Here is a 112,574-nt window from a genome sequence, read left to right on the forward strand (position 1 = left end):
GAGCCCAGCAGTTACATTGGGATGCTCCAGATTGAAAAAAGCGTTTATCTCGGGCTGAACACTTCTGCACAGTGGGGCTAAGAGCTGACTCACTGTGCTCTTCTGAGCCCAGCAGTTACATTGGAGAGCTTCATATTGAAAAACGTGTTTATCTTGAGCTGAAAAACACATTTTGACAACTTCTGCACAGTGGGGCTAAGTACTGACTCAGTGTGCTCTTCTGAGCCCAGCAGTTACATTGGGAATCTCCAGATTGATAAACGCGTTTATCTTGGGCTGAAAAACACGTTTTGACAACTTCTGCACAGTGGGGCTAAGAGCTGCCTCACTGTGCTCCTCTGAGCCCAGCAGTTACATTGGAGAGCTTCATATTGAAAAACGCGTTTATCTTGAGCTGAAAAACACATTTTGACAACTTCTGCACAGTGGGGCTAGAGGCTGATTCAGTGTGCTCTTCTGAGCCCAGCAGTTACATTGGGATGCTCCAGATTGAAAAACGCGTTTATCTCGGGCTGAAAAACACGTTTTGACAACTTCTGCACAGTGGGGCTAAAAGCTGACTTAGTGTGCTCTTCTGAGCTCAGCAGTTACATTGGGATGCTCCACATTGAAAACCGTGTTTATCTCCAGCTGAAAAACACGTTTTGACAACTTCTGCACAGTGGGACTAAGAGCTGACTCAGTGTGCTCTTCTGAGCCCAGCAGTTACATTGGGACGCTCCAGGTTGAAAAACGCGTTTATCTTGAGCTGAAAAACACATTTTGACAACTTCTGCACAATGGGTCAAGAGCTGACTCAGTGTGCTCTTCTGAGCCCAGCAGTTACATTGGGACGCTCCAGGATGAATAAGGCGTTTATCTCGGGCTGAAAAACACATTTTGACAACTTCTGCACAGTGGGGCTAAGTACTGACTCAGTGTGCTCTTCTGAGCCCAGCAGTTACATTGGGAAGCTCCAGATTGAAAAACGCGTTTATCTTGGGCTGAAAAACACGTTTTGACAACTTCTGCACAATGGGGCTAAGAGCTGACTCAGTGTGCTCTTCTGAGCCCAGCAGTTACATTGGGATGCTCCAGATTGAAAAACGCGTTTATCTCGGGCTGAATAACACGTTTTGACAACTTCTGCACAGTGGGGATAAGAGCTGACTCACTGTGCTCTTCTGAGCCCAGCAGTTACATTGGAGAGCTTCATATTGAAAAACGTGTTTATCTTGAGCTGAAAAACACATTTTGACAACTTCTGCACAGTGGGGCTAAGTACTGACTCAGTGTGCTCTTCTGAGCCCAGCAGTTACATTGGGACGTTCCAGGTTGAAAAAGGCGTTTATCTCAGGCTGAAAAACACATTTTGACAACTTCTGCACAGTGGGGCTAAGTACTGACTCAGTGTGCTCTTCTGAGCCCAGCAGTTACATTAGGAAGCTCCAGATTGAAAAACGCGTTTATCTTGGGCTGAAAAACACGTTTTGACAACTTCTGCACAATGGGGCTAAGAGCTGACTCAGTGTGCTCTTCTGAGCCCAGCAGTTACATTGGGACGCTCCAGGTTGAAAAAGGCGTTTATCTCGGGCTGAAAAACACATTTTGACAACTTCTGCACAGTGGAGCTAAGTACTGACTCAGTGTGCTCTTCTGAGCCCAGCAGTTACATTGGGACGCTCCAGGTTGAAAAAGGCGTTTATCTCGGGCTGAAAAACACATTTTGACAACTTCTGCACAGTGTGGCTAAGTACTGACTCAGTGTGCTCTTCTGAGCCCAGCAGTTACATTGGGAAGCTTCATATTGAAAAACGTGTTTATCTTGGGCTGAAAAACACATTTTGACAACTTCTGCACAGTGGGGCTAGAGGCTGATTCAGTGTGCTCTTCTGAGCCCAGCAGTTACATTGGGATGCTCCAGATTGAAAAACGCGTTTATCTCGGGCTGAATAACACGTTTTGACAACTTCTGCACAGTGGGGCTTAGAGCTGACTCAGTGTGCTCTTGTAGCCCCTTCAGTTACATTGGGGTGCCAATGTTTGCAAAAACGCGTTTATCTCGGCTGAAAAACACATTTTGACAAGAGTGCTCTTCTGACCTCAGCAGTTACATATGGGTGCTCAAGGCTGAAAAAACGTGTTTATCTCGGCTGAAAAACATTTTGACAACATCTGCACAGTGGGGCTAAGTGCTGACTCAGTGTGCTCTTCTGAGCCAAGCAGATATACTGGGATTTCAAAGTTTGTAAAAACACGTTTATTTCGGCCGAAAAACACGTTTTGAAAAATTTGCTGTTCCTGCCCCAGCAGTTACATTGGAGTGCCCAAAGTTGCAAAAACGTGTCAATCTCGGCTGAAAAACACATTTTGACATCTTCTGCACTTTAGGGCTTAGAGCTGACTCAGTGTGCTCTTCTGAGCCAAGCAGTAACATTGGGTGCTCAAGGTTGCAAAAACGCATTTATCTCGGCTGAAAAAGACGTTTTGACAACTTCTGCACTGTGGGGCTAAGAGCTGACTCAGTTTGCTCTTTTGAGCCCAGCAGATATATTGGTATTCCAAAGTTTGCAAAAACGCGTTTATCTCGGCTGAAAAACACGTTTTGAAAAATGTGCTGTTCCTGCACCAGCAGTTACATTGGAGTATTTTTGAAATATAAAAAATGTCAATATACTGTAGTGTCCATAATATTTGCTATTTTAGTTTTTCAAAGAAGTGTTTTGGTTAAAAGAAAACTCACAGTGATTGCTGGATGTGAACACCCACCTTCACTTTTATATTGCAAATCAGTCACTTAAGCCATCTTGCCACCAAGACAAGTCCTATGATGTCTCCTGAAACAGCAATACAGATATTACAGTAATATGGTCGGCAGGTCAACCACGTAAGACTTTGATGCTTAAAATGTTTAGGGAGAAATGGAATATTGGTGTGTATTTTTTCTTTAAAATACCAATACCAGCAACATGCAGTTTACGTAAGATGTTTATGTTCCTAAATTAATATCGTTTATGCTCCTCTGCGTTTTATGCTTAGCTTCTAAAATTTCCCTTTAGTGGTAAAATTCCATATAATTATAAATACTAAGCAGGTTAAAATGTGCACAGTAAAGAGATTAAATGATTAAATCTTTTCACTAACGACCAATACACCACAATATCTTCCGTGTCGCATTAACATTGGAATGTTTTTTTTACAAGTGTCAAAAGAAGCGATACACAACCTGTCTCCTCTCTAACTCTTCAGTTTACAGAGAAATTCCTCCAGAGCCTCACAACATTGTCCAATAATTCTCTTCTTGTGTCTAATTTTTAGTTAAGCAGGATTTGAGCTACAGACCATAACAAACCAAAAAACAGAATCCACCTGCGATTCGGGTGTTAACAAAACGTGTTTACAAAGAAAGTGAAATACAGTAATACTACCAGCTATATAGATACATAGATTGAGATATTTAGATCCTTAAATTAATATCATCATTAATTTCTTTAGATACGTGATTCCATATTATATTTTCGATTATCGATCATTCCTGTCCTGGAATCAGACTGGCTGACACCCTTCTGAAGCGGTGCCATAATCTCTGGTATACGCACTCCCCAGAAATTTGACTTTTTACTGTGTGATGAATTTTAAAGACTACTTCTTAGCTTAGATAAGAACACGTAAATAAAAAAGCTTGGATTCTCATGTATCTGATACACGTATCTTTTAATGCAATCTTTGTTGTGCTCTTGAGGATCCTTGTGATCTCTTGAGCTCTGGTTGAATGGTAAGTGTCACAGTTTAAATTATTTTCGTTGTTAGATATTATGAAACGCTCTGTTAAAAGCAAGGGAGTTTTTATGTCTGTTATAGTAAAAGAAAATGCCTGACGAACTAGGGATTGGACAGTTTCCAAGTGCTTGCACAAATGTGCTAAAGAAATGAACAAAAAAAGTAATTTATTCCTTTATCATATTGGCTAGCTAATGTTCTGTCCTTGTTAGTTAGATCAACGAAATGCTGTGGTGTTACTTTTTGTCAATGAAAAAAATAAAGTATTTTCATTTTCCTGGCAGTTTTACAAGGTGATTCCGGATACTATTAACATAATCTCATTTATATATGGTAATTTCCTGTATGATGTCAAATGCGTCATACCGCGTTTTGATGCGATACGCCCACCGCGTTGTACCGTGGCGTGCCCCACACATTTTGAATGGCTGCATCTGTACATTACGAACTCCAAGCATTTCATTTTGAGTTGAAGACCCTCACACCTGAAGAAGGATTCACAGCCAAAACGTTGCAAGCTGACGTGGCTACCCACCAAAGTAAATGCATTGCAGTAAATGTTTATACCATTATATCAATTTTTTTTATTTCTTTTTTAAAAATTAAAAAAATCGTTTACCCAGCCTAAGAGGGGGGGTCTGCTCTCATTGACAGCTGACACTCCTCTATACACTCAAGTGAAAAAATTAATAACACCAATGTACAGATGCAGATATTCAAAATGGGTGAGGTATTTCGCGGCATACCCCGGTGGGCATGTCGCAGTATCACGCGGTGTCACACAGTGTCACGTGGTTAATCGCGCGTCATTTGACGCTCTGCCAGAAACTATCCGGCGTCACCTTGTAAAACCGCCAGGGGGAGCTTAACCTCTCATGTACAGCATTTGAGCCTTTAATTTTGAACTGTGTATTACAGCATGTTAATCATCAGTCATTAAAATGTTGGTATATTTTATGAAAGCAAGATTGCTCAGTTGGACAAAAGTACACAACCTACGTTTATCAGAAATATTTATGCATCAAAGCCTTTACCGAAGATATTACTAATAGTATTAATAATGGATGACTTTGGACAAGCTGTATACTCAAAGTATAATTTCTTTAGCACATTTGTACAAGCACTTGGAATCTGTCCAAGCCATACTTTGTCAGGCATTTTGTTTCACTTCAACGGGCATAAAAACTTCCTTGCTTTTAACAGGGCGTTTCATAATTTCTAACTACGAAAATGATTTAAAATGCGACACTTATCATTCAACTAGAGCTCAAAATATCACAAGGATCCTCAAGAGCACAGCAAAGAGTGCATTAAAAGACACTTGTATTTATCAACGCTTTCTTTTCCGTATACCAGATTTTATGGAACCACTTCAGAAGGGTGTCAGCCAGTCAGATTCCAGGAATTGGTACTTTAAAGGAAAAATACACACCGGTATTCCATTTCTCCCTAACGATTTTAAGCATCGAAGTATTTAACTAGCATGTGAAATAGCGTGTGAAAAAGTGGAAGTTTTAAGCTTTTCTGCTAATATAATATGGAATCGCGTATCTAAAGAATTTAATAACGATATGATTATATTCGTGTACTGGGACAGGGCTGTGTAGGGCTGTTTCGCCTCCTTGTTCATGCGAGTTGTCCTGTAGCCTACTGGTTTATGTGCCTGACTAACAACTCACAGGTTGTGTGTTCAAATCCAGCTGGTGCTGGACTTTTCTTTTAACAAACATTTCTTCGAAAAAATAGAATAGCGATATTATGGACAATCAATTGACTTTTATATTTCAAAATATCGCAACCTGATCGATTCTAAGTCATTTTTGATAACAATGAATAGTCACCTTCTTCCCTTCTGACAACGGTCCCTGCTTCTGCTTCCTGCTTATATTGTGTGTGTGTGTGCAACAGAGTAAATTTTTATAGGAGAAATGGAGGCTGGACAGTATGCGTTACAATATAAACATTTATATTGATTTAAATCGTGTTCTGATTTAAATCGCAAACGCGTGTTTAATTATATGTGTTTTTTAATCATAATCAGGCTAATGCAACATAAATTGATACAGTATCTTTGTCTTCTAAGTATCTTAATAAACTTCCAGCATAGCTTTCTACCCGTTAAGATTTATATTTCTTGGGATTTTGGGATCAAACGTGGAAGGATTAGATTGTAATCGTTTTTATTTGTCAAATACGTGATTGTATTTCTGAATGTTATGTGACACCTACAGTAGTTCACTGCTTTAAATACATCGAATTAAGAAATGTGTAGCACCTTAGATCTTTTTTCTGAACCAGGGAAAATCTGATCATGTTTCTCTATAACAATAATAAAAAACTTTATTTTACATATCGCCTTTAAAAGTGGCATCTCAAAGCAATACAGTAGATCGAAAAACAGTTAAAAGGGACCAAAGTAAATACCAGACAATCGCAAACGCATTTTCAATAAAATTATTTTATTCAATCAGCAGAGACTGAGAGGGACATCCAGCAGAGAGAGACACACACACCAACAATAGTTGTTTTGTCCCTTGATTTACTGATCTGCATTAATTTAATCTTGTCAATCAGGTCTTTTTTCTCTATTTGAATTGTCGTTTACACCTCGCACGACTTTAAAAGCTAGCAAGACAGGTTTCGATTCACATTAGCTGGCGAGCCTTGTTAACAAAAAAACTAATAATAATGTAACATGCCACTGTTTGTTCATGAACAAAGTTATACTGAGATTTCCTTAGATACGCGATTAAAAAATAAATAAATAAAAATTTGAATCCCTGGCGGAACACATTCCATAAGAATCAGCGCTTTTACAGTATATATCGCCTTTAAAGGTGGCTTCTCAAAACGCTTCACAGGATAAAGACAACAAGAACAGCAACAACAACAATATTGTATTTCATTGCACTTTGAAAACCAAGTAATAACTTAACTATACGTGCAAACGTTTCATATGTTGCTGTTGTGAATGCCTGTGGTGTGTATCTTATTTGCCTTGAGTCCTGGCTGTCTCTCTCCCCCCCCATCTCTCCCTCAATTCAATTCAATTCAAGGTGTTTTATTTGCATGACAAATGGGTACAATTAGTGTTGGGAATGTATATTTTGATAGTTACACCCGGCACGGCACCGAGGGAGCGTCTGCATTTATAACTTAGTTTTTAAAATTAGTCAAGCAATATGAAGCATCTCCTTTTACTTTTAAGTCCCTTAAATACATTGAGCACAGCTTTCTCACCACTTAAGATTGCTTTTTGATACCATCCTTACACAAAGCCGAAACTTTCCGATGACTCACAGTACAAGTGGAAAGATTACAGATTTTAATCGTCTTTAATTTTGTTACGTTATACGTTTTAGGAACGTTTCATCTAAACAAACACCACAAAACTATTCTCGATTGTATTTCTGAATGTTATGTTACACCTGCAGTAGTTCACTGTTTTAAATACATCGAATTAAGAAAGTTATGTGTAGCACTTTAGATCTTTTGTTCTGAACCAGGGAAAATCTGATCATGTTTCTCTGTAACAATGATAAAAAACTTTATTTTACATATCACCTTTAAAAGTGGTAGTACCTTTTTTAGTACTATATTTTTGTATTATATTCCCTATTACTCAAACTCTAAGAGTATGTATCGGCTTGTCAGTCAGGTCTTTTTTCTCTATTTGAATTGTCGTTTACACCTCGCACGACTTTAAAAGCTAGCAAGACAGGTTTCGATTCACATTAGCTGGCGAGCCTTGTTAACAAAAAAACTAATAATAATGTAACATGCCACTGTTTGTTCATGAACAAAGTTATACTGAGATTTCCTTAGATACGCGATTAAAAAATAAATAAATAAAAATTTGAATCCCCGGCGGAACACATTCCATAAGAATCAGCGCTTTTACAGTATATATCGCCTTTAAAGGTGGCTTCTCAAAACGCTTTACAGGATAAAGACAACAAGAACAGCAACAACAACAATATTGTATTTCATTGCACTTTGAAAACCAAGTAATAACTTAACTATACGTGCAAACGTTTCATATGTTGCTGTTGTGAATGCCTGTGCTGTGTATCTTATTTGCCTTGAGTCCTGGCTGTCTCTCTCCCCCCCCATCTCTCCCTCAATTCAATTCAATTCAAGGTGTTTTATTTGCATGACAAATGGGTACAATTAGTGTTGGGAATGTATATTTTGATAGTTACACCCGGCGCGGCACCGAGGGAGCGTCTGCATTTATAACTTAGTTTTTAAAATTAGTCAAGCAATATGAAGCATCTCCTTTTACTTTTAAGTCCCTTAAATACATTGAGCACAGCTTTCTCACCACTTAAAATTGCTTTTTGATACCATCCTTACACAAAGCCGAAACTTTCCGATGACTCACAGTACAAGTGGAAAGATTACAGATTTTAATCGTCTTTAATTTTTTTACGTTATAGGTTTTAGGAACGTTTCATCTAAACAAACACCACAAAACTATCCTGGTTTGCTGATTATGCCTGCTGCGGTCCACTCCTACCCTCGCACCTAAAGAATACTATTTTAAATTTCTTGGCGCAGTTCATTAACCCTTGTATGTGCTGTCCACGCCCAAAATGCAATTTAAAAAAAGTCAAAAACCGCTCAAAATGCAATTTAGAGCTTAATAAGATACACTCCACAGGCATTCACAACAGCAACATATGAAACGTTTATTTTTTAATCGCGTATCTAAGGAAATCTCAGTATAACTTTGTTCATGAACAAACAGTGGCATGTTACATTATTATTAGTTTTTTTGTTAACAGGGCTCGCCAGCTAATGTGAATCGAAACCTGTCTTGCTAGCTTTTAAAGTCGTGCAGGTGTAAGCGACAATTCAAATAGAGAAAAAAGACCTAACTGACAAGCCGATACATACTCTTAGAGTTTGATTAATAGGGAATATAATACAAAAATATAGTACTAAAAAAGGTACTACCACTTTTAAAGGTGATATGTAAAATAAAGTTTTTTATTATTGTTATAGAGAAACATGATCAGATTTTCCCTGGTTCAGAAAAAAGATCTAAAGTGCTACACATAACTTTCTTAATTCGATGTATTTAAAGCAGTGAACTACTGTAGGTGTCACATAACATTCAGAAATACAATCACGTATTTGACAAATAAAAACGATTACAATCTAATCCTTCCACGTTTGATCCCAAAATCCCAAGAAATATAAATCTTAACGGGTAGAAAGCTATGCTGAAAATTTATTAAGATACTTAGAAGACAAAGATACTGTATCAATTTATGTTGCATTAGCCTGATTATGATTAAAAAACACATATAATTAAACACGCGTTTGCGATTTAAATCAGAACATGATTTAAATCCATATAAATGTTTATATTGTAACGCATACTGTCCAGCCTCCATTTCTCTATAAAAATTTACTCTGTTGCACACACACACACACACAATAGAAGCAGGAAGCAGAAGCAGGGACCGTTGTCAGAAGGGAAGAAGGTGACTATTCATTGTTATCAAAAATGACTTAGAATCGATCATGTTGGGATATTTTGAAATATAAAAGTCAATTGATTGTCCATAATATCGCTATTCTATTTTTTCTAAGAAATGTTTGTTAAAAGAAAAGTCCAGCACCAGCTGGATTTGAACACACAACCTGCAAGTTGTTAGCCAGGCACGTAGACCAGTAGGCTACAGGACAACTCGCATGAACAGGGAGGCGAAACAGCCCTACACAGCCCTGTCGCAGTACACGAATATAATCATACCGTTATTAAATTCTTTAGATATGCGATTCCATATTCTATTCCCTATTAATCAAATTCTAAAAGTATGCTTGTTGACTCCGGTATCACGTTAGTTAAAGACTTTGAAGCTTAAAATGTTTAGGGAGAAATGGAATACTGGTGTGTATTTTTTTCTTTAAAGTACTAAGAACAGCTATATACTGTATGTTTATGTTCCAAAATTAATATCGTTTATGGCCTTCACACGCGTTACAGTATGCTCCTATTCTTTTTATGCTCAGCTACTAAGATTTCCCTTCAGTGGTAAAATTCAATATCTACAACGGGCACAGCAAAGACGTTTACTGTAAGTCTTTCTACGACAGACCAACGGACTACAAGTGCCCCTGTTGGTCAATCAATCACGTACTGCGGTGCCACGTGTCATCTTGCGTCACGCTGCGCGACGCCACCTGCGGTACGTGTCTCTAATGCGCACTTTAAATGGCTGCATCTGTAAATGTCGTATTCACAATTTGTTGATAATAGAAATGTTAAGTTCTCTAAAGCTTTGTGATAGTTTACCCAGGCAGCAAAAGATCAGCTACATTGGGAAGATGCAACACCAAAGATATAATTAATAACCTTTTAAATCTGAAGGGAGATCTAAAGGGATCCCCCCCCCACACACGATAGAAGCAGGAAGCAGAAGCAGGGACCGTTGTCAGAAGGAAAGAAGGTGACTATTCATTGTTATTAAAAATGATTTAAATTCCAACATGTTGCGATATTTAGAAATATAAAAAGTCAATTGATTGTCCATAATATTGCTATTTTATTTTTTTAAAGAAATGTTTGTTAAAAGAAAAGTTGTAGTGCCAACTGGATTTGAACACCCAACCTGTGGTTCAGAAGTGGAGAACATAGACCATAGAAACACCTGCAAGGTCACATGAGGAGTGGTGAAACAGCCCTACACATACAGTATCAACAGACATTGTACAGCGTGTACTATTGTGTTGCAGTATATGAATATAATTATATCGTTATTAATTTCTTTAGATACGCGATTCCATATTATATTTGCAGAAAAGTTTAAAACTACCACTTTTATACACGTTAATTCACATTAGTTAAAGACTTCGATGCTTAAAATGTTTAGGGAGAAATGGAATACTGGTGTGTATTTTTTCTTTAAAGTACCGAGACCAGCCATATACTGTAATAATGTATGTTTATGTTCCAAAATTAATATCGTTTATGGCCTTCACACGCGTTATGCTCCTATTCTTTTTATGCTCAGCTACTAAGATTTCCCTTCAGTGGCAAAATATCATATAAATATTCAATACTAAAACAGGCACAGTAAAGACATTTAAATCTTTCTACAACCGACCAATGCACCACGAGTGCCCCTGTCGGTCAACTAATCACGTACCGCGGTATGACGCACGATGATGTAGCCAATTACCCACGATACGCGTCTGTGCCGTGCACTTTGAATGGCTGCATCTGTATTTTATGAAAGCAAGATTCCTCAGTTGGGCAAAAGTACACAATTTACCTTTATCATAAATACTTTAAGTATGCAGAAATATTTTAAGCATCAAGGTCTTTACCGGATATTACTAATAGTATTAATAATGAATGACCTTGGACAAGCTCTAAACTCAAAGTATTACCCTGGTCCACATTCTTTGTAACCGTCTTTGTAAACGAAAAGACTATTTTTGCATTGACAAAAAGTAACACCACAGCTTTTCGTTGATCCGATCACGTATTTGTTTCCAATCATACAAAGTAAGTTTTGAGAATCTCCGATTCACCATGCTTTTCACATGCTCATAAATGATATTAATTTAGGAACATAAACATATTATGTAAACTGTATATTGCTGGTATTGGTAGTTTAAAGAAAAAAATGCACACCAGTATGCCATTTCTCCCTAAACATTTTAAGCATCAAAGTCTTACATATGGTTATTTCGGAAACGTTTTTACATGCTCCTTCTGACCATATTACTGTATGTTTATATACTTTGTGAAAAGTGATCGTTTTAACCTTTTCTGTGAATAAGCTCATTATCGGAGTAAACAAAGCATACTTTTAGAATTTGATTAATAGGGAATATCATATGGAATTGCGTATATAAAGAAAATAATAACAATATAATTATATCATGCACTGTAACACAAACAGTAGTATATGTGTGTGGCTGTTCCAGGGGTTGTCATGTGAATGTATCAGTGGTGTGATGGTTTAAGTGACTGACTTATACGTGAGAGGTTGGGTGTTCAAGTCCAGCTTTTGCCATGAGTTGTCTTCTAACAAACATTTATTTGAAAAACTAAAATAGCAATAGCAAAATGATGGACACTCTACTGACTTTTTTATATTTCTAAATATCACAACATGTTCATACTGTATGTATACAGCAGTACCACAGCGTGTAGGGCGCAAATCCACATGAACCCGAAAGCCCTACATCAATATTGTGCATTCACCAGGCGCTGCGCAGTTTTCACATGCATCTCTCTCTGTCCCTCCCCCCCGGGAGTGCTGCCTGTGCCAAATTTCACTCCACTGTCTGACTCTCTGTGTCTACATTGTTTGTAAACAAACCAGTTTCACAGGTATTTTCAAAGTAGAACAGGGCAAGTCTTCCAATGACAGACACACCACCTCCCCCCCCACGGACACGCTTTCTTAGAAAAACAGATTCACAATGCGAAGCTGTGTCAGTCTTCAGTGTAAAAAAAATCAGTTTGAACACCATGGGTGCTGTTTTTAAGACGCTGCTGAGTAAAGTATAGGAAGTTTCCTGCTGTCAGTAGTATGGTGTATATAGTTGACCCTTACCTGAATGAAAACAGAACATAAAGAAAGGGTTTCAGAAATCAAACAAAGCGTTATTCCTGTGCTTACAGTCTGGGTAATTGGAGGCTGCGCTGTTATGCTTCCTATGGTGATATATGGGTTTTTCCCACGAAGCCGTATTGAGCAGCATTTCTCATGTTGTGAACGTGTGTACACAGTGATCCCTTCGGGTTTCATTTAGTGCATAATTACGCATTGATGAAAAACCAGAGGTTTAAGAAAAGAGAATTAGCTCATTGATAGTTTTATGTGCAAGCTGTGAAAATTTTCACAAGTTGTGGTCTTTAAAATGCAAAATATGAACAAAAGAATATGTGTTAAAAAAAATGGCTTACAAATGACATAGTGAAGGCTGTGAAAACAGTCACAATGTACTTTGTACACACAGCAAGTGTTTTCATAACTTCAGGAGGTTTCATGAAAAAGCTACAGGTGTGCCAAAATCATTTTCGAACTTCAAGCTAACTTTACCCCAGTGTGGGCACTGCATTGTTATCTCAATAACCTGCTAATTCATTTTACACCACGGGAAGACAGGAGAATGTGATTGTACTGTATCTGTATGGAATGTGTGTTGCGTTTTCAAAATTAAAGTGTTTAAAATGTATAATTAAAAATAAGAAAAACTTGCAGCTTACTCAAAGATTCTAAGATGATCACGAGGAAGTGTATTGCATGTCTAATGGTCTAACAAAAACTACAGTATGCTTAAGAGTTGGTAAACCGGTTTTTATTTTTCGGCACAGCCAGCCAGCCAAACCACATAGACACCAGCAAGCCTGCTAGAGCGCCACAATTCACACTCAACCACGTATCACAGATCACAGATCAGTCCCAGTGTATGAGATATTGCTGTTTGATCTTTGATCTGAGCTTTAATAGAGAGCTTATCTCTATTAATATAACTATCGAGTGGTATTGAATGCAACTTTTTTGTATAAAAGAAACTTTTCTAAAATGTATTTAAAAAACAAAAACGATTACACTCTAATCTTTCCACATTTGATCCCATGAGGAAGTAGTATACACTTCTGCTTTGTTTAACGAAATTAATGGTATGAAAAATAAATCTAGTGAGAAAGCTATGCTTAAAGTGAATTAAGGGACTTAGAATGCAAAGATAACGGTTTACATTGCATTGTCAGATTGTGAATCAATAAAGGCATTTAATTAAAAACGCATCTGTAATCTTTCCACATGTAATGTCATTAGAAAGTACAGTAAATTCCTGCTTTGTCTAACGATGGTATCAAAAAAGAAACCTGTGCTTAATGATAATTAAGGGACTTAGAAGTCAAAGAAAATGATTTACGTTGTTTAATTTTAAACACTAAGTTATGAACGCAGACACAATTGGTGCTATACAGTCATTGTGCAATACTGAGCTCCGCGCTTCCTCCTTCCCGGTGCTACCTCCCCCTCTGACGCAGCGCAGTGGGCGGCACGCTGTTTTCAGAGCCTCTGATTGGGGAAAAAAGACCTGCTGATCTGTTCTACATCCTAGGAAGACAACAGAATATGATTTTTTCTATTCGAAACGTGTGTTGTTTTTATGAAATTCGTGTATTTTAAACATTTAATTAAGAAGTAAAAACCTAGACTTTAGAAATCCCTACATTACAAGCTCCAAGTGTTTCATTTATGAATGTATAAAAGCATTTTATTAAAAATGCGTTTGCGTTTGTTTGGGTGCTGTACCAGCTGTATAATAATGCCACAATATGTCTTTTATGTGTCACAAAAAACTGACTTGCTTTAACAAAATATATTTACTAATCCTTTCGTCTGGCAATCTACCTGAATGCCCAACTATCTGAGAAGCCCTCCGTGAAACCAAAAGAACCACAATTGAACGAGTTTTGACAATAAGAGAGAAGAGAGAAATAATATGTGAGTCCCCATTATCCCCATTTTAAATTAAAACATAAACGCGTGTTTAATTAAATGCCTTTATTGATTCACAATCTGACAATGCAACGTAAATCGTTATCTTTGTCTTCTAAGTATCTTAATCAACTTTCAGCATAGCTTTCTTTCCATTTAGATTTATTTTTCATACCATTGCTAAACAAAGGGGCTTATTGTACTTCCTCTTGGGATCAGATTAGATTGTAATCGTTTTTATTTTTAAAATACATTTTAGAAAAGTGCAATCTATAATAAAAAGCTGTATTTATGTAATACCACTTGATAGTTATATTAATAAATATAAGAATTCAAGTTGATACTGTTTAGACTTTTAATTATTTTAAACTGTATTACAGCATCGTACACATTAAATAAGTCGGTATATTTTATAAAAACAAGATTGCTCAGTTGGACAGTATAAAGCAAGTATGATTTTAATGTTTGTAATCGCTGTTCTTGCAAGTACAAACCCAACATAAACTGGAATGCTACAGAACCCTTAACAGATAATACACACTTTTAGTTTAGCAGGATTTGCGCGATAAGCACATTGTTTAATGGGGATGACATTACCAACGTCTGTTATCGCTGTACAACACTACTTCAGCCTGCGTAGTCTGTAAAGGAACAAGTAATAGGTTTATTCCATGCTGAAAAGAGAAGAGAGAAAACGCAATGTTTTGACTGTGAAGTCTTCTTCAGGTGTGAGGGTCTTCAGCTCAAAATGAAACGCTAAAATGTAATGTAGGCTCTGAACGGGTTAAACTTTGATTTGGACTTGCTTAACGTCACTGCCTTTCATCTGAAATCCTGCTTGAATCCTGCTAAACTAAAAATTAGACACAAGAAGAGTATTATTGGACAATGCTGTGAGGCTCTGGTGAAATTTCTCTGTGAACTGAAGAGTTAAAGTGTAAAGTGTCTCCTCCTTTTAAACTTGTTAATGCAACACGGAAGATATTACTGTATTAATAATGTAGCGTTTTCGGCTCACGTGGATTTGCGCTCTACACCCTGCGGTATCGCTGTGTACATACAGTACGAACATGTAGTATTATGTAGAAAAATAAAAAAAAATGTCAATATAATGCCAATAATATTTGCTATTTTAGTTTTTCAAATTAATGTTTATTTGTTAAAAGAAAGCTCATAGCAATTGCTAGATTTGAATACCCAACCTCACACTTATAAGTTGAGCACTTAAACTGTCAAACCACTGATCCAGTCGTATAACATGCACTGAAACAGCCGTACACATACAATGGAAAGTTTTATACCACTGTTTGTGCTTCAGAACCTGAATATAATTATATCGTTATTAATTTCTTTAGATATGCAATTCCATATTATATTCCCTATTAATCAAATTCTGAAAGCTTTTTAAAATTAATCAAGCAAAATGAAGCATCTCTTTTTACTTTTAAGTCCCTTAATTATCATTAAGCAGAGCTTTCTCACCACTTAGACTACTTTTTGATACCATCCTTAGACAAAGCAGAAACTTGTTGTACTTTCTAATGACATTACAAGTGGAAAGATTACAGATTTTAATCGTCTTTAATTTTGTTACGTTATACATTTTAGAAACGTTTCATCTATACAAACACCACAAAACTATTCTCGATTGTATTTCTGAATGTTATGTCACACATAGTTCACTGTTTTAAATACATCTAATTAAGAAAGTTAGGTGTTAGCATAAACTATTAGTAATCAATAATATTAAATTTAGCACTGTAATAAGTTGTTGCACTTTCCCCCGCATCTTGTAAAAATATATTTTTCATTGTTCAAATATACATTAAATCTGACTAAATGATTAAATTATATAATAAGTTAAATACAAAACTAAAGAAAAAATAGAGTAAAATATAATTCAAAATATTTTGCTAACAATGTTAACTGTTTATAAATAATAAAATATATTAACTAAGGAGTAGGATGGCACAGTTGTTAGTATGCTTTTTGTTTTGTTTCTTTTTCATAAATACAACAGTAGTACCTGATGTCTCAGTGGCTTTCAAAATTAAATTATGCATGCAAACCTGTGAACTAGAAAGATAACTAAAATATCCATCATTTCTAATGGTGGCAAAGTGGTTAGCATTGCTTACTTGCAGTAGTTGGGTCCTACGTTCAATTCTTGCTGTCCTGTGTGTGTGGGGTTTGCATGTGCTCTCTGGGTTACATGGTTTTTCTCCATATGTGTGATATGACTCCCTCTCGCACTCCAAAACATACTCGTAAGTTAATTGGTTTATGGGAAAACTGGCCCTGGTGTGTGTGTTTGTGTCTGTCTGTCCTGTGATGGACTGGCTCTATGTCCAGGGTGTATTCTGCCTTGTGTCTGTTGCTTACTGGGATAGGCCTCTGTACTGGATAAAGAGATTAGAAAATGGATGGAAGTAAAGGCACTGTGTGGATGGAACTATACACAGTGTTAGAAACCCACTATGAAATGGCAGCATCTCACTGAGAATAAAATATTTTATAGTGCTGGCTTAAGAAAACAGCCTTTCCACCTCTCTTGCACATCAGTATCCATACCTAGTTATTTAAACAAATTGCCTCTAATTATAAACATCTTAATATGCTGGGTCTGTGGATCAGTATCAGCTATGTTTGCCCATTCCTTCAATTCATGTGCATCCAACACACAGTTCAATGCTAGCAACTACACAAAATCTAAAATGCAATCCTCATTTCAGTATCTATGTAAACATACTGTCTGTTAACTTCATCATCTTCATCAAAAGTATGCCTAACCCCATTAGGAAGTGTTCTTGTTATCAGTGTATTCCTCAACTTTCCCAAAATTATCTTTTTCTTACCAACATCTCTAGTCTTTTATCCTGCAATAACTCAGCCAACACTTAAATCCCCAAAAGCTGCTTGTGTTAATTTCTTTAAATCACAAATATCATATGTAAATACTGACCATGTAATACTCTGCATTGTGGAATAATAGTTTATTTTAAAGGGAACTAGAGAAACTAGGAACTAGAGAAATCAAGAAAGGCTTTTTTTTTTCTAGAATTAATAAATGCACATCCTGTTCACTGGGGAAATTAAATCCACACTGAGCAATCTTCAATATGTTCAGAATATGACAGCGAGAATCCTAACAGGGATGCATTACACCTGTCTTCAAGTCCTTGCACTGGCTTTCTATCAGGTTTCGAGTCAACTTCAAAATCCTCATCCTCATTTGGTACCTACTGTAGATCACTGGCTTCACACAGGCTGGGGGTGCAATGGAGGGGAGCCTGGAGATGGCCAACGAGTTGAACCAGTTTTTTAACAGGTTTGATTCAGGGTCATCTGTGGCTCGACACCCATCCCCCCACAGCTACATACTCCCTAACCCTTCACAGCTGCAACTGCCCAACACCTCCTCCATCCCCCCACAATCATGGCCGCCTACAGCTACAACCCCCGACAGCTACTCACCCCCCCCATCCCCCACAGCTGCCACTCTCCAACACCTCCGCCATTAACACCTGCAGCACTGACAGCGCTATGAGCACCATCCCCCAGGCCAGGCTGACCATCACGGCTGACCAGGTGAAGAGGGAGCTGAAGAGGCTCCACCAGGGTAAGGCTACAGGACCAGACGACATCTGTCCCAGAGTTCTGAGGGCTTGTGCTGATCAGCTGAGTGGAGTGCTCCAGAGACTGTTCAACCTGAGCCTGCACTTGGAGAAAGTCCCTGTGCTCTGGAAGACATCATGCCTGGTCCCGGTACCAAAGAAAGGGCGCCCCTCTGTCCTCAATGACTACAGACCAGTTGCACTGACTTCTCACGTCATGAAGACACTGGAGAGGCTGGTCTTATCCCACCTGAGACCCCTGGTTAGCTCATCACTGGACACCCTACAGATGCAGCCATTCAAAGTGCGCGTCACAGACACGTACCGCAGGTGACGTCGCTCAGTATGACGCAAGATGACGCGTGGCACCGCAGTACGTGATTGGTTGACCGACAGGGGCACTCGTGGTCCGTTGGTCTGTCGTAGAAAGACTTACAGTAAAAACGTCTTTGCTGTGCCCGTTGTAGATATTGAATTTTACCACTGAAGGGAAATCTTAGTAGCTGAGCATAAAAAGAATAGGAGCATACTGTAACGCGTGTGAAGGCCATAAACGATATTAATTTTGGAACATAAACATACAGTATATACTGTAGCTGGTCTTGGTACTTTAAAGAAAAAAATACACACCAGTATTCCATTTCTCCCTAAACATTTTAAGCTTTGAAGTCTTTAACTAACATGATACCGGAGTCAACAAGCATACTTTTAGAATTTGATTAAAAGGGAATATAATATGGAATCGCGTATCTAAAGAATTTAATAACGGTATTCGTGTGCTGCGACAGGGCTGTGTAGGGCTTTTTCGCCTGCCTGTTCATGCGAGCTGTCTTCTAGCCGACTGGTCTAGGTGCGTGACTAGCAACTGGGAGGTTGTGTGATCGAATCCAGCTGGTGCCGGACTTTTCTTTTAACAAACATTTCTTCGAAAAAATAGAATAGCGATATTATGGACAATAAATTGACTTTTATATTTCAAAATATCGCAACATGAACGATATTTGCGATATTTTGAACATATCTTCCCTTCTGACAGCGGTTCCTCCTTCTATTGTGTGTGTGTGTGCAACAGAGTAAATTTTTATAGAGAAATGGAGGCTGGACAGTATGCGTTACAATATAAACATTTATATTGATTTAAATCGTGTTCTGATTTAAATCGCAAACGCGTGTTTAATTATGTGTTTTTTAATCATAATCAGGCTAATGCATTTCTACATTTTCTGTATGAACCAGCTTAGAGGTTCATACAGAAAGACAGCTTGTGTTTAAATTGAGTGTAAGGTAATTTATGCTTCTAAAGTCATGGTCAGCATTTATTATTGTACTGTGCTGTAAACTTTTTCTGTGCCTAGTCACATTATTTTATAGCGTTTTTATTGCGTTATTAAATCCGGTGGCGCTGTGTGTTAGAGTAGTTTCCTGACTCCCTTGTCACATGGTCTGTGATTGAATCCCATAGAACTATGACTTTATTTTTTAACAAACATTTCTTTGAAAAAATGAAACGTTTCCCTTGGTCAGAGATTAAATAAAACCTCACTCGCACCAAACAAATTTATATTTCTAAATATCACAAAATACGTTCATTGTCTTCCAATCGAGTCGAGTTGACATTGGAAGCCTGCCACACCCGGACTGTTAAACCAACGCATTAGCACGTCAAAGCCCATCGAGGGTATTGAGCCAGTATTGCCTTTAGTATTCCCCCCTCTCCCCTCAATTCAATTCAATTCAAGGTGTTTTATTTGCATGACAGATGGGTACAAGCAGTGTTGGGTATGTATATTGTAACGCTTACGGCAGACAGGCACTGTGTAAGAGCCGGCGCACCAGAGCAGCGCACCGAGGGAGCGTCTGCATTTCTAACTTAGTTTTTAAAATTAGTCAAGCAATATGAAGCATCTCCTTTTACTTAGTGCCTGAGCATAAAAAGAATAGGAGCATACTGCAACGCGTGTGAAGTCCATAAACGATATTAATTTTGGAACTTAAACATACAGTATATGGCTGGTCTCGGTACTTTAAAGAAAACATACACACCAGTATTCCATTTCTCCTAAACATTTTAAGCATCGAAGTCTTTAACTAACGCGATACCGGAGTCAACAAGCATACTTTTAGAATTTGATTAAAAGGGAATATAATATGGAATCGCGTATCTCAAGAAATTAATAACGATATAATTATATTCATGTTGCAAAAGAACTGCAACGGACATAAAAACTCCCTTGCTTTTAACAGAGCGTTCCATAATTTCTAACTACGAAAATGCCAGGTGAAAGGATTTGTAAACATATTTTGTTAAAGCAAGTCAGAACCCATTCAGAGCCTACATTACATTTTAGCGTTTCATTCTGAGCAGAAGACCCTCACACCTGAAGAAGGGGGAGGTGTTTTTCGCTGGAAATCTCGCCTGCTTCTACTTTACAACCGGAGTGCTGGCTGTGACGAATTAAACCGGTATTACAGGTTACAATCACAGACCATGTGACATGGGAGTCAGGAAACTAACACAGCGCCACCAGATTTGATAACGCTATGAAAACGCTATAAAATAATGTGACTAGGCACAGAACAAGTTTACAGCACAGTACAAAAATGCTGACCATGACTTTAGAAGCATAAATTGCCTTACACTCAATTTAAACACAAGCTGTCTTTAGCCCTCTAAGGTGGTTCATACAGAAATGTAGAGATCCAGGCTCAGAACACACAGCTTCATTAGCGAATACATATGCAGGACAACTAGAGAAGACGTTTTACAGAGGATGGATTTTTAGAAACATCCCATCAGTGACATCACTGAAGTCAACTCCTAGGTACTGTAACTGTCGTGTGGATAGTTTCACAAGAATCAGACAAAGGTTTAAGCATCGCTTGTTCTAGATAAAACTGCAAAAAAAAACAACAACCCATAATGTACTTCTTTGCGGCTCTGTTTGCCCAAATCATATATTCACAACGTGAAATCTAGAAAATAATATTACGTAACCAAAATCCGCAATATGGAAACAGAACCTGTGTAATTGTTGATAGATGATGTACTCGTAACATTTTTTCAAGACGAACTACAACATTTAAAAAATGACTTGTATGTACTTGATATCTCTAATCAATCCACGGGTCCCAGCACGAAACGAAAGTAAAACGCATACCGTTTCGCGCTTCTTATTAGTTGCTCAAAAGTAATTTGACCGTATGAAATGCATAATATAAACCTAGAAACATATACGTGAGTAGTACTTAAGCACTGTAGTATCGGTGTTAAGACATACCTCTCAAATACTGTAAATCAAGTTAAAAATATCTCAAGATTCTGGTCATAATGAAACCATGTTTCGTGTATGTTTTCTTTAAAGTACCGAGACCAGCCATATACTGTATGTTTATGTTCCAAAATTAATATCGTTTATGGCCTTCACACGCGTTGCAGTATGCTCCTATTGTTTTTATGCTCAGCTACTAAGATTTCCCTTCAGTGGTAAAATTAGATATGAATATTCAATACTTAAACGGGCACAGTTAAGACATTAAATATACATATACATACTGTATACAGTACAGTTTGCATACGGTAATATGTTTATGTCCCTAAATCAATCTCTTTTATGAGCATGTGAAAGGCATGGTGAATCACTGTACTTTGCATGATTGGAAAAAAATGCGTGATTGCGAAATGCTGTGGCGTTACTTTTACAAAGACGGTCAATGAAAAAAAGAATGTGGACCAGGGCAATACTTTGAGTTTACAGGTTGTCCAAGGTCATTTATTATTAATACTATTATTAATATCTTCGTTAAAGACTTTGATGGCTACAGCTCAAACATGAGAGGTTGAGCTTTATTAGCTCCACCTTGCGGAAATTCCGGATACTATTATTTTGCTAGCGGTATTTACCGGTAACTCGCGGTATTTACCGGTAGCTTGCGGTAGACTGCGTACAGCGTACCGGAAAATAATGCGGTATCGCCCGCGCATTTTGAATGGCTGCATCTGTACAGTTCGCCTACCAGCCCAGTGTTGGTGTGGAGGATGCAATCATCTACATGCTACAAAGGGCCTACTCACACCTGGACAAGGCTGGCAACACCATAAGGATTATGTTTTTTGACTTCTCCAGTGCCTTCAATATCATCCAGCCCTTACTTCTAAGAAGGAAGCTGGAGGAGATGCAAGTCGATGCCTCCATGATCTCGTGGATCACTGACTACCTGACAGGCAGACCACAGTCTGTGAGACTTCAAAACTGTGTGTCTGAACAGGTAGTAAGTAACACAGGGGCTCCTCAGGGGACGGTTCTTTCTCCATTCCTCTTCACCCTCTCTAGCTCAGACTTTAAATACAACTCAAAGTCATGCCACCTGCAGAAGTTCTCAGATGACTCTGCAATTGTGGGATGTATCAAGGGTGGGCAGGAGGAAGAGTACAGAGGACTGGTCAGCAGCTTTGTGGAGTGGTGTGGGGAGAACCACCTGCAATTGAATGTAGCAAAGACTAAGGAGTTGGTGAAAGACTTCAGGAGGAAGAGGGTCCAACCTACTCCTGTCTACATCCATGGGAGTGGCGTGGAGATGGTGGACTCGTACAAGTACCTGGGAGTGCACATCGACGATAGACTGGAATGGTCTAAGAACATCGAGGCCATTTACAAGAAGGGTCAGAGCCGACTTTACTTCTTGAGGAGGCTCAGGTCCTTCAATGTGTGTAGTAAAATGCTACATATGTTCTTTCAGTCGGTGGTGGCAAGCGCCATTTTCTATGCGGTGATATGCTGGGGCTCTGGGATTAGAGCAGTGGATTCCAACAGGCTGAACAAGCTCATCAGGAGAGCAAGCTCTGTCATTGGGTCTGGCCTGGACCCCCTGGAGGTAGTGGGTGAGAGGAGAATGGTGTCCAAACTAGAGGCCATCATGGACATCGTCTCCCATCCCCTCTATGACATGCTTGTAGAAATGAAGAGCACTTTCAGCAATAGACTGATTCATCCATGGTGCAACAGGGAGCGCTACAGGAGGTCATTCTTGCCTTTTGCCATAAGAGTGTACAACGCATCCACCTTGTGTCTGGGCAGAGGCAACATTGACAGTGACCTGTTTCTGGACTGAACAGTAAACTGCATCTGTTCTTTTTCTTTTCCCGTTTTAAACCGTTTTTGTGCAATATATGCCAGGGATCTGTGCAATACATTTATATATATTTATAGTCATATTGTGCAATATGACTTTTTTGTGTACTGTTCTGTTCTGGTTTTGTTCTGTTCTTTGTGTGTTCTGGACTGCAAGGAACTCTTCTACTGATTGTATTGTATGTATTGTATTATTATTATTGTATCATTAGTTACACTGTGTCTGTGTTGTCTGTGTTAAGCTGCTGTTGCACTGCAATTTCCCTCACGGGATCAATAAAGTATCTATCTATCTATGGCTTATTATCTGTCTACTCCCCACCTTTGTCCGTCTGACTCTGGTCTTCTAGCTGTCCTCAAGAACATCTACATTTTGTGGGTGACAGGACCTTCTCTAGCTGCACCCCAGAGCTCTCGATTTGTATCCCCAGTGATATCAGTCACATACCCTGAGTGCATTTAAATCTAATCTCAAAACCTTTCTTTTCAGAAGACTTAGTGTCTGTATCTGCTTCATTTTCTAATTTTGGTAGCACCTCTAACTGCTTGTCTTTCTTATATGTATTTACTTTGTAATCTGTGGTCCTTTTAACTGTTTTTACATCTACTGTATTGCTTTGAGATGCCACTTTTAAAAGTGATATATAAAATAAAGTTTTTTATTATTGTTATAGAGAAACATGATGAGATTTTACCTGGTTCAGAAAAAAAGATCAAAAGTATACTAGTTTGTCACTCTTCTCATTCCCTCTTTGCTAAATGGCTTTTTATTCTAATCTGATCAATCTAACTTCCTATTTTCTGTGCTTTCTCTATCCTGCTAGATTTGCAATTATTCTGAAAATTTTCTTCTTGAAATAACTGATTTCTAAATACCTTTTTTCACTGTTAACATCTTGCAGCAACTCTGCGACAAAATATACACTTAGCTCAACCTGACAGTTCATCCTGCTACCAACATTGAATAAAAAAAAATCTTAAGATTTCTATATTTATGTCTTTATTTTAGTGGTTTCATTAGTGACAAAGGCTAAACTTTCTTGGAAAAATGTCTTTTATGTGTTGCGGAAAAACTGACTTGCTTTAACAAAATATATTTACAAATCCTTTCACCTGGCAATCTACCTGAATGCCCAACTATCGGAGAAGCCCTCCATGAAACCATGTTTGGTATTAATTCATTTAGGGCTCACAGACAGAATTGCTGTTTTTTATGCATGCCAAAAAATTTTGGTGCCGTCATCTCCACTTTAAAGGTACCCTCGTGCTGGAAGAATTTGACCTCGGAACGTTTGGCCAGTGTACTAATATAGGAACATCCCGGAAGTTTGACTTCACTGTGTAATGAAGAAATTTTAAAGACTACTTCTTAGCGTAGATAAAAAAGCTTGGATTCCCATGGACAGTATCTTATACACATATCTTTTTCTGTTGTCTTTGTTGAACTCTTGAGGATCCTTGTGATATTTTGAGCTCTCATTTTCATTGTTAGAAATTATGAAACGCTCTGTTAAAAGGAAGGGAGTTTTTATATCTGTTATAGTAAAAGAAAATGCCCGATGAACTAGGGATTGAACAGTTTTTCAGTGCTTGTACAATCGATGGAAATGTTCAAATAAATGTGCTAAAGAAATAAACAAAAAAGTAAGTTATTCCTTTATCATATTGGCTTGCTAATGTCCCATCCTTGTTAGTTATATCAACGAAATGCTGTGGTGGGTGTTACTTTTTGTTGATGAAAAAATAAAGTCTTTTCATTTAAAATGACGGTTTTAAATAGTGTGGACCAGCGTAATACTTTGAGTTTTACTGGTGGAGCTCATACAGCTGTGTCTTGATATCTTGGTCAAATATTCGGCTAGTGTGTATTGTCTGTTTAGGATTCTGTAGCATTCCACACAGCTGGGCAGCTTGTTCCCCCCTCCCGCTGAAGACTCAACCCCTTCTACTTTGAAAATACCTGTGAAACCGGTTTAATTAGTCACAGCCAGCACTCCCGCAGAGAGTGATGAAAACCACATGTAAGACTTTGGTGCTTAAAATGTTTAGGGAGAAATGGAGTATTGGTGTGTATTGGTGTGTGACTTGCGGAGTTAAAAGCTGCCTTTATTTTCTTCTCCATCACCACCTGCCCGCAAGGTGCCTCTGCCTCTGGTTTACAAGTCGGGAACATAGACCACAGTACCACCCACAAGGTAACATGAGGAGAGGTGAAACAGCCCTACACATACAGAATCAACAGACATTGTACAGCGTGTACTACTGTGTTGCAGTACATGAATATAATTATATTGTTATTAATTTCTTTAGATAAGCGATTCCATATTATATTCCCTATTAATCAAATTCTAAAAGTATGCTTGTTGACTCCGGTATCGAGCGTATTCGCAGAAAAGCTTAAAACTACCACTTTTTATACACATTATTTCACATGTTAGTTAAAGACTTCGATGCTTAAAATGTTTAGGGAGAAATGGAATACTGGTGTGTATTTTTTCTTTAAAGTACCAAGACCAGCCATATACAGTTTACATGCTGTAATACTGTATGTTTATGTTCCAAAATTAATATCGTTTATGGCCTTCACAAGCATTACAGTATGCTCCTATTCTTTTTATGCACAGCTACTAAGATTTCCCTTCAGTGGTAAAATTCCATATAAATATTCAATACTAAAACGGGCATAGTAAAGACATTAAATATACATACACAGTGGTGTGAAAAAGTGTTTGCACCCTTCCTGATTTCTTATTTTTTTGCATGTTTGTCACACTGAAATGTTTCAGATCATCAAACAAATTGAAATATTAGACAAAGATAACACAAGTAAACACAAACGCATTTCAGTGTGACAAACATGCAAAAAAATAAGAAATCAGGAAGTGGGCAAACACTTTTTCACACCACTGTACATACTGTATACAGTACAGTTTGCATAAAGTAATATGTTTATGTTCCTATATTAATATCGTTTATGACCTTTATGACCTTAGTTATGCTCCTCTTCTATTTATGCTCAGCTACTAAAATTTCCCTTTAGTGGTAAAATTCCATATAAATATTCAATACTAAGCGGATTAAAATGTGCACAGTAAAGAGATTAAATGATTAAATATTTTCACTACCGACCAATGCACCACGAATGCCCCTGTTGGTCATTTTGGCCAGCCAATCACGTATCACGGTACGGCGCGGTGGCGCACGCTTAGTTGCCAGCGGGACGGGTTTGTACTGTGCATTTTGAATGGCTGCTTCTGTATGTGTGACAACAACTATGCAAACCCGTCCCTTTAGTAGCTCTATTGGTAGAGCGGAGGACTGTAGTAGAAACAGCTAGGAGTGTTTAGGTTGCTGGTTTGATTCCAGCTTGAAGGAAGGCCTTTTTTGTGTCCTTTAATCAAAACGTACAAATAGGGAATTGCTTTCACTTAGACGTTGATCGAAAGCTCAATGAACAATGAAGCAGAGACTCCTGTTCCGAATTCTCCACTCCTCTGAGTGTCCTATTTTCACCAAGATCAATCTAAATCAGTACGAGGGATTCTAACATACTTTAATGATTCAAAGACTCTGTAACTGCGTATTTATATCATACATTCAAGCCTGTGATCTAAAAGAAGAAATATAACAAATATAAGAAATATAACCTCTGTGATGTCACTGGTAAACACATCAACACTTTGGGTTGAAGATCCAGGTTTGCTTCTGTTTTTTCATGGCATCATCGTTTCAGCATCTCCAGTGTGTTACTCGGACAGAAATTGCGTTCATATGGTTTTTTCCAAATTCATTACCTACAGCTTTCTTCGAACAAAAGTAGGAAGTTGAAATAGAAAACTAAAGAAAGTGCTATTTTAAGGACTTTCTGAATTGAATGGAATAAGTGACAGAACGTTTTGTTTTACTGTTATTTAGTAGCAGGTGTTTTTTTGTATTTGGATTTCTCTACAGAAGAATGCGACGTAAAGAATGAGGTTCAGTTCCATACTGTTGGGTGTAATACTCTTCCATATCAGAACACTATCGGAGTGTCCCGCCCATTTACACTGAACTGATCCCTGATACCTCACCCTATCACCTTTTGCCTTTCTTTTCCTTTTCACATCCCATGTGAAGAAAGATATTAGATGTGAAGAAGGGGTTAACTGATTCCTTTCTGCACAAGGATTGGACTTCTTGTGACACCAGACATTCCAGGCTTAGAGTTATGGCAGGAAAGGGGGATAACTGATAAGGGTTCCAGATGCCCACCTTCTCAAGGAAGGAAACCTAACCCTGACCATTTGGCCAAAGTCTGTGAACTGTCCGAACACCGTGACCTCCCTCCATTACCATAATAATGAGCTACATCAGAAGCGGCAGAAAAGGGCTATATAAACTGAAAGTTTTGTACCGGCACTTTGAACAATACTTCGGTTTTATTGTTCCTTGCATGAACAATACTTCGGTTTTATTGTTCCTTGCATGCAATAAAACTCATCTGTTTAACTTCATCTTGGGATCCATAACTTATTTTTCTGTTACAGCAATTTTTGGCGTAGTTGGCAGGAGTCTCCAGAAGGCGCAGAGCTTCCCATCGGCAGGAGAGATGGTCAGCGCGCACAATACAAAGAGGTAAGGACTCCTCTTTTATTAAAAGTCCCACCTCTCTTGTCTGACCGATTGGGAAGTCTCTGTTTCCTGCGAGGATCGTCCAAGATGATGGAGTAAACGTGAGTTTCGGGATACCTCTGGCCCCGGAAAGACATGTAATGGGTGGTTGGCTGTAAGCCCAGAATTTGGTCTGGCAGGCAGTGATCCGCGGTATTGTGTGCAGGCATTCGAAACTGGTGTATGCCTTAATTCCGCTCAGAGTTCTGTGGTCAGAACCGGTGTGGGCCTTAATTGCGCCCAGGGTTCTGAAGCTTGAGTGGTGCTTTAATTGCACCTATAATCTAGGACTGGTGTGGGCCTTAATTGTGCCCGGGGTCCTGAGATTAGCTATGCCTTGATCGTGCACGGATTGGTGTGGCGTGGTTTTTTTTGTTTTAAAGGGAACAGGAGAGAAGTAGATGATATATGTATGTTTTTATGTGTTTTCCTTGTTTGTGTACATACACACACGCACAACACTAACATAAACACACCTCATAATAAAAGAGCAAAGCACTAAGTAGCAGGATTTAAAAGACGTTGAGATCCGAGAATAGCTCTGACTGAAGCCCAGTGCGTAAGTCCACCCCGGGGCAAAAGCAGCAATGTTGGCGTTCTGGGGATGGTGAATTACTGATCCAGGAAGGGAGTCCTCGAGGTCTCGTTTCTTACGTGTGAACAGTGCGGTGTAAGTCCTCTCTAAAGACTCTGAGAGGTATTTAGATGATGCCGGTAAGAAAGCGTATGAGTATTGGTATAAGCACAAGGATGTAGCTGCAGCCCTGGTGTGTGGCCGACACCAGTGGTGGCAGATAAACGCGAAAGAGAAATCGGAATGTGATAAAAAAGAAAGTTTAAACAAACGTGAAAAGAAGCTGTGCAGGAGGATCAAAAGCTGAAAAAGGGGTACAGACTGTCAGACGGTGTTTGGTCGGAGCAGTGGTGAAAAAATAAACAGACGGATAGTGGAATAAGTGATGTTATGTTTATGAGAAGTTACGCTGTTAAAAAAAAAAGATACATGTAGAAGTGAAACCAAATACAGCACATTGTAGTACGAAGAGAAAAAATATATTCTTGATGTGTATGTGTGTTTTATGAATTTGTGTGCCGGCATGTACGTGCGTGTGTGTAAAAGAGGGCAGTGCGTAACTGTGAGTTTTGGTATAGTAAATGACGGTGCGAGTGTGTTTAGCCAGCCGGACTGGCTAGACTTAACTAAAGAGACCTGACGAAAGCAAATGATGAAAAGCAACTTAAAGAGACTGGAAAATATAAGAGCGTCTGAAATGTATAAATACAGTACAGGTGGACCTAAATGAGTAAGATAAACAGTTTTTGTATTTATATACAATTTGTTGAAACAAAAGTTGGATTTATTTGAATGGCTTGAAACCAGGTATCGCTGAAACGCTGTAGGTTTAGAATCATGGCTGGTGGATAACACCACTGTGAAATTTGCAGAACTGAATAATCTCCGCTGACAGATAGGGAGAAATATAAACACAAAGGCGCATGCAGTTTACATGGGGTGTATTACACAGAAATTGGATAAATCCTAGAAACAAAATAGACAGACTGACCGGGGGGAATCTCGGGTTTACAATTAGTGTAAACAAGAATATACACATCATTTTAAGAGAAACTGCAGAAAACGCATGCAGGATCAAGTAAGCAGGGACCTGCCCTGTGGTTCAACTGACAGGGAAGAACAATGAAAAATTGATCACCCAGCTAAGAACTTTGTCTTAGGAGGCCACAAGAGTACTGGGGCAGTGAGCTTTACTTGTTGAGTACCAGATTTTAACATTGGTTTTAACATTTACGTGCACTTATCACCTGAATGTGGGTGGTTCTATCCCAGATCTATTGGGCTGGGATGTTATTCAGCATTTACAAGGAATGACTATACAGAACAGGGTATCACGTGGCTTCAACTGACCTCTGTGATCATTCAGTATGTTGTTGATATTCTGAGTGCTTCCCCTGATGAAGAAACCCACAAGTCTGAGCTGCTTCAGGTTTTAGAGTTTCTAATATTAAGCAGTTACGATAAAGCCCTTGTGTTTCTAGGATTGTGTAATTTTAACAGGGTCCGGGTGGAATGTTTTTACGGGATGAGCACAACTTTTAAGAGATCTGCTTAAGGGGGGAGTGCAGTCCAAGGACAAGATTGCCTTGGTTCCAGAAGCAAAAACCATCTGTAATAATTTGAAACAAGCTCTCTTACAGGTGCTGAGGCTGGGGTTTCCTCAGATGAATCAACCATTCCTTTGTATGTAAGTGTGGAAAATGGGTTCTGGGCAGATGTGCTGACAGAGGAGCATGGAGGTAGGCACCATCCGGTGGGATACTATTCAGGACCATTAGATGCTGTAGCCAAAGGGTGGGGGACCGTGAAAATTTAAGAAGATGTAATACTGTTTACTGATGGGTCCTCTCTGGTGCATGAGGAAGAACAGAGAACAGGCTGAGCTGTTATGACAGAATGTGACATGCTCATGACCAGAAAAATGCCCCTCCACTGCCTCAGCGCAGCAAGCCAGTTTAGAGCACTGACTGAAGATTGTAAAAGGAAAGACGTTAAAAGGTTATATATATATACTGTATGTATTTGGTGTATGTATGCCACAATTCTGGATGGCTGTGGAGGAGAAATATGATTCCCTCACCACGGCAGGGACTCCAGTAAAGAATATTGGGTTTGTCTCTGAACTGATTAGAAGCTTTGCAGCTGCCAACTGAAGTAGCTGTCATAAAGTGTAAATAACACAATAAAGAAATAATTCCAGTAACTCAAGGGAACAACCGTGCAGATGCAGATGCCAGACGAGCGGCCCTGGGAGACAATGAGTCTGAGACCCCTGTGAAACCTCTATTGGTGAAAAAGGGTCAGCTACAGGACATTCAGGCTGAGGCCTTTAAAGCAGAGAAATAGACATAGTTAGAAAAGAATGTGGGGCTGCATGATGATGGGGTGTGGTGCTGCCAGCACACCAGATGCCCTGCAGGCAATCACAGCCTAATGCCCTTTGTAGCCCGACAAATTCATGCCGTCAGACACCCAGGTGAGAGTCAAATGGTGTGCCAGTTATCCAGAAACTGGTTAGGGACTGGGTTTAAAGCAGCAGCCACAGATGTTGTATTTCGATGTGATGCTTGGCAAAGGAACTCAACTACAGCTCAGGTGCGGGTGCGATGCCTCAGAAGCCCAGCCCCAAAGGGACCTGTCATGCACTGGCGAATTAACTATTGTAGCTTGCCGAGATGTAAAGGAAACACTGGACTCTTAATGATGGTGAATCTGTTCTCCTGGTGGGCTGAGGCCACTACCTCTGCAAGTTTGGCTAACAGACTGTTGAATTTGCTAACTAATTCTCTATTACAGTATTATACAGATGCAGCCATTCAAAGTGCGCGGCACAGACACATACCGTGGGTAATTGGCTACGTCATCGTGCGTCATACCGCGGTACGTAATTGGTTGACCGACAGGGGCACTCGTGGAGCGTTGGTCAGTCGTAGAAAGATTTAAATGTCTTTACTGTGCCCATTTTAGTATTGAATATTTATATGGAATTTTACCACTGAAGGGAAATCTTAGTAGCTGAACATAAAAAGAATAGGAACATAATGCGTGTGAAGGCCATAAACGATATTAATTTTGGAACATAAACATACAGTATTACAGTATATGGCTGGTCTCGGTACTTTAAAGAAAAAATACACACCAGTATTCCATTTCTCCCGAAACATTTTAAGCATCGAAGTCTTTAACTAACGTGAAATAACGTGTGTATAAAAAGTGGTAGTTTTAAGCTTTTCTGCGAATACACTCGATACTGGAGCAAACAAGCATACTTTTAGAATTTGATTAATAGGGAATATAATATGGAATCGCGTATCTAAAGAAATTAATAATGATATAATTATATTCATGTACTGCAACACAAGAATAGTATACGCTGTACAATGTCTGTTGATACTGTTTGTGTAGGGCTGTTTCAGTGTTCCTTGTGTTACCTTGTGGGTGGTCCTGTGGTCTAGGTGCCTGACTTGTAAGCCACAGGTTGGGTGTTCAAAGCCAGCTGGTGCTGTGACTTTTATTTTAACAAACATTTCTTTGAAAAAATAGAATAGCAATATTATGGACAATTAATTGACAATAAATATAGAAAAGCACATTTGGGAAATTTGGTTTCTGTCAAAGCGATCTGTCAAAGCGCAATGAAACCTATTACTTGATTCTTATGGACGCCCGGTCCCGCCAGGGATTAAAAAAAACATATCGAGTATCTAAAGAAATAACAGTTTAACTATGTTCATGCACAAACAGTAACATGTTACATTATTAGTTTGGGTGTCTTCTCTTGCCAGAAAGCTTTAAATTGCATTTTGAGTGCGGTTTTTTACTTTTTTTAAATTACAACCCATAAATAAAGCTGATACTGTTTAGACTTTTAATTATTTTAAACTGTATTACAGCAGCACAATGCACAATGCAACGTAAATCTCTACCTTTGTCTTCTGCATAATAATGTTCACCTCTCTGTCCTGCAAATTAACAATAGTAATAATAATGAACTTTATTGTATATAGCGCCTTTAAAGGTAGCTCCTCAAAGCACTTTACAGAATAAAACAATAACAACAATACTGTTAGGCTGGGCAAACGATTTTTAATTTTTTTTAAAAAAGAAATAAAAAATGAGATATAATGATGTGTTCCAGCTTAGATATTGCATGACTTTAAAATCTAAATAACCACTTTTTATGCGCAAAAAATGGTTATTTAATGGTTGATGCAGCTGTTTCACTGTTTTAAACGAATAAAAAATTAGATTGCTCATAAATCTAATCACTTATTCTACATAAACACAGTGTAATTCCTCTCTGAAAATGCTCTTTTTCTTGTACGTTTTGGAGACCTTGATCGAAACTGATTTGAGATGTCAGAACGGATTTATTTTCTGTGTATTTCTGTGTGCGCATTTCCTACATTGCTTCGTTAGTCAGGATTTTAACTTTATATTTAGGCTCAGGATTTAAACTATAAATCGTACAGTAATTAATTGCAGTAAATACTGATGTTTTCCTCCCTCTTACCACAAAAATATATATGTATTGTAGCTGGAATGAACTTTTTTTCGTACGTGTCTCTGCCTACTGCGACTTGAACACAGAATGGTTAAAGATGGCGACAAGTCACGCACCCAGAGGTGGGGGGTGCGTCTTTCCACCTCCATAACTAAAATGCCAAATAGGAGTGGCGCAGCGTGGTTTTCATCACTCTCTGTGGGAGTGCTGGCTGTGATGAATTAAACCGGTTTCACAGGTATTTTCAAAGTAGAAGAGGGCGAGTCTTCCAGCAAAAGACACCTCCCCCCCCACCTCCTTTTTTTTGCTTACAGTAGTACTTAAGTACAGTACAGTAAGTACAGTACATACTTACGGTAGTACTTCTCGCGTTAAGAAAGTTTTTAACTTCCTGAAAAACATGTAATAATTTAACAATATATGTAAATCTTTTACGATATGTCACTGTTGTGAATGTCTGTAGAGTGTGTCTTATTTTTAGTTTTGTAGCCAAAGGGTCTTGCAGATCAGATCAGATTCACTTCCCCCCACAGAAAGACAGACAAATGTTTTCATTGCTTATTAGTCGCTATTCACCACGCGGTGAGCAGCTCCAATATCAGGCGTAAGTGATAAATACTGTATATTTAGCTGAAAAGCTGTACAACGCAAGAATTTCGTTACTCTAGGAGGTTTCGTGAAAAAGCTACAGGCGTGCCAATTGCAATAGTTTTTATTTTTAAATACATTTTAGGAAAGTCATGTACCATAAAAGTATGGTAATTAAAAACTATTAATACTTTCGCTTGGGTTTAAATAAAGTCGATGTTTTCTCTTTTGGCTAGACTTGACTATTTAGCTATGAGATATACAATAGATTGTCATTAAACAACCTTATGTTTATTAATCTTCCTTGTTATGCACAGTGGGAATGATAATGTAATGAGAATTAATTTTATCACAGAGTGCTCATAAGCTGATACTCTGGATTCTCTCCAGACACAGCTGTATGAGCTCCACCAGCCAGGACAGGAGGCTCTACTGTACACAGAGAGGGGCGGGAGGGGGGAACAAGCTACCCAGCCATGTGGTTGAAGCTGATACCCTGGATTCTTTCCAGACACAGCTGTATGAGCTCCACCAGCCAGGACAGGAGGCTCTACTGTACACAGAGAGGGGCGGGAGGGGGGAACAAGCTACCCAGCCATGTGGTTGAAGCTGATACCCTGGATTCTCTCCAGACACAGCTGTATGAGCTCCACCAGCCAGGACAGGAGGCTCTACTGTACACAGAGAAGGGCGGGAGGGGAACACCCAGCCGTGTGGAATTCTACAGAACCCTAAACAGACAATACACACTAGCCGAATATTTGACCAAGATAAGAAACAACAAAAAGAAACAGACCCTGACAAAATACAGGCTCAGTGACCACAGCCTGGCCATAGAAACCGGGCCACACAGACAGACCTGGCTGCCCAGAGAGGACAGGCTGTGCTCCCACTGCCAGCAGGGAGAAATAGAGACAGAGGTGCACTTCCTACTGCACTGTGACAGATACTTTGGGATTAGAGAAACATTCTTCCCTAAATTCAGAAATCTAATCCCAGAGTTCCCACTGTTTGTGCATGAACATAGTTATACTGTTATTTCTTTAGATACGCAATTGCATGTTTTTTTAATCCCTTGCGGGCGTCCATAAGAATCAAGTAATAGGTTTCATTGCTCTTTGACAGATCGTCTTTAAACCAATTGTTGATTTAAAGTTTGACAGTAAATGTTTATATTGTAACGCATACTGTACAGCCTCCATTTCTCTATAAAAATCTAAAAAATCATTTGCGCAGCCTAAGAGGGGGGGTCTGCTCTCAGTGACAGCTGACAATCCTCCATACACTCAAGTGAAAAATTAATAACGCCAATGTAAACGTCGTATTTACAGTTTGTTGTAATAGAAATGATAAGTTCTCTAAAGCTTTGTGATAGTTTACCCAGGCAGCAAAAGATCAGCTACACTGGGAAGATGTGACACCGAAGATATATTATTAATAACCTTTTAAATCTGAAGGGAGATCTAAAGGAGCAGGTAGCAGAAGCAGGGACCGTTGTCAGAAGGAAAGAAGGTGACTATTCATTGTTATTAAAAAATGACTTAGATTCGAACATGTTGTGATATTTAGAAATATAAAAAGTCAATTAATTATTCAAAATATTGCTATTTTATTTTTTCAAAGGTATGTTTGTTAAAAGAAAAGTCATGGCACTGGCTAGATTTGAACAACCTGTCTGTCATTTACAAGTGCAGCACCTAGACCACCAGACTACCCACACAGTTGTATGAAGAGTGGTGAAACAGCCCTACACATACAGTATCAAAAGACATTGTACAGCGTGTACTATTGTGTTGTAGTACATGGATATAATTATATCATTATTAATTTCTTTAGATACGCGATTCCATATTATATTCCCTATTAATCAAATTCTAAAAGTATGCTTGTTTGCTCCAGTATCGAGCGTATTCGCAGAAAAGTTTAAAACTACCACTTTTTATACACACGTTATTTCACATGTTAGTTAAAGACTTCGATGCTTAAAATGTTTAGGGAGAAATGGAATACTGGTGTGTATTTTTTCTTTAAAGTACCGAGACCAGCCATATACAGTTTACATGCTGTAATACTGTATGTTTATGTTCCAAAATTAATATCGTTTATGGTCTTCACATGCATTATGCTCCTATTCTTTTTATGCTCAGCTACTAAGATTTCCCTTCAGTGTTAAAATTCCATATAAATATTCAATACTTAAACGGGCACAGTAAAGACATGTGGACATGTGGACCAGGGCAATACTTTGAGTTTACAGCTTGTCCAAGGTCATTCATTATAAATACTATTAGTAATATCTTCAGTAAAGACTTTGATGGCGACAGCTCAAACATGAGAGGTTGAGCTTTATTAGCTCCACCTTGCGGAAATTCTGAAAACTATTATTTTATTTGCAGTACCACGTGATATCATGCGAGAATTTACGGTATTAATACGGTAACTTGCGGTACACCGTGTCAAGTGCACCGCAAAATAATGCAGTATCGCCTGCTTGTTTTGAATGGCTGCATCTGTAGGTTGTTAGCTGAAATGGTGCACAGGGCTTGTGAACAGGTGCTGGATGCTTGGGGACCTCCAGTAGAGGGAAGACATGACCTGATACCTGGCGAGTAGGTGTGGGTGAAGAAGAGATACCCTGCCAGACGTTGCAACCCTGCTGGGGAGGGACCATATCAAGTGCTACTGATTACCAACTCTGCCATCTGAGTGAGAGGATGAGATCGCTGGATCCACGCATCGCACTGTCACCGAGCCACCGCACCGGAGACTGAGTAAACAGAAAGAATGATGTTGTTACTGTTTCTGTGTCTGATGCTTCCTAAGGTGGGCCAACAGTGTGCTTGTTAGGCCTGAGGAGCATTACTGGGGAATATGGTATCAATACATTCCTGGTGTTGTCATGTCTATCAGCAAAAAATGATAATCAGAGTTGGGTCTATATTGCATTTCCAAGATCCTGATGATAGATCTCCACGTGGCTGAGGTCTGCGTTTGGGTCCTGGGGTGGAACTTTATTACAATATTTATTTGAAGGGTTAGTATTGCTTATATGTATACAGTAATTGTAATCACTTGTACAAAGACATTAATCACATCTTGCTGTAACTGTGGAACTCACAATGTCATGGTAATGCATGCCTGTACACCTAGAAAGGAAAGATCTGCCCTGCCATTGTTTGTGTATAAAAATAGGCAGCACTGACGTATGCCGTATTTTATAAGGGGGGAATGAAGAAAGATATAAGATGTGAAGAAAGGGTTAACTGATTCCTTTCTGCACAAGGACTGGACTTCTTGTGACACCAGACATTCCAGGCTTAGAGTTATGGCAGGAAAGAGGGATAACTAAAAAGGATTCCAGATGCCCTCCTTCTCCACAGTGCGATGCGTGGATCCAGCGATCCTTCTCAAGGAAGGAAACCTAACACTGACCATTTGGCCAAAGTCTGAACAGTCTTCAACAGTCAGAACAGTCAGAAAAGGGCAATTACCATAATAATGAGTTACGTCAGAAGCAGCAGAAGAGAGCTATATAAACTGGAAGTTTTGTATCGACACTTTGAACAATACTTCGGTTATATTGTTCCTTGCATGCAATAAAACTCATTTGTTTAACTTCATCTCGGGATCCAGAAGTTCTTTGTCTGTTACTACATTTCCTACAGCTTTCTTTGAACAAATGAAGGAAGTTGTAAAAGAAAACTAAAGAAAGTGCTATTTTAAGGACTTTCTGAATTTAGTGGAATAAGTGACAGAACGTTTTGTTTCACTGTTATTTAGTAGCAGGTGTTTTTTTTTTGTATTTTGATGTCTCTACAGAAGAACGCAACGTAAATAATTGCATTCAGTTCCATACTGTTGGGTGTAACACTTTTCGTATTTAGAACACTACCGAAGTGTCCCACCCATTTCCGCTGAACTGATCCCTGCTACCTCACCCTATCACCTTTTGCCTTTCTTTGCCTTTTCACATCCTGTGTAAAAACAATTCTAGTAGTTGGACACATGGCGGTATTGGAATTAACGCACAGAGTATGTTTTCAGTAGAAATGTAGAAATTTGATGTTGAACTACACTACATCGGGCTTTACAGACGCAGCCATTCAAAACAAGCGGTGTATGCTGCGGTACAACGCTGTGGGTGTGTCGCATCATAACGCATCATTTTGCGTCATACCGAGCTGTACCGTATGCAAATGAGATTATGTTAATAGTATCCAGAAACACCTTGCAAAACTGCCAGGTGGAGCTAATAAAGTTTAACCTCTCATATACAGCATTTGATCTGTCACCAGAAAACACTCCATTTCAAATCCCAATCACTGCTGAGGGACGATCTTTATTCAATTAAGAATTTAAACTGTATACTCTTTAGACTTTTAAATTTAAACTGTGTATTACAGTATTTTAATCATTATACATTAAAAAGTTGGTATATTTTATGAAAGCAAGATTGCTCAGTTGGACAAAAGTACACAACCTACTACCTTTATCATAAATATTTTAATTATGCAGAAATATTTTATGCATCAAAGTCTTTACCGAAGATATTACTAATAGTATTAATAATGAATGACCTTGGACAAGCTGTAAACTCAAAGTATTACCCCGGTCCACATTCTTTGTAACCGTCTTTGTAAACGAAAATACTTTATTTTTTCATTGGCAAAAAGTAACACCACAGCATTTCGTTGACCCAATTACACATTCATTTCCAATCATACAAAGTAACTCTTGAGAATCTCCTATTCACCATGCCTTTCACTGCTCATAAAAGATATTAATTTAGGAACATAAACATATTACTGTATGTAAACTGTACTGTATATGGCTGGTCTTGGTAGTTTAAAGAAAAAATACACACCAGTTTTCCATTTCTCCCTAAACATTTTAAGCATCAAAGTTTTATGAAACTGTCCCCAAATATGCGATTGCTGTATAGATTGAATTTTAATTTAAAAAAAAATTATTTAACACAAAAATTAAGCTGTTTACGTTCCTCCGCCTGAGAATATAGTCACTCGTTGCTACGCAACGCAGAAACACAGCCACAGGTAACTAGCAAAGAGAGGACATTAGCTAGCCAATATGATAAAGGAATAAATGATTTTTTTATTTCTTTTGCATATTTATTCGAACATTTCCATCGATTGTACAAGCACTTGGAAACTGTCCAATCCCTAGTTCGTCTGCATTTTCTTTCTGTGTCTTCTAGGATATAATGCCGGCAATTTGTGTTAAAATTGGGTTTCCAATAACGCCGCAACAAACTCTTGTTTTTATGTCCACTATAACGGACAATCTCCTCTGCTTTTAACCGAGCGTTTCATAATTTCCTAAAATGAAAATGCGACAGCATTCTGGACTACCCCTATACCAGAGATTACGGTAGGCTTCAGAATGGTGATTGGCTGACACCATCTGACACCCCTCTGATTGGAGAAAAAAAACTTGCTGATTTGTTCTACATAGCAGGAAGACTTGAGCATATGCTGCTTCTATTGGAAACGCGTATTTTAAAAGTTTAATTAGGAAGTAAAAACCTTACAGCATACACAGATTTCTAAACTGATCAGGAGGAAGAAAAATCACCCGTGTTTCACACATAAAAAGTGGTTATTAACTATTGAAACCTGTTTTATTTATTTTATTTTTATTTAGATTAAGAGTTCCCATCACCCCCATTTCCATTTAAATCGCAAACCCGTGTTTAATTTAATATTTTTATTGATTCACAATCTGGCAATGCAACGTAAATCGTTATCTTTGTCTTCTGCATAATGATGTTCACCTCTCTGTCCAGTAAATTAATAATAAACTTTATTTTTAAAGGTACCCCCGTAATATTGTGTTTCATTGCACTTTGACAGATTGTCTTTAAATCAATTGTTGTCAGAATATCCCCACCTCCAAACAAGAACAAAATTGCAACGATTTTATTAACTGGCCGTTACAGTAACTTAAAGTATATATTTAAAGTAATAATTTAACAATATATGTCAATGTTTTAAGATATGTTTATGTTGTGAATGTCTGTAGATTGTATCTTATTTGTAGTTTTTGTTTTGTTTCACATTAATTTTATAAGGGAATCTTGATTAAAATACTTTTATTTTTTCAGACAGAATTCACATTCGCTGCAGCCAAATGGCCTTGCAGATCAGATATCAAGGAACAAAACAATTATCGCGCCCGGCTCCTCAATGGAATCACTTTAACATGCTAATGCATTGGTGTAACACTCTGTGTCTGCAGTACATTGTAAACAAACCAGTTTCACAGGTATTTTCAACCCCCAGCCACTGTTGTTTCATCGGTTGTTATCCTGTAAAGCGCTTTGAGGAGTCACCTTTAAAGGCGCTATATAAAATAAAGTTTATTATTAACATTGATCATATTTTTCCTCCCAGAACTTGTAAATTGTTGTTGTTATTGTTGTTGTTATCCTGTAAAGTGCTTTGAGAAGCATACTGTCCAGCTTGTCAGGTGCATTCTCTTGTAAAATAATAAGTAGAGCTTTGGGCTTATTAGTGCTCCACTTACAGCAACCCAATGTAAATACATTTTGTCTCCAAATCCACCACCACTTGTATGAATCATAGCCCTGCCAAATGATGCAAATTCAGCTGCAATGGTTGTGTGCAGGAATTATTCAGTATGGCATCTCCATGTTCAAGTAAACACTGCTCTGTGTGCAAATGCAAATGCATTTAAAAAAATTTTTTTTAAAAAAAAAGCCACCTTTAAAGGCGCTATATAAAATAAAGTTTATTATTATTAATATTGATGATATTCTTCCTCCCAGGACTTGTAAAATTGTTGTTGTTATTGTTGTTATCCTGTAAAGCACTTTAAGAAGCATACTGTTGTAGTGTGCTCTCACGAGGCACCAGTTCTGTAGGGGTTTGGGCATTTACTGGGACAATTATTAACTGTGGCAGTAAATCACAAAATTGATTCTTTTAATGGCCTTAGAATTCAACCATACGATATAACTCAAACAACGCACACACACAGGTACTAATACACGAGGATACATTTATTAATACATAGAATATGCATGTAAACCCAACAGATCTTATCATGAGAGTTATCAGAATACAAAAGATATATATTCATTCAGTTACAAAGAGTTACACATATCAAGAGGACATACGTTCGGTATATCATTCATTTAGACCGTTTCGTGATTGAACTTGGTTACAACTTCTACATTAGATACTCAAAACAAGTACATAACCCTTAGGAATTAAATTGATATCAACTGGTTGGGATAACAAATGAATTCTCGAGCTGTATGCAGTGAAGTTGAATACTCATCCAATCTCTGGGGATTCAGATCTCCTGTGGGCACAAAGAAACAGTTGCAGGCTTGTTGCTGTCCAATCCGCGCTCTCTGGCTCGGTGCCAGGCTGTGCTGTGCGGATTGCGAGAAGTTCCTGCGATGTGCTCTGAACACCAGCTGGTTAGTGTTGGTTTTAACTAGCGAAGTTTGTGCACAGGAGAAAAGATGACTGTGGGTCCCAGCAAGTCAGGAAGAGAACCGGTTCGTTCCTGATGAAGCGCTAGTTCTGAATACTGATTCAGCTGTCCACAGTTCCGACCTGTTCACGAGGCTTGCTGCTGATGCTAACCTCGGGTGGATCCTCTGGTTACTTGTGGCAACCTCCGCTCTCGACTCTTAGAACAAAGGAAAGTTCTGGCACTCGGACACACTAGCCATTCCGTGGTTGTCCGGGCTGAGTTTTAGGATGGTCAGGAGGCGCGCTGCGAGAATGTCCTCCCCTTGGGAGCCTTTCTGCTCCTGGGCCGTCCTGCCCTGGAATTCTTTCGCACCTCTGGAATTCTCCTTAGAATTCTCTTTAGAATAGTCTCTTGAATTTCTCTGTGTTGCCTGTTTTTACCTGGAGGAACTTCAGCTCGTTCATTGGCTGAAAGTTTCATGGACATCAGAGACCCACGTGGGTTACTCGGCCCTACCAGTCCCTGATTGGTTGATCAAGGTGAGATATGAGTCACTTACTCCTGACACTTAGGAATGCAGTCCAGATGTCCATCTGGCACTCCCTAGACAGATAGGCGCCAATGGATGACCATTAATCATGATAGCCAGGCTTAGCTAAGTGCACCCCCATTTGGGAGCTGTCCCTTATCAAAAGAAAACATCTTTAAATCAGCCTGCATGAATAGTTTCTCTGTGGCTGCACCACAAAGATGAAGAGACAGATGGGGCCTCATTTGGGAAAGGGAGCAGAAAACTTAATTCCTGTATTTTAATAAGCCTTGCCGCTACACTGTCCAGCATATTGTATTTCATCGCACTTTGACAGATCGTCTTATAATCACTTGTTGTTAGAATATGCCCCAAGAGGATATTCCCCCCAAGAGGATATAGAGGGGGGAATATATATATATATAATGATTAATATCATTATTAATTTCTTTAGATACATTTAGATATATTCTTTACATATTCTTGATTATAAAACAGATAATTCCAGTCCTGGAATCTGACTAGCTGACACCCTTCTGAAGCGGTACCATAATCTCTGGTATACGGACGCCCCAGAAATTTGACTTTTTACTGTGTGATAAATTTTAAAGACTAATTCTTAGCGTAGATAAGAAAGCGTAAATAAAAAAGCTTGGATTCTAATGTATCTGATACAAGTATCTTTTAATACAGTCTTTGTTGTGCTCTTGAGGATCCTTGTGATGTTTTGAGCTCTGGTTGAATGATAGGTGTCGCAGTTTAAATAATTTTCGTTGTTAGAAATTATGAAACGCTCTGTTAAAAGCAAGGGAGTTTTTATGTCTGTTATACTAAAAGAAAATGCCAGACGAACTAGCGATTGGACAGTTTTTCAATGCTTGTACAATCGATGGAAATGTTCAAATAAATGTGCTAAAGAAATAAACAAAAAAAGTAATTTGTTCCTTTATCCTATTGGCTAGCTAATGTCCCGTCCTTGTTAGTTAGATCAACGAAATGCTGTGGTGTTACTTTTTGTCGATGAAAAAATAAAGTCTTTTCATTTAAAATGATGGTTACAATTAATGTGGAAAAGCGTAATGCTTGTCCAAGGTCATTCATTATTAATACTATTAGTAATATCTTCGGTAAAGGCTTTGATGCATAAAATATTTCTGCATAATTAAAATATTTATGACAAAGGTAGGTTGTGCACTTTTGCCCAACTGAGCAATAATGCTTTCATAAAATATACCAACTTAGACAGATAGGCTATGACTGATGATTAACATGCTGTAATACACAGTTTAAATTTAAAAGCTCAAATGCTGTACATGAGAGGTTAAGCTTTATTGGCTCCTCCTGGCGGTTTTACAACGTGATTCCGGATACTTCCGGAAAATATGACGTTATATGACGCGTGATACTGCGTCATGCCGCGTTAGGATGCGACACGCCCACTGCATGGTACCGTGGTGTACCTCACGCGTTTTGAATGGCTGCATCTGTATAGGAATTTTCCTGCTGTCAGCAGTATCGTGTATATAGTTGACCCTTACCTGAATGAAAACAGGGTAAAGTTAGCTTGAAGTTCAAAAATAATTTTGGTACACCTGTAGCATTTTCAAGAAACCTCCTAGAGGTAAGAGAACACTTCCTTTGTGTATAAAGTACATTGTGAATGTTTTCACAGCCTTCACTTTGTCGTTTTTATGCCATTTTTTTGACCACGCACAAATATTCTTATGTCTTCGCAAGGGGATCAGTGCAAATTTTAATACTAATTAAATGACCGCGGGCACTTTCCATCCCATCTTCTCTTCTCAGAAAAGAATAGGCTAACTTTCGGTGGATGTTTTGGGTTCTGCTTGTTCACATATCTCCCCTTTTTATAAAACAACATGGTTGAAAACTGTTCCAGAGCAACTGTTGTTTCATCAGTGAAAAGTACATTATGAAATGCCTCTCCCTGTTCAATCCATCGGAAAAAAGAAAAGAAGCATAAAGCCTCTGATGGTCATAAACAATATTAATTTAGGAACAGCATCAGAAATATTTTTTTAACTGCACTGCATCGGAGAGAATACCAGAGCGAATTTTTTTTTACTCTCTGGCGGAAACGGGCTTCCATAAGAATAAGTATAGATTCTGGGAAATACATTTTCCCTGCATTAAAGTTTAACTTGTTCAGCGCGCCCTACATTACAAATTCCAAGCATTTCATTTTGAGCTGAAGACCCTCACATCTGAAGAAGGATTCACAGCCAAAATGTTGCAAGCTGACAAGGCTACCCACCAAAGTAAATGTATTGCAGTAAATGTTTATATCATTATATCTAATTTTTATTTCTTTTTTAAAAGTTAAAAAAAATCATTTGCCCAGCCTAAGAGCGGGGGGGGGGGGTCTGCTCTCATTGACAGCTGACACTCCTCCATACACTCAAGTGAAAAATTAATAACGCCAATGTAAACGTCGTATTTACATATTGTTGATAATAAAAATGTTAAGTTCTCTAAAGCTTTCTCAGTCAAGTATGATCATTTACCTAGGGAGCTGTGTAAGCATGTGTAGGCAGCAAAAGATCAGCTAAACTGGGAAGAAAATGCTTTCAGAGAAAATGTTTCAGGTGTGAAGAACACAGATCCCCAATGCAATTTCAACCAAACCTGTCCCCACACACCCTGCCCCCACTGCGATTAGAATATACACAATGCACTGAAGTCTTTAGAGTAGATGATCAGGTGTTTCGCAGACATAGGCATAGTGCGTAATTCAGGCTTTATGAACTCACACCTGGGATTCAATTAATTAGGGTTATTAATTATTAGAGTTCATAAAGCCTGAATTACGTACTATGCCTACGTCTGCGAAACACCTTTGCTAGTTAATGCTACAGTACTTCACTTTCTCGGGAGTGATTTTTTGAGGCAAAAACCAGGCTAACAGGCTTGTTTTGTGATCTTCCTAAGATTGTTAAGTGCAGTCTCAAAATGTTTCCATATGAAAGGATTCATATGAAAGACAGTGATGTCACTGTCCCGAGGTGTGTGTGGCAGATCTGTGATGTGGTTGAGTGTGAATTGTGGTGATCATCTGATTGGGGAACAAAAGACCTGCTGATTTGTTCTACATACCAGGAAGCCAACAGAATATGATTTTTTCTATTCGAAACGTGTATTTTAAACGTTTAATTAAGTAGTAAAAGCCTTACAGGGTACACAGATTTCTAAGCTGATCAGGAAGAAGAAAAATCACCCGTGTTTCGCGCATAAAAAGTGTTTTTTAACTGTCGAAACCTGTTTTAATAGCTTTTAAAGTTGTGCAATGTCTAAGCAGGAACACATCATTATATCTTATATATGAAAAATACATAATATAGCACCCAAACAAACGCATCCAAACAAACGCAAACACGTTTTTAATGTAGCCTGGGAAAGAACACACCGTACTACAATAAACTTAAATGGGGATTCTTTTTATTCTGGATCTGCATGAAATCATAAAAATGGATGGTTGTATTATTTTCTGTAACAGAACTTAGATTGGATGCAGTATAACCTTTAACCCGAAAGATTCACATAGATATACATGGAGATATACACACACCAGGTTGCACAAAGTGCTACTAATATAACAAAGACAAAGAAAAAAATACGGTAGTGGCAATTTCCTTTAATCTCGTCTAATCCAAGACGCACAGAATATCACATCACCCATAGCCACACACCACACTCAACTTTACGATGTCCACTTCCACAATTACTGGCACACTGACGTCACTCATACATGCGTGTCTTAAAGCGACAGCTACCAATTTCAGTGTCAGATTTCAAATATCCACTCCGTAACCACCCGGTTACATGTATAATAGTCCTCTGAATTTATCCGTATAATAGAACTCTAACCATTTATGTATAATGAACATCTAATCATAGACGTATAATTGACGTATAACAAAAGACGTATATTAGAATTTCATTCTAGACGAATTGCGGACCACATCTAGACCTATAAGGTATGCGTTTAATAGACGTATATTATACGTCTTTTGTCCACTGGGGCCTTTCCCCGGAGTAAATCTGTTACATTGAAAGACTGCTTCTCGCAGGTTCAAAAAGGGCCCCCTGTTAATTGGAGAAATCAATGATTTCGAATGAATTCTGTATGCGTTAAAAGACAGCTATACACACAGAAAACATGCAGGATGTTTCCTGAGCTGAAACATAGTGCGTTTTTCCAAGCCATTTGACAAAGCCCGCCCACTGAAAACTGCAGCAGATCGTGTAAAGACGTTCAACTTTGTTTGTTACTACTGCAAGCACAGGAAGCAGAATAAATTCCTCTTTTCAAACTGTAAAAGGTCTGCTTTGCGAACGCTGCAGGACATCGCACAACCTCTTGAACGGGGACAAATGATTTCCTATGGGGCGCAGTAAGTACAGACGTTTAAAAAGCTCCACTCATGCTGACGATGCAGCATGAAGAAGCCCAACCTAACGTTTGACAGACAAAAGCCGGGCGTCGCTACGAGCAATATGAAATCAAACTGACGACACACGTCGTTTCGCGCTGTCTCAAAAGTAATCTCGACAGACGCTGTTCCCTGCATAACGCTGAAACAGCTAAAGAGCGTTTCTGTTGAGAAGAAACAAGTTCGTTTCTTTCTACCATGATGTCACCATGACAAAATCTGTCTTTAAACACCTTGCTCAGTCTCTGACGAGACTGTCAAAAATTGCTTTCGCTGATTGTATTGCAAACCGGCGGAAGCGGGGTATTGGGAAAAGTTTTCAACTAACAATAATCGCGCCTCGGCTAAACCTCACATGCTACGGTACTGCCACTGCGCAAAGCTGACGGTTGCCAGGCAACCGCGGGGATCCTATGGAAATCGTTATCAATCGTCTCATGGCATGTCGTTGCTGTAACGCTTCATATTTGTCGTCTTCTTCTTATAGCTTGAGGTTTTGAAGAATTTCATGACAGACAAGGTCTCTGTAGGGAACAAAGGGCGTTGTGAGAAAACCGTTGCTTATTTTCAGCAGCAGAAATACAACCCTTTAAATACAAGATGACAGAACAATGACGAAGGGCATGCCGGGAGGAACTCATGCACTACAGAGGAAAGGGGGCGGGCACGTACAGTTCACATTCAAGCCACAAGTACTCTTCTCAGATGTTGCACAAACAAATCCTAACGTCCTGAAAGCATTGCAGCATGTTTGTGTCCCACTCCCCGTAGCTGCAGGACACGAACGGACAAACACAATCTGTGGCGTTTAGCGTGACATAGTCTTGCAGGCATCGTGCTGTCTCACTGCAATACTATACCGCTGGAGGAAACAGTAGTAGTAGTATAAAGCGACATTTTTTGTCAAACTTTTGACAAGTACCACGCACCCTTTTTCCAGCCAATGGGACTCCGCTGTGGGTGGATGGCCCGCCCCCTTGCCAGCCAATGGCGTGTTGTTATGTGTGCATGTCACGCCCCCTCAGGAGCCAATGGTGTGTCGTTAAGGGTCAGAACTCCCACCTTCCCCCCCCCGGCCGGTCGGTCCGGAGCCTCAGGATCCAAAAGCCCCAAGGCGGCGCATCCCTCGCTTTAGGTGTGTGAAAGTGTGTATTGGTTTGGGGACCATGTCTGCAGCGGGGTTGAGTGCGCTCTATTATAACCCTAGGGAATCGGGTAGTTACGGCGGCGTGGGGAGTCTGGTGATGGCCGCGAGATCCCGGGGTGTGAGCGGCACCAGCTGCGGTCGGGTGGCCGGGGTGCTTATATGCTGCACAAGCCGTGTCTCAGAAGCATCAGGGTATTTTGTAAGCACACACACACACTGACTGCGTAAAGTCTCACGGAAAGAACTCGCAGGACAAACACCATGTGAAATGTGAACCGCTTTATTTCAACAGTGGGTTTTCAAACACAGAAACAGCGCAGTACACTTTTTACACAAGTTACAGACTCCTGTTTGCAAGTATGTGAAATGTGAACCGCTTTATTTCAACAGTGGGTTTCAAACACAGAAACATCGCAGTACAAATGCGTTACCGGCTCCTGTTTGCATTCAACAATTAAATGTTGGTGCGGAAAATTAGTTTAGTACGCGTAACCACCACCCCAACATTGCTGAGAAACTTTGAGGCATCTGAAAAAGCATTCATAACCCCCTTCCGCTCCCCATGTCTAAAGCCATGCGAACCACACTGGGCGATCCGATCTAACAGAGCAAAAAAATTTGCCTGCGTAATCAGCGGGATGGTGTTACCACAGGTTCTGTGCAAAACACACTGTATTTTGGAATACACAATGTAGAACCCCCCAGGCTTCTGTTTCTGATCTGAAAACATCAGATCCGCAATAATTTCATTCAAGTTCTTGACATACACATCTATCTCTTTAACAAATTTAAGGACATTAGCATTCGACTCTTTGTTTTGCATATCAAGCTTTGTAGAGAGAAGTGTGTAAAGCACTCTTAGTAAGAATTCAGATGTATACATTCGAAATTCTTCATTCTTCGGACGATGGCACACCCGGGTCTGTAAAACAGAGTGAAAGCTATATTCACATTTTACATAGATCTTTTTTTTTGCGTCTGTAAAAATAAGAATAGTGTTTCTTTAGCAACGCATCAAAAGTCACGTCTACTAATTTTTCATCCAGATGTTCAAGTATGGTGTGTACATGCGCGTATGGGGAGTGGTCGTCAATTATGTTTTTCAGCAACTGTTTTATGTCCCGCTCAGTGTCATTTGTAATGCTGTACGAACCCAGACACCTGGTGGTGTACAGAACAGCCGATAAAATTCGGGCTAAACTGAGAGACTTATAAATTTCTAAAGCGGCAACCGTCACATCTTCAAACCCATCTGTGTACCCGACAGACAGGTGTGTGACCCCGCTGACCGGGATGGTCAATCAAACAGGCCGGGCAGTCATCAACCAGAACCCCCTTTAAACAGTGTTTGAAGATGCAATAAACTACTGCTTTCACAATCTGGGCCATAACATCGGGCTCATTAGGGACATCGTTAGCTAAACCTGGTTGGGCATAAGCTTTATTAACATTTGGTCGAACACACAAGCATAGACACGAAACATTCAGTTGTGCTGGTAGTCTGAAGATTGACCCGTCGACCTCCTCTTTATTCTATTAAAGGAAAAAGAAAAGGAAGGCTTAACAAAATAGAAATGCTTTGTACCTAAAATATTGAGCATTTAACGCACTTTTGAGCTAAAGTTTTTCGTTAATATTTACCATTTGTAGCGAGGTATCATCGCTAACACCCGGCAGTTCTTCAATATCTGGTACCCCATCTGAACTCACACGCCCGCCGCTGTCACACGTCACAGAGGGCGGGGTCGGGTTTTTGCTAAAAAGAAGACCAAGTATTAAAATGACATACACTAAGCGCCGATACAACAATTCCACGATCAGAAAAAATATTTTAGCCACCTACCTCTTCACTTTGTAGAGCAGCGGACCCCGGTGTTTCTCCACACAAAGAAGCCATCTTCGCAGCTCCCAACAACGGGCGGTGTCTGACAGCTCCAGGGGCGCGTTGCGAAAAGTATTCACTTATCAGTTTATAAGTTTTAAACTTTAAAAGTATTAACACACAACACAAACACAAATGATGTGTTTGACCAGACAAGAAATTTTGAACACGCGGGGTTGGTCTTAAAGTTTTTAAAATAATGTAATAAGACACAGCTTATTTTTAATAACACATTCGCGACAGCTTTTTTCGAAAGTTTGAAATAAATTTCCACACACCGCAAGCGTAAAGGTCTTTAAGGTATTAACAGGCAACAAATGATGGGTGTTGTTCTTTATACTTTAACGGATTGATCTTAAAGTTTTAAAATCACGTATTAGAGATATTTTGGAGACGTGCGGTGGTGCGGGTGAGGGGGGGGTCAGCGTCACGGTAGTTAAAAGCTCTGGAATGCAGAGTGGGGGGGAGGGGGGCTAAAATTGACCTCAGGGAAAGTTTATAACATTTTTAAATTTTAAGCGGGTACAATTAACAGTGACAATAAACGGATGGATATAGGAGTTATAGTTTTTCATTTGTTTTAAATGCTGTTTTGTATATACATTTTATATTCAGGTAAAGTTTTCTAATTTATAATCACCACATGTATTTCACGCAAAAATGTTGTAACGCTTACGGCCGTCAGGTACTGTGTAAGAGCCGGCGTACCAGAGCAGGTGACGTCACCGCCCTTCCCTATGATAGCAGGACTACAGCTACTGGGCTGGATAGAGATCTCTCTTTAGCTCACGGGGTTGGGTCGCTGCAGAGAGACGCGGAAGTCCCGGGTTCGAGCCTCCAGTCGGGATGGGGCCGACCAGATGCGGCAAGGGCGCCCGCCTGAGCCCCCGTTGCGTTACATTGGTGTCAGAAGTGGGATGGGATAGCCCTTCGCCGGGGACGGCGATTTAAGCGGGGGAGAGTGTAACGCTTACGGCCGTCAGGTACTGTGTAAGAGCCGGCGTACCAGAGCAGGTGACGTCACCGCCCTTCCCTATGATAGCAGGACTACAGCTACTGGGCTGGAAAGAGATCTCTCTTTAGCTCACGGGGCTGGGTCGCTGCAGAGAGACGCGGAAGTCCCGGGTTCGAGCCACCTATACTTTGGGCCGACCAGATGCGGCAAGGGCGCCCGCCGGAGCCCCCGTTGCGTTACATTGGTGTCAGAAGCGGGGTGGGATAGCCCTTCGCCGGGGACGGCGATTTAAGCGGGGGAGAGTGTAACGCTTACGGCCGTCAGGTACTGTGTAAGAGCCGGCGTACCAGAGCAGGTGACGTCACCGCCCTTCCCTATGATAGCAGGACTACAGCTACTGGGCTGGATAGAGATCTCTCTTTAGCTCACGGGGTTGGGTCGCTGCAGAGAGACGCGGAAGTCCCGGGTTCGAGCCTCCAGTCGGGATGGGGCCGACCAGATGCGGCAAGGGCGCCCGCCTGAGCCCCCGTTGCGTTACAATGTTCTTAACATCGCATCGCGAAAAAATAAAACCTCAAAACGTCAAGCTTGGTTTGTGAACACGTCGCTATAAAGAATAGATACATTTTCTTATAGCTATACCGTTAATAAAAACATTTTGCTTAATAATATTCTTAGTGGTCTGTTGGTGAATCAAACACAGACACCGAGGCACATTTTCACCACGTTTTAACCACTATGAAATTTAGACACCGTTATATGTCTTAAAATAATATAGATTTTAACATTATAACGGTGTAAAACGTTTTCTAAAATGTTTCTTAAAATAATTTCTACAGACCAGTACGTGCACGCCCAATGATACCTAAGATTAATGGTTTTATGGGGGGGCCATGTGTGTTTCTTAGAAGAGAATGTTTATCGGTTTGGGGTATAAGTACCAGCGGTGTAACAGGCGAAGTTTTGGATGGATTCCAATTCTTACAGTCTCGCGTTATCGACTAACTCGTCAGAATGGATCACACCGATCAATTACAACAGTCTGAAGATAGTCTATTTACAGACTTAACACTGTTCGATTTGATAGATGAAGACGAGGACTCCACGAATTTCAGCGGTATGTATATCTGGCTTATTGTGAGAAAATTACAACATCACGGTGCATGTCTCATGTTAGCTATAGTTGCAAAACGTTGTATAATATTTGTATACTAGGCAATATTGAATTATTAAAATGGAATTACCAGGGAGTTGTTCCGTAATGTGTTCGTGACTGTGTGTATCCATTCATTTCCATTAGCCCCGAAAACAACAGCTCTAAAAAGACCAGTTACGGCACAACCCAACACTGGTGAGTAATTACGACAATGCTTTGAATAACGCTTTACGACCATGTGAGTCTTAAAGACATAGGGGTACTTTCTCCACACCAATACACGTATGTGTCTATTCCACAGACGTGGGCGAAGGGACAAGTCGCTACACGTTTAAAAAACCTCGTTTCGGTTTACAATACCACCGCAAAACCTTGTGGAGACACATGCAGATGTTCACGTTATACCAGAGGGTGTGGAGCATATTATCAAATCGCCTGGGAGAAGAGGTCGGTATTATATAAAACATTCTTTTAGCATGCCCATTTAAACGTGTCTATAATAAAAATTCCCTCCGTTTTTCTATTTTTTGGTAATTTGCGGCGTTGAGTTCTTTCACTAATGGTATTTTCCCTCTCTGTGCAGAACCCAAACCTTCAAAAAATAAACTGCGATGCCGCGCTAACACGTTAACGGGGTCAACGAGCTCAAAACATCTCAAATCAACAACCAAAGGTTAATATAATTTAAGGATGGTCAAGATGTGTTATGATCCACTTACGGCAACCGTTACTTCTTTTGTTAGAATGTTAATTCGTTGAAAGATCCTAGTTCGCGTAGTTTTTTGTTTGGGGGTGTTAAAAAGCCTTATTTTAAAACTGCTTAGCCTTTAAAGTTAAAAGCGACTGGTCTGTGCCATGGGTCTATATGCCGTTTACCATGCCGCTTGACCCAATAGCGCCACCACAGTCTTAAAGGAAACTGGTGTAACAACATGTCTGGGTAACTTGTTCCATTCACCCGCAGCCCTTTGTGTAAGGATGCACCACATGTGTGGCGTTTTTATCATAGTTATCGTAGTTTTCTGAATTTGACCATTTAGAACGCATTGATTGTTGTGTTGAAAAGTCTTTTATTTTTATCACAGTGTAGTTTTCTGATTTTGAGATATAGAGCATTGGCGTGTTATTAAAAAGTCTTTTATTTATTCACTCAGCAGCTGTATCGACGAGCGGCGAAACAAATGTGGCGGAAATGTCGGACCTTAAGGGGGTGACTGCATCGAAGGCGGCTATTAATACTCTGCCCAAAACCAAACGTGTCAAGCCTTTGGAGCGAAATAATAACGCAATTAGAGACTTGGTGTTTGGTGATGTGCGAGACTCAGTGCGGTATATTACACAGTTAGTATCAACGGTGGGCACTAATGAAGTGGATAAAAAGCGGGATTTAGAGAATCTAAGAGCCGCTTTAGCACATGTACATTCCGTGTTTCCAAAGCCAATAAGGTTTACGCCGCTAGACTCTTAGACGTATTTTCTAAAGAGGATGCCACTCTAAACTCTGGATTTCATTACCTGATAATGCTATTTCATGGTTCATTGGCGAAGACCCACAGGGATAAATGACTAAACATGCGGTCTAAAAAGTGTTTAAAAGACCGACCGCTTGCCAACATCAAGCGTTTGTACATTAATAAAAGAATTAAACTGTCAAAAGCATGTTTGTTGCGTCGCAAAAGATTCAGAGAGAGGCATCAGATTTCCCAAGGGCCGCCAGAACCACGCAATGAGAATGCAGTGGTAGAAAATAACTTAATGCCCGGGGCTGCTGTAGCAGAACAGGATGTCGGTAACTTTGAAAACCGAGAACCAGTTGTGCTGAACGATCTGAATCAGGTTGGTGGCGGTGCAGGGGCGAATAGAGACCCCTTAGTTTTCCTGGAGCGTATACGCAGTTATAACAGGTCTTAAATAATTTTAGAGCAACAGAGCACCATGAAGAATTTTGTTTAGTTAATCTTGACAGAATAGCCTCGTATGTACAGGCTATAGACGCTGTGCATGGTGCAGTCCAGAGAATGTTGGATGAACTTTCTCCAAACATGAATGAAGGATGTACCGATGGGGAAATGTTACAGGGCGCTAAACGAATGCACAAAGAGTTGGGTTTTCCAGAGAATCGGAAAATTAGTTTGTCAGACATTACCGCTTTTGAAAAACATTTAAAGGTGGTCATTAAAATTTTGTACCACGACCAGGGTGATTGGAAATATTTTACAACGGGGCCCACACCACCAAATTCTAAAATACTTTTTGTTCTACTGCATGAAGAGCATTTTTACGGGGTTTTAAATATTAAAGCTTTTGTGGGGGCGGCGTATTTTTGCACTAACTGCCATGCGGCGTATAGCCACAAGAACACACACGCCTGTCTTAAAGCTTGTAAAACCTGTTTAAATCCCCAGTGTTGCTAAATTGATGCAGAAATTCAGAATTGCCTGGCCTGTAAGGTCTTTTGTCGTAGCTCTCAGTGTTTGGCGAGACACTTTCAGAATGCGGCGACGGGTGTTAGTAAGTGTGAGCGCTGGGTCTTTTGTGAGAAATGTGGGGTTTATAACCTCGCAAGTCACAAATGTAAAGAGAAACTGTGCTCGCGTTGTAACAACGTGATCGACACCCCTGCCACACATTTGTGCTACATACCGCCTTTGGACAACCCCAAAATTTCAAACAAGTACATTTTTTTCGACTTTGAATGCATGCAAGAAACGGGGACACACATACCAAATTACGTCCACGCCCTTCATATTGACAATAAACGAAGCTGGGAATTCTATGGTGAAACTTGTCTAAAGGATTTTGTGTGTAAATGTATCGATAGACGTTTCAAAAACCATACGTTCATATCGCACAATGGCAAGGGATATGACAATTACCTAGTAATCAGACAGTTGTTAGATGAAAAGATGGACGTTGAACTAATTATTCAGGGTGGTAAGATAATGTGTATGACCGTAAAAGCTCTGAACATCAGATTTATCGATTCTCCAAGCTTTCTACCTATGAAATTAAGCAAACTGCCGGCAGCCATGGGGTTCCCCGGGGGTAAGGGTCATTTTCCACACTTGATGAACACTTCCGAAAACCAAAATTATGTCGGCCCGATGCCGCCGCCAGAACTTTACGGTGTTAACTACATGCTGCCGAGCGAGAAAGCAGAGTTTTTGGTTTGGTATGAAGAATGCAAGGGAAGTGTCTTTAACTTACAGAGAGAGTTGAAACGCTACTGCCAGTTGGATGTGGCAATTCTAAGAGAAGGCTGTGTCAGGTTTCGGGACAAGGTCATGAATATGACCAGACAAACACGCGTGTGCATCGACCCCTTTCAGTTTGTGACCATCGCTAGTGTCTGCATGGCCATGTTCAGACTTATGTTCTTACAGGAAGAGACGATAGCGTTGCTACCCCATGACAATTACCACCGCCAGCAAAAACGATTTTCTACACCCAGCATTCAGTGGCTTATGTACATCGAACACACAGAGCCCGTTAAAATCCAACACGCGTTAATCACGGCCGGTGAGTTCAAGGTTGGACCATATTTTCTGGATGGTTATGCTGTAATTGACGGAGTGCAGACAGCCTTTGAGTTCAACGGTTGCTTTTTTCACGGTTGTAGCGTTTGTTATTGTGAAAACGATTTTAATCCGCTGACAAACACTACTTTTGGTTGGTTGTACAGAAAGACGATGGTGAAAATTAATTTTCTCAAAATGAGAGGTTTTAACGTGCGTGTTTTGTGGGAGCACGAGTTCAGAGACATGCTTGTTGAAAATGGAGACTTGGGTAAATTTCTAACAGCTGCTCAGTTACCAGAGCCTCTGCAACTGCGCGATTCGCTTTTTGGGGGGAGAACAAATGCTATTTGTTTGCATTACACAGCGCAGCCCGGTGAAAAAATTCATTACTATGATTTCACCAGTCTTTATCCGTTTGTGAACAAAACTAAAAAATACCCACTGGGGCACCCCCGAATAATATATAACAACTTTGGAGATTTAAAACAGTATTTCGGTTTAGCGAAGGTGAAAGTTTACCCACCCAGACGTTTGTACTTTCCAGTTCTTCCAACCAAAATTGACAAAAAACTGTTTTTCACACTGTGTCGTACGTGTGCTGAAACAAAACAGACCACTCCCTGAGAGCACAGTGATGAAGATCGCGCCTTGACTGGTGTCTGGTGCACCCCTGAATTACAGATGGCCTTAGATCTGGGGTATAGAGTGTGTAAAATTTATGAAATTTGGCATTTCGAAAAGGCCTCACACAATCTTTTTTCCGACTACATCAAACTGCATCTGAAGGGAAATAGGAAGCGTCGGGGTTTCCAGAGTGTTGTACAGATGTCACGAAACAACAAAGATATATCAGCGAATATTATGAAAAAGAGGGTGTCCAGCTGGACCCCGGCAACATTAAAAAGAATCCGGCCAAAAGACAGCTTTGAAAACTTGCCTCGAACCGTTTGTGGGGCAAGTATGGGCAAAGAGACAATTTACCACAGACCACCATTGTGAGAAACCCCGATGAATTGTTCAGGTACTTATTTACGCCATATCATGAGGTGTCAGCCTGCGAGTTTATCGATGAAAACACAGCCTGTGTTACGTGGAAACACACTCAACACCACTATACAGGCCATTCAAACTAACATTTTCATCGCTAGCTTTACAACCGCCTGTGCCCACTTGGAGTTATACAACCTGCTAAATGCTTTGCAAGGCCGCTGTCTGTACCACGACACAGATTCCGTTATCTTTGTGAGCCGGGAGGGTGAGTGGAATCCGGGGCTGGGTGACTATTTGGATGAGCTGACCAGTGAAATCGATGCTGGACAACACATCACTGAGTTTGTGTCAACAGGACCCAAGTCGTACGGGTACAAGCTGTCTGGCGGGAAAGCCTGTTTAAAGGTGAAAGGCATTACGTTCAATGTGAACAATTGTGAAAAAGTTAACTTTGAGAGTCTGGACTTGGTTTTTGACTATGGTGTTAACCCTTATGCAGAGTGCCGGGAATTTAAACACATTTCTATTCAACAGCCGATGATCGTGCGTGTTAAAAAGGATTGGCGCATTGAGACCCAGACCTTAAAGAAAACCCAGAAGGTGGTGTACGACAAGCAGGTGCTGCAAGAAAATTTGACACCGTTGCCCTACGGATATTAACACGATGGATGTCAGGTTTAAACACCCTTTTTCATGCATTTTGTCCGGACCCTCGAATTGCGGTAAAAGTTATTTTATAAAACAACTCTTGGAGAATGGTAATACCGTTATGACTCGTAAACCCGAAAACATAGTCTGGTGTTACAGCTGCTGGCAACCTCTATACGCTGAGTTGCTTGTGAAATTTCCATACATTCAGTTTATAGAAGGACTACCGACGTCGTTTTCCGACGACCAGCTACTGCCGCCGGGTAGAGTAAATTTGATTATAGTTGATGATTTGATGGAGTCTGCGTGTGAAAATAATGAGATAGAAAAAGCTTTTACCAAATACGTACACCACCAAAACCTCAGCATCATGTATATCGTCCAAAATGTGTTTTGTCAAGGCCGGAAAAGTAGAACCATAGCGTTAAATACAAAGTACATGGTGCTGTTTAAAAACCCTAGAGATAAACTACAGATTACAACCCTGTCCCGGGGCAGATGTACCCCGGTAAAGCCAAATTTTTTTTGGAAGCGTTCGATGACGCTACTAAAAAACCTTTCCGTTACTGGTTGGTGGATTTAAATGCCGACACCCCAGATGACTATCGCTTGCGAACAGGTCTTTTCCCCCCAGATGTACCCACGGCTTATGTATTTAAATAATCTAAAAGTCGGTGATCTCGCAACCACAGACTCAGTCGAAAAAACACGTTCGGAGCGTCGTCATGTCTTCACGCATTCGGAGAAACCTGACTCTCTTACATTTTCTGGTAAAAGCCGCACCCAATCAGCGGAAAGCTATTCTCTGCGGGGCTACAAATGATCTTGTACAGGCCATAGCTGAAATCGCCTTGAATACCTTGAAAGGGAACATACCATTATCTGCTAAGCAGTTTGGGACCCTGAAGAGAAAGCGTAAGCTTATAAAGACTTTGAGTCGAAAGGGTCTTTCTCTTAAAAGAAAGAGACTCTTGGTGAACCAGTCCGGCGGTTTTATCTGGACCCTGTTGAGTATTGCAGTACAATTGATTACGGGGCTTCTACAACGTCAATAATGGAGCACGCTGAAAAAATGTACCTGGTACCTCAGAAACAGCTCGATCGACTCTGAGAGCAGTCTGGGCTCGAAAGCGATGTGAGAAAAATAACAACCCGCCGGTTGGATGATGAAATGAGAGACATTCTTCAGAACTCACATCTGGCCGAATATGAAAAAGTGAAAATGTACAGTCAGGTGTTACAATGGTATTTGACATTAGTACGCCAGGAGACTTCCGAAAAGGGGACTTTAACTGTTGTACTACCGGAAAATGCACCCGCAGAGCTATCACGCACGTTAGCACAACCGCCGTCATCGAGCGATGCTGACTTTGGGTATATTTTGGACAGCGTGTCTCAGCGGTTCCGGAGAAATGCAGAGATATTGTTAAAGACCATGGCCTGCAATGAACCATTAATAGCCTGGAATGAAAAAGGGGAATTTGTGTACAAGGGGGCACCTGTTGAGAGCTCTCACATGATTGATCTTGTCAGGGCTCTCACACAGCAGCAACCAGTTGCGGTCGGTAAGAAGCCAAAAGGTCGGGATGTGTTCATGGAGGCTATGGCAGAAATCAACGTGCCGGGCACCCTGCTAGCCAACGCTGGTAACCGAGAGCTACTTGAAAAGCTCAAGGCTACCCCGCTGGGGTGTGCAGCGTCGGTCAAAACTTTAAAACAACCGGTAGAGTTGTCGACAGTCGACCCGGTCTCTAAGATAACCGCTGAAAGGAGACGATCATTAATACCTAGACCCACATGGTTGTCTTTGTAACATTTTTTCTCTGGGTATGTGTGTTTGTGATAAATGACTTGAAATGTATATTAAAAAGCGTGAGCAATATAGTTAAAAATGTTTGTAATAAAATGGCTTGGATGTAACATGTATTAAAAAAAGCTTGAGCGCTATAACCGCGAATGTATAATAAAAATATTGTATTGATTTTAATTCATGTTTTGTGTTCTTTTTTAAATAATAACCACACAGACAATGAAATGGTTCGATTTCATTTTTATTTTAGACGGTCGATTAACATTTATGACATGTTTTAAATTGTTGTAAACACCCGCATAATTGAACATTCATATTTTCAAATGGCTTAAAAGGGTACAGGGGTCTCCTTCTCACACGGCGTCTGTTTTTCAGAAACATTTCCACCATGCGGTCATTCTGGATTGCATTCGTAGAATAAAGTTCTAAAATGTTTCTAAAAGATAAGCCTTTACATCTATGGTATAGAAAAAAGACGCAATGTAGACCGCAGGTCACCGCAAAAGAATCTTGCAATTGTCTGTTGTTGTAAAATATGGAATTAGCATTTCTGTTTAAGAAATCGATAATGTTCTTGGGAAAGAAAAAAGGCTTCGGGTGAAAATCCGTAGGAGTCGAAAAATTCTGCTCCCCCGTCATCGGGTAAGTAAATAGCAAGCCAGTGTTCACCGGGGCGGTCGTGTGGGTGAGTATTAACTATTAAACTCAGAGGGCGCCGCGCCAGTCTCTCGCGCGGTAGGGCATCACTGGGGAACATGCCTAGAAAACTGTCTCGGGTGTAGCGGTCTCGGGTTAGAATGGCTTCCCGCTGTTTGGTGTTCATCTTTATATGCAGGTTGTGTGGCCTCCCGTGCTTTTTAGCTGAAGTCGTAAATGACTTGACGTCTCATATCAAGCTCTATCACGTTGTCGAACAGTGCGTACACAACCATGTTAACTGTAGTGGGTAGCGGTTGCGCGAAGCGTATTTCAGCTCTCAGATTACCTGTTTTGATAAGTGAATAATGACCTGTGCACTCGTCGTTGGGGCTGAGATTGAAAGCGAACAATGTGTAACCACGCGCGTACTCCTCGCGGTCCACCAGAAGTGGTTTGTCTTTCAGACGCTTCCCGGATGTTTCCACCAGATTAAAATATTCACGGACGCAATGTCCATTCTGGAAGTCTGGTTGAAGCGGTTTAGTGGGGATTTGTTCACCATCAGCGTAGAGAGCCAGAAAGTTAACATTGTAGTGTTTAAAATTGAAGGGGTTTTGTGTAAAACTGCCGCTGAATGCCGCGTTGTCCACAAACCCCAAAATTATCACTTTGGGTAACTGCCTTGGTCACACACACGGCTCAATGCAGGCAGACTGAAGACTTTGATCTGTACGCGGTCTATGGGGTATTTAGCGTTGGCCGTCAGGAGTGCTTCGGCGTGTCCCAGTCTGACCCTGGGTGACACTCTGACTCTTTTCACAAACAAAGATGCAGAGAGTACGCTCAGTTTGTGTTCTCCGACATTGTTTATTAAGCAGAAAGCATCTCTGTTGCGCGTGAGTTTTATTTTCAGGTCTACGCCATTCAGTAGTAGTTTGTCCTGAAAAAACAGGTCTGCTAGAATGTGACACAGGAGCTCCAGTTTTCGGCTTTGCGTCGTGTGTGATGCTCTTTTTCGGAACCCCTGATTGGGGCCATCCAAAATTGTGGACTCGTGTTGCCCGGCTGTGTCTTTGTAAAAGAGCCCTGTTGAATACTGCGTCTTCAGCGTCTCTTCACTGTAGTTCAGGACAGACTCTATAAAGGCTCTGTAAGGATAGTAGTTGTTGCTGTGGCTGATCAATCGGTCTCCTACGGTGATGTCAACCTGGCTGAAGATGGCAGCGATGGGGTAATTCACCAGACTCACACGGGCTGCTGCATCAATGTCCTGAACGTCTGCTTCCGTTATTTTACAGGTCAAATAGAGCAGCGTGTTGTTTAAATCTAAATAATCTTCTCCGTTGCCTGCGACGTAGAACTCCAGAGGTGCGTTTTCCGTTAGGGCCATGAGGGGTGGAACTTCTATGTAAAAGCTTTTCTCGATGCTTGTTTGGGTAGGCGCTAATTGAAATATGTCCAGCTCTGACTTGGCGCATTCTGCAGACCCGCTGTGAACAAAAGCCATATTTAAAATGTGCCTGGTTTTGTATCTCGTTGATTGCGGTGTTTCACGCCCTTCTTGGTCGACCTGAAGCTTTTATGAGTTGACTGTCTGCACTTAGCCGTTCTTTTATCAGGTTTCGGAGGCCCCCGATGGTGAAATAATGACGTCTGTCTTTTTCTCTTGACACCCCTGCGGATGTATGCTAGACCCAAACCTTCCTGCTGATGTGCAGCCACCTTAGACATGACCGCGCTTGTAACGTTGCTGACCACGTTTTTGGCGATGTTTTTAGCCGCCGATGCCATGTGCGGCTTAACTATTTCAAATCCTCGTTTCAGAAAAGGCACAGCTTTTCTAAATAGCTCTCTGAAAATACCCCCGATACCCGTGCCGTACTGAACCGGTAGCCCTGAAAATCCTGGTAATCCATAACCAGCCTGTTGTTTGTAGTAGTGCGTATACAAAGAAGGATCCCCGTAGCTCTTGATGACCGTCATCCTTTTAGATGTTTGTCGCTTTCACAGGTCTGAAATGCAGCTTGACAATGACCTTTCCAAATGCAAATGACATGTGCTCCTTTTGATCCGTCTTTATTTCAATAGTGATGTTGTTAAAATGATCGATGCTCACCGGCACATAATGGGGTTTGTCATACAATACTGTGACGAATTCACCATCCACGTGTAGTGTTTCATAGCCGTTCAGGGACGCCAAATATGTAATGTAGTGGCTCTCTGAAGGCACCAGTTCTGTAGGGTTTGGGCATTTACTGAGACAATTATTAATTGTAGCAGTAAATCACAAAGTTGATTCTTTTGATGGCTTTAGAATCCAACCATGCGACATAACTCAAACAACGCACACACACAGGTACTAATACACGAGGATACATTTATTAATACATAGAATATGCATGTAAACCTAACAGATCTTATCGAGAGGGTTATCAGAATACAAAAGATATATATTCAATCAGTTACGAAGTGTTACATATATCAAGAGGACATACGTTCAGTATATCATTCATTTAGACCGTTTCGTAAATGAACTGCCAGAGAGTAACCAGCAGCAGGCCTCGTGGACTAATGGTCTCTCTGTGGCTGCTCCACAGAGATGAACAGAGAAATGGGGCCTCATTTGGGAAGCTCAGAAACACTTAATTCTGCCTTATTATTAAGCCTCGCCGCTACACACGCCTCTGAAGGGCACACAACGCAAAAGCGGTGCGTAGACGTCGCCTATTAACTGGTGTTCTATGATATCGGTGTATATATACATGGTGTTAAATCCGCCAGTCATATTGACGGGGTGCGGTGATTTTACACTTCCAACACCCAATTTGAAACCCAACATCCTCTCCAGGCGGTTATGCACTTGTATAACAAACCGTTTATCACTAACAATCCTTACCGACCGGCTAATGGGGTTGTATTTAAGACTTATGGCCGTTAACTTGGATTTTTCCACAGCCCGTTTCATTTCATGCAAGAGCTGCTCGATGTTGCTGTAGTACCCTCTCGGTAAGGTACATGTCCATATAGTTTTGAGCTCATCGCTGACGAACAGAAAAACTTCGTCTTCATCAAAAGTGTTTAGTGTATGCGAATAGTGCAGCTCGACCAGGCCCACTTCCCAGCTCCCGTCCAGGTCAATCGCCTTTGCCAGATGCTCTGTGAAGCACGCTTTGGTGTTCTTTGGAAACATCTTTGAGGATGAATTACTGGCCAGTGTAGTGTTTCATAGCCGTTCAGGGACGCCAAATATGTAATCATAGTGGCTCTCTGAAGGCACCAGTTCTGTAGGGTTTGGGCATTTACTGAGACAATTATTAATTGTAGCAGTAAATCACAAAATTGATTCTTTTGATGGCTTTAGAATCCAACCATGCGACATAACTCAAACAACGCACACACACAGGTACTAATACACGAGGATACATTTATTAATACATAGAATATGCATGTAAACCTAACAGATCTTATCGAGAGGGTTATCAGAATACAAAAGATATATATTCAATCAGTTACGAAGTGTTACACATATCAAGAGGACATACGTTCAGTATATCATTCATTAAGACCGTTTCGTAAAGTGAACTTGGTTACAACTTCTACATTAGATACTCAAAACAAGTACATAACTCTCAGGAATTAAATTGATATCAACTGGTTGGGATAACAATTGAATTCTCGAGCTGTAATGCATTGAAGTTGAATACTCATCCAATTTCTGGGGATTCAGATCTCCTGCAGGCACAAACAATCAGCTGCAGGCTTGTTGCTGTCCAATCCGCGCTCTCTGGCTCCGTGCCAGGCTGTGCTGTGCGGCTTGCGACGGTGCGCTGCTGATGCTCACTGACCGGCTAGTTAGTGTTGGCTTTAACTAGCAAAGTTTGTGCACAGGAGAAAAGATGACTGTGGATCCCAGCAAGTCAGGAAGAGGACCGGTTCGTTCCTGATGAAGAGCTAGTTCTGAATAGTGATTCAGCTGTCCACAGTTCTGACCTGTCCACGAGGCCTGCTGCTGGTTACTCTCTGGCAACCTCCACTCTAGACTCTTAGAACAAAGGAAAGTTCTGGCACTCGGACACACTGGCCGTTCCGTGGTTGTCCGGGCTGAGTCTCAGGATGGTCAGGAGGCGCGCTGCGAGAATGTCCTGCCCTTGGGAGCCTTCTGCTCCTGGGCCGTCCTGCCCTGGAATTCTCCTTTGAATTCCCTTTAGAACAGTCCACAGAATCCTCTCCAGAATCTTACTGAATCTCCCGAATCTGAATCTTGTTGAATCTGAATCTCCAGGCCTGTGTGGCCTGTTTTTACCTGGAGGAACTTCAGCTTGTTGATTGGCTGAAAGTTCCATGGGCATCAGAGTCCCACGTGGGTTACTCAGCCCTACCAGTCCCTGATTGGTTGATCAAGGTGAGATATGAGTCACTTAGTCCTGACACTTAGTAATGCAGTCCAGATGTCCATCCGGCACTCCCTAGACTGATAGGCGCCAGTGGATGACCATTGATCATGATAGCCAGACTTAGCTAAGTGCATCCCCCTTTGGGAGCTGTCCTAGGAAACCTTAAATCATCTTGCATGAATAGTTTCTCTGTGGCTGCACCACAGAGATGAACAGAGAAATGGGGCCTCATTTGGGAAGCTCAGAAACACTTAATTCTGCCTTATTATTAAGCCTCGCCGCTACACCAGCGTCACATAGAAACCATTGGGGTTCATTTTTCACCACCTGTATATGTCTCGGACCTCGGAAGCCTTCACCCAACCTTTGAATTTATCGCTCCAGCCGTGCCATTTTACCAAAAGCTGTTTGTTTTTGCCACGACCCCTGGCTGCTAAAATCTTTTGGATGCAGTAGATGTTCTCAACAGCGGGGTTTATCCTCTGTAGCTCTTCTGCATAGAAGGAGCCCTTAATGTCGTCGCCTGCGTAGTCCTGCAGTTTGTAATAGGGTCTCAGAGCCGAGGTCTGCTCTTTGACAATAAAAATTTCATCTGTGTAGGTCTGTTCATATCCCTTATCAAACACTCCCTTTATTTTGGACACCCGCACACGATCACCCACATTAAATGAAAACTTTGACGGTTTTCTCTTAAAGTGTTCGTCATAGACCTCCACACCTCAAGGGAGTTGTCGGACGTAACAGAAGCCAGGGTTCGTTTAATAGTCGTGTGGTAGCTATAGTTATAAGTGTAAATAAGATCTGATAGGACGTCGATATATCGAAAGGTGTTTTTGTGTGTCAGGTACCTCCACATTTTTGTTTTAATAGTTCTGTTAAACCTCTCGACCACGCTAACCTTCACATCGCTGGCGTAACGAAATGTTCAATATTCTCACGTTTGAGAAAATTTTGGAAGATCCTGTTAAGAAATTCTTTTCCCTCATCCGTTTGCAGCTTTTTAGGAGCACTCCCCTCTTGCAGTATATTTCGGAAGGCGCCTGTCACGGCCCCTCCAGACTTGGATTTCAGCAGCACAGCCCAAGCATATTTAAACAGCATGTCTATACACATTAAGATGTAACAGAAACCGTCGTTGAACTCGCGGTGATCTCTCATGTCCACCAAGTGGGCCTGCCACTGCCAGTCCATTTCGGACACCAACGTCCTGTTTCTCTCAAAACGTACGCACTCCGGCTTGTGCAGCATATAAGCAGCCTGGCCGGACAACCACTCGGCCACCCGGCTGCGGCTGGCGCCGCTCACACCCCGGGATCTCGCGGCCCTCACCAGACTCCCCGCGCCACCGTAACTACCCGATTCCCTAGGGTTATAATAGAGCGCATTCAACCCCGCTGCAGACATGGTCCCCTTCCAAACCAATACACACTTTCACACACATAAAGCGAGGGATGCGCTGCCTTGGGGCTTTTGGACCCTGAGGCTCCGGACAGACCGGCCGGGGGGGAAGGCGGGAGTTCCGACCCTTAACGACACACAATTGGCTCCTGAGGGGGAAGGACATGCACACATAACAACACGCCATTGTTTGGCAAGGGGGCGGGACATCCACCCACAGCGGACTCCCATTGGCTGGAAAAAAGGGGCGTGGTACCTGTCAAAAGTTTGACGAAAGGTGTCGCATTATACTACTAACAGTCCATCTGGCCGTAAACTCATTTGAAGGTCTAGCTACAGTAACTTACAATATTATGATTTATTCATGATGTGTGGAATCAGCACGTCCCGGACACAGCTTCCGATATCGTGAGCATTCTCTGGTGGTGTCCTGCCGAGCTCCAGCGGGCGTGTGTTGGTGGTGTAGCGGTGAGCATAGCTACTTTCCAAGCAGTTGACCAGGGTGCGATTCCCGGCCAACGCAGTGGCGAATGTTTTCAAATGCTGTCATGAGCCTAGGAATGTGACTAGCAAAGTGAAGCCTTTTGAAAGAGCTAAAGCACTGCAAAACGGAATTGGGGGAGAATCTCACAGGGGATTCTGAGCGATGTCTGCATACACGCAGTCCGATACGTGTGCTGAAAGCTTGAGCAACTCTCAATGTCATGCTGCCTTTCCCCGGAGTAAATCTGTTACATTGAAAGACTGCTTCTCGCAGGTTCAAAAAGGGCCCCCTGTTAATTGGAGAAATCAATGATTTCGAATGCATTCTGTATGCGTTAAAAGACAGCTATACACACAGAAAACATGCAGGATGTTTCCTGAGCCGAAACACAGTGCGTTTTTCCAAGCAATTTGACAAAGCCCCCCACTGAAAACTGCAGCAGATCGTGTAAAGACGTTCAACTTTGTAACTACTGCAAGCACAGGAAGCAGAATAAATTCCTCTTTTCAAACTGTCAAAGGTTTGTTTTGCGAATGCTGCAGGACATCGCACAATCTCTTTTGAACGGGGACAAATGATTTCTTATGGGGCGCAGTAAGTACAGACGTTTAAAAAGCTCCACTCATGCCGACGATGCAGCACGAAGAAGCACAACCTACAGTAGCGTTTGACAGCCAAAAGCCGGGCGCCGCTACGAGCAATATCATATCAAACTGACAGAACACGGCATTTCGCGCTGACTCAAAAGTGTTCTCGACAGATCTGTTCTCTGCATAACGCTGAAAGAGCTAAAGAGCGTTTCTGTTGAGAGGAAACAAGCTCGTTTCTTTCTACCATGATGTCACCATGACAAAATCTGTCTTTAAACACCTTGCTCAGTCTCTGACGAGACTGTTAAAAATTGCTTTCGCCGATTGTATTGCAAACCGGCGGAAGCGGGGTATTGGGAAAAGTTTTCAACTAGCAATAATCGCGCCTCGGCTAAACCTCACAGGCTACGATACTGCCACTTCGCAAAGCTGACGGTTGCCAGGCAACCGCAGGGATCCTATGGAAATCGTTATCAATCGTCTCATGGCATGTCGTTGCTGTAACGCATCGTATTTGTCGTCTTCTTCTTATAGCTCGAGGTTTTGAAGAATTTCATGACAGACAAGGTCTTCTTCGGGAAGAAAGGGCGTTGTGAGAAAACCGTTGCTTATTTTCAGCAGCAGAAATACAACCCTTTAAATACAAGATGACAGAACAAAGACGAAGGGCATGCCAGGAGGAACTCATGCACTACAGAGGAAAGGGGGTGGGCACGTACAGTTCTCATTCAAGCCACAAGTACTCTTCTCGGATGTTGCAAAAACAAATCATAATGCCCTGAAAGCATTGCAGCATGTCTGTGTCCCACTTCCCGTAGCTGCAGGACGACTGACACGAACGGACAAACACAATCTGTGGCGTTTAGCGTGACATAGTCTTGCAGGCATCGTGCTGTCTCACTGCAATACTGTACCGCTGCAGGAAACAGTCCATCTGGCCATGAAACTCATTTGAACGTCTAGCTACAGTAACTAACAATATCATGATTTATTCAAGATGTGTGGGATCAGCACGTCCCGGAGACAGCGTCCGATATCATGAGCATGCTCTGGTGGTGTCCTGCAGGGCTCTAGCAGGCGATCGTTGGTGGTATAGTGGTGAGCATAGCTCCCTTCCAAGCAGTTGACCCAAGTTTGATTCCCGGCCAACGCAGTGGCAAATGTTTTCAAATCCTGTTATGAGCCTAGGAATGTGACCAGCAAAGCGAAGCCTTTTGAAAGAGGCTGCAAAACGGAATTGGGGGAGAATCTCAAAGGGTGTTCTGAGCGATGTCTACATACACGCAGTCCGATACGGGTGCTGAAAGCTTGAGCAACTCTCAATGTCATGCTGCCTTTCCCCGGAGTAAATCTGTTACATTGAAAGAATGCTGCTCGCAGGTTCAAAAAGGGCCCCGTGTTAATTGGAGAAATCAATGATTTCGAAAGAATTCTGTATGCGTTAAAAGACAGCTATACACACAGAAAACATGCAGGATGTTTCCCGAGCCGAAATACAGTTTTTTTTTAAGTCATTTGACAAAGCCCGCCCACTGAAAACTGCAGCAGATCGTGTAAAGACGTTCAACTTTGTAACTACTGCAAGTACAGGAAGCAGAATAAATTCCTCTTTTCAAACTGTCAGAGGTTTGCCTTGCGAACGCTGCAGGACATCGCACAATCTCTTTTGAACGGGGACAAATGATTTCTTATGGGGCGCAGTAAGTACAGACGTTTTAAAAGCTCCACTCATGCCGGCGATGCAGCACGAAGAAGCGCAACCTAGCATTTGACAGACAAAATCCGGGCGCCGCTACGAGAATCTTAAAGGGCATTCTGAGCGATGTCTGCTTACACGCAGTCCGATACGGGTGCTGAAAGCTTGAGCAACTCTCAATGTCATGCTGCCTTTCTCCGGAGTAAATCTGTTACATTGAAAGAATGCTGCTCACAGGTTCAAAAAGGGCCCCCTGTTAATTGGAGAAATCAATGATTTCGAATGAATTCTGTATGCGTTAGAAGACAGCTATACACACAGAAAACATGCAGGATGTTTCCCGAGCCGAAACACAGTGCGTTTTTCAAGACTTTGACAAAGCCCGCCCACTGAAAACTGCAGCAGATCGTGTAAAGACGTTCAACTTTGTAACTACTGCAAGCACAGGAAGCAGAATAAATTCCTCTTTTCAAACTGTCAAAGGTTTGCTTTGCGAACGCTGCAGGACATCGCACAATCTCTTTTGAACGGGGACAAATGATTTCTTATGGGGCGCAGTAAGTACAGACGTTTTAAAAGCTCCACTCATGCCGACGATGCAGCACGAAGAAGCGCAACCTAGCGTTTGACAGACAAAAGCCGGGCGCCGCTACAAGCAATATGAAATCAAACTGACAGAACACGGCGTTTCGCGCTGACTCAAAAGTGTTCTCGACAGATCTGTTCCCTGCATAACGCTGAAAGAGCTGTAGAGCGTTTCTGTCGAGAAGAAACAAGCTCGTTTCTTTCTACCATGATGTCACCATGACAAAATATGTCTTTAAACACCTTGCTCAGTCTCTGACGAGACTGTCAAAAATTGCTTTCGCCGATTGTATTGCAAACCGGCGGAAGCGGGGTATTGGGAAGTTTTCAACTAGCAATAATCGCGCCTCGGCTAAACTTCACAGGCTATGATACTGCCACTTCGCAAAGTTGACGGTTGCCAGGCAACCGCGGGGATCCTATGGAAATCGGTATCAATCGTCTCATGGCATGTCGTTGCTGTAACGCTTCATATTTGTCCTCTTCTTCTTATAGCTCGAGGTTTTGAAGAATTTCATGACAGACAAGGTCTCCGTTGGGAACAAAGGGCGTTGTGAGAAAACCGTTGCTTATTTTCAGCAGCAGAAATACAACCCTTTAAATACAAGACGACAGAACAATGACGAAGGGCATGCCGGGAGGAAATCATGCACTACAGAGGAAAGGGGGCGGGCACGTACAGTTCACATTCAAGCCACAAGTACTCTTCTCGGATGTTGCACAAAGAAGTCATAACGCCCTGAAAGCATTGCAGCATGTCTGTGTCCCACTTCCCGTAGCTGCAGGACGACTGACACGAACGGACAAACACAATCTGTGGCGTTTAGCGTGACATAGTCTTGCAGACATCTTGCTGTCTCACTGCAATACTATACCGCTGGAGGAAACAGTCCATCTGGCCATGAAACTCATTTGAACGTCTAGCTACAGTAACTAACAATATCATGATTTATTCACGACGTGTGGAATCAGCACGTCCCGGAGACAGCATCCGATATCGTGAGCATTCTCTGGTGGTGTCCTGCAGGGTTCCAGCAGCTGTGCGTTGGTGGTATAGTGGTGAGCATAGCTGCCTTCCAAGCAGTTGACCCAAGTTCGATTCCAGGCCAATGCAGCGCCAAGTGTCTGTAAATGCTGTTATGAACCTAGGAATGTGACCAGCAAAGCAAAGCCTTTTTTGAAAGAGGCTGCACAACGGAATTGGGGGAGAATCTTACAGGGGATTCTGAGCGATGTCTGCATACACGCAGTCCGATACGGGTGCTGAAAGCTTGAGCAACTCTCAATGTCATGCACTTTTTCCCCGGAGTAAATCTGTTACATTGAAAGAATGCTTCTCGCAGGTTCAAAAAGGGCCCCCTGTTAATTGGAGAAATCAATGATCTCAAAAAAATTCTGTATGCGTTAGAAGACAGCTATACACACAGAAAACATGCAGGATGTTTCCCGAGCCGAAACACAGTGCTTTTTCCAAGACTTTGACAAAGCCCGCCCACTGAAAACTGCAGCAGATCGTGTAAAGACATTCAACTTTGTAACTACTGCAAGCAAAGGAAGCAGAATAAATTCCTCTTTTCAAGCTGTCAAAGGTTTGCTTTGCGAACGCAGCAGGACATCGCACAATCTCTTTTGAACGGGGACAAATGATTTCTTATGGGGCGCAGTAAGTACAGACGTTTTAAAAGCTCCACTCATGCCGACGATGCAGCACGAAGAAGCGCAACCTAGCGTTTGACAGACAAAAGCCGGGTGCCGCTACGAGCAATATGAAAACAAATTGACAGAACACAGCGTTTCGCGCTGACTCAAAAGTGTTCTCGAGAGATCTGTTCCCTGCATAACGCTGAAAGAGCTAAAGAGCGTTTCTGTTGAGAGGAAACAAGCTCGTTTCTTTCTACCATGATGTCACCATGACAAAATCTGTCTTTAAACATCTTGCTCAGTCTCGGACGTGACTGTCAAAAATTGCTTTCGCCGATTGTATTGCAAACCGGTGGAAGCAGTGTATTGGGGAAAAGTTGTCAACTAGCAATAATCGCGCCTCGGCTAAACCTCACAGGCTACGATACTGCCACTGCGCAAAGCTGACGGTTGCCAGGCAACCGCGGGGGTCCTATGGAAATCGTTATCAATCGTCTCATGGCATGTCGTTGCTGTAACGCTTCATATTTGTCGTTTTCTTCTTATAGCTTGAAGTTTTGAAGAATTTCATGACAGACAAGGTCTCCGTCGGGAACAAAGGGCGTTGTGAGAAAACCGTTGCTTATTTTCAGCAGCAGAAATACAACCCTTTAAATACAAGATGACAGAACAATGACGAAGGGCATGCCAGGTGGAACTCATGCACTACAGAGGAAAGGGGGCGGGCACGTACAGTTCACATTCAAGCCACAAGTACTCTTCTCGGATGTTGCACAAACAAATCCTAACGTCCTGAAAGCATTGCGGCATGTTTGTGTCCCACGTCCCGTAGCTGCAGGACGACTGACACGAACGGACAAACACAATCTGTGGCGTTTAGCGTGACATAGTCTTGCAGGCATCGTGCTGTCTCACTGCAATACTATACCGCTGCCGAGGCCACACCCCCAGCCGCACCGGTGCCGCAAGATGGCCGCCAGGAAGATGGACAAAATGGCCGACCGGAGGAAGGGCCCTGGATAACTCCCAGCAAGAAGGGAAAGCGAAAGCGGGAGAAGAGAGGCAGGGCGGATCCACCTTCGGAAGGACAGAAGAAAAGAGTGGTAAGGGAGAACCGTTTCTTCGTCCTAGAGGAAACGGAACTTTCTTCCCCCGAGGCCCAGGAACAATCGGAGGAGGTGGTCCTGGAAATGGAAACCCTCCCCCCCGAGGCCCAAAGACGACAGGAAGTGACAACCCAGGAAACGGAACCCCCCTCCCCCGAATCCCATGGACAACAGGAGGAGGCAGCCCAGGAAGAGGTAACCCCCTCCCCCGAAGCCCAGGGACAACAGGAAGAGGCACCCCAGGAAATGGAGGCCCTCTCCCCCGAGGCCCAGGAGCAACTGGAGGTCCCCGAAACTCCTGGAGAAAGGGAAGAAAAGAGCCTTCCCGAAGCGGTGGCGGAGAGTATCCTCAAGGAAGATGAGGATTACTTTGAAGCCGCCCTGGAGCCGGGACTGATGGTAGGGCTGGACCTGTCCAGCATGTTTACCTTTCAGTCCCCAGTGAGACCTGGAGGGAGCCCAGCATATTCCCCCCAGGACCCGAACGAGAGGAGTTACATCTAGGCTAAACAGTGCCCAGATGTAGACTCCCAAGTTTCCACTGTAAGCACAGAGAGGAGGTTTAACTTTCACTTGTTCAATCATGACTGTGAAACTTAAATTTTTCTAACAACTAACGTGAGAGGGCTGTGAGACCCGTTGAAAAGACGGGGAGTCTTTCATGATCTGGCCTCAAAGGCTTTCTCAGTTTGTTTCTTACAGGAGGTCCACCTGAAGGATGAAAGCGACAAGCTGACATTCACCAGGGAATGGACGAAGGGAGAATCATGCTGGAGCGTAGGAGGGGTCCACTCTTCTGGAGTGGGAACCCTCCTCGGAAACCCAGAGATGACGCTGGTTTCCTCCTTCTCGGTGGTGCAGGGCCGGATCCTGGTCGCAGACATCGACTGGAGGGGGCAGAAGTTGAGAGCAATTAACGTCTATGCTCCGACGGAACCCTCTATCCGGAAGGAAGTGTTTGCTGACCTGGCCAGCTGCTGCACCACCAACAGACAGGTGGTGCTCGGTGTGGACTTCAACGTTGACACAACGGAGAAGGGGAGCGACGCTAGCTCGGCAGAGCTGGAGTCGCTACTCAAGCAGTTCTCCCTGGTAGACGGCTTCAGACAGTGCCGCCCTAACGACGCCGGAACGACATGGAAAAACTCCCGGGGAGTGTGCAGCCGCCTGGACTACATCTTCCTGCACACGACCTACTCCCTGGAGTCGGCGACGGTGTCCCCGGCGTGGTATTCCGACCACGAGCTCTTGACGGTGGTGGCTAACACCAACCTGCCGGCATTCGGTCGTGGGTACTGGAAGCTGAACCGGGAGATACTGGAGGAAGACGACTTAAGGGCACTGTTCCGGAAAGACTACGCGAGCTGGGTCGATCTGAGAGACGGCTACAGCTCCGTGGTGGAATGGTGGGAGTCAGTGAAGGACAGGACCCGAACCCTGGCGCAGACGAACTGCAGACGGAAGTCGGCCAGGGAGAGGAAGGAAGCTGCACGACTCCAGAGACAACTAGAGGAGGAGTACAGTTCGGCTAACGGGGGAGGAGCCTTCAATTCAGCCCGGGCACGGGACCTGAAGGAGAGGCTCCGCAAACTGCACACCGAGAAAGCCAAGGCTTTCCTGGTTAAGGCACAAAGGGAGAATTATGAAAACAATGAAACCTGTTCCTCCTATTTCTTCAATCAGGTCCGAGGAGCCCAGAAAAAGAGGGTGATCCACAGCCTGAGACGGGGAGATGGAGAGGAAGTGCTGGACGAGAGCGACAAGGTAGAAGCGGCCACCGCTTTCTACACGGAGCTCTTTTCAGAAAAGCAGACGGAGGTGGAGGCAGGCGATGCTTTTCTGGAGGGGCTGAAGGCACGAGTACCGGAGGAGGTGAGGGAGGACTTGGAGGGTCCGATCACGGCCGAGGAGCTGAAGGCGGCGCTCTTGTCCATGGAGAATGGCAAGGTGCCGGGGCCGGACGGGCTCCCCAAGGAATTCTACACCTGCTTCTGGGACACCCTGGCGGCTGATCTGGTGGAAGTGGCACAGGAGATCTTCCGCTGGGGGAAACTCGGAGACACCATGAGGGAGGGCGTCATCTCCCTGCTCTTCAAGGGAGGAGACGCCGCCGACCTCAAAAACTGGAGGCCAATCACGATGGTCTGCGTGGACGTAAAGATCCTGTCCAAGCTTCTGACCGGCAGACTGAGAACCGCCCTCCCCCACATCATCCACAGCGACCAGACGTGTGGGGTGGAAGGGCGATCCGTCAGCTGGAACCTCCATCGCCTGGGCCGAGGACCGGAACGTGCCCATGATGGTGGTCAGCCTGGACCAGGAGAAAGCCTTCGACAGAGTGAACCACAGCTATCTGTTCAGGGTGCTGGAACGCTTCGGTTTCGGAGAGAGTTTCAGCCGCTGGATTCAGATTCTGTACTCTGACGTGGGCAGCAGAGTGAAAGTGAATGGAAACCTGGGGGATTTCATTCCCCAGGAATCCGGGGTACGACAGGCCTGCCCCCTTTCACCCCTTCTCTATGTTCTCTTCACAGAGCCCTTAGCAGAGGCGGTGAGACGGGACCCTGTCATCGACGGCCTGGAGATACCGGGAGGCGCGGGGGAAACCCTGAAGATCTCCCAGTACGCCGACGACACGACGCTGTTCCTGAGGTCGGACAGGGCGTTGAGGAGGGCCCTGCAGGTCATGGAGCAATACTCCAGAGCCTCGGGGTCGAAGCTCAACCGCCGAAAGAGCAAACTGAAGTTCTTCGGGCCCTGGAAGCACAGGACGACGGCACCGGAGGGTCTCGAGCTCTGCACGGAGCCCCTCAGAATACTGGGGGTTTCCTTCCAGAGCCAGGACAACGAGACAAACAACTGGACCGAGAGGATCGCCAGGGTGAACGCGAAGCTGGGTCTGTGGAAAACGCGGTCTCTGTCCTACACAGGGAAAGTGATGGTGTTGAAAGCAGACGTCCTGCCGGCTTTGGTTTACCTGGCGGTGGTGTACCCGCTGCCGGCCAGACTCAGACGAGCGCTGCAAGGGATGATCTTTGGCTTCGTCTTGGGCGGCAAGTACAAGTACATCATGAGAAACCGGATGTGTCAGCCGGTCGAGGAAGGGATTTCCCCCTGAAACTTGACTGCATCTTCTACTGCAACCTCTGTCGGGCGCTGCGGGAGCCCATCGGCCACAAGTACCAGTACTTTGTCAGGCTGTGGCTCTCCATCCCGATGAGGCACTTGGTCCAGTGGTCAAACACTGGGCCCAAGGCAGAGAGGCGACCGAAGTTCTACACCCACGCTGTCAAGTGGAGCAGGAGGTACGAGGCCACGAGACAGCCAGAGCTCTGCACCAACCACAGAGCCCTGTACAAAGAGGTGAGGGGGCATCTGGTCGCCGACGAAAGGCTGCAAGTTCCCAGACAAGTCTGGGAAAGGACGCAGCCTAAAGAACTGGACAATCAACTGAAGGACCTCAACTGGATGGCCGTACACAAGAGACTGGCCACCAGAGAGGTCCTCTACAGACACTCGCTTACCAGGAACCCGCATTGCCCCCAGGACACGTGTTTCGTCGAGGAGACTCAGGAGCACGTGTTCTGGAGCTGCCCCTTCGCCAAGGCGGTGTGGGGCAGAATGGAGAACACCATGCAACTCCTGGGGACGGGTGCGGTGCTCAGTTACCAGTACATTCTGCTGGGGCTGGCACCTACCGGATTGGACAAGGGGACGCAGTTCCTAATATGGCTGCTGCTGTCCCTCACTAAAAAAGGCCTGTGGGATGCGAGGAACAATCTCATCCGGCACAACATCGAGTGGGGAGCGAAAGAGCTGGAGGAGAGGATCCTGGCGGACCTCAGGAGGAGGATGAAGCGCGACGTAGCCAAATGGGGTTTCCCCATGGCGAGGGAGCACTGGAAAGGACTATGGACCCTGTACAGGGATTAATGGTTTAACAGCAAGTAGTAGGGTTTGGAGGGACTCTCATAATAGCGCAAATCCGCCCACAATTGCAAAGGATTGATAACGGACAATCACTGCCGTTCTGCCGTTGTTTTTATTACGTGGAGTGTTAATGTGTGAGATGTTTCCTTTTGAGATGTTTTTTTTTCGGAATAAAGTATATTTTATAAGAAAAAAAAACGCTGGAGGAAACAGTCCATCTGGCCATGAAACTCATTTGAACGTCTAGCTACAGTAACTAACAATATCATGATTTATTCAGGATGTGTGGAATCAGCACGTCCCGGAGACAGCGTCCGATATCGTGAGCATGCTCTGGTGGTGTTCTGCAGGGCTCCAGTGGGTGTCTGTTGGTGGTATAGTGGTGCGCATAGCTGCCTTCCGAGCAGTTTACCTGGGTTCGATTCCCGACCAACGCAGTGGCGAACGTTTTCAACTGCTGTCATGAGCCTAGGAATGTGACTAGCAAAGCCTTTTGAAAGAGGCTGCAAAACAGAATTGGGTGATAATCTCACAGGGGATTCTGAGCGATGTCTGCATACACGCAGTCCGATACGGGTGCTGAAAGCTTGAGCAACTCTCAATGTCATGCTGCCTTTCCCCGGAGTAAATCTGTTACATTGAAAGAATGCTTCTCGCAGGTTCTAAAAGGGCCCTCTGTTAATTGGAGAAATCAGTGATTTCGAATAAATTCTGTATGCGTTAAAAGACAGCTATACACACAGAAAACATGCAGGATGTTTCCCGAGCCGAAACACAGTACGTTTTTTAAACCATTTGACAAAGCCCGCCCACTGAAAACTGCAGCAGATTGTTTAAAGACGTTCAACTTTGTAACTACTGCAAGCACAGGAAGCAGAATAAATTCCTCTTTTCAAACTGTCAAAGGTTTGCTTTGCGAACGCTGCAGGACATCGCACAATCTCTTTTGAACGGGGACAAATGATTTCTTGTGGGGCGCAGTAAGTACAGACGTTTAAAAAGCTCCACTCATGCCGACGATGCAGCACGAAGAAGCGCAACCTAGCGTTTGACAGACAAAAGCCGGGCGCCGCTACGAGCAATATGAAATCAAACTGACAGAACACGGCGTTTCGCGCTGACTCAAAAGTGTTCTCGACAGATCTGTTCCCTGCATAACGCTGAAAGAGCTAAAGAGCGTTTCTGTTGAGAAGACACAAGCTCGTTTCTTTCTACCATGATGTCACCATGACAAAATCTGTCTTTAAACACCTTGCTCAGTCTCTGACGAGACTGTCAAAAATTGCTTTCGCCGATTGTATTGCAAACCGGAGGAAGCGGGGTAATGGGAAAAGTTTTCAACTAGCAATAATCGCGCCTCGGCTAAACCTCACGGGCTACAATACAGCCACTGTGCAAAGCTGACGGTTGCCAGGCAACCGCGGGGATCCTATGGAAATCGTTATCAATCGTCTCATGGCATGTCGTTGCTGTAACGCTTCATATTTGTCGTCTTCTTCTTATAGCTCGAGGTTTTGAAGAATTTCATGACAGATAAGGTGTCCGTCGGGAACAAAGGGCGTTGTGAGAAAACCGTTGCTTATTTTCAGCAGCAGAAATACAACCCTTTAAATACAAGATGACAGAACAATGACGAAGGGCATGCCGGGAGGAAATCATGCACTATAGAAGAAAGGGGGCGGGCACGTACAGTTCACATTCAAGCCACAAGTACTCTTCTCGGATGTTGCACAAACAAATCCTAACGTCCTGAAAGCATTGCAGCATGTTTGTGTCCCACTTCCCGTAGCTGCAGGACGACTGACACGAACGGACAAACACAATCTGTGGCGTTTAGCGTGACATAGTCTTGCTGGCATCGTGCTGTCTCACTGCAATACTGTACCGCTGCAGGAAACAGTCCATCTGGCCATGAAACTCATTTGAACGTCTAGCTACAATAGTAACTAACAATATCATGATTTATTCACGATGTGTGGAATCAGCACATCCCGGAGACAGCGTCCGATATCGTGAGCATTCTCTGGTGGTGTCCTCCAGGTCTCTAGCAGAGGTGCTTTGGTGGTACATTGGTGAGAATAGCTGCCTTCCAAGCAGTTGACCCGGGTTCGATTCCCGGCCAACGCAGTGGCGAATCTCTTTAAATGCTGTCATGAGCCTAGGAATGTGACCAGCAAAGCCTTTTGAAAGAGCTAAAGTACTGCACAACAGAATTGGGGGAGAATCTTACAGGGGATTCTGAGCGATGTCTGTATACACGCAGTCCGCATACACGAAGTCCGATACGGGTGCTGAAAGCTTGAGCAACTCTCAATGTCATGCTGCCTTTCCCCGGAGTAAATCTGTTACATTGAAAGACTGCTTCTTGCAGGTTCAAAAAGGGCCTCCTGTTAATTGGAGAAATCAATGATTTCGAATTAATTCTGTATGCGTTAAAAGATAGCTATACACACAGAAAACATGTAGGATGTTTCCCGAGCCGATACACTGTGCGTTTTTCCAAGCCATTTGACAAAGCCCGCCCACTGAAAACTGCAGCAGATCGTGTAAAGACGTTCAACTTTGTAACTACTGCAAGCACAGGAAGCAGAATAAATTCGTCTTTTCAAACTGTCAAAGGTTTGCTTTACGAACGTTGCAGGACATCACACAATCTCTTTTGAACGGGAACAAATGATTTCTTACGGGGCGCAGTAAGAACAGACGTTTAAAAAGCTCCACTTATGCCGACGATGCAGCATGAAGAAGCGCAACCTAACTTTTGACAGACAAAAGCCGGGTGCCGCTACAAGAATCTCACAGGGGATTCTGAGCGATGTCTGCATACACGCAGTCCGATACGGGTGCTGAAAGCTTGAGCAACTCTCAATGTCATGCTGCCTTTCCCCGGAGTAAATCTGTTACATTGAAAGAATGCTTCTCGCAGGTTCAAAAAGGGCCCCCTGTTAATTGGAGAAATCAATGATTTCGAATAAATTCTGTATGCGTTAAAAGACAGCGATACACACAGAAAGCATGCAGGATGTTTCCCGAGCCGAAACACAGTACGTTTTTCCAAGCCATTTGACAAAGCCCGCCCACTGAAAACTGCAGCAGATCATGTAAAGACGTTCAACTTTGTAACTACTGCAAGTACAGGAAGCAGAATATATTCCTCTTTTCAAACTGTCAAAGGTTTGCTTTGCGAACGCTGCAGGACATCGCACAATCTCTTTTGAACGGGGACAAATGATTTCTTATGGGACGCAGTAAGTACAGATGTTTAAAAAGCTCCACTCTTGCCGACGATGCAGTACAAAGAAGCGCAACCTAGCGTTTGACAGCCAAAAGCCGGGCGCCGCTGCGAGCAATATGAAATCAAACTGACAGAACACGGCGTTTCGCGCTGACTCAAAAGTGTTCTCGACAGATCTGTTCCCTGCATAACGCTGAAAGAGCTAAGAGCGTTTCTGTTGAGAAGAAACAAGCTCGTTTCTTTCTATCATGATGTCAGCATGACAAAATCTGTCTTTAAACACCTTGCTCAGTCTCTGACGAGACTGAGCGTTAAAGATGGCATTCAGGTGGGAGGTAAAGTTTAGAGGTTGAGGAGTTTCTTGAGTTTTTCATGACCTGAATATCATTTGTTTGCTTTTTTGACTACAGAAAAATAAGGACTTAAAACTAGTTGTTTAAACTTCGGTTATAATTGAAAAATAAAAAGTTATTTTTGAGGTTGAAGAATTTCGATATGAGTAGTACTGGGAAAAGAAAAGAGAGTGCTGGGTCTTCGAAGGAGAAGACTAAGATACCTCAGTCAAATATATATAGGAACAAGTAATAGGTTTATTCCATGCTGAAAAAAAGAAGAAAGAGAACACAATGTTTCGGCCGTGGAGCCTTCTTCAGGTGTGAGAGAGACAGGGCAGTAGGCAAAGGTAAAGTAGCGGGAGAACAAAGGTTGGGAGGGAGGAGGAGTGAGAGGCGGGAGCAGGGGACAGAAAGAGAGGCCAATCAAGAGGTGTGAAGTCAGAATGGGTGCAGAGAGGTGTGAAATGAAACTTCCAATGAATGGGGAAAATTTAAAAGAACAGTAGTCTGTCGTTAAGGAAGTGGTATCCACCATTTCTCTTCTTATCAGCAGTAATGAGCTCCCCCAGGAGGCAAACCGGCTCATCATGGAACATCCACAGGTATCTCAATTTTACCTCCTCCCCAAAATCCACAAACCGGACACCCCTGGACGCCCCATCGTATCAGCATGTAACTGTCCAACTACTTACATCTCAGCCTTTCTCGACAGCCTCATGAGACCGCTGGTTGAAGATCTTCCCTCATACATCAAAGACACCAACCACGCGCTCCAACTTTTTAATGATTTCCAATTTCAGGGTACCGAATGCTACATTTTTACCATGGACATCACATCTCTGTACACCGTCATTCCCCATAATGACGGCCTTACAGCACTCAAGCACATGCTGGACAAACGCACAGTGCTTGATCCACCCACCCACACCCTGGTACGCCTTGCAGAATTGGTCCTCACACTGAACGCATTCTCTTTCAATAATCTTTTTTACCAACAGGTCAGTGGAGTTGCCATGGGCACCAGAATGGGACCCAGCTATGCCAACATTTTTGTCGGCTGGGTAGAAGAACGCTTCTTCGCTTCCTACACTGGCTATGTCCCTGACCTCTACAAACGATATATTGATGACTGCGTCGGTGCCGCCACATGCTCCAACGATCAGCTTGAGTTCTTCCTGCACCATTTCACCAACTTCCACCCGTCCCTCAAATATACGATTAACATATCTTCCACTACTCTTCCGTTTCTAGACATCCACTTGTCTATCAACTACCCCCGACTGTCCACTTCAGTTTATTACAAACCCACGGATTCACACAGCTACCTCCTGTACAGCTCATTTCACCCCAACCACACTAAAAACTCTCTTCCTTTTTCACAGTTCCTTAGGTTACGACGATTATGCAGCGACGACATCGACTTCGAGAACCAAGCCCTCGAAATGTACTCATTTTTCATCAACAGAGGATACCCCAGCAGTGTGATTGACAGGGCCCTTGCCCGAGCCAAAAACACCCCCCGGACCATCAACCCGATCAGGAACTCCCGCCGTAACAACCGCATTCCTCTGGTGCTTCCTTACCACCCTAACACACTTCCTATCCCCAGGACCATTAACCACAACTTTTCCATCCTACAGGATGATCCCTCCATTGGGGCCCTCTTTTCTGATCGCCCTATCATCTCATATCGCCGACCACCTAATCTGCGTAACCTCCTTGTTCACAGCTCCCTTGACCGCCCTCAACAACCATCCACACCAGGCACTTTCCCTTGCAACAGAGCTCGCTGTATCACCTGCAAATACACAGCCACCACCACACTCATTCAAGGCCCCTCAGGACAATTCCGGATCACCCAGAATGCATCTTGTACCTCCAGCAACCTTATTTACTGTATCTCTTGCAGTAAATGCCCAGCCATCTACATTGGAGAAACAGGAAGGAGACTCGGAGACCGTTTCAGAGAACACGTCAGGGCTGTAAAGATTAAAGATCTCTCCAAGCCCATTGTTTCTCATTTCACCTCTGACGGCCACGACCACTCTAATCTCTCCGTCTGTGTTCTCAAAGACGGTTTTCCAAACTCATACATCAGAAAGACCACCGAAACTAAAATTATTCTGCAGCTAGGATCACACCTTCTCCCTTCCCTTAACGACAGACTACTGTTCTTTTAAATTTTCTCCATTCATTGGAAGTTTCATTTCACACCTCTCTGCACCCATTCTGACTTCACACCTCTTGATTGGCCTCTCGTTCTGTCCCCTGCTCCCGCCTCTCACTCCTCCTCCCTCCCAACCTTTGTTCTCCCGCTACTTTACCTTTGCCTACTGCCCTGTCTCTCTCACACCTGAAGAAGGCTCCACGGCCGAAACGTTGTGTTCTCTTTCTTCTTTTTTTCAGCATGGAATAAACCTATTACTTGTTCCTTTGCAGCCTACGCATGCTGACGCAGCTACCCACCTGAACTACTACCAAATATATATAGTACTACAAGAAAATCGATGGCAACGAAAGAGAAAAGTGAAGCAGCTGCAAGGGACGTGGAAAGAGTGCTGGAGATGCACTCGTACGCGAGTGCTCACAGCCCGAGTGAGACTCATCTGCCGGAGGAAGAGCTGGAGTCCTTGCTCAGCACACCTGTGAAAACCCCAGCAGCCAAGAGAGGAAGGGGCGAGCTGACGCTGAGGAGCTCCAGACCAACATCTTCAACATGATGGCACAGAACACGGGTGAGCTGAAGGAAATGATTCATTTTAATACAGTCGGAATTAAAGGTCTTAAAAAGTCCGTAGACTTTGTGTTCAAAGAGGTTGAAGACTTAAAGAGTGAAGTAAAAGACCTTAAACGAGTGAATACCGAACAGGAAAAACATATTAAAGAACTTGAAGTGAAAGTGAACGATGCAGAAAGATACCGTGGACGATGGAATTTAAAATTACTTGGAGTTAAGGAGGAACGCGATGAGGACATTGTTGCAACAGTGAAGGGTATCTGTAGAAGGACCCTGCCGGACCAGGAGGACGTGATATCAGCCATTGACGTTGTTCACAGGCTCGGGAGAGCGAACATGTCTGGGCAAGTGCGCCCCAGAATGATTATAATACAGTTCACCAAGAGGACGGCGAGGGACACGCTATGGCGAGCGGCGAGGAGGAATGAGTATTTGAATGAGAACAAACTGTGGTTTGCAGAGGACCTGTCCGCCGCAGACAGGAGCACCAGGAACCAGCTGTGGCCCCAGGTTGAAGCTGCAAATAGAGAGGGGAGGAAAGCCTACTTTGTGGGAGTGAGGGCCTTTGTGGACGGGAAGGAGATTCGCTCCCAGTGACTTCTCAGTTAATGATTATGTTTGGTTTTATTTGTTATAGCAGTATATACTAGTGTTTGTTTAGTGTTATCTTGGAACGTTGTAGTTATGTATTAAAGACTGTTATAGTTCTGGTTCTTGAAAAACTCAATAATTTAGACAATCTTAGAGTTAGTTATTTGCTTTTGTGTATGTCTTTTTCTATTTTCTCTATTAATGCCATAGGTATTCGAAATGTTGTGAAAAGAAAAGCAGTTTTTTTGTTTTGTAAAAAAGCGAATGCTGATTTTTATTATATACAGGAAACACATGCATGTCAATCGGATTTGCAGTTTTGGAGGAATCAGTGGGGGGATGATATTTGGCTTTCCAATGGTACTAATCACTCAGCAGGTGTTGCTGTTTTGAAAGGAAACTTTAAAGGGAAAATTCTTCACAGTAGTATGCATCATTCTGGGAGATGGATCATTTTAACAGTTGATATTGGGGGGAAACAGTATATACTTGTTAATGTATATGCCACCAATAATAAAATACAAAATAGACTTCTTTTTCAGGAACTAGAAGATAGTATAAGACAGGTTTTAAATAGATTTTCAGAAGCTAAAATAATTTTGGGTGGAGATTTTAATACAGTGTTTGATGAGAGTATGGATAGATGGCCTCAAAGGGTTAATCATAGAGGTGAGTCTGTTCATTTGGAAAATCTGTGCTTTGGCTTGGGTGTAATTGATATCTGGAGATGTTTGAACCCGGGATTAAGTCAGTTTTCATGGAGTAATCGAGATTTTTCGAAACAGTCTAGAATTGATATGTGGCTCATTTCAAAAGAATTGGAGAATCTCACTACTGATGTCTATATGAGTCCTGCAGTTTTGACGGATCATAAAGGTATCTTTTTGTTGATTAATACATCTGGATCTTTAAAAACCAAAAAATTTAGTTACTGGAAATTTAACAAAACTCTTTTGGAAGATGACCAATTTGTAAAGGATGCTAACTTAATTATTAAAGATTGTTATAGAAAGGCATTACAGAACAATTCTTTCGGCAGTTATTGGGAATTTATGAAGTACAAAATTAGGGAGTTAGCTATTAAAAGGATCAAAACCCTAGTTATGTTAAAAAGAAATAAAGAAGATACTCTTATTAAAGATATAATCGAATTAACTCAGATTACTGATTACAGTCAGGAAGAAAAAGAAAAATTGAGTCTTTTGCAATTGCAATTAGATCAGACTTATGAAGAAAAAGCTAAAGGTGCATTTATACGATCAAGAAGAATGTGGATGGAAGAAGGGGAAAAAATACTAAATATTTTTATAATTTAGAAAAAAGAAGTTTAGAATATAAATTGATTGACAAGTTAAAAATTAATGGCAGTATTACAGATAATCTCAAAGATATAGCTTTATATGTTACGGATTTTTACAAAACTTTATACTCAGCAAGACACAACAGGTCGGATATGGATGTATTTTTGCATTCCATAAGGAGAGACGCTAGATTTATAGAGGAGGAATTCCGTATACAATGTGATCAACAAATTACTAAGAACGAAATAAAGATAAATATTGATAAGTTAAAAGACAATAAATCCCCTGGGAATGACGGTTTATGTAGTGAATTTTATAAATTTTTTCAAGATGTGTTAATTGATTTTTTATTTGGTGTTTTTGAAGAAGCTATACAAAAAAAGGAAATGCCACCTTCTCTGAAACAGGGATTGATTTCATTTATTCCCAAACCTGACAAGGATAAGCTAATATTAGAAAATTGGAGACCTATAACTCTGTTGAATAATGATGGAAAATTATTAGCTTTGATATTTGCGAATAGATTAAAGAAAGGGTTGGCTCAGATTATTGATGAGACGCAATCTGGTTTTATGAAAGGCAGGCATATTTGCAATAAAATCCGTTTAATTCTGGATCTTATAGAAGATGATAGTTATATTTTATTTGTGGACTTTTATAAAGCTTTTGATACAGTAGAGCATACATTTATTTTTAAGTGTTTAGAATTTTTTGGTTTTGGTGAATATTTTCAGAATGTTGTTAAGACTCTTTATAATGGGTGTAATAGCTCAGTCAGATTACATAATGGTACATCTCCAAGATTTGAAATTGGAAGAGGTATTAGGCAGGGATGTCCAATATCTCCTTTTCTCTTTTTATTAGTAACTCAGACTTTGACTCTTCATATTAATAATAGCATTATGGAAGGCATTAGTATCTTGGGAAGGGAAATTAAGATTTATCAACTAGCAGACGATACCACTATTTTTCATAAGAATAGTAAAGAGGTTTCTAAAGCAATTGAGGTTTTAAATGTGTTCTCATCAGTCTCAGGATTGTCTCTGAATATTGACAAGTGTGAACTGTTTTCTCTGAAGGATTCTAATTTAGATGCAATAGTGAATATACCTGTGAAGAAAGTGGTTTGTTATTTGGGTATTATAGTCTGTAAAGACCAAGATGAAAGATGTAAATTGAATTTTACGCTTATTTTATATAAAACTAAAAAAAGATTTCAGTCTTGGTTAATGAGGGACCTATCGTTGGCAGGTCGGGTTCTACTGTCGAAAGCAGAGGGTATATCTCGCTTTGTGTACGCCTAGCTTTCACTGAATGTGCCTTCGCATCTTATTGATGAGTTTGACAAACTATTATACAACTTTATTTGGAAGAATAAACCTCATTATATCAGGAAACACCTTCTGAGTAAACCAAAAAACCAAGGTGGCTTGAATGTTATAGACTTTTATATGTCAAATATAACTTTTAAAATAAATTGGATTAGGAAATTTATTAATAATAAAAATAGTAATTGGAATTTTATTCCAAACATAATTTTTCAGAATGTTGGGAATCTTGACTTTTTGTTAAAATGTAACTTTGATATAAAGAAAATCCCAGTTAAGTTATCTAATTTTCATAAGCAAGTACTATTATACTGGACTTTATTATACAAACACAACTTCTCACCACACACATATTATATTTGGAATAATAAAGACATTAAGTTTAAAAATAAAAGTTTATTTTTACATAGTTGGTTTAATAACAGAATGTATTGATGTACCCAGTGGCTCAACTGTTGAATGAAGATGGTAGATTGCTTACTTATCCTGAATTCCTGGAGAGATTTCAGTTCCCTGTTACTCCCAAGGAATATGCAATAGTTTTTGATGCCATTCCGGAAGGTGTAGTGGGCTTATTAAAAGCAAATCAAAGTGTTAATAGGACTGACCTCCTTTTGGGTCCTACAACTGATTTATTCTTGGATGGCGTGGAAATAAAGGATAAGAAGTGTAACAATACTCCTATTAGAAATCTTTGTAAACCCTATCTTATCCCTTCTTGTTTGTCTTTTTGGAATGCAATGTTTGAAAATATAAACTGGAAGTTAGTTTGGACAATTCCTGATAGATTTTGTATTACAAATAAAGTTAAAGAGATATCGTTTAAAATTATTCATAAGTTTTATCCAGTGAAATTAGTACTCTTTAAATTTAAGCATGAGCAGGATGATCTGTGTGTTTTTTGTCGGGCAGAAAAGGAATCTTTGGTGCATTTATTTGTTAGGTGTAGGTTTGTGAAGCTGTTTTGGACGGATTTACAGAGTTTTGTTTGCAGGCAGTTAAAGGTGTTTTTTAGATTGAAGGATTTTGACATTTTATTGTACTGTTTAGTAGAAAATTTGGAAAAAGAGCATTTATTTATAGTCAATTTATTAATCATTCTTGGTAAATTTCACATCCATAAATCCAAATGGTCTAATAATACTCCCCTTTTTAGTTCTTTTGAGGTGGAGCTGATACACTATTTAAATTCTATTAAAAATGTGAGAAATAATAAAGCACGGAAAACATATGATATATGTAAAAAATACAATTTAATCATATAACTTACTTATTACCTCTGGTGGTTAACTGTTTATTTTTCTGTTTGTGTTTGTTCTCTTGTACCTAATTTGATCCTTTGATTGTATTTGTATTTGTAAATTCTTTACACATTTAATAAAAAATTCTTTAAAAAAAAAGTCTCTGACGAGACTGTCAAAAATTGCTTTCGCCGATTGTATTGCAAACCGGCAGAAGCGGGGTATTGGGAAAAGTTTTCAACTAGCAATAATCGCGCCTCGGCTAAACCTCACAGGCTGCGATACTGCCACTGCACAAAGCTGATGGTTGCCAGGCAACCGTGGGGATCCTATGGAAATCGGTATCAATCGTCTAATGGCATGTCGTTGCTGTAACGCTTCATATTTGTCGTCTTCTTCTTATAGCTTGAGGTTTTGAAGAATTTCATGACAGACAAGGTCTCCGTCGGTAACAAAGGGCGTTGTGAGAAAACCATTGCTTATTTTCAGCAGCAGAAATACAACCCTTTAAATACAAGATGACAGAACAATGACGAAGGGCATGCCGGGAGGAACTTAAGCACTACAGAGGAAAGGGGGCGGGCACGTACAGTTCACATTCAAGCCACAAGTACTCTTCTCGGATGTTGCACAAACAAATCCTAACGTCCTGAAAGCATTTCAGCATGTTTGTGTCCCACTTCCCGTACCTGCAGGACGACTGACACGAACGGACAAACACAATCTGTAGCGTTTAGTGTGACATAGTCTTGCAGGCATCGTGCTGTCTCGCTGGAATACTATACCGCTGGAGGAAACAGTCCAACTGGCCATGAAACTCATTTGAATGTCTAGCTACAGTAACTATCAATATCATGATTTATTCACGATGTGTGGAATCAGCACGTCCCGGAGACAGCTTTCGATATCGTGATCATTCTCTGGTGGTGTCCTTCAGGACTCTGGGGTGTGTGTGTTGGTGGTATAGTGGTGAGCATAGCTGCCTTCCAAGCAGTTGAAGTGGGTTCGATTCCCGCCCAACGCAGTGGTGAATTTTTTCAAATGCTGTCATGAGCCTAGGAATGTGACTAGCAAAGCGAAGCCTTTTGAAAGAGGCTGCAAAACGGAATTGGGGGAGAATCTTACAGGGGATTCTGAGCGATGTCTGCATACACGCAGTCCGATACGGGTGCTGAAAGCTTGAGCAACTCTCAATGTCATGCTGCCTTTCCCCGGAGTAAATCTGTTACATTGAAAGACTGCTTCTCGCAGGCTCAAAAAGGGCCCCCTGTTAATTGGAGAAATCAATGATTTCGAATGAATTCTGTATGCGTTAAAAGACAGCTATACACACAGAAAACATGCAGGATGTTTTCGAGCCGAAACACCGTGCGTTTTTCCAAGCCATTTGACAAAGCCCGCCCACTGAAAACTGCAGCAGATCGTGTAAAGACATTCAACTTTGTACAGTGGTGTGAAAAAGTGTTTGCCCCCTTCCTGATTTCTTATTTTTATGCAGGTTTGATCTGAAATGTTTCAGATCATCAAACAAATTGAAATATTAGACAAAGATAACACAAGTAAACACAAAATGCAGTTTTTAAATGAAGGTTTTTATTATTAAGGGAAAAAAAATCCAAACTTACATGGCCCTGTGTGAAAAAGTGATTGCCTCCCCTGTTAAAACATTAATCAACTGTGGTTTATCACATCTTTGGAAAGCTGAGTTCAATTTTTCTAGCCACACCCAGGCCTGATTACTGCCACACCTGTTCTCAATCAAGAAATCACTTAAATAGGACCTGCCTGACAAAGTGAAGTAGACCAAAAGATCCTCAAAAGCTAGACATCATGCTGCGATCCAAACAAATTCAGGAACAAATGAGAAACAGAGTAATTGAGATTTATCAGTCTGGAAAAGGTTATAAAGCCATTTCTAAAGCTTTGGGACTCCAGCGATCCACAGTGAGAGCCATTATCCACAAATGGCGAAAACATGGAACAGTGGTGAACCTTCCCAGGAGTGGCTGGCCGACCAAAATTACCCCAAGAGCGCAGCGACGACTCATCCAAGAGGTCACAAAAAACCCCACAACAACATCCAAAGAACTGCAGGCTTCACTTGCCTCAGTTAAGGTCAGTGTTCGTGACTCCACCATAAGAAAGAGACTGGGCAAAAACGGCCTGCATGGCAGAGTTCCAAGACGAAAACCACTGCTGGGCAAAAAGAACATAAAGGCTCGTCTCAGTTTTGCCAGAAAACATCTTGATGATCCCCAAGACTTTTGGGAAAATACTCAGTGGACTGACGAGACAAAAGTTGAACTTTTTGTAAGGCGTGTGTCCCATTACATCTGGCGTAAAAGTAACACAGCATTTCAGAGAAGGGACATCATACCAACAGTAAAACATGGTGGTGGTAGTGTGATGGTCTGGGGCTGTTTTGCTGCTTCAGGACCTGGAAGACTTCCTGTGGTAAATGGAACCATGAATTCTGCTGTCTACCAAAAAATCCTGAAGGAGAATGTCCGGCCATCTGTTCGTGACCTCAAGCTGAAGCGCACTTGGGTTCTGCAGCAGGACAATGATCCAAAACACACCAGCAAGTTCACCTCTGAATGGCTTAAGAAAAACAAAATGAAGACTTTGGAGTGGCCTAGTCAAAGTCCTGACCTGAATCCGATTGAGATGTTGTGGCATGACCTTAAAAAAGCGGTTAAGGCTCGAAAACCCTCTAATGTGGGTGAATTACAACACTTCTGCAAAGATGAGTGGGCCAAAATTCCTCCACAGCGCTGTAAAAGACTCATTGGCAGTTATCGCAAACGCTTGATTGCAGTTGTTGCTGCTAAAGGTGGCCCAACCAGTTATTAGGTTTAGGGGGCAATCACTTTTTCACACAGGGCCATGTAGGTTTGGATTTTTTTTCCCTTAATAATAAAAAACCTTCATTTAAAAACTGCATTTTGTGTTTACTTGTGTTATCTTTGTCTAATATCTCAATTTGTTTCATGATCTGAAACATTTCAGTGTGACAAACATGCAAAAAAATAAGAAATCAGGAAGGGGGCAAACACTTTTTCACACCACTGTATATTATCATTATGGAAAGATACACTTCAAATGTTTTTTTTATTTAAATTGCAAGCAGTAACTCATGAACATCTAAACATGCTTACCTTTTTGCCTATAAATATTATCAACCAGTGGTTCAGTCTTTAAAACTGAATACTTTCAAAGCAAAAATGTGGGTTTAACCCCTGTTTACTCTAAAATTATTTGAAACTCAGTTGTATATGTATTAACAGTGTGTTTTTTACTGTAGAATTACTGTTATTTTCCTCTTGTTGTATAGTGTTATGTGTGACAGGAGGAGTAGAATCTCTTGAATTTCTTGAGTGTCTGAGCTCCACAGCTGGCTCGTCTGCTCTGTTCAGCTCTGCTGTGGCTCTGATTGAGGTTTTCTTTTCAAGATTCTTAATGTCTGCTTGAGGTTTGCAGGATGTGCTTTGTCTTTCATTGTATTTTCTTCAGCCACAAAATGCAGACACCGAAGTCAAAGTGAGAACGATGACATGATCACAGCCCTTGTATGATCCTCCTTTCTCAATAAAAAACAAGTGCTACATTTTTATATGAAATTATCCAAATTTATAATGAAAATCCCTCTAACTAGACTTCACAAACTGCCGTTTTTGGGGTACACTGTATGTATTTAATGGACTCTCATATTTACTCAAGATGAGTTTCCTTTTCCATTTATCTGCCAAAGTTCAGTTTGATTGCATTACAGGAGTACAAAACCCATCAGCTGCATACCTATCATGTAGCTTTATAATGCAATTAAACACACTTGCTCCTGAATGATTTACAGGCAGAGTATTTGTCTGATACTGCACTTCCAATAACATTTTAATGAAAAAATAAATGGATTGGGTCATGCTCCTATTTTGCCAAGTCTCAAATAAAGGAAGACTATTAAATAGAAAATAAGGTTATTATCAGCAGTAAATTGTTCACACAACAATGCTTTATAACAGAGGTTCATAACTTCTATACTACAGTTTTACTGCAGCTCCGCCCTTTGGTTCTCAAAATCTGTTCTCACATCCCTTCTCAAACCCCCAGCAAAACCAACAGGCTTATGTGCAGTACAGGAAAGGGAGTCTCCTCAGGGTGCAGCTGTGCTTTGCCCCAGGGGCTTTACTGAGATGAGGGCTCTCTCTCACTGAGCTTGTTATTCAAGCTGCACATCCCTGGAGGTCTCCTCTGGACCCACTGTTGGAGACATCTGCGAAGGACAGGAGGCAAGGACCTGTCCTGAGATCCCTCTCAGCTCTCAGAGCCCTGAGTCAGCACAGCTGCAGGGAGCAGTCCCAGTCAGAGCCCAGGCGAACAAAGAAATGCTCTCCAGACAGAATGGACAAGGATGCCTGTCTCCCCAGGATGCAACAGGAGGATCGGCTGGGACACTGGAAGGAGACTGAGGGCAAAAAAGAAAGAACAGAACCCAGACAGCCCAAGAGGCAGGCAAGGTTGGAAAAGAAAAGAGCCCTGAACCAGAGAAGAATGCTCCGCGGAGAGGAGCTGGAAGGGTGGCCAGAAAGAGGCCAGAGAAAAGAACAAGTGGAAGAAGACTGGGCCGTGGGGAAAGGCCCACCCCCTCGGTGGCACAGACATCATGGGGACCTGGATGTGGAAAGGAACCGCCGGAGATGAAGACCAGCTGGGAAAAGTCTGGTATTCCCAGGAGCAGAGGCCAGGAGACACCGAGCAGTCAGAGTTGGAGCAGAGCTGCAGGGCTGGACGGGGAGAGCTCTGCGGTCCTGGATGGCGGAAGCTGCTGCGGTGATGAGTGAATCCTGGAACTGGAGTGATCTGGACCGGAGCCTGAGCAGACTGCCTCAGCAGCAAGAGATTGGTGGTCAGCGTCTTCGGCTATGTAGTGGCATCATGTGCCAACCTCCCAGGAAGAAAAGGAGGATGCTTGGGTATCTCTGGCTTGGAACAGGGTTCTGTTGCCGAGCACCGAGGGAGAAGGGGTATTTGACTTTGGAGTGGAATCCTGCCGTCAAGAACCACAGAGGGGGTGCAGACAGGTTTTGGGATCCAGAGGGAGACGACCACCTGGACAGGCTTCTGAGGCATCTGCACAAGGAACTGGAGAGCAGGCAAGAACAGACAGGATGGTGGAAAAATAAAACAGAATGGAGGAGAAAAAAGTGCAGACCTAAAACTAAAAGGAGATGAAAAAATCAATGACAAAGCGCCATTGATGCTGGGCTCCAGCTTTAATTGAGTAATTGAGTAAAGATTGGAATAATTGGTCATTTAATACAGATCACCTGAAGGGGATCTGATTTATGAGACAAGCCTTGGAAAACCTTCAGCCCTTGTGAGAATGTGCCGGTTTCACTGGGCAACCGCTAGCCGAGAGAGGTTGTGTACTTTTGTCCAACTGAGCAATCTGGCTTTTATAAAATACACTGACTTTTTAATGTTTAATGTTTAACATGCTATAATACACAGTTTAAAATTATTAAAAGTCTAAACAGTATACAACATAAATTCTTAATTGGAAAAAGATTGTCCCTCAGCAGTAACTGGGATTCGAAACCGACCATTTTCTGGCGACAGCTCAAATGCTGTACATGAAACATTAAGCTTTATTAGCTCCACTTGGTGGTTTTACAAGGGGCTTCAGAATACTATTATCCTATTTAAAAAAACATGCGGTATGTTGTGCTACGTCCACCGCCTTTTAATGCAGCATACCTCACTCATTTTGAATGGCTGGATTTATACCTACATCCCCAGTGGGCAAAAGATGTAGAATGTACTTCTATTAAACACATACCTTAGACGTATAAATGTGGTCCGTACTACGTCTATATCGAAATTCAAATATATGTATATTGTTATACGTCAGTTATACATCTATGATTATATGTCCATTACACATATATGGTTGGAGTTCTATTATATAGATAACTTTAGAGGACTATTATACATATATGGTTAGAGGTCTATTATACATCAAAGATTGGTTTTATAGGTGCAGAAACTAGTAAATCATGCCAATCATTTGGTTTAGCAATGTATTCTGAAAATATACAATCATTTGCACCTGGAAAATATGTAGTTTAAATGATACCAGAAACATTATTCACATACCACTCAGCACAATACACTTGCAAGGTCTAATACTAGAAGTAACTAATAACAGAAGTACTCATGAAACGTTTCAAATATATGGCCAATCATAAAAAAGTTTCATTACGTAGCCTTCAGCTATTACTCAACTTGACATGTTTGTACTGAACAATTTTATATTTTTTTCCATCTAAAAACTGACATAGCAAAAATATTGTAATTAACATATGGCCAATCATCATCATCAAAAAAACCCCAACTTATCTTAAACTTCAGCTACAAATTCTAGTAACATGGCAAAATATATACATATAGTAATGACAAACACATGGTCAATCATCAAAAGCAACTAGTGTTCAATAATTGCTATACCTGCATCAAAACTACAAACTCTAATGACAGAGCAAGGGCTATTTACCATATTAAAGATGCAATTGTGGGTTCACGTATATGGTAAATTGCACAATTTAGTCCAAATAGAATGTGATTTGAGTACCCTTTGTTGATAAATATTAAAAATAATAGTTACATTGCTGATGTGAACTCTAATTGCTAATTACATGAACACGCTAACTGTAATTGATATCGACAATGACAAGCCACACGCTAATTGAATGAGAGTTTAATATCAAACTTAAAACCACATTTCGATCCAAATGTAAGTTTTAAAATGTACAACTTCTGTATTTCTGAGAAAATATTATTGCAATGTGAAGTTAAGAAGATTTTTACTGTCCACCATTTGCAAAGCCCTGTCTAATTGTCCTAATAGCAACTTATTTTCAGTGTCCAGACTTCCTGGCCCCCTGCCTTGCATACACATTCTTCAAATAATGCATTATGTGCTCCTTTATTTCTTTTTCTGTTGCTGTTGGGTGGGACTTCAGCACTGCAGCTAGGAGAAAATTTTAGTTAATTAATACTAAAAGAAATGATGACTAATCTCTTCTTGAACATAATCTAAAAAAAGAACCATTAAGATTTACTAAGATCAAAGGTTAGTCAATGTATAAAATTTGACTTGCATTATAGTAATTGAGTAATGAAGTCTGTCCTAATTAAACAGTACCTAAAGTTTGAAAGTACAATATAGAATAAGAGTACCTTTAATTACTATACAAAGATTTGTGTCTCCCTGGCCCCTCTTTTCTTGAATTCTATCATCAGTTCATTTGTCATGAAAATCAGTCTGAAAACCAAATTATCACTGAGCTTAAATATTTTTCAAGTGAGTTCCCACTCAACGTTTATTTACTCAGATGTTTAGGATCAAATGTAGGACTGTAGTCATATTTTAAAAGACAATTTTGCAGTTTTACACCTTGCAAATTCAGGGGTTAGTACATAAGTATATATAAATTATATTTTGTGGATAGATATTTTGTGTACTTGATCAAAGTAAAAATTTCATGTAAAAATGAAATTAAAAAATCAATAATCAATAATTTCACACTCTCTGGCACTCTTCGGTACTCTCCAAAGTTGGTTTATCTGGAAATAATATGGACGCTATTTTTACTACTAGATCTTCATTAATCAGCTAATCAGACATACACATTACACACGACCATTCAATGTAACAAACACATGTTCACGTATTAACTGCACTTTTATGCAGTACTTGCTCAGTCTTAGAAAACAAAGTTCCAAAGTTGTAGTAACCTTAATCCAAAGTAAATGTACTGGCCACTAAATTTATCACTGACTTGCTCTTTCTTAGGTGTTTGTAAGAGAGTCCTTTGGTAGCTTGTGCCCCTGATGTCGCAATATCTCCAATAAATCATTGAAACACTCTCTTTTACAACCATGCTTAGCTGACCAAGCTACAAGTTCAGTAAATAGATTTGGCCCTGCTGGGTCAGTCTGTGCCTAATCTACAAGGTCAATAGATTCAGGACTGGGGTCAGTTACCTCGGATTCATCAGAGTCAAAAATCTGCTCCTTGTTCAAGATTTCTTCTTCAGAAGAAAGAACATCTTTAGTGTACCCATAGACATTTGAGCTCTGATGTATAATGTCATCATTGACACTAGCACCCATATCACCAGATGATTGTTCCACATCTTCATTCTTAGTGTCATCTTCATGAAAACTTTCATTTTGATCATCACCGCTGGATTCTGCAAGAGCATTTAGCTCTGCACTGCGCTTCCTCTATTGGGATAGATAGTGCTTTGACACAATGGCTGGTTTAGCGTGCCCCCTATTACGTGCTGATGTGCACCTACAGACAATTTTAATGCATGCAGTTAGTAAGGAAACGGTGACTGTTGTATGTAAGGTATTATAAGGACTAGGAAATATAAAGTTGGGGGGGGGGATGTCAAGGAAATTGGCTTCCTTAATAAAAAGATAAAAATAGAAAATCTACAGGCATTCAAACGATCAAAATTTTACTATTTATTTTCAGGCAGGTGGGTCAGGAACCCCTCAGAAAAATCCCTGTATGCAAAGATGTGTAAATAAATTACATACTGTGAAAATAATTTACTTTGTACACTATGCAGATTGTGGTCATATACTCCTAGCTGAGGCATACACGATATATAAAAAGCCTCAAATTAAAAACCTAAACCTAAAGATCCCCACCTCTTTCCGCTACAGTCCTCTGCTCTACCAACTGATCTATCCAAGGAACAAACATGCAGATTTTCTCACACATACAAGACAATGTAGTGTTCAGCTGAAGTGTGTATTCGCAGGTCCCACTTGTAATCTGGCCTGGCTGGCTCTCCTCCCAGTGGTGAATCAAATGCCAGATCCACTGGAGTACGTAGCTCCTGGCCCAGTATGAGCAAGGCCGGGGTGCACCCAGTGGACTCCTGCACAGCGGTCCAGTACGCCCAGACTGCGAGGGGTAAGTGGCGGTCTCAGTCCTGCTGGTGCTGCGAGACCAAGGTGGCCAGTTGAGTGGAGAGCATCCAATTGAAAAGCTCCACCAACCCGTGGCTCTGGGGGTGCAGTGGGGTGGTCCTCGTTTTCTTAATCCCCAGGTGCTGGCACACCCCCGTGAACACGTGGGACTCGAAGTTCCACCCCTGGTCACTGTGGAGCTCCTCCGACACCCCCAGCTTGGCGAACATTCCATCCAACAGGGCCTCGGCCACAGTGATCGTGCTCTGATCCAGGAGGGCGTAAGCCTCGTGCCACTTCGTAAAATAATCCACTGTCACCAGGACGTAGCAGTTGCCCACCTTGGTGCATGGAAATGGGCCCAGTGTGTCCACCCCAACTCGCTCCATGGGCGCCCCCACTTAGTGCTGATGGAGGGGCGCCCGGATGAGCTCGGGAGGGCCCTTCTGGGCCACACAGACTGCACACCTGACCTCACCGCTGGAGGGTACCCGCCACCCCCAGCGCAGCACCCCGTCCCTCACCTCCAAGGCTTCCCACAGAGCACAGCGAGCCTTCACGGTCTTGGGGTGAGGGGCGAGCTCCTCCTGCGTGGGCTGGGTCCCCACTGCCTTCCAGTGGAGCACAAGCAGAGCTCCTCCTGCTGTCGCGACACCGAACACCGCTCAAGGACGTGGCCTGGCCTCCTTATGCTGCTCCCGCTGGGCACAGTACCGCCAGTCCGCTGCCTCGGAGGGGTGCTGCAAGAGAGCCTCTGCATTTCAGTGGTGAGACCCCGCATGGTGCACAACCTTGAAGTCGTACTCCTGCAAAAACTCAACCTAGCCATTTGGCCCTCTTGCTCCTTGAAATTCAGCAGGCAGGTGAGGGACACATGAGGGATGAGTCCCGAACAGGTAGGGCTTGAAATGGCAGACCGCAGACCACAGCCAGCAACTCCCTCCAAGTGACACAATAATTTCTCATGGCCTTGCTGAGTGTCTGGCTAAAATACGTGACAACTCTTTCCCCGTCCGGACCCTCCTGTGCTAGTACTGCTCCCACTCCCGTGTCACTAGCGTCAGTATCGAGCACATAGGGCAGCGTCGGATCCTGGAAGGCCAGGACAGGATCCCCCACTAGCGCCTCCCGAAAACCCCAGAAGGCCTCCTCACACTCCACGTCCCACATGAAATGGCACCCCTTCTCCATGAGGTAGTGCAGCGGAGCGGTGAGGCTGGCGAAGTCCCAAACAAACCTCCAGTAGTAAGACGCCAACCCCAGGAACCTACGGAGCTCTGCCACAGTGCAGGGCATCAGTCAGTCATGCACCGCAGGGACCTTCACCGGGTCTGTGGCCACCCTTTGCAGGCTGACCACATGCCCCAGGAAAGTAACCACCCATCTCACGAGTTCACATTTCCTGGGGTTGAGCTTCAACCCGGCCCGCCGAATGCAGCCCAACACTAATCGAAGGTTCGCCAGAGCCTGCTCGAAACCCCGGGCATGCACGAGTAGGTCATTTAAATACACAACACACTTGATCCAGGGGACTGATGCCAGCACTCGCTCTATCAACCACTCAAACGTCGCCGGGGCAATACACAGTCCAAACAGCATGACCGTGAATTGCCAGAGCCCCTGGCCGATGAAGAAGGCCGTCTTTGGGCTAGTCTCGGGAGCGAGTGGAACCTGCCAGTTGCCACAGCAGAGGTCGAGCAAGCTGAACCAGGTTGACCCTGAAACATAGTCCAGGGCATCATCTTTCCGCAGAAGCGGATAGGACTCCTTCCGGGTTACCTCGTTCAGCTTTTTGTTGTAAACAAAACCTCCACAAGCCGTCCGTCTTCCAGATCCGGACAACTGGAGAGGACCACGGGCACACGGAGGGCTCGATCACTCCCGCTTAACGTGGACCATCCGCTGGGGTGGAATGCGAATAGGCCATGCATCCCCGGTGTCAATTTTGTGCTGTGCGAGAGCAGTGCGGATGCAGTCCTCATCCCTTGCCGCGAATAAAATTTTGTTTTCGGTGAGGAGAGACCGCTGCTGGTCTCGGGTGAGGCCCTCACTGCTACGCCACAGCAACTCCCCTACAGCATGCCTTGTCTCCTCCCTGTGCTTGGCCCCCGCGCTCCCCCCAGCAGCCACCCTGCCAACCGCCCGCCTGGGTGGCCCGGAAGCCACCCACCCTTCCCGCTCCAGTCAGCCTGCATGCCCCGGACACCCTCCACCCCGCCCCCCTGCGAGACAGATCCATTCCTCCTGACCCACCGACTCCCGCCGGCTCAAGTCTAGGCAGCCACTCACCTGCTGCACCCAGTCCAACCCCAGGATGTAGTCCTCACGGATTGGGGCGAGATAAAAGGGGTGTTTCACCCTTGTGGCCCAAAACTGCACAGTCTGCGCACTGTCCCATCACCGTCCTCAGGTGCAGGCTGGTGGTCACCCATCCTGGGGGTCTGGAGCAGGGTGATGGTCGAGCCGGTGTTGACCAGGGCCTGACAGTGCCTGCCCACTGTGGCAGGTGGGGTGTAGCACTCCTCTGGGCTCTCCGGAGCAGGGTAGCATGATTCAAGAGTGGCCTGCCACCCTTTAGGTTGCCCCAATCCCGTTTCCCAATGGCTTCCAGCAGCCCTGGGGCTCCGGTGCCTGGCACTCCTGGGTGAAGTTCTCCTTAGCAGGTGGAAGGTAGCAGGTGACCAGCTGTCGCTGCTCCGCTGGTGTTGCCACACTGGTCATCTCCTCCTCCTCTCCCGATTCCTCTGATGTGGCCTCCACTGCCCGGCAAGGAGCGCCCTTCTCAAACACAGCATCGGCCTGCTCATCCAGCACAAAACCCTGCTCCAAGGAGACCAGCGCAACCAGCATCACATGGTGCTACAACTCTATCAGCGCCAAGGCCCGGAGGAACACCTGGAGTGCTATCTCCTGGTGAGCCACTTCTGAGAGGGTTTGGGTAACCTGGCGGTTAAGTAGGCCAGGTCTGCAGCAACCGGCACCAGGGGCTCTCCCGATAGGTGCCGTTGTTGGGCCAGCTTTGTCCGCAGCAATCCGTACACCTCCTCTCCTCTGCCGAAACACGTCAGGAGGGCCGATGCCAACGCCAAGTAGCTGTAGTGCTGGTCACTGGGGACATCCAGCACTCTGGCAGGCCTTCCCTTCCACCGCCAGGCGAGGGCACCATAATATGAATCTTTTTTGGATCGAGAAGAGGATCATTGTGAGTCACAAAACATACCTGTCTCTTCTTCTTAAAATCGATTAATTTTTCAACTTAAGTGTGAAATTCTGCTCATGATTTTCGCTTTCATCCATTTATTGTACAGTTTTACCATTCCAGAGTCAAGTTCAGGTACTTTGCTTGATGCGCAACAAAGACTAACAGGTGATATTCTTCTAGTAGGACCATGCAAGTAGAACATGATGGCTTACAGTGATGCCCAGTGCCTTATGAGTTTTGCGTAATTCAGCTTTCTTACCGCTTTGGACCTTGATTCAGATATTGCTCTGAAAGCAAGGGCTGTATGCATGGACAATAGTGAATAGAGTGGGAAAGAATTAGTGAAGTATTCTGAATGAGGAAGAAGAAGTTGTAGTACAAATGTTAATATTGTTTTGTGGTTTTCTGTTTATTGTGTTGAATTTGAGGATGGATGTATTTTCTTAAGACTGTTATAACATTTCTGTATCATTGAATGGGTTTTATATTTTGTCATTTTTGACAAAAAAAGGCTCCAGAAAGCATTTGGTTGACGTTATTGCCAATAAAGGAGGTTCCACTAGCTCCTAAATATAAGGGTTCACATACTTTTTCCATCAATGACCTTGATCATTTAAACCATTTGTTCAATAAAGTTATGGCCATGTAAAATGATAGTAATGGGAAGCAACAGCTTTCGTCAAACTCTTTTATAAATATATGTATAAAAGTGCGTATTGGCATCAATTGGCGATCATGACTGCAGTGGGTTTGAGTGCACTATATTATACCCCTAAGGAATCGGGGAGTTACGGCAGTGTGGGGAGTCTGGTGAGGGCTGCAAGTTCCCGGGGTGTGAGCACAAGCCGCGGACATGTGTTAGAATGGCTGTACGATTAGCTTGCTCATAGAATCAGGACGCTGGTGCCTGATATGGACTGGCAGTTGCAGGCTGACTTGGTGGACGTAAGCGTGTACAGAGACTTCAACGACGGTTTCTGTTACATGTTAACATATATAGACATGTTGTCTAAATACGCCTGGGCTGTACCACTGATACAGCTGACCCTGTCAACTCCTAAATGCTTTTTGAAAATCTGCCTGTGTGTCTGATTATGCTTGGTTTTCTTAGATAGTTCAATATCGATCATAACAATCTCCAGTCGAAGGGCGGAAGGTACAGCTTTTCTCACACATACAGCCTGATGCAGTGTAGTTCAACATCAAATTTCTACATTTCTACTGATAATATACTTTGTGCATTAATTGCAATACCGCCATATGTCCAACTACTAGAATTGTTCTTGTTGCAGGATGTGGGCCACTGAGGCAGTAGCAGGCTGGGATTGATTAGGTTATGTTGATTTCCAGGATGGTGTCAATGTTGCCAGGTGGCGACTGCAGTTGTCCCAATGAATTATTAGCTTGGAACAGTCAGTAACAACAGTCACACCCAAGTCGTTCAGGAAGCAATTAGGTATCGATACTTGGAGGTGTGAGGAGTCACTGAGCCAGTTTTAGCCAGACCAAGGAAGGAAGAGGGAGAGCCAGAGAGTGAACAATGAAGTGATAAGGTCCCACAACACCTAGCTTGGCACTCCCACACCCCTCAAACAACACAAGCTTCCTCCTGGAATAATACTGGGCAAACCCGATTCTAACAGGGACAGTGGAAAACCCTCTGAAAGGGATTGGCTAAGGAGTGGGATAAAAACAACTGAGACAGAACAGAGGGGGCTACCGATTCCTTAGGGAACCTGGAGATGACACAGGCAGCACAAGGGAAGCTGCAGAGCACGAGACTACAGAGGTACTGTGCAGAGACTTCAAATACCTGGAGGCAAGGAACTATTGGTTCAGTTACTGACGACCACGGTAGATATTGGCATTGGAACAGAGGTACTGTACAGAGACTTTTAACACCTGAAGACAAGGAACAAAGAAACCGACCCAGCTAGCCGATTCAAACCGAGGGGAATAGAGGATTTCTATTGTGTATTTCTCTGGATGACCTGGATGACCCCAGGAAGGGCCTTTTTCTTGCTGGAAATGCTGTTTTTGTTGCATCTTTGGGTGATAGTGAATGTGAATGTAGTTGGAAAATAAAAGGGCACTTATGCAATATGAATGCTTGTTGCTGGTCTGTGTGTGCATTGGTGATTCTGGGAGATAAACAGAACCTGTGGCTATGTAGAGGGGTCCTAGCACCCCGTTTGTATTGCTAGGTGGCGTAGTCGTACACGAGGCAGGAACATTCCTCACCCAAAGGGTTCACCTTACTGTGACATTCTTACATGGGATGTGAAAAGGAAAAGAAAGGCAAAAGCTGATAGGGTGAGGTTTCAGGGGTCAGTTCAGCGTAATGGGGCGGGCAGAGACTCCGATAGTGTTCTGACATGGAAGAGTATTATACCCAACAGTATGGAACTGAACGTTTTTCTTTTCATCGCATCCTTCTGTACACAAATCCTAATAATAAAAAATAAATATTTGATACTAAATAACAGTAATACAACATACTGACACTTATTAAACTCAATTCAGAAAGTCCTTAAAAATAACATTTTATTAAAACTTTTCTTTCTATAACGACCTACCTTTGCTCAAAGAAAGCTGTAGGTAATGAAGTTGGAAAAAACAGTATCTTTCAAAGAAACACACTGGAGATGCTGAAGCGATGATGCCATGAAAAACCAGAAGCAAACCTGGATCTTCAACCAAAAGTGTTGATGTTTTTACCAGTGACACCACAGAGGTTATATTTGTTATATTTCTTCTTTTAGAGCACAGGCTTGAATATGTTATAAATACGCAGTTACAGAGTCTTTGAATCATTAGAATATGTTAGAATCCCTCGTACTGATTTAGTTTGATCTTGGTGAAAACAGGACACTCCAAGGAGTGGAGAATTCAGAACAGGAGTCTCTGTTTCATCGTTCATTGAGCTTTCGATCAACATCTAAGTGAATGCAATTTGCTATTTTTACATTTTGATTGAAGGACACAAATTGTGCCTTCCTTCGAGCCGGATTCGAACCAGTGACTTAAGGATTCCTACCACAATCCTCCAATCTACCAACTGAGATATTGAAGAAATTCAACATAAAGCTTTTCTCAGACATACATCTGAGTAGTATTGTAGTAATGAAGTATTCCTGTTCATTGAAATCAAGTTCGACATGCTATTCCTAACTGTCCCCTTGCCGCGAAGGGGTTGGACTCTCTTCGGCCACAACGCCAGGCAAGGGCACCACATCACCTCCACCTGAAACGTATGGCGACCGACCAACATCAAATAACCAAGCTACATTACTCACAAAATCCTTCAGGCCACACGGCGCCCAGCACCACATTCTTGGCCACCCTGGTCAGGTGAAATCTGGAACTTTATTTCAATATTGCAATATTTTGAGCCCTGCTGTCACTCTGCAGAGTGCCTCAAAGACTCCACTTGCAGTACAGTGGCAGTACAGGTTTTTTATAAAGATGTTGGATGCAGTGGAAAAATACAGCACTTAGTCCCTTTTCTAATACTTCCCCTTTCCTTAGGACAAGAAAGATTACAACATAGAAACGAAAGAAGAAGCGCCAATACATATTCTGCAAAGTTTAGCAATTGCACTTGGCTAATTTGGTAATTTAGAGAGTTATGTCCTGTCTTGACAAACTGTTTTCTGACAACCTGCACGCAGCACAGCAGTTACATCTAAGAATCAATTTACCCATTAGATTTCCATTTCGGACTGCACCTCCATTTTCTGAGGTGTTTCCTCTCTCAGGGTGTGGTTCTTCAGCAAGGGTACATTTCACCCTGTGTTTGTGCAGTGCCAGTCTGTGTGAGGAGAGCAGGTTGTGCAGCTCCAATAGCACAGTCAGTTAGTGTGTGGTATGTATACAGCAGTGCACAATGGAGTCATGCAGAGATTGTGAGCTCCAGTTTTACCTGGAGCATTGGTGCCTATGTCTTTAGCTTCTAAACGTAACTGTTGACTTTATGTCCATAGTTGATACTTTTTCGCTCCAAAGAGCTGTATTACTGCAGTCATCCCTCTTTCCACAAGAAAGATATTGCTGCTCCTAAACCAAAGTACTGCAGCCTCATCTGATACTGATACTGTCACTGCTTGATACTGATGTTAGCCTACTATACCATGTTCAGCCACCGCTAGAAATATTATTGCTCTTTTGCTGTACCGGAGCAAAAGAACAAAAGAACACAAGCTCAACTTAGAAATGGCACATGTGTCAGATGTTGAGATTGACAAGTATGGGATTTGAACCCATGCATGAAGAACACAACAGATAAGCAGATCATCGAGGGGAATTTTCCTGTTCCGCATGCGATTTCAAAATTTTCCTTGGGAGATGTCAAACCACCAAGCCTACGCTGTGCTTCAGTGGCCAGTGTAGAGGACACCCTGCTGTACATGGAAAACACATTGAGCTCCTTGGACATGAAAAGTTCCAGATAAAAGCCATTTCTCATCCTTTCTCTTGGTGCCGTTGCTGCAATTGCATGTAAAGGTGGCAACTTGCTCAGCGAGCACGCTCAGCACACACTGAATGCAGATGTCTCAGAACGATAAGTCCAAGCGGCTGTAAAAGTGGAGTGCAGTGGCTTACTTGGTTAAAGCACCTGTCTAATAAACAGGAGATTATGGGTCCAATTTCCAGCAATGCATTTCTTCCTGTCTTGTTGTATAGAATTGATCATTATGGACAACCACCTACGGCTTGATATAGTTGAATGCAAATATTAATTTCCTTTCTTGAACAACTTGTTTTTCTTGAAATTGATAAAACTTGCGAAAGATGAAATACAAACCTTGCTTATCAATGCTGAAGAAATATTCCCAGCTGGCAAAAAAATGTCAGCAATGTTGAGGGCATTTTTTTTTCACTTTACCATGAGTCGGGCTCGGTGACACAGAGTCGTCACATGCTGGTGGTTTGAACATGCAGAAGATCACCGAGGGATCTATATGCCATCAGTCTGCATTCTGAATCCAGCCATCTGAGTTTATATCTCGGTGGAACCTGAGCCGCAGCTCCTTCTTAAAACATAATCTGGTGAGCATTTCTAGAATCGTACTTGTATAGATGCAGCCTTTAATGTGTTTGCTAGGTTAAAATTGATGACTTCTTGAACTTCAGTAGGTAATTCCCCTCTTGATTTCGGATTTAATTGCTTTATTACAGGGGTGCTTTTATGATGACAGAGTCAAGTTCAGGTACTTTGCTTGATGGAGGAAGCTCATTTCGGACTCTGTGATCTGCTCACCTGGAAAGGTCTGCTGTACCACTTCAAGAGAGAGGTAGAGTCTGGATGAAGTGACAAATTTAAGATGTTTTGGAAGAAAACATTTTTTTTCTTTGAAATCCAAATGAATCGGACTTGCAGGGCAAAGGATAAACTCTTGGTTTGAGAGATGATGTTTTAAAACAGACAAAACTTAGAAAACAAGTGTTTCTCACTTTTGGAAAATAATGGACCAGGGTAACGCATTGCTAGTAGCAGCACTAAGCTCACTGTGTTACAGTTCAACAGCATCACGCCAGTGGTACAATGGATAACACATCTGACTACAAACCAGAAGGTTGCAAGTTTGACTCCTGCCCAGTTGTGCTGCTTTTAAACGCATCAGGTTACTCAGTAAGTATCCTCTACTACTTAATGCACTGTAATCTTACTCGGTAAGAGATTTCCTTCATGTAAATGAACTGCACCTGACAGCTATAGAAAAACACCTGTGGTCAATTGCAATTAACTTTAAAAATTGCTACTGGTCTGCAGACTATTTAACACGGTTCTATCTAGAGATAATCTTCAGCTCTGTGCTGAATTGCAACGAAACAAAGCTGGAGAGCAGATGGACGTGTGCTCAGTATGGTGCTGAGGGCTCAGTGTTGCTGTTATTCTATTTCTCTACTTTATGTTGTTTTCCGTACTGCTAACTGTACATACCGCTTGTTGGGTGATCAGCTATGACCGACAAATGGACATAAGATCGTCTATCGGCACAATTAGATTTGCACGAAAAATAATGATGGATTACCTAGACTACCTGGTGTAGTGTGCTCTCACGAGGCACCAGTTCTGTAGGGGTTTGGGCATTTACTGGGACAATTATTAATTGTGGCAGGAAATCACAAAATTGATTCTTTTAATGGCCTTAGAATCCAACCATGCGATATAACTCAAACAACGCACACACACAGGTACTAATACACGAGGATACATTTATTAATACATAGAATATGCATGTAAACCTAACAGATCTTATCGTGAGGGTTATCAGAATACAAAAGATATATATTCATTCAGTTACAAAGAGTTACACATATCAAGAGGACATACGTTCGGTATATCATTCATTTAGACCGTTTCGTAATTGAACTTGGTTACAACTTCTACCTTAGATACTCAAACAAGTACATAACTCTTAGGAATTAAATTGATATCAACTGGTTGGGATAAAAATTGAATTCTTGAGCAGTAATGCAGTGAAGTTGAATACTCATCCAATCTCTGGGGATTCTGATCTCCTGCGGGCACAAGCAAAGAAACAGTTGCAGGCTTGTTGCTGTTTAATCCGCGCTCTCTGGCTCCATGCCAGGCTGTGCTGTGCGGCTTGCGACGGTGCGCTGCTGATGCTCTCTGAAGACCTGCTAGTTAGTGAAGAAGACCGGTTCGTTCCTGATGAAGAGCTAGTTCTGAATACTGATTCAGCTGTCCACAGTTCCGACCTGCTCACGAGGCTTGCTGCTGATGCTAACCTCGGGTGGATCTTTTGGTTACTCTCTGGCAACCTCCGCTCTCGACTCTTAGAACAAAGGAAAGTTCTGGCACTCGGACACACTGGCCGTTACGTGGTTGTCCGGGCTGAGTCTCAGGATGGTCAAGAGGCGCGCTACGAGAATGTCCTGCCCTTGGGAGCCTTTCTGCTCCTGGGCTGTCCTGCCCTGGAATTGTCTCGCACCCCTGGAATTCTCCTTCTCTGGAATTCCCTTTCAGGCTCTCTGTGTTGCCTGTTTTTACCTGGAGGAACTTCAGGTTGTTCATTGGCTGAAAGTTTCATGGGCATCAGAGACCCACGTGGGTTACTCAGCCCTACCAGTTCCTGATTGGCTGATGATGAGTAACCATGCCCTCTGACCTTGGGGTTGTAAACCACTTGGATGAGGCTCTCCCTTGGAATCTTGCAGACCTTTAGGCCCCAATGGATGACCATTGATCATGATAGCCAGGCTTAGCTAAGTGCATCCCCATTTGGGAGCTGTACCTTATCAAAAGAAAACATCTTTAAATCAGCCTGCATGAATAGCTTCTCTGTGGCTGCACCACAGAGATGAAGAGAGAGATGGGAAAGCACAGCAACACTTAATTCTGTCTTATTAACAAGCATTGCCGCTGCACTGGACTATGGAGTCTTGTACCTGTTCCTGGAGGAAAGCGGCCGCTGCCCAGAATGACATTAACCTGTACGCGGAATATGCTACTAGCTATATCACTAAATGCATAGAAGATGTTGTCACCAGGATTACAGTTCGCACATACCCAAATCAAAAACCATGGGTAAATGTTGAAATACGTGCTAAGCTCAAAGCAAGAACAATCGCTTTCAACTCCGGAGACATGAACATGTACATAAAATCCAGATCTGACCTCAGAAAAGCCATCAAAAGAGTTTAACATAACTATAGAGCGAAACCAGAATGTTGCCTGAGACACCCAGAATATGTGGAACAGAATTTGCACCATCACAGACGATGAAGCGCAACACAGCAATACGACATAAACCACCTTTCTCCCTGATGAACTAAACTCATTATATGCTCGGTTCGAAGTCCATACCACAGAACCAGCTAAGAAAATCCCCGTAAACCAGGGGGAATACCAACTGTCTGTCTCCAGAGCTGATGTGTATCAAGTTTTTAGGAAGACAAATCCACGCACAGCTCCTGGCTCTGACACTATCCCTGGCCAAGTTCTAAAGGCTTACACAGACCAGCTGGCAGACGTCTTCATGGACATATTCAATCTTTCCCTTACTCAATACACAGTCCCATTTTGCTTCAAGAAAACCAACATTGTTCCGATCCCCAGGAAAACCAGAGTTAGCCGATTACTGCCCCGTTGCACTCACATCAGTCGTCATGAAGTGCTTCGAGCCGCTGATCAAAGCACACATCACCTCTTCACTGCCTGACACCTTGGACGCACTGCAGTTTGCATACCGACAGAACAGATCAGCTGAGGATGCCATCGCCACTGCTCTACACACTACCCCCCTCTCACACCTAGACAAAAAACGAACTTATGTGAGAATGCTGTTTGTTGATTACAGCTCAGCATTCAACACCATTTTACCCTTAAGGCTTGTCACCAAGCTCCAGGTCCTAGAACTAAGCTCCCCTCTCTGCAATTGGATCCTGAAATTTCTGACGGGTTGTCCGCAGGTGGTAAGGTTAGGCGCCAATTCATCCTCCACCCTGACTCTGAACATCAGTGCCCCCCAAGGCTGTGTGCCGAGTGAAAAGGTAGGGAAATAGACCCTGTGCAGAGTCAGAGGGCGACAAAACTGAATTCCTAAGGTGAACGTAATCCAAATTGTCAAGCTAGAGCGAGGTCAGATATCAGGAGCAAAGGGTCAGAAATCCAGAGGGTTACAAGAAAAACAAGAGGTCGGACAAAGTCACGAACTGGAAACATAGCACTGGCTGAGGAAACCTCAATAGTGAGCAAGGACAAGTTGCAGAGTGGGAGTTTAAATAGACAAGGTGAGTGAAGTTAATTAGCGAGTGATCGGGTGCTCATGGGAATGCGACGGTGTCTGCGTGCCTGTGTGCAGTTAGTGACAAGCCCTCTCCCCTACTCCTTATTCACTCACAATTGTGTTGCCAAGAACAAAACAACCCCCACCATTAAGTTTGCAGACGGTCATCGGCTTGCTCACAAACGGCGATGAGACTACGTACAGGCAGGATGTTGAAATCCTGACAGCATGGTGCCAGGACAACAACCTCTCTCTGAACACCAGTAAGACCAAGGATTTGATTGTGGACAACAGAAAACCTGAGAGCAGACCATGCACCCATTTACATCAGCAGGTCTGCAGTGGAGAGGGTCAGAAGTTTTAAATTCTTAGGTGCTAACATCACAGAAGACCTAACCTGGTCCCACCACACCAGCTGCGTAGCCAAGACAGCACTGCAGTGCCTATTCTTTCTTCGCAGACTGAAAAAGTTCAGCATGCCATCACATTTCCTGACCAACTTCTATAGGTGCACCACCGAAAGTATGCTGGGCAAGCATTTTTATTTTTAAAAAATAAATCGAAATAAGATATAATGACCTGTTCATGCCTAACTTAGATATTGCATGACTTTAAAAGCTATAAAAAAATGGGTTTACATAGTTAAAAAACAATTTTTTTACATAAAAAACATTTTTTTTTAACTATGTAAATGGGTAAATTTTCTTCAGCTTAGAATCTTTGTGTAAGCTGTAAATTTTTTACTTTTTAATTAAACATTTAAAATACTTGAATTTCATAAACAGTACACTTGTCTCATACAGAAAAATCACATTCTTTTCTCTTCCTGTCAAGCTGTCAAGCAGATCAGCAGGTCTTTTTTTCCAATCAGAGGCTGGAAATATAGTGCACCACCCACTTCGCTCTGTCAGAGAAGGAGGCAGAACCAAGAGAGGGAGAAGGAGCAATAAACAATGAGTGTTCTCTAGCGCAGAGTGCGAATGGCACCCATTGCATCTGCATTTATAACTTTGTGTTTAAAATTAAACAACATAAATAATTTTCTTTCACCCTCTATGTCCAGGGTGTATTCTGACTTGTGTCACTTGCTTGCTGGGATAGGCTCCAAATCCTCTGTACTGGATAAAGAGTTTAGAAAAGGGATGGAACTAAAGGCACTGTGTAACTATACACAGTGTTAGAAACCCACTATGAGATGCATGCAAGCATCTCACTGAGGATAAATTATTTTATAGTGCTGGCTTAAGGAAACAGCCTTTCCGTCTGTCTTGCACATCAGTATCCATAACTAGTTAGTTATTTAATCAAATTGCCTCTAAATATAAACATCTTAAGATGCTGGCTCTGTGGATCAGCATCAGCTATGTTTGCCCATTCCTTCAATTTATGTGCATCCAACACACAGTTCAATGCTAGCAACTACACAAAATCTAAAATACAATCCTCATTCCCGTATTTATGTAAACATTCAGTCTGTTAACTTCATCATCTTCCTCTGCGGTCTATAACATCTCCTGTTATTTTGTCAGAAGTATGCCTAACCCTATTAGGAAGTGTTCTTGTTATCAGTGTATTCCTCAGCTTTCCCAACATTATCTTCTTCCTACGTACATCTCTAGTCTTGCTATAACTGCAATAACTCAGCCTACACTTAAATTCTCAAAAACTGCTTGCATTAATTTGTTTACATCACAAATATTATACGTAAATAGAGGCCATGTAGCACTCTGTATTGTGGAAACATCACACTGATTTAGTTTCTTTTAAAGGGAACTAGAAGAACCAAGAAAGGATTTTTTCTAGAATTAATAAATGCACATCCCATTTACTCGGTAATTAAATCCACACTGAGCAATCTCCAGTATGTTCAGAATTTGGCAGCCAGAATCCTGATCGGATCGCAAGCAAGCAATCACATTACACCTGTCTTTGGCTTCCTATCAGGTTTCGAGTCAACTTCAAAATTCTCATCCTCCTTCAGTACCTATCCGACTTATTATCTGTCTACTCCCCACCCTGCAACCTTTGTCCGCCTGACTCTGGTCTTGTAGATGTCCTCAAAAACATCTACATTCTGTGGGTGACAGGACCTTCTCTAGCTGCACCCCAGAGCTCTGGATTTGTATCCCCAGTGATATCAGAGTCACCTACCCTGAGTGCATTTAAATCTAACCTCAAAACCTTTATTTTCAGAAGACTTATTTAGTGTCTCCATTTTCTTCAACTGCTTCATTTTATAATTTCTGTAGCACCTCTAACTGCTTGTCTTTATTATATTTACTTTGTAATCTGTGTTCCTTATAACTGTTTTTACACCTACTGTATTGCTTTGAGATGCTACTTTTTATTATTGTTATAGAGAAACATGATCAGATTTTCCCTGGTTCAGAAAAAAAGATCCAAAGTATACTAGTTTATCAGTCTTCTCACACCTTCTTTGCTAAATGGCTTTGCATACGAATCTAATCAATCTACCTATTTTCTGTGCTTTCTCTATCCTGCTAGATTTATAATTATTCTGAAAATCTTCTTCTTGAAATGAGTCATTTCTAAATATCTGTTTTCACTGTTAACATCTTGCAGCAACTCTGCAACAAAATATACACTTAGCTCAACCTGACAGTTCATCCTGCTACCAACATTGAATAAAAACATCTTTAGATTTCTATATTTATGTCTTTATTTAGTGGTTTCACTAGTGACAAAGGCTAAATTACTTTCTTGGAAAAATGTATTTTATGTATTGCAAAAAACTGACTTGCTTTGACAAAATATATTTACAAATACTTTCGCCTGGCAATCTACCTGAATGCCCACTTATTTGAGAAGCCCTCAATGAAACCATGTTTGCTATTAATTCATATAAGTCTTTCTGACAGAATTGCTGTTTTTTATGTGTGCTAATTTTCTATCTATCCCATCAAGCCTTCATACTCTCCCTGCCAGAAATGCACCTGATTATTCAAGCCCCTCACTCTCTGCCAAATCTTTCATGTTTGCATGTTCTTTTGCAACATACCTTTCTGTGATTTTTTGTATATCTAAGCTTTTGCAAGTGTTCCTTCATCCCTCTTCTGCACTATGTCTAGTCATGGCTTTTTTCTGTTCACTTATTTCAAAGTAACACCTGCTCCATTTCTAAAACTGTTTGCTCATGTACATATTTGTATTTTTACATTTATTTACATCTCTAGCACTTTAACGTCCTTAATTCTAAATGGCCTATTCTAGATGATTTTACTAACTAGTGCAATGATTTCTCCCTAAAGTTAAATGTTTCAAAAACAAAGAAACTGGTTATTGATTTTAGGAAAAATACCATACACCCTCAACCTACTACAATTGATGGTCAGCCTGTTGAAATTGTCGATGATTATAAGTACTTTGGGACTGGTCATTGACAAAAGCCAAAAGCATCGGGGAGTGTGTGTCTCACACCCTCCATTGCGAATTCACACTTCTCCCATCTGGGAGACGCCTCTGTGCTCCTAGGTGTAAACCCAACAGATTCAGGAAATATTTAATTCCCACAGCAATTACACTCTTAAACAATGCAAAGTACCTTGTCTCTTGTTTCTTTTCTTCTGTAACACTTCTGTATTCTCTTCCCTTTTGATGATGTTTATTCGTCCTTGTGTTGTGTTTGACTGTGCCGTAAAACAAATTTTCCCTAGCGGACAATAAAACATGAATTGAATTGAATTTTCGTTTGCCTTAATTTGTAGACTGAATTTTAGTTTTAGCCTTAAAAGCTTACGTTTTCTCTATCTTTTGTTTCTTGTCCTACAACTATTATTATTGATCACCGAATTATTGCACTTGACATGACTTCTTTCATTCACCCTTTCCTGAATGTCTATGACAAGATATGAGATAGTGCTGTCTCGGGTGCGATCTTTTGCATCTGAAATTTCACTGTTTAAATGAATAAGAAATTAGATTGCTCATAAATCTTATCACTTTTTCTACACAAACACAACATAATTGTTCTCTGAAAATGCTCTTTTTCTTGTTTGTTTTGGAGACCTTGATCGAAACTGATTTGAGATGACAAAAAGGATTTCTTTTCCATGTGTATTTCTGTTGCTGAAAAAGTGCGCGTTTCCTACATTGCTTTGTTTGTCGAGATTTTAACTTTATATTTCGGCTCAGCTTTCAACTATAAATCTTACACTAATTACCAGCAGTAAATGCTGATGTCTTGCTCCCCCTTACCACAAAAATATATTTGTATTGTAGCTGGGGAAGTCATGTGACTGATCTTTTGCCCTGTTTCATTGGTTAAACACAAGGATAGCAAGCACCGCCATGTTAACTGGGATGTGTAGTTTTTAATTCAGTTTGAATTATAACTACATACTGTCTTCGTATTTGGCCAGGGCTTTAAAGAGAGGGTGCGCCAAAAAGTTTCGGTGCTGTCATCTCCACTTTAAAGGTGCCCCCCTCGTGGAAGAATTTGACCTCGAAAGTTTGCCCAGCGTACCTATTGAAGATAAAGTGCAACAAATGTAGCCACAGAAATTCTATAACATTTACATTTATACAGTTGTGAAAAAAAGTTTGTAAGCCCTTTGGAATTATCTGGATTTCTGCACAAATGGCTCCTAAAATGAGATCTGATCTGCATCTGAGTCATAATAATAAAGACAGTCTTGTTTAACAAACAACACACACAGCATTTTACATTTCATATCTTTATTGAACAAATAGTTTAAACAATCAAGGTCATTGATGAAAAAAGTATGTGAACCCTTATATTTAGTAACTAGTGGAACTGTGGAACCTCCTTGTTTGGCAATAACCTCAACCAAATGCTTCCTGTAGCTTTTCTGTCTTTATTAACACAAAAAAAAACTAAATTACAAAATATAAAACACATTCAATCACACAGAAACATTCTTAAGAAAATAAATCCATCCTCAAATTCAACACAATAAATAGAAAAGCACATAAACTATATTAAACATTTGTAGTACAAAAATAGAACAGAAGTACAAACACAATTACTTATTCTGCTTCTTCCTTGGTCAGAATACTTCACCAGGTCTTTCCCACTCTTTTTAGTTTTTATTTTTTATTATTTGGATTTGTGTACAGAAGAACGCGATGAAAACAAGAGCGTTCAGTTCCATATTGTTGGGTGTAATACTCTTCTGTGTCAGAACACTCACCCTATCACCTTTTGCGTTTCTTTTCCTTTTCACATCCCATGTAAAAACGATTCTAGTAGTTGGACTGGAAGTTGGTATTGGAATTAATGCACAGAGTATATTATCAGTAGAAATGTAGAAATTTGACTTTGAACTATACTACATGGGGCTGTATGTTTGTGAAAAGGTATACCTTCCGCCCCTTCGACTGGAGACTGTTAATGATCGATATCGAACTATCAAAAAAAAACCCCAACAATAATCAAACACACAGGCAGATTTTCATAATTGAGGAGTTGACAGGGTGCTCCATTGGAATAGTCATCAGAAAATGACAGGAAAGGAAAATTATTTAAAATCACACTGCACAAGAGATTTGAATCTGACTGGAGAAAAGCCACCTGCCTCCCCGTCAGGGAATCGAACCCTGGTCTCTTGCGTGACAGGCAAGGATACTCACAACTATACTAACAAGGAGTGCTTGTGTATTACTAGGAAGCATTTCCTCTTATGACTACAACTGTTTCGGGTTTCGGCTTTTATTTTCATTCCTTCCAGAGGAGCGAATGAAAACATACAGTGTACATATTGCAACATCCTCCTTCATCCTACAAAACTCTCCTCCCTCCTTCATGCACTCCCTGCACATTTACTGGTGACGCAATCACAAAAGACTCCGCCCGGTCTACAATTTAATTGGATCAATTGCCTCTTTACCATCATTTCTGTAGGACCAATGCTAAAGAGGACAGCGACGTGAGCTGCATTTTCAAAATATATTTAAAAATGTTTTTAAAATAGTAAAAATACAATAAAATTGCCCACGTTCAACAAATATTTGATACAGTTTTTATATTGTAACAAATCTAATGAGTTTAGATTAACCTATGAACCATAGGTCCATTAACCTATGAATCTCATCCAAAAAATTCAATTTCAATATCAAGCAAAAGACATTTTGCAGTTATCCGATATTTATTTCAGGAGGCCACTTTTTATTGTCAATAGAAATCAAAATATTTTAAGTTATTTTAAGTGCAAATAATATCTTCTGAATGTTTATGTATGATTTTGCGGAAATAAATATTTTTACATGTTGTAGATTAAGGTGTAATGACAAGCCCTATGTGGAGTGTGCAAGACCACATTGGCGCATGACAGTAAGACATCTGAAAGTTATTATTATGCCAAAAACGCATATTTTGAGATTGTCACCATAAACTGCTTTTGACATGTTTTCGTGTTCACACTGAACTACACCGCTGATGAACTTTTGTCACCATGTAATGCTTTTGCCAGCTCCTCACATTTTTCTTGGTACTTAAACAGAATCACTGACATAGGACAATGTTTGATAAACTGTTATAAGAAAAGGAATGTTACATTATTTTAGGAGAG

General features: G+C 41.9%; 8 non-coding genes across 8 annotated transcripts; 2 read left to right on the forward strand and 6 right to left on the reverse strand.

The window, feature by feature from the left end:
• Nucleotides 1–45,988: 45,988 nt before the first annotated feature.
• Nucleotides 45,989–46,130, reverse strand: LOC148811291 (U4 spliceosomal RNA). Its single transcript, XR_016086397.1, has one exon. It is a non-coding gene; the product is annotated as a U4 spliceosomal RNA (small nuclear RNA).
• Nucleotides 46,131–65,646: 19,516 nt separating this feature from the next.
• LOC148811292 (U4 spliceosomal RNA) lies at nt 65,647–65,788 on the reverse strand. Its single transcript, XR_016086395.1, has one exon. It is a non-coding gene; the product is annotated as a U4 spliceosomal RNA (small nuclear RNA).
• A 2,102-nt stretch (nt 65,789–67,890) lies between these two features.
• On the reverse strand, nt 67,891–68,030 carry LOC148811293 (U4 spliceosomal RNA). The gene has a single exon (XR_016086399.1). It is a non-coding gene; the product is annotated as a U4 spliceosomal RNA (small nuclear RNA).
• A 1,551-nt stretch (nt 68,031–69,581) lies between these two features.
• LOC148811294 (U4 spliceosomal RNA) lies at nt 69,582–69,724 on the reverse strand. Its single transcript, XR_016086400.1, has one exon. It is a non-coding gene; the product is annotated as a U4 spliceosomal RNA (small nuclear RNA).
• Nucleotides 69,725–75,575: 5,851 nt separating this feature from the next.
• On the reverse strand, nt 75,576–75,717 carry LOC148811295 (U4 spliceosomal RNA). The gene has a single exon (XR_016086396.1). It is a non-coding gene; the product is annotated as a U4 spliceosomal RNA (small nuclear RNA).
• Nucleotides 75,718–76,370: 653 nt separating this feature from the next.
• trnag-ucc (transfer RNA glycine (anticodon UCC)) lies at nt 76,371–76,442 on the forward strand. The gene has a single exon. It is a non-coding gene; the product is annotated as a tRNA-Gly (tRNA).
• An 8,801-nt stretch (nt 76,443–85,243) lies between these two features.
• Nucleotides 85,244–85,385, reverse strand: LOC148811297 (U4 spliceosomal RNA). Its single transcript, XR_016086394.1, has one exon. It is a non-coding gene; the product is annotated as a U4 spliceosomal RNA (small nuclear RNA).
• Nucleotides 85,386–86,035: 650 nt separating this feature from the next.
• Nucleotides 86,036–86,107, forward strand: trnag-ucc (transfer RNA glycine (anticodon UCC)). The gene has a single exon. It is a non-coding gene; the product is annotated as a tRNA-Gly (tRNA).
• The last annotated feature ends 26,467 nt before the right edge of the window (nt 86,108–112,574 follow it).

The sequence above is a fragment of the Atractosteus spatula genome, assembly GCF_055471065.1.
Source record: "Atractosteus spatula isolate fAtrSpa1 chromosome 16 unlocalized genomic scaffold, fAtrSpa1.hap1 SUPER_16_unloc_1, whole genome shotgun sequence".
Taxonomy (NCBI): domain Eukaryota; kingdom Metazoa; phylum Chordata; class Actinopteri; order Semionotiformes; family Lepisosteidae; genus Atractosteus; species Atractosteus spatula.